Source organism: Motacilla alba, chromosome 2 (assembly GCF_015832195.1).
Source record: "Motacilla alba alba isolate MOTALB_02 chromosome 2, Motacilla_alba_V1.0_pri, whole genome shotgun sequence".
NCBI lineage: Eukaryota > Metazoa > Chordata > Aves > Passeriformes > Motacillidae > Motacilla > Motacilla alba.
The window spans coordinates 106,450,927-106,595,105 of NC_052017.1; the positions used below are offsets into that span (position 1 = coordinate 106,450,927).

The window sequence follows — 144,179 nt, forward strand, 5'->3', positions numbered from 1 at the left end:
TCCTTGTTGCTCTTACATCTCAACTCATACCAGTCAGGACTCATTGGTGTGAAATGTGGGGAAATCCCAGGCTGCATGGCTCTTCCTGAGCTCCTGTTGGCTAGGCAAATCACCTGTCACAGGGAGAGGATTCAGGAGTTAGAGGGAATTGCATGCAAATGGGAAGAGCAACCAAAGAGCCCCAATTCTCCCAGATCTGCTGAGGCTAAAGACTGCAGTTGGCAGTGCACCTGCTTTGGTGAGGGGTGGAGCTGTGGCTGTGCAATGGGTAAACTTCACAGCCTTTCTCCTTCAAAGCCAAGCATCATATTTTGCTCCAAAGCAATTGTACCACCCACCTGTGAAAGAGGAGTACTGGTGACTTCCAACTGGATGGACAGCAACCAGCAGGCAGCGAAACCACTCACATCTAACAGAAGCTGCAGCTCTTGTAATGGTAGCTGATGAGCAGAAGCTGGTCGGTTTCCAGGGCAGGAATGACTCACAGCCCATCTATGATTACCTGTGAGTCCTCCTGCCCAGCTCCCAGCTCCCCAGGGCCTGGTGCAGCGATGTCTGCTTCCTGAGTTCAGGGAAAGGGAAAAGGTGCCTTGCTCCCTGTTGATGAGTGTGGATTAAACCATGTTTGCCCTAGGTTGCAGGTAATACCAATAGCACCAAGCGCTCCCTCCTGCTGCATGTCAAGTTTGGGAGCATCCTGGCCTGAAAGACCAGATGTATTAGCCTGACCCGTAAGTGAAGCATCTGCATCAAAGAGGACGCAAGATTAACATGTACATGGACAGCTCGTGGCAGCGACCTTTTGTAACTATGCCTGCTTGCCTCATTACAGGCCCTTTATCTGGTAGATGGACTCATTTGCCAATATAAATACACACTTGCCAGCAGGGGTCGAACACAGTGCATAAAGTGCTGGAGAAACTGGAAGAGCAAAATGTGTCCAGCATACGCAGCAATGCCAGGAGAAGAGCACCGTTGGAGCCCAGGAGAACAGACCCAGCCATATCACAGCATAGTTCTTGCTTTGATTCCTCTTCCCCCAGTCTCTCTATAGCCACAGCTGCCTGAAGGGGAGAGAAAAAGAACAGAAGTCCCTCTCAATGCTCACTGCAATTACATAGAGTACATCAGCCCACCCCACTCTGTTGGCTGGAGCAAGGTGGTGGGACCTTTGGCTGCTCTCAGGCCAGCTCTCTGCATTGTGGTGTCTCCAGAGTGGCAAAGTTCACTCTCCCTTTCACTCCCAATGTACAGCTGGCCCCCACAACTGTCTCTTGTTCGCAACAACAGAGTACCTAAGTGGGCCATGCTTCCTAGGGCATCTGCCAACACAAGACTTGAGCCTCCTAGTCTCCCACAGCGCTGGCTCCAGGGATAAAGCATGTGGACATGGCAAAGATGTCTCTGCCTGTTCCCTCCCAGCAGGAGCTCTGCTACAGTTGGATCTCCGTCTGAATGCTGCTCTAGGTCTGCACAGTGAGCATCCTCCAGAGCTGTGGAGTTCCCACTCTTCCTTGGGAGCAGGAGTGCACAGTGCAGGGTGCTAGGCTTAGTGTACCAAGCTCTTATCCACATTGCAAGCCTGATGAGTGATCCCTACTTGCTAAGTTTCCTGATATGTTTTTCTATGTCCAGATGCTATCCCCAACCTATCTGGAGAGCCATTCCCCACAACCACCTTGTACACTTCTCCCAGTTGTCTCTCTCTTGGGAGTCGCATGCAGAATGGATATTTTGAGATTTGGAATGTCAGTCCACAAGCAGGAAGTGAGCACTTTTACATGTTCCAAGCTCCCCGTTACATTCTTCGGTGTATGCAGACTCTAAAGAGCTATCAGGTTGTTTTTGTGACAAAGTACCTGTCTGGTTGTACATGTGCCATCACTCTGCTGAATTCTCCTCTCCTTTGAATGGGGAGGGATTTCCCATCCTTGCTGTGAACTTTCACTCATGAAAGAGCACTTCACTGTGGACAAGATGGCCTCACAAGTGATGGCTCCATTCTGGAGTTCTGAATACTGCTGACTCTTCAAAAGACTGGATTTGCTGCTCAGCCTTTCCCTCAGAGTAGCAGCCCTTATCCAGCTAAATTCATCTGGGGGAATTCCACCTGTAAGATGTGCAAGTAAGGGCAAAGACATCCTTTGCTTTGTCCCTGTCAAGTTTCTGCTCCCCAAGGCCTTGCTTTCTCTGTTGGTAGTTCCTGCATGCAGCAGCAAGTCTGCTCCCCGCGTGTTTCGCTAAAGCCAAGATGCCCACACATTTTTTCCATTGTGAACCTGGCTTCATCCCTGCCAGCTCACGCAAGCAGCTATTGTTAAGTAATTGTTTGAGTCATCCACTGAGCCCACACCCAAGCAGGCTTTTCAGATTTAGAACATGGGAGATTCACTGCTGTTGGCGTGGCTTTGGGGTACCCTACCTCCTGCCTCTGCCCAGGAGGATGGTAGCAGTGAACACACTCCATATGGGCCATTTCACGCCCATCCTTGCTTTCCCAGCCCCCAGCCACCAGTAACAGAAACTTAATGCAATACAGAAGAGCCACCAGCTTGCACCCAAGATGGAGCAAGGGTTTTTTCTCCTGATGCTGCTGGATTTCAGAGGTATCCCTTTCTTCCCCTTTTATCCCTATACCCACTGTCATTACCTGAACAAATGTCAGAGCTGCTTCCCTCACCAGTGATGATGCTTCCCCCTCAACCCTACTTGATGAGTGGGGTTTATACTTGAATTTTAGTTTGGCACAGTTACTACTCCCCAACCCTGGCAATTAGAGGATTTGAGAAGTTCATTATGGAGCCCTAAGTTTTCATATGGTCATTCTGGCTGACACCACACTTTGTACCACCTTTCTACATACACAGCCAAAATACTCGGCACATTTTCAGAAGAGGGAAGATTAAAAACCCAACCAAAAAAAAAATATAAAAACCAACCAAAACAACCCCCCCCCCAAAAAAAAAAAAAACCACAAAAAAAAACAAAAACCAAAAAAAACTCCAGGAAAAAACCCAAAGTGAATTACTAAAGTTTATAAGGCTAATACTTTATAGAGCTAGTATGCACAGGCCTGGGGCCTTCAAGATAATATAATCTAATGCTTGGAGATCCCCTGATGAAAGGCACTATATATGCAAAGTGCTTTATAAACATTAATTAGTTAATGTTGAAAATTTTGCCTAGGGCAAAAAAAAAAAAATCCTACCAAAAATCCCCCTTCCCTCCCTCTCTTTAGTCCCTAACTATACAAAGTTAATGATTCTGTGTGTGCAAACTTGGAGTACATTTTAATTTCTGTTTACTTCTGGGGAGATGGAAGCACTGGAAGTACTTTCATATACGTTATGCTTCTGCAAGCATTAGTAACACGGTGGCTTCTCCTATTGAGTGCTTTAATCTCCATGAATGAGGACACCCCAACATCTTCAGCATAACTTTGGACCACAGTGTTTGCAGCAAAATTGCCCAGGCTCTACTCACTCATCGTTTTATAGTCTGTAATCACCAACCAACCAAGCAAGCAATGAGCCAACCCATGTGTGAAGGTCTTTGTGACAATAGTTTCCATTCCAGGCCATCTTTACAAACTTTGGGTAACCAACAGGTGGTTTCAGTGTCATCACCACATCATATGTCGCCACATAATGTATGCACAGGGAGCAATGGACAAAGTAATACACATGTTGCTTATCACAAAAGGAGGGAGTCTGAAGGACAGAGCAGACCTTGCAGGATAAGGATGTGTTTCAAAGTCAGTGGTGTAAAAGGCAAAAAGTTCTGCACTCAATGATATATCCAGCAATGATATTCCAGGTATATTTAATCTCTCCTTCATGATTTTTCCCAGGGAAACATTCAGCTTTTAGATAATAGTAGGGGTTGTTTTCCCTGGAAGCCCACATCTGCTCAGGCATAGTAGTCCACCACAGTCCACCCCACTCCTTTCAGAGCACTGTGCTCACTTCCAGGCTTTGCAAAGCTTAGGGAACCCTCATAGGCAACATTCTTCTCCTGAAGAAACCCTTTCCATCCCTGACAAAGCCTTTACAGAGTCCACTCAATTCAAGCAAGTCTGCACCATGCATGCTCCTAGTATACCAAATCAGCTGCCTGACTTGAACTTCTCCTTACCATGTCCACCAGCAAAGTACCAGCATGCCCCATGCCCTATGGCCAGGGTGGGTGACTGCTTCCCACCACTCTTCTCCCAGGTGCAAGGGCAGCAAAGACCCCAAGAGAAGAAGATGTGCAGGCAAATCCCTTCCCTGAAAAGCTGGTGGTCTCTTCTGGAGTCTTTTTTCCCCATCTGTCATGTTGGAACCCCAAACTCATGCCTGTCAGCCCAGACACTGGGATAAAAGTGCTTGACGGAGCAGGAGGAACTTTACTGACTGAGAGGCAGAATGCAGCCTGCTTGCAGAAGCAGGGTCTGGCCCAGCAGGGTTTTACAGAGCTGGGTCAACCAGGTCCCCATGGCAGTAGCTGGATGCAGAGAGACCTTTTATTCTGCATCTGCTGCCTTCCCTGTCAGCTGGGTTTTTGCAGGCATCTGATCTTTTCCCAGCACCCACAGCAGCTAGTGCTGCCTCCCTGACAATGGATCTTTGGTGGGGGATGCTTTTCCTTCCCCTCTCCTGGGTCCTGGGGGTCTCAAGGACTACTCTTAGGATTTTGGCTCCCCACAGTGCCAGCCTGTGAGATGTTGCTGTGCAATAGCAGCAGGACACTAAGCCGGACATTTTCTGTCTGTCTGGAATGTCTCTGGGAGAGGCAGCATTAAGGGATGAGACCATGGCAAGGACCCACAATTTCCCTTAGCCTCAGACTTGGTAACTGGCATGAGCAGTCTTAAAGTGAAATGGACTCAGCCTCAGTGACCACAGGCCATGCTGATGGTGTCTGTCTTGTGCCTCCAGCGCTTGGCAGCCAGGCAGCTACATGGCTTGGGAATGAATCTCCTCTCCAGCAGCTCGTGAAGAGGTGACTTGTTGAGCTTCACTGCCTGTGGGTGCAGCACTGTGCTTGGCAGGTGAAATGATGGGACCGAGGAATCGATGCATTCCCAAGGATCTCAGCTCTCATGACAGCCCCCCTTAGTATCAATGGCAGCTATTGATGGAGTCTTTGGAGATTGAAAGGCTGTAAAGGTTTGCTCTGGTCTGTTCCAATCAGTGCCACCTCTGGGCACAGTCAGGGTTCAGCTGAACATCCAACTCAGGAGAGTCATCTTGGGGGAGTTTTGCCTGTACACAAAATCAAGATCAAGCTAGCGGAGAACAGTCACACATGTGTCTAATGTGGATGTACCTGAATGAGCTAAGCTATACTTTCATCTTGTGCAGTTAGGAATGTTTAATTTTAATCCTGTGTCAATAGGGAAAAAAATTGTATGAAGTCCTAATAAATAAATTATGCTGCCGAGTGCTCCGATCAGCACATCCTAGCTAGAAGCAGTACAGAAAAAGTCACCTTACAGCACTGCAGGCTGCTTTGAAACATCCCTTCAAATAGATGTTGTTGCAAGCCACTGATACCAGTGCTGTTGTGTTGGCTTCAGATCATGAAGCATTTGCCATTCTGAGAGTGTGCAACTCTGAGGAGGAAGAAAAATGAGAAATATTTAGTAGTATTTGATGATCAACTTGAGAACTCTTGAAGAACCCTGATTTTTCAAAATCATTGCGCATTTGCTTTCAGACAGTCTGGCTGCTTTCAGGCGTATCATGCTGGGCACATGCCAAGGCAACCACTGAAATTGCAAGTCTGCTTGGAAAATCTAGATGGGAGATTGTGATGGAGGAAACTGTCTGTGCTGCTGTTGCTGAAGTTACTGATTTTTACCTCCTCTGTTTTTAAATTACTTTGTGGCATTATTTGCTCACAAAGAGACAGCTAGGAATGCAAGGAGAAACTGGAGACTGGAAGCATGTTTTATACTGCTATGGGCAAAAGACTTGATTTTCCTGGGATTTCTTGGATACTCAGATCCTGGTTAAGTTCCAGGGACAACAACTAGCACAGGGAGCTCTTGTGTGTAGGTCAGATACCACCAGTTTCACCAAAGGTGTTGGTCTGTGCCACAGCAGAATATTTGCAGTTGTATTAGGACAGAAGCTGTTTACCATCTACTGATGAACTTTTATGTGTAAAACGTCCCTTTCAATTTGGGCTGAAGCAGACACTTGCTTTGATAGTTATATGAAAAAACCCCTAACTTTGCTTTGGGATATTTATAACCAAAACACTCAGAGTTATTGCAGCATAAAATCTGCTTCACTGGGTCTTGGTGATATAAAAAAGGAAAAAAAAAAGAGGAAGAAAAAGAAGGTTAATATAATAAAGAAAAAAAGACAGATGAGTACACAGAACACACTTCAGATCTACAGCACTATATTGTCCCAGCAATGCCACCAATTCAATTTAAATCCTAAGGAAAAAGCTAATGCTATTGAAGCACTGCAAATTAACAACAGCCCGGGCCTTGTACATCACCCCTTCACAACAACCAGCCCATCAAACACCTTTGCTGCTCCACACGAAGACAGAGTGTAGGAAAAGTGAAATGGTTTCTCATCCTCTGCCCTGCCAGAGGCAAGTGCCAGCTCTCACTGTTGTAAAGTGTAAGGCAAGGCAATCTGCAGTGCTATGGAAAGAAAACAAATACCACAGTAGCAGGCAGGCAGGCAGAATGAGACAGAGATATTTTTAATTGATGCTAGAGGAACATAAATAGATGAAGCTGGCATTAAGCAGCACAGCCCTTTTTCTCTCTCTGCCAGGTACCCATTTACCCGGGCTCATAACCAAAGGCCAACATGACATCAGAAGCCCTGTGGTGTTTTGCCTTTGGGCAACAGCCGGTAAAACTGGTTTCATCTGGCAGATGAGCATGTGAGCTGAGGTAATTGGTGTGTTCTTTTCTGCCTCAGATTCCTTATCTCATCCTGAATATTCCCATAACCTCCCTTTTTCCAGCCCCTTTTGTTTCTCAACAAAAAAAATATTTACATTGAAATAAACAGTGGGAGCCTCTAGATCGAATCGGGAGACAGGGTGCTGGTGAACAAAGAGCAGTGCAGTGACAGCTGAAGAAAGGATAAGCTGGAAAGGGGGGCTTTTTCTACTGGGGCTGTTCCTGAACAGAAGGGGTTGGAACAGACACCCTTTGATAAAGGATCTCACTCAAAACCAGCTGCCCTTCCATTTTTCTTTCACTCCTGAGGTCAGTTTGGATTCTTCTTCTTAGGTGTTTTGCAACTGCAGAATAAAACCCACCTGAATGTGATCAGAGCACAATGTGGGAATCTTTCCATATGCCTAGGCTGAAAACAACCAGGGCTGCCCATTCCTAGGGCTGTATTAGCAATGCTTTGGCAGCACAGCCATCCCAGGCTATTCAGAGGTTGGGCAGGCTTCCTGCGGGCATCCCTCACATCTCTGACTGCTTTGCTCACTTGAGGAGAGCAGGATCAAGGAATAAATCCTGCCAGCAAAACTGAATTTTCTAGCATATCACTGAATGTACATTACTGGTGGTTTTGTTGGATTGTCTATGTGGATGAGTGACTTCACCCATTGCAGTTGTCATTTAGGGATGGCCACAGCATGTCTGCAGGATACATGCGCTCAGAACACTACTGTGGGGCAGCACCACAGCCAGGTAATGTGTGACTGGGTAATCTGGGGGATTGGACAGAGAATTCTGGCTTGTTTGGAACATATGAACCTCTACAAGCATCCCCTGGAAAGAAGTTGGAAGGCAAAAAAGGGTTTTCTCCTTCCTTCCTTCCCTTTAAATATACTACTGATACATATAAATGTGGCTGAATGACTAGGCACCATGCCCAACAGGGACATGCTGGGGATAAAGTTGCAGGTAGGATGCTGCCTCCATCTCTGTAACTTAAGGAAACGTGGCCTGCTTTTCAGAAATACTGTTCTTTCTACTTATAGGTCCCTTTGGAGCTAGGAGATGCTGGAAGCATGGAAAAGCTTGGGAAATCTAGCAATAGACAAACCCAGACAGAGGCTAAACAGGCTCTGGGTTTAGCCTCTCACATTTTGAATGTTCTCCCTCTTCTCCTATGGAAATCACTGGTGAAACTTCCCACCAAAGTGAAGCTGGATCCCAGTCTGTTAATGCTGACATATTAAGAAGGAGAAGAAAATGCAGAACATAAGATAGAAAAAAGAGCCTCCAACCTGCTAAACAAGGCTAAAACACAAATCCGGTGGTTATGTTAAACAGCCTAAATGAAAGTTATCCAAATGTACAGGATTATAGGAGAAGAAAGAAAACAGACAACTGGAAAGAGATGATGAAAAATAGGCTAAGGGAGGAGGAAGATATAAAAGGTGGGAAATTAATTTGAAAATCCACTTGGGGATGAGAGAGAGGCCAAAGAAGATGCAGAAGGAGGACACAAGGAAGGTTGGTGTGAAACACAGCTAGTTCTGGGTGTAGGCATCCACAAGGGGGCTTTGACATCTGGGTCTGAGCCTCACAGATGACAGGAAGAAACACCTGGAGGAGTGTAGACACCTCCAGAGAGGCTGGAAATTGTCTCAGCTCTTTGTGGTCTCTATGGAAAAACATATAGGGGAAAATGGAGGAGGGAAGGAATGAAGGGGGCGGGTCCCTTGTCTGGCCCACCTTACTGGACATGCCCCAGAGATCAAGCCTGGACAGGTGCTGCAGGACCTCCTGCTTTTTTTCTGAGGGGCTTAAGGGTTTCTGGAAGGACTGAGAAGCCCAGGTCAGGGATGTGGTCGAAGCGGTGAGCATGGCAAACCCAGGTGGCTCCTCCAGAACCTCCCCCTGCCCAGACACACACAGACCCACACCCCCCACATCCCTCTTTGCACCACCCTGCTGCTCCCAGCCCACGGTCCAGCGCTGCAGGCCTATCCAAGATCTTACCAGGAAGCCAAAGGGCTACAGCCTGTGCTGCTCTACACCCCTACATGGCACATAGAAATTTGGGAGCCAGAGACTGAGGAGACTTCTGATCTTGTCCAGGAGGGTGGCTCTTCCCTCAGATCCAGCCCCACAGTGACAGCATATGATGCTCCCTGTCTACCAGGTTTCAAACCAGATCCACACAGACAAAGCTGGGAACACTGTTTTGACCTCTCCTCCTATCCCTGTCCTCTCTCCTGTATTGAGAATTTTTGGCCAGGGTCTTAGCAGCAGAAGGACACATCCCCCGCTGCTTCTCCCTTTGGTGAAATACTAACCAGCACACCACTTCGGCAAGGAGACAAATGCCTCAGGTTCAGAAAACACATTTTGGACTTTTAAGAAGAGTGAAATGAGGCAGCTGCCCATTGTGGGCAATTAAGCTTAATGTGATATTGAATTCAGCTGTTTAATACACCCAGATGCTCCAGCAGTGAGTGTATAAAAAACCCCCAACTTCAATAAATAATGAAGATGTGAAGAATTTTTTTTTTCTGTTTGTTTCCTTTTTTAATGAAAATGGCAAACTATATGCTACTGTACATCTGCATCAGTTATTTAACATGACATCTTGCTGTAGTAATAATCCATCAACATCCAGTATTACATATGGATTCATAAAAAGGTTTATGCTTGTGTTGGTTCTTTTGCTGTCTGCCAAACTAATTATATACATTTTACAATAAATTATACATATTGAGCTGAGAACCTGCTGTGCTAATTGCTCACATTTTTGTAGGGGAAAAATGTGGTCATGGAGTGCTTTTTTCATTTTAAGCATATTGAGAACATGGCAGAAGAAGATGCTATGTCTTCAGTTTTTCAGAGCTGAAAAATCAATATTTAGCCCTAAAATAAGTAAAACAAACAAAAAAATCAGGAAGAGAGAACTTGGTGGAAGCTTTCTCTGGTGTGTTCTTGCCCCTCTGTGTCTTCACTTCGTGAGATATGGAAATACAAACACAATTTCAATGTTTGTATTTCTGCGGGTGTCCCATGAAATTAAGACTGAACTTCTACTGTACCAAAAGCTAAGAGCACCCTGAAATGCCTCCCCAAATCAGGACCCCCCCAAAGAAGATGTGAAGGAGCTCTGCATCTGCCTTTCTTGAAGTTCTTTGTTTGCTCTTCAGCAACAGTGACGCGTAATTATGAGATACAGCTTCACTGTTCACAGAATTTCTGTGAGTAATACCTTAAATATAGTTTATTACATTAAGCTCAGCACTTGCACCCAATGGCTTTCAAGTCCCATTAGGACAGAATCCCCATTCTGCTTTGTGCTGAAAAAAATGTAAAAGATCTCTCTTGATTGAAAAGAAAGAGAAGACAGAATTAAAACTCCAGAAAATCTGAACAATGGCACCAAGTAAAGAGGTAGAGCCACATTTCACACTCCCTGAGCAATCTTTCACATCTCAATCAGTCCAGTCTTCTTGGAAATGACAGAAAACATACAATGGTTGAGGTTGGAAGGGGTCTCTAGAGATCATCTTGTTCTCTCCCACCTGGCACAAGCAGGAGTTGTCCAGGACTGTGTCCAGATGCCTTTTGATCTCCTGGGGACCCAGAGGATTTGCCTGACGGTGGAACAAGGAACTGGGCACCCAGAACCCCTCGCTGCCAGCAGCACATCTCCCAGCCCCAGCAGTGAGTACAGGCACTGCCCTGGGCTGCATCCCCTCTTGCTGCTGCACAGTTACAGCTGTAGCACTTTTTGGGTGGTTTCTCATCACTGGTGCTGCTCTTGCAGCTCTCACTCATGCAGCAAGGCCCCATGAGCTGGGGAGGACACCATCACGAAAGCTCCATGGTCACCAGTGCTAAGCAGTCACCACATCTGCTGTGTGGAGCACCAGCTGAGGCTGGCCCAGAGCAGGCGGCTGAGTCAAAAATAAAGCCAAACACTGAGGACAAATAAATGCCCTAATTTTTTAAGACATGCATTGAAAGGGGTGGTTCATCTTGTATTGCAGCTGTTATCAGGCCAATAAGAAAAGCAAGGAATAAAAGTAAAAAACAAACATGTGTCTAAATCGCTCAAGTTGAAAAAAAAAAAAAAAGTACTTTTAAAATGAAGGCATATTAGCTAAAAAAAAAACCCCAAAGATAAAGAGTAACATTTACTACAAATGTGTAGGAGCATCCTGGTTCTCATCACACTACAGGCCCATATCATGTCTTTGATGGAAGAGATTAGAAAAAGACCCATAGCATAGACAACAGGGAATAGGAAAGCAGCATTTCCTAAACACTTTAAAAATGTGCACCTTTTTTACCCAAGGAAAACAAACTATATACTGTTCTGATTGATTTATTATCTCAGCATTGCCCTTCGGGCTCAGTGGATATATTAACATTAAGCAGGTAAAGACTTAGGAATAATTTAAAATAGAGTTTACAGCAGCTGCAGATCTGACTGAATTCTGCTGTAAGATGGTGAAAAAGACAGAAATGCTCTGTTAAATTTAGAGAAAAAGACAGTTATGTTTAAGTGTGTTAGTGAGAAGAGGCTGAGGCTCACTGTGGCCGTGAATTCTCTGCCAAACTGGCACATGAACATCATGGTACATTTGGTTTGGTCTCACAGAGGAGGTCCTTCCTCAGAGCCTGACATTCCTTCCTTCTCCAAAGAGCAATGGATGATTTTTCCTTTTTGCCAAGGAGCAGATCAATCAGGAATGAACTTAAATGCATGAAACATGTTAAACCCACCAAGTTACATGCACTGTATTTGGTTTTCCTTAAACATTGTTTCTTTGTACTTCCTTGCTAGCCTTCAAAGTATGTCAAGTACTCTGCTCATGCAATATCTGGTTTCAGGCAAACCAGCATGGCAGTTTGCCTGAGCTGAGAAAATGTGCTTGAAGTCGGCATTCACAGACGGCTTCAACATCCTAAGGAAAATGCTTTGTTTTTGTAGCCTGAAAGTATGTCACAAACATGAATAGAATTATACACTCGCTCTCCCTCACCCTCAATCCTCTTTACCTGAGGAAAAAATTATACACTTCCAATTACAGGGCCGGTTAAAATCAATACAAAGGTGGGAGAAAACAGATCATTTTTCTTATGGAAGTAACTGTTTTCATTAATTTTTCATTAGTCCTGCTTTTGTTGTGCTATCCATCACTGAAGAAGCTGGTATGCAGTAGATTACATTTAGGTTATCTTACATGCTTCCAGGATTTAGTAGATATTGCCCGATAAAGCTGCGAGCTTTATGGCTTTAACTTACATCTATCAATAATGCATCAGAAGAGAATTTTTCTGCAGAACAGCTGTCCCTGATCCAAGCAGCTTTCTTCTGGAATAGCTGCACTGGTTACAGTGGAGATGATAGCACAGCTTTTACTGATCTAAAGGCTACAACTGTGAGAAAGATTAGTAGATGCTTAAGGAGGAAGATAATCTGTGAGGGTTTGAGCCCAAGTTTCCCACTGTTGTAAGTTTTATTGTGGAGCATTTGAAGCTGGGAGCCAGCCGTGCCTTGCCCCATCTCAACAGCCACACCTGGAAAACATTCTTGCCATCCTGGCATGCAGCAGGATTTTGTTGTGACCACTGTATGAACAAACAAAGCTCTTTCACAAACTGCACTGGTTCCTTCTCCCATTTTAATGCCTGAGTTCTGTGTTAAGGAACATAAACATAAACAGAAAATGATAGTTCCTATTGAAGAGCTGAGGCAGAGAAAGGAAATGAAGTAGACCATCAGCTGACTTCACTTAAAACATATAAGGTAAAGGAAATTTTATTTAATTTGATTTATTTTTCTCTCACTTTGGAAGGAATTAGAAAAAGAAATCAGAAGGTGTGTCAAGCCTAACATGGTTGTAATGCTAACATTTTAAGCTTATTCAGACATCCCAGCAATGCCTTCTATGTGCTTGAATAGGTTCAAACTTTCAGTTTAAAAAAATAAATGTGTCACAGTTCCTCCTTGATTTCCAACTCTTTCTGTACTGCAAGAGGGCTAGAGGGCTTGTGGAAAAGTGGGACTCCGTCTGTGCAGTTTGAGGCCCAAGTGAGTGACAGTCGAGCTTCTTCAGCCTCTCCAGCTGCAAGGTGAGTTTATTGCTGCTTTCTTCCCTTAGAAGTAGAGAGATGCTTAATTGAAGGTCTGTACAATGCTTTGAAGAGACCCAGAACTGCATTAGGGCCAAAGTTATTACTCTTGAGCTGCCCAGGCACAGCACCCAGCAGAAGAAAAACAAGCCTCCTGAACTGGAGAAAGAGAGGGAAAGAAATACACAGCTGCTTTTGGTTTTAATGTAAGCCATGCAGAACTGAAATATTTATTCAGAAGCAGCAGGGATTAGTGAAATTATGGCTCCAGATCTTCAGAACAAGCATCCGTGCTCTGCTTGTTTTGCCTTTTGTTTTTGCAATTTCTTGGCAGTTAATCAAATGAAGTATCAAACATCCACTGGTGAGCCTCACTGAGCCCTCTGGTTTGACCTGAAGTCAGAATGAATGCAGTACATGAGTTTAGGGGACTTCACCACATGCAGTTTTTGGTTTAAGTCAACGTCATCCTGTCTTTTAGACTGCATCCTAATGATAAGGAGGCAAGGCCAGCCATCCCATGCTTCCCATTTTCCTCAGGAAAATTAATAACAACACTGACAAGCTACATAACAGAAGCCACAAGACCATTTAGGGTTGTAGATGAGATCATTTATCAGTCCAAACTTCAGAGCACAGAGACAAATGTCCCTCTCTCCATCTCTCCTCAGACCAGCAAGCCAGAGCTGTGCTCTGAGGACCACAGGACGGGGATCAATGGGCTGGGCCATAGCACCAGCACTCCGTGCTCCCCAAGAAGCACAAATCCAGCCTGCTCATACTAGCAACAGCCTCTCCAGAGAGAACTCATGTATATGGGGCTTTAATGAGGCTGAGAGAGAAGAGTCTCATCAACCCATACTTCCTCTGACCTGCAGTGGAAAATATTGTATATTTAGAAGCAACAGAGATGACATACTATTTTTGTGGATGCAATGACACCGACAGCCCATGGCCACACTGCACCCCTTGGGCTTCTGACTGGGGTATGAGGCAAGTTCACCATGAGTATGGAGGGCAGAAGATGGGATCTGGCCCATAATCTCTAACATCACCTGAAAACTATTACAACCCTATTATTTTAGGGGCACAGGACTCCTATTAGGTCCCTAGTCAAAAATGTGAAAAAACCCCAAACAAACAAACAAAAAACAACAAAGCAACCCCCCCCCAAAAAAAAACCAACAAACAAACAAAAAAGGAAACAAAAAACTCCCAAAACAGATTCAAGGAGAAGTGGGCTTTTCTTGATTTGCCAGACATTTCCATTTCTGGAGCCCTTACTTGTGCAAATAGAAGATGGTTTAGCACTAGGGTTTCCTCACAGCATCAATGTTAACATCCTGCTTACCAGCAAGCAGAGCTAGCTCAGCTTATAAGAGGATGAACTTGTGTGTGCCTGCATTTTCTTCTTTTTAAGAGGAGTTAGGGCTACAATTTTAGCAGTTTCAGCCTCAAATAGAGGACCCCTTTGCTAAGTCAGTTTTGGGGTCTTCAAAAAAAAACAGATCAATGGGGCAGCAGCCAAAGCCAACACTGGGACCTGGTGCAACATATTGATTTTTGGTGGTGGCCATCCCTCCAGACCCTCAAGAAATAATAAACCATTCAAACTGAAATCTGAGAGAAAGCAACTGGTCTATAGGCCCTAAGGATATCTTGGTTTCACTTCCACTGTAAATAAACCTCAGGCAGCTTGAATGCCGACATACAAATGCCAGTTGTCCATAGAAATAATTCATAATATAGAATTCTGCAGTGAAGAAATGACAGATGGAAATAAATGTTTTTATTTCTCTGAAAAACTGACCATTGGTCAATAAAAATGCTTTTCTCACCCCCCAAAATCCAACCCTTCCCTCCCCCCAACTCATGCAATGGGAACATTAAAGAAAAATTCACTTGACAAGTCATTTGGATGGCAGTAAAAACCCTGTAATTAGTATAGAAATCAATTTTTAAAGCTTGCTGCAAAGAATTATGCTTATGAACAAAATGTTTGACTTCAAATTGAATTCAGTGCCTGTTCAGCATAAAGAAAAATAATTGAATGGGTGGCTCAACTTTCATGTTTTTTGGAGTTTATGAAGTTTTCCCCATTGGTTTTCGTTATGCATTTTAGTGGGCATCATAAAACAATGCATCACCTTGACTTGCTTGTGCCAGTCAAGCACTGAGATGATCAGCTTTCTTCTATAGACATGTGGCAACAGAGAGGAAAATCCTTCATTGGGCCAGACTGCCTGGCTAGTACCTGAAGACAGAATAAATTAGCAGCACCTATTTACCAGTACTGCTTCTGGAAAGAGAGATTAACCCAGTGACAAAGCACGACTTCACTTTCTCCAGCACAGAGTAAATTAGCTCAGTCTCCAATGGGACACTCAGTTTTAAGGTTCACCCAAGCATGCCAGGATCCATACTTACATTACACAGCTGTTTGGTACATTCAGGGGAAGGACTAAACCCTGGGTCGATGGTTGTTGCAGGACTTCAGCATTCACATTACCCAAAGAAAAGGTGAGGACCAAATTCCTCTGCCTGTGTCTCACTGTGGGAAGGGGAGTTGGTGCCATCTGCAATTTCTGCACGTCTGCAGGAGTTCTGGCAGCTGCTTAACCAACTTGCTGAAGTACAATGTTTGCAGCTACCATTCACTGCAGTTCTGCCTCTTGTTATTAAATACACTGATGGCATAAAATGGAGTCAACACATTCTAATAAAAAATTAGTTAAATTTAGATATGAAAATTACTAACGTCCAGAGACAAGCTGACAGTAATCTGCTCCTTCTTGGTTCCCCCCACTCCCCCCACATTCCTGGAGAAATTGCTCATTTGTTTGTTGACCAGTTTTTCTAAAGAACATTTTTAAAACACATGGTTATAAACCTCAATTGCAAACAGGACTAATCTGATTTGCTCTCTAAAACTCTACAGCCAGTTTATTCCTGCATACATTCTTCATCAGCCATTACTTTGAATATTCGTGACCTCTTACTCCATGACCACGTTGTAACTGCAGAGACACTTACAGTCAGGGTCTCAGAGTGATTTTTGACTCCATCAACAACAAAAGCAGGCTTGGTGAGAGTGCGCCCAGCCAGTTGAGGATTTGGAAGGAGAACAGTGGTATCTTTAAGGTCATTGACTTGGACAGGTACACGCTAAGCAAGCAAAGCCACCAGCAGAGGACAACCTGCTGGCTTTGGAAGCCACATGCTGGAGAGCATCAGAGGCAAAGCACCTCGCCTTCCAGTCCCTGCCTGTGCAGACGCTGCAGGCAGTGTGAGCCCTGCCAGCACTGGGGGGACGCCTTTGGGGCTGCTGCTGCTCCTGGCCAGGCAGGCTTGTGGTGCCTGCTTGCCAAGGAGCAGGGAAAGGAGCTGTGCTTCCCCCAGCTCCAGCCTGCACAGCAGTCTCTGAAAAATCACATCACCTTGCACTGGCACCCATGGACTCTCAAACCCATGGGGACCAGCATCTTTTTGGACATCACAAATTTCATCACTTCCAACAGTTTGAAGATCTGTTCAAAATATTTATTTCCCTGGGTTTTAGCTTTCCAACTTCTATGCAGACTAACAACCAAATTGTGGGCAGTAAGAGCAAGCATTTGTTTATTTTGTAAGAGGACTTCTTGCTGCTAATTGAAAACAAGCATTTTCAATGAGGCAGCTGTTTCAGTACTGTGAATAGACAGATCAGCATCACATTGAAGATCTAATAACCCGCTAATGAACCTTAATTTTTAGAGGCCCCTCCCTCACCCATTTTCACACTTCAGTAATGCCAAAACATTGATATGTGCTGGAAGTTACTTAAAGATGTCCTCAGACACATTTTAAAAACCAGAAAAAATGTAACTCATTGGTTTTTTTTAGTTAGACTATATTGGAAACCTTGTTACATGTATCTAACAGTTTCTTTTTTTCTTTTTTTAAATAAATAGCAAAGTGTCACCAAAATGAATGCCAGCACCATTGCGTTGATAGAAATTTCCATACTAGGATGAACACACAGTCGTATTCTGTAACAGTGCATAAAAAGAGACTTTGGAGGAAAAGTGGTGGTTGCTGGTGCATCAGCCCATGAGCGGTCCATGCAGTGGCATCGGGATGTGGTGCCTCTGCAAAATCTCACAGGCCTGGAGCCCATGCCTGCAGAGGTGGCCTCAGTGAGACTCTGCAAGAGAGCAGCTCGCAGGACTTCTAACGCAGAACGTGGAATTACTGCCTGCTACCAAGGGACACACAGCCAACTGTAACACAAGGGGCTGGCCATGTCACTCTCTAGACAGAAGAACAACAGCTTGAAATGAGGGAAATGAGAAACCTGAAAACCAAACAGGCTGACTAACACTCAGCAAGGCAAGGGCTTGGAGAGTCAAAGCTGCCAACTCCTTAATAAAGAGGGAATGATGCAAGAATTCACTGTTACACTGAAGGTTACAGAACCAGGTGTCATTTTTTCATGGGTATCCCTGGGCTGAGCTGGTGTTATTTTCAGGTCTGACCAACAGTTTCTCTTCCAGCTGGGAGAGTGCTGAAGGAACAGCAGCCATGTGCACCACACCAGAAGATCCCTCAACAGCCTGTGATGCCTTAAACTCACTCTACCCTGTGCAGGCAGCTCTGACTGCCCACTGCCTTGCCACTCTACACGCTGGAGTGCAATGCAATCCCACTTCTCTGTTTCTGTTGGCTTAAACCAGACCCTTGTTATTTTAAACAGGAGTTTATTGTATTTAATACATTATAAAATTTGAAAAAATTGTAGGAAAGCAGCAGATTCAAACCAGAGCATCTCTACCAAATATTAATTATTCTGGCCCCCTTTGAAAAACACAAAACAAAACAACAAAAAAACTCATTCAAAAGAAAAGTTAACCTTTCACATCTGTGAGGGCTGACAAAAAGTGTGCGACTTCTGTACAAACTACATTTAAAATTTCAGCTTTCCAATGCAATGGATGGTCGTCTCCTGAACACCTGCCCATCCACTTCTAAAAAAGACAGACATAAACCTCCATATGCAAATAAAGTTGAGTCAAGGAGTGTACACATTAAAAAGTGGATGGCTGTTTGGCAATGAAAATGGATGAAGAACAGTCCATGAATCCCCCCCGGCAATGGCTTGTACACCGTTAAGTGGGCCCAGGAAGGGCCTGGGACACTTAATGGCCATCACAGCACCAACCTCATCTACCACATTTTGTCATTGCATTTCCTACCCTTTGACATATACATACATATATATATGTACAGACATACATATACATACATATTTTTTTATGTGTGTGTGTGTGTTTTCTTTTATACCTTGAGGTTATTATTATTATTATCATTACTCTTCCAAGTGTTCCCATATGAATTCAGGTGTGGTCTCTATATTTGATATAAATGTGTCTTTTATTCAACTTTAGTTCCAGGACTTGTTTGGAGTCCAAACTGCACATGAAATGTCCCCCTTTTTGTTTTTCCTCTTTGTTTTCCTCTTTTTTTTTTTTTTTTTCGCATAAAGAAACATGTCCATTTTAGTCCAGAGGCTCTTGCTTTATTCGAATGACAGAGGGTGCACGAGATGTCCTTCTGAGTTCTCGTCTCAGTACGTATTCACTGAATTGGGAAGAGTCCACCCCACCTCCACATGAGCCAACAATCTCAAACCCTCTTTGCTGTAACCTCTCAAGTACCTGCAAAAAAGAGGAAACAAACACCAATATGTAAGTAAATTAACAGATTATTTGCTGTCCAATGAAAATAACTGCTGTTTTCAAATGGATTCAGCCAGGGGGGGAAAAAAGTGGTTACATAGCTTAACTGTACTGGATTGATTTCTGCTGACTATGGCCACTGAGCAGTGAAAAAGAAAAAGTGAAGAAAAATTTATTTTATTCTTTTAGTACTGCCAACAAATCCAGTCTTCTTCTGGCCACAGAAACAGGACTAGAAAAACACATTCTCTGCTTCACAGAATTTACAACACAAAAGAGCAAATACATGATTGCACAGCAGATGCTGAGCAAACACCACAATGAAATGGTGACAGTGTAGATAACAACAGTCATAATTGCAGAAAACCTACCATGATATTTACTAGAGACTTAAAAACCAACTCTTTGTTACTTTTATCATCATCTTCACCTGTTCTGGGCTTCCTTTGCCTCACCTGTAAAGGAGACTTCCTGGGATTTACCAGGGTCAGCCTGACAGCTGCTGAACCCAAGGAAGCGGCTGACGCTCCTGGACCCCAGAGGATGTGGGACCCTCTCTCTGTTCAGCATGACCAGACCTCGCAAGGGTTGTGCTGGAATGAGGTGCCTACCATGGCTTCCCCAGCTGTTTCACCAGTTGCCAAATTGACTTGCATGAGTGCTGGGACAACACTGGCAAGCAGAACAGTAGATGATTGCAAAGGACTAGGGCAGGGGAAGAAGCAAGCTGAGGTTTAAAAATGCTTCAAAGAAGACATGCCACGTCTTTACGTAAAATGCTTTCAAGTTGGCAAATGTCTTTCCAAAGTACTTAAGCATGGCTAATTGCACAGCAGTCATACAGAAAAGGAAGGGATAGGAAAAGAGACTTGGAAACAGCGATCAAAACACATGTGATCTTTAGCTTTTAACAATATATGCTGAAATCCCCTGCCCAAATGTGTCAGTGCAAGCCACTGAAAAAAAGGAGAACTTGGGTCCTGAGAAAAAATATGGTAGAAGCAACTCTGGAAACTAGCTCAGCCCTGGACAATCCATTTGGTCTGTACCTTGCCCTTCAGGTCTATTGGTAGTCCTTGTTCTGGCTCCCATTTTTATTAGCAGAGGGAGATACTAATGGGAGCAGTCCTCCCATTATCAATGTGGGATCATTACACAAGCCTGTACATATTTTGCCATTCTGACTGTACATATTTTGAAGCCTGTACATATTTGCCACTCTGACTCAGGATTTTCACATCAGTAAATATGCTTTATAATTCTTATTTGTGCAACAAAAATGTAAGCATCAGAATAAGTGACAAAGTGCTGAAGGATACAACTGCCTTGATAACTATCCTACGAGATAGCTTAGCAGCCATCCTTGAAACTTCTTTTCAGTTGTAATCTGACATATAAGGCTGTCCTAAATTTGCATTAATCTCTATGACAAAAGAATTTTGATGTTTCAACATGACAGTCAAGGCCAGTAAGAGACAACTGTCCAAGCATAACATGGGTCAGATAGGTCTATCTAGGTGTATCTAGACCCTTGCGTTAAGTGATAGCACAAGCGCAGTGCCTGGCCTTCAGTGTGCCCCAGAGCTCAGCTTGTTTCATCTGGAGAAAAAGAGGCTCCTAAAACCACCTGAAAAGAGGCTGTAGCAAGGTGAGTGTCAGGCTCTTCTACCAGGAAACCAGCAACAGGTCAAGAGGAAATGGCCTCAAGATGCACAGGGGACATTCAGGTTGGGTTGGACATCAGAAAGAATTTGTTCACTATGAGGGTGGTTCAGCATTGGAATGGATTACCCAGGACAGCGGTGGAGTCACCATTCCTGGAAATATTCAAGAAATCACTGGATGTGGCACTTAGTGCTGTGGTTTAGTTGATGTGGCGGTGTTTGATCAAAGGCTGAACTTGTTGATCTTGGACATCTTTTCCAACCTTAATGACTGTGATTCTCTACCTGGACAGTGGGACCTAGTGGATGAAAAGATGCCAAGCTCAGCTTGCAAGCCTGTTCTGTAAAAGAATTCACCCATGAGCCTGCAGCATTTAGGAGGTGTGTTTAAACCAAACAGAATCGATTGTGCCATTGATGATTTCACATGGGAAATGCTGGCTACGCAGGATGTGCTGACTAGGGGCAGGCAGGTGTCTGAGATTGGTTGCTTTTAACCAACAAAGGATAAAAACATAACACTAACACTGAAGTTGATTATAATTATTCCAGGAATTACCTGCATTTGTCTCCCAGATTTTTTTTATCCATTTCATAACATCTACTGATTTTAGACATTGCTACATTGCATCATAGAATACTTTGGGTTGAAAGGAACCTTTAAAGATCATCTAGTTCAACCCCTCTGCAATGAGCAGTGACATCTTTAACTAAATCAGGCTGCTCAGAGCCCTGTCCAGCCTGACCTTTGAATATTTCTACAGATGTGGCATCCACCACCTCTCTGGGCAACCTGTTCCAGTGTTTCACCACCCCCACTGAAAAATTTTCCTCCTTTTATCTAGTAAAAATCTACCCTATTTTAGTTTAAATTATTGTCCCTTGTTCTATCAATTGAACAGGCCTCTACTATGCTACAAAAATCAGAAAAAGACACTGGAAGTGAAAGTGAAGGGTTTTCCCTATGACCACAACAATTTTAACACTACTGTAGTTTGTTTGCAAAGAGATTTGGTGATACATTAATTAAATGGAGGAAGACAACTAGACACACAGAAGTAAATAACTTGTTTAAAGCTGATTCTGCTCACCAAAACACTCCAGTGACGTGGAACAGGGTCAGCCCACTGGTACCTGGCCAGCAGCTCCCTTTCAAAAACTGCACAGGTGTGACTTCCTACCTGAACTGAGTTGAGGTGACAGTATCCGTTCAGCGGGAATCGGATGACGTGTGTGGAGTCGTGGTTCCAGCCGGCGTTGACAGAATTACACATCACATCCCCGATCTCCGGGAACACCTCCTCTATCAATGACTTATCTCCACTCAGTGTAATCCTCTCGCCGAGATCTGGGGCGACTCGCACCACCAGGCACTCGCAGGACTTTGAGAAGCGGCCACTCTCCCGGTCCTGTTTCCACCGTTCCATCTCTCCTAGCATGGGCTGAAGCTGGAAATACTTTGCTTCTTCATATAACAAGCTGTAGTCCTGAAAGACACACACATTACTGTGCACAATTAAGGGAGGCATTGCTAATGTGGTGCTTAAGGTAGATGGATATTCAGGCCGACGCTGCTCTAGGTGTGGAACCCTTTGGACAGAGCTCCTAATTACTGTGTGGGAAGGTGTAATAAAGTAACAGTGCAAGCAAAAAATAACCACCAACCGCTTGGAACACAATGAGTATAGCAGCACTTGCAAGATAGGGAAAGGCTATGCTTGCTCAACTCGCTTCTGAAAAAAAAATCCCACTTTTCCCCATATTTCATCCCCACAGTGATGTCATATAATAATGATCTCATTGAACAGATGGAACAGAATTCAATCAGGATTCAGAAAATTCATCACTAGGATCCATTGTGTCTTACAGCAATACTAGCAGGCATTGTAACAGGTATAAGAATGTAAATGAGGAAGCCTGCGATGTTTGTTAGTGTAAAATGATTCAGATATTTGCATAATGTTTGCACATATTAGTGCATTTTAAAAATTAAGTATTTTTTAATACTTCCCTATTTTGCCACTAGTATTGTTTACTACATCATCTCAAATGCCAGAGCCGAGGGAATGAATTTCTAGGCATAGCCACTGCAGAAGTAATTTAGAACTGATGATGTGGAGTCTGCCTACTGACATTTTTTAAATTTAAAAAACACTTTAAAAAATCTTGCTTTTCTAGGTGTAAGAGCATAAAACCATTTGGAAAATATTTATACAGAGTAAAGAGGTATATGGGAATTAGGGGTGAGAGAAAAACAGAATGACAAGAGAAGCCTGCTAACAGTCAATATGGTCCTGAATTTGAACTAGAAACCAAATACTTGATGAGGACACCTAAATCATGGTAAAAAGACTGCTTACATTTATTGTGTAACAAAAAAGTAATGTAAACTATGTATTTCTAAGAAACAAGAAACGCTGTTCATTTTAATCACTGTTTTTTTTGTACAGCTTAAAGCATAACTGGGGAGGACACCCCTTTGAACATCACAGTTAGGTGAACTTGCCCGGAATTACATTTTTAATTTCAACACAGCTACAGTATATTTATGTGTTTAAAAAGCTCTACATATGTAATTTCCTAATATTGCATGAAAGGTGGTTTTTCCTTTTTCTGCATTTCTGATTACCTGCAGGAGAAGTGCCGAGAGCAGCACAAAGCCAAGCTAAGGCTTCAAAAGAAGGAAATGATGCTTATCTGTTTGCTCCAAACTCCCACATTATTCAGGGAGATCTGCCCATGTCACTATGGGAGCAGCAAGGATGTGTCTACAGCAGATGATTCAAAGGTTGCTGAAACAGAGCTCTTGAACTCAGCCTCACAGCTATTATGCCCAAGGTCTCAGCTACGAGGGGAAAAGGACTGCATACCAGTGTGAACTGCTCCGTCCCTGCCTCATCACCCATCACCTCTCTGGTTCAATCCCAATTGCTGCATTTCCTGCAGTGACCCAGGTGCACTGATGTGTGGTCATTAAGTGAAGGTAAGGATCTGTTCTGATAGAAGACACCACACATACACCCTCATACCTACTAGCAGATAAACATCACATGGATTCTGAAGCTCTGCCTCTGTAGCCTTTGTCTGACATTGAAATACCACTAATTCAATTTGTTACTAAAAACTAAAAAAAAAAACCCAAAGCAGGTTCTTTATTAAAGTTTAAATAATAAACATAGAACTATTTATTCCTGACTTCTCTGAAACTCCAAAATGAAACTTGCAGTATGCATTCAAGAGTCTGAAGGAGAAAAGATTCTATGACTTAATGCCCAAATATTACAATGTGTGCAGTTTATTTTGTCAATATTGTGATTCACACACCATTTTCTGAATTACAGTGTGTGAGTGGAAACTGGAGCTGCTGCAATCACTGGGGAAGCATAAAAAAGGATGAGAAGACAAATAATCAGCAAATCTCATGAGCAGTCAGTTGAAGATTGTAACATCACTTCTGTTTCCATGAGTATGGTACAACATTTAATTTCCCTGGGCCAAAACTTGCAAGGTTGCTTTATTACCACTAGAGCCAGGAGGGGAAAGTTTAGTGTTGATGCCACTCTAGGAAAGGAAGACACCACTTTAGCAGCCCCATTCTTTTGCCATGTGCCTGAAATCAAACACCATACCCTGCAAGTCCACCTTCCCTATCCAGGGCTCTCTTTTGACTACACACCAGATACTTGCTTTACCAAGGTACATGCAAAACACCCAAGTCCCTTGAAATCTCACCTTGAAATCATCAGGAATGAGGAGTTTTGATGTCCTTAAGAAATTCAAGATATATCTGAACATCTGCCCATCTCTGTCGATGAAATAATGCTGCTTGAGACTGTCGAGGACAATGGGCTCCGTGCCATCGAAAAGCCGGCCAATTCTGGAGAGGAAACAAGAGACAAGGAGCACAGTCAGACCAGGCTCAGCTCAAGAGATGCTCAAATAGCCCAGCACTACAAAACCCTCCCATGCAAACTTCACTGAAGCAGCTCTGTGGCTTTGTTTCATTAGAAAAGGGCTGGTTTCAAACCACTGTGTAAGCCACGTATTTTCCAGCGTGGCCTCATTAAGTTCTAAGCAGCACAGGTAGGGAGGTGGAAGGGAAGAGGGCAGGCCAGCAGCCTCTCCCACCCACCTCACTGCCCCAGTCTGTATCATATAAGATGACAATTCCTCAATTATTTTGGACGCTTCTTTTGATAGTCCCCTTCAGCACAGCCCATCCCCTCTAGATGTTCCAACGTCCTGGACTGACTCATTCTGCTTTACAGAGCACTGCATAGGGACCTTGATTTAGTTTGGAAACTGTGCCTGGGGAATAGTTTGGTTTGGTTCTTTTGTTTGGTTTTCACTTGTTTTTAAACTCAGGTCACTTTTTGGATACCATTTACTGCAACCAACATTAGGGCAGGCACAGCTAAGGTGAGTGGCAGCACATTGTGGTAATATAAAGACGTGGGTACAGAGTTGATAACATTTCAATGTGAGGTAATGCTTTAATGTAAAAGTGAAGTGCTTGTGGCAGGTATCAAGCAGAACACTCAAATAATACAGAAAAATGTCTCAGCTTTTAGACACCACCCACAGACCACCAGAACCACGCAGCCACCTAGAGAGCCTCTGCTTGGCAACAGGTCTTGCAACATCATCCACTGGGTACACAAACATTTCTGAATGTGGGTCTTCCAAAGCAGCTTTAGTTAGAGCAATTGGAAGGGCTGAAAAAGCCAAACAAAACCCTCAGACTAACACCAAATAAATGTTTTGTTACTGCACTGGGGCATTTGCAAAACACTCCTGAGTCACTGGTGGTTTCCCAATGAAATGAGCAGGAGTGACTGGCAGGTCTGATTTTGTGTGCCTGTTCATATGTCTGTACGTGCAATGTGGAAGTACTTTTTGACAACAAACAGTCATGGCACACTGTTTTTGTTTTGTTTTAAAAGCAGTGACTAAACCACGAACCCTCACTACCAGGAATATAAAAAAAGCCACCAAATACTCAGAGGTGATCAACCCTCCTTGCTGCACCCCCAGGCTGAGAGATGCCCCATCCATTGGCCAGCAGAAGGGGATGTCCAGAAGGCATTCAAGAGGAAAAAGACAGAAGTGGCTCTCAAAGAGGAGGAGGCAGCAGGGCTTGCAGCAGGGCCTCAGGGAACTGCAGAGGGGCAGGGCTCCAGGCAGCCATACCCTGTGTTGCATCAACAGCCAAATATCCTCCCTTTGAAAATGGCACAGGCAACCCAAATTGAGTTTGGAACGATGTCTGTGCCTGGAGCAGGTATATATATAAGTTGTGAACAGAATACAAATCTCATCTATAGTTTCTCACCAGCTGGGAGGAGACCAGAAAAGAAATAAAACTCCATTAACCCCAGCTGGCCATTTACAATTCTGTAATAAATGCATGAATCAATTCAAGTTGCACAAAATCTGTAACATATAAGGAATTAAATATATTTTGCATCATGAGCAGGTACAGAACACTTTTTTTTTTCAAAGCCATCCCTTGAACTATTTGAGCTTTCTTCCTCAAAGACTTGTTACTGCCTGCCCTGCTGCTCAAAATTTAAGCTGCGACAGCCCATATAACCCAGGCTTCTGTTCACGGGGTGTATGAGCCACATTTTATGTCTAATATGGAAGTACTCAGCATTTAGAATTAATTTTCCCTTATACTCAAGCATGTCATCTTCAAATTTATCACGGAATTCACACACAAAACATGTATTTGGCCAAGTCAGTCATTACTGAAATGTATAATTGTAATTGGTTTCTGCAACATTTTCCTAGTTCTAAATTACTTATATAATTACATATTTTAAACCTCTAGGCTTTTTGTCTCCATTTTATTAATTGTTTAGAGAAGAGCAAGATAGTATCAGAGGATGGAGCCTTCAGACAAAACCATAATGCTGAGGAGAGTGCTCAGCCACTGGGAGTGCTACCTGGAACCTGAATGGCTTTGGGAGTGGACTGGAAATGTTAACAGAAAGTGCTGCCTTAGTGCTCTGCTGCTCTGCAGCAGCAACAGCAGCAGCAGCAAAATCCCAGGAACTGCAAAGTCCCAATTCCCTCCTGACTCCCCTCCCAGGATCACTCTGCAATACACTTTCACATATTAAAACAGCATTGGAAGGGTAGACCCCCAGCAGAGAGACTTCTGTAAAGAAAATTAATTTTTTTTTTCCTTTTTAGATGGAAAAATGGTGATTCCAGCATCCTTCATGTGGCCTTCACAAAAAAACCTGAGGTACTATGGGATCCAGATCTGGTGACATGGTCCTGCTCCTATCTGCATTTGCTACACCCATCAGGAGAGGAGACTGGGTTATGTCAGGATCTGGGGAACAACCAGCATCCTCACCTTCCAGCATCCTCAGCATGAACTCTTGTGTTCCCAGGGGCATAGTGGGAAGCACTTTCTCATGCCTCACTTGTCACCTCCTCTGTACAATACAATTTGATAACCATCCTCCCTGCCACCCGTAGCTTTGCTGGCACTCCTGCTTGGTCTCACACTGGGATTATACATGCTTAAGAGACACCAGTTTGCTAGCACAAGAAGGGACTGGTAAGTCATTATAATTTCACTTCCCAAGAAAACCTGAAAGATGTTTTTCCCCATCTCCTTCTTGACAATGTTGGCTGATGATTGGCAAAGACACCTTTCTGTTTTAAATGACAAATATGTAACAGCTGAATGGAGTTTCGAGACAGGAGAGCACTTTGAAGGAGGCTTGCAAAATAAGATGATAATTATATGCAGAATTAGCCAAATATCAAGGGTAAAGGATAAGAAACTGTAGTCCATTTACAAGAAAATGTGCTTCTGAAATATTTAATTAAAACTAACAGGCTGGATTTTTCCATATATCAGGAAAATTAATGTCCCATGGGTTGAATGTGCGACCTCCAATGGGTAATAATTAATGTCTGCGGCTTTAAGTATCATATTCCACTGTCAGAAATCGAATGCTTCAAGGGTTGAAAATATAACCAGTAGAAAACCCTGCTTCCATGTGAGAATTTGGTTATACGTAAAGGACACAAACTAGGTAGAGCTACAAGCCCTTGTTTACTGGAGAAAAAACAACAGGGAATGGAAAATATAATTGTTTTAATTCCATACAATACTACAGGGATGGATCTTTCTTCCCACAGATCAGCACTCCCATAACAGCATTTCTATACCAAAAAGCTAGCGCAGGAAGATGACATTGCTTGCAGGATTTCTCAGATTCTTCAGAAAAAAGTCCTGCTTGTCAAGTATAAAAATATACTGTCTGCAGCAAAACTGTATACAGTGTGTTTATAGCCTTGATCTCTCATTGTATAAATATTTAAATATATTATTATTATACACATAAAGAGAAAAGACTTCACTTTAGTATACTCTGCCTCAGCTGGAAATGTGGGAAAGCAGCAATAATTAGGAACAAGATGGCCAGTAGTAATTAAACAAGTCAACTATTGCAAAACTCTCTTAATGCCAAGAAAAAAAAGACAGAGCTCTACAGATTGTTTTAATGGCTTCACTGGACAGAGCTAAAATTCTTCATTTCTGTAATCAAAAGGATACAGGGAACATGGAAAAGCTGCAAGCCTTGATGTTTGCAAACATGCAGAATATTACATCATTTCAAACTAAGGTAGAAATAAACACTTCTCTGAGAAAATACAGGTTTCTTATAATTGAATATATTCAGTATATAATTTCGTATATTAACATCTTTATCAGAGGACACCACAAACTCCAAACTAACTGAAAATCTTTTGCAATAAACTACTTTCAACAGTTCTGAGCTGCCAGAGTTCTGTGCTCCCCACATCTTTCACAGAACAACAAAAAGGGAGGAAAACTGGTGAGAAGTCCTTTTCTTAACCCATCAGAGGGGGCTGTGCAGCAGAAGGAGCAGCAGTGATGCCCGGGAACCTGCAATCCCACGCTAATGGCAAGGCAAGTAACTGCCTGGATTTCACTGAGGGCGGATATTCAGCAGCAAGCAAAGAGCAAAATACTCATGAAAACACATCTCTCTCCTTCCAACAATGAATCACATGACAAAGTAAATGTATTTTATTTGAAATCTTACTCATCTGATTGGAGCCACTACAGCAAAGTGATTAGGAGTTTGGTCCTTAAAAGTTAAGTGCAAGTTTTATTATCACATCATTATATTTATGTGGCTAATGGGAATGCTTATTTAACACTCTGGAATGTGTGGAGAGTGAGCTGTAACAAGCTTTTACGTTTTTTTCCTCTGCAACTTTTTAGTTTGAGCTGTCCTTATTAATTTCTTTTCATTTTCTTTTACTGAGTGCTCAAAGGCAATTTGCATGAGTCCATTATAAATTAGATCTGTTTAATGGTATGCTCATCTCATGGCTATTTAATTTTACTTCCTCGTATGTCTAAATTATATAATTTTGCACTGTCCCCTAGCAGCTAGTACAGTTGAAGTGGTGTCCATGCCAGTGAGAAATGTTATCCTACCCAAGTGGAGAATGATGAAGTTTCTATTATTTTTTTTTTCAGAAAACCACTTTGACAGTATCAACCTGCTTTTCTTTTTTTGAATAACTCACATAATTTGGATCCACATAGACTGAATACATAGCAACCTTTATAATTCTGCATAACAAAAGTTGGCTCATAAACAGAACAGAATACATTTGCAATTTTCAGGAACATATATTACGAAAACCGCATTTTAACCAAATACCCTGTTGTAATCTCTTGTTCTCAGTGCTATTATAATTAGTTCTTATCTTTTTCTTCTTACATTTAATTTAAGGTTTCATGTCCATGAGTCTCAGGAATTTCTTGGCACATACAGTTCCTACATTATGAGAAGATGCAGTAATACAAATAACTATAAAGCAAAGGTAACAGGGGAAAAATGCATTAAAACCTAAAAGCTCATTAAACCTTCTATAGAAGAAGTATTTATATAGGAGCCAAATTTACAGAGAAGAATGTACAGGAAGAGGTATTTAACCACCAGTTCTTACAAGATGTAAAAAAACAAAAGTTACACGGCATTTTAAAGACCAGATAAATGCCAAATACTGAGTAAAAGGATGTCAAACCTTTGTAGAAATATTTGCTAAAGATTAAGGAACTGAATCATTTACATGGAGAAGATTTCAAACATCTAAAGATTGTTACTTCAGCATGACAGTAAAAGAAAAGGTAGGGGCAATCTCAGAGGGCTCATAAGGCATTTAGAAGGAAGTGAGATAGACAAAAATTGGTGAATAGTCTCAAAGGCAGAGCAAAGCATGCGAGGAGCAGATGAGAAGGATCTGAAAGGATGAGTGACATGGTATCATCAGGGAACACACTAGAGACAAAAAAAAAAAAACCCAAACAACTAAGGAAAAAAGAGAGAAACATGGGATTTGCTACAACCTGCCTGATCAGAGGCAGCATCAGGAGCAGAGATGAAAGCCAATCAGACATATTACAAAATGAACTAATAGTCGTTGGATCTAATCCAGATGGACAAACTGACACATTAACTGGAAAAGGATGAATTGTGCAACATGGTGCAGTCATGTTGCAGGAATGCTACTGACACGAGAGCAAACTACGTCTTTCTACGCCACAGATGAGCGTGGAGAATGAGAGACACATATCGAAATGACAGCGGAACAGGCGTGGACACACGGGTCACAGCAAACACAGGGGTGAATTAAAAAATGGACAGCCAAGGCTCCAAGTCAGTAGAAGCACCCTAACCTTTGTTTGCCCAAAAATGAAGTTTTTCCAAAATAAAATAAAAGCTGTATTTTCCCTGCTAAAGAGGTGGACAGCTACCTAGGAGTTTCACACCGAACTAGTGATTACACCATGAAATAGAGCTAATACAGCACCTCCCCTGAGCTGAGTACCCCTGGTGTACAGAACATTCTGCTTGACAGTCAGTCACACTGGTGGGTGTAGGGTGCCCGAATAGTTCAACAGAAGCCAGTCCAAAAATGTAGTCTCTGTCCCAGCCTTCTCTCAGGATGTTCAAACCCTCATTCCCAAACTCAGGACCATCATCTACCCAGACACAACTGGCACTGGTAGAAATGCTGACATTTTAGAATAGAAAGGAATAAATAATTGGGATGGGATGTTGAGAGCTGTTGACTCATGACCAGAGAACAGTATTTGCAGGTATATGGAAACCATCTCCCACATTGCAAGATGGCAACAAGGGTGAGGCCAGGAAAGCACTACCCCAGACCATGGATGGGCCAGGGAGTTTCTGTTTACCATATTCCTTCTCTCTCTGCTCTGGTGTACCAGGGAGATGCAGACTGATAAGAGGAACAGGCTGAAACCCTAATCTGCATTTTTTCACACAAGGCTGGGCAGGTAAGTGTTTTAAAAGCAATTTCAATACCGTGTCAGCCAAACCACCAGGATCTTTAGATTGCATTACAGGCTTCAAATGTGGCTGAGAGGGGTCTATCCACTGCTCAACAGTTGTTCTCCCACCCCAAACCAGGATCTTTACCCCACAAACCCCATCACTTTTCAGAAAGTGAGGTTCCTCCATCTGACAGACACTGAAGTCGCTGACACTTCGCAAGACATGTATGGGACATGCACTTAAGAGCTGGAGTCTATGATCCTTGTGGATCCCTTCCAACTGAGAATATCCTGTGACTGAACACATCCTTGATCCTCACAGTTTTGCTTGTCTTCAGATACCAAACACACCTTCAAGTCTTTTTGCTACCATACAGATACATCTCCAGGAAACTTAAGCCTTGCAATCCCTAAATTGGGGGATTGCTTGGCTGTTTCTTCAGCCAAGCCAAAGACTGCTGCCACAGCCCCTCTCTTCCTCTAGGACTTTGAGACACCTCTGGGAGCAGCCAGCACTCTGAGTGACCCACCTGCCAAATCTTGGAGACTCAGAGCAGGGCAGGAGGCTGCAGATACCTGCCATCATCCCTCTCATCATAGGGGGCAATTCGCTCAAGGTGTTTGTGAGGACATCAGGCAGTAAGGAGCTACACACACGGCATTCCCTGTGCACCCAGGGACCATAGCCACAGCTTGAGCACCAGGATTTTAGCCTTTTAAAATGCCATCTCTACTATTCTTTCTTTTCAGGCTTGTGCATGTACTGGATATACTGAAGAACAGTCTACAAGCCTTTAAGCCCCACATCTCCTACAATGTTTGGTATCTTGCAAATAAGTCCTTAAAAACTTTCTAGTTTTCCAGAGCATATCAAAACCACTTTTCCTAAAATCACTTAAACCAATGAAATGTTAAATCAATTATTCATGCAAATACTTTTGCCATCTCTGTTTTTTGTAACCAAGTTTTCTTGGCAATGATAACATTTCACAGAAAAATTAACAAATACTCTCTTTGCTTGCCAAGATGATTTTACTAAGCTTGAATCCGATTTCATTGAGGTATGTTATTTGTTTTATCTTGAGGGAAGCTGCCTATTAAGTTAGTAGCAACCGTGTCCTTTTGCTTATGATATGGTTATTACTGAGCTATCAGGAGTACCTTTAAGTTATGAGGGTGCAATGGCAAATTAAGTACTTTGCGTCATAATTAGCTAATAACTTTTGAATTATATTTTAATCATGTTTAAGATGGTCAGGTTGGCTGTGAGTACAGATAATGGAGGATAGGAGCAGAACAGGAGTGTTTATCATTCAATACCAAAAGCCAGAAAGTAGGTAAACCAGTAGATGCACAATATCCCAAAGGCCATGATAATCTATATATTCAGAACACTGAATTCCTTCACAGGAAGCAATGTAAAAAAGTGGAGCTTGTGTCTTAGCATCACATTTAAGTAAAAAAGCAAAAATATATCAGCTTCAACTCAGCCTCCTTTGAGCCTGTCAACTTTTTTTTTTTTTTAATAAAAAGATTGTTAACAATACCCATCCTCAAATCCCTGTTGATAAACTTGTTCATGCAGATTCCACAAAGAGAGGACACCGTTAGAGCAGCTTGGAAAAAACTACCAGAGCCATTTCCCTTTCAAAACTCATGATCAAGAAAAACCAAACAACCAACAAAAAAACCTTCTCAGAATAGGGGAAATCCTTTGATGTACTCCTTTGTACATCAAGTTTGCCCCTCAGCTTTCATGAATTTCATTCAAACCACTATTAGCTCTCAGTATTTCCTCTGTATCCTTGAGAAGACTCAGCATCAAAATTCCACATACAAAACACTGGAAATCAGGAAACACTCTGAGTTTCTCTATGAAATGCCTCAGAAAAGTAGTGGCAAAATAAGTTTTGGATCCAAACCCACTACAGCATGTATGTGCTTTGTAGAATCTGTAAGGTGTTGCTAATTCTGCCCCTTTCCAGGATGTTACTTTGAGAACCTGGCATCACTCTCTCATGCCTGGAACCTCTTTTCATATAAATTATAAACATGGCAATGAAACCATAATGAATTAAGCTTTCCAAGATCTTCACAACTTTGACTTCTTAGCCAGAAATCACATCTATGTTGTTTTGTTCACTGCTGCCTTCTCTAAGAGAAAGGACAACACGTTTCCATAGACAAAACAAGAACACACTTGCCTTTCCCTTTGCAAGAGTTGCACAAGCTCCTTCTTCATTGTAGCCCATAAAAGCAGGAGACTGCACAATTAACCTCTGTGTGCTCTGTGGGGGATTCTACAGGAACTGGTTCCCGAGAGAGAGAAAGAGGCCACTACTGCATTAAAGCCTAAGTAAAAGCTTCCCATTAATGAATAAAATTCTGAGAGACAAAGCGCTTCTAAAACTTTTAGATGTCTGTGTCCCCAGGAAACACCACCCTCCAGAGCCCAGAATGAAGGAATGAAGTGTTCCCAAACATCCTCACTCTTCTGCTTTCAATAAATACCCACGAAAGTCACACATAAACTTTGTAACATCCTTCTGAAGCGCGGTTCATGCAGAGGACAGTAATTTGCTACCGTTAGCTTGTGCAGCAGAAGCCTGTGAAACAGATTACCGGGTCCCAGCCCTGCTGCTGAACTAGGGCTTGGACTGTCAGAAGAAAAATTTGCCAGGGAAGGTGGAAAAGATGTTCAGTCTGCTTTTTAAAATCCCTACACAAACAGACAAAGGAGAAAAAAATGCATGTACAAAGAACACTATTAAGGTAGTCAAAACAAGCTTCACAAGTTAAGGTATGTCAGATATTAGAGATGCTCCTGCAAGTCACATTTGCAAACCTCCCTTTGTGTGAAGGATTTTAGACTTTAGATTTTAATGATCCACTCTTTTCTCACAGCACCCTAAACTTGGCACCCAAGCCAGGTATAATAAGCCAAGGTTGTACAGCCTAGCAGGCTGTTGCCCACAGGACCCCTGTTTCATCTGCTGGAGCTCTAATGGAAGAGGAAGGGACTGCAGGAAGGGAAGATGGGTAAGGTAGATGGGGGCTGACCTAGAAAAATGGACTCTGTCCAAGCATGTGTCAGTTTTCCCCTGATGCTACCAGTAGGCACATCTGCCATAATTTGTTAAGCTCCTTTGAGTGAAGCAAGAAGGTACCAGACTAAGGAACATTGTGAAGAAAGCACGCAAGAATGACTCTTCAGAACAGGACTCAAATAATATACAGAAAATACAGCCCAAGGGACACATGCTGAACAGAGGAGGAACAGGAGATGCTGATGACACGTTTAGTAAATAAGCAACACATCTCTCTGCACAGAGGCAGGCAAATGTATTGGAGATAATATTATTACACATATACTATGAAAAATACAAAGGTCACCCCGGCTGCCCAAATAATGTTCTTTTCCTATAAAGCTTACTTTAATTGCAATGAGAGAAGCTGCAAGGCCATCTACCCAATAGCACATTTATTATACTTCAAATATTAGTGTTTTCCCTTACTCACTTAGCACACCTCCTCAGAGATTCCTCTACCTAGACTGAAAGCAGTACTTTCAGACTAACACCCTAGATTACAAATTCTTCTAGAACGTCAATCCATATAGCATAAAAGCATACACAACAGAGGCAAGGAAAAGGGGGGTGTTATGAGCACAGAATTTAATATGGGAAACACAGAACCATACACTGCTCTTTTCTTGATTAATTCACATCCACTACAATTACATTGCTGTGATTCCTAGGGTGGACACACACAAGTGTCTACATAGAGAAACGTGTTTATACCCATATAACTCATTCCCATACATTTCCATGTTTAATCACTTCCACACTAGAGGTTGAAGTAATTTATGCACTTCAGTAACTAGAAAAATCACACCATTAACCAAATCAGTTCATACAGAACCTGCGTGCTAATCAGTTAAGAGGACAGGAAAGTCCACCTAAAACATCTTAGACAGTGGCTCTGAGCAATAAATAATGCTTATTGCACAGGTTAGAAATGCCAAAGCCACACCTGAACATTTTGCTGGTGGTGGGGTGATAAAAAAACACACAGATAACATTATTTCCATTGACAAACTTTACATATACAAACCAGTGGCTTTATTGTTTAATAAATTAGATGCTGCCATGGTGTAATTATCCCTGCAGCCATACCAAACCCAGCAGTAGGTCAGATGCAATCCTGTGGAGGAGGTAGAGAGAGGAGAAAGGAAGAGAAGTGAGACACAGCACAGAAGCAATACAGCCCCATAAATGAGTGGTGCAAGGAATAATTAATCCACGGATGTGAAAACAGATGCCGTAACTGTAGAAAGCAAAATCTGCAAAAATACCACATGACAAAAGCAAATGTTACAACATGGTTCCTTTAATAAACAACATCCAGGATGTGATTCAGCTGCCTGCTGCCACCTGAGATACTCTAGGGCATCCCAAAGTGCTGGGTGATGGCACAGGGACACTACTGCAGGCTTGTGCCCTGCTGGAGCAGCCACAGAGTCCAAGCAGAAACTGTGCACAGCATTAGCTTCCCATGTCAAGGTGAGAGTATCCCACTCACAAACTGTACCAAATTCTATACTGGTAGAATATAGAATTCTAACTAATTGTACCAAATTAATATATTTAACAAAATCTAACATTCTTCCTAGACACACATTTCAATTTTTAAAAAGTCGGGCTCCATTAAATAAAGAATTACAAATGTATATGATATTAAATTCAGAGCAAAAGTTTGTAGTGCTCCTAAATTTTATAGGAATTTGTAACATTTTTTATTTAAGAGTTCTTTTACCCGGCAGGTCAGGTTACTCTCACACAGAGGAGCTGACTGGTCCTAGCTTCCTCCTGAGCTACAGCTTCACTACAGGAATACAGAAGAGTGACATCCAAAGCCATATTACACTGCAAAGTGCGTTAGGAGCCCCGCTTCCTAAATGCAGGCAGTCAGCCTCAAGTATTTTAGCAGGGTGTTGAGGTGAGCTGCCTCTAGAATCAAGTTACAGCCCACAGACAGGCACAGACTCCCGTGGAGGGCAGCCCACCCACACGGGGCCAGGTCTCACTCCACGCACACCTCGTGCGCCACCGCAGCCATGATCACGTGCCCCAAAGACTGCTACAGCTCTGTCATGTAGCAGCTAATAAATGCTGAATGCAGGTGGGAAGCGATCTGTGGAGAAACACTCAAACAAGCTTAACTCCATCAGTCTGGAGGATTCACAGCAGTGAGGATATATGTCCTACATCCGTTGCGATCTTCCCGGTGGAAACCAGCACAACCCAACAGTGAAAATCTTCCTGGGGTGGTTCCAGGCTGCTTATAAACAAGAAGATGCCTATTAAGCTGAGCACTGCTTTTAAACTAGTAGAAGTATGCTGCTGATGAAGCAGACTACTACTTGAGTTTGTAGGTTTTCATTATTTCATTCACTTAACTGTGAAGCTTTTCTCTAAAAAGAGGAAAATATAACTACACTTGGAACAATAGAAGTGAAGAAAGCACCATTTCCTAAGGGTCTCTCCATACTGCATCTGCCCTTTTCCCCAGATGCTAGTAACACCACACAACCCCCATATCAATAAATAAAATTGCAGCTTGCATTAATACTGAAAAAAATAAAAAAGATCAAGAACCAACAGGGGTACGTATACCAAAAGACAAGGATTTCCTTAACAACAAGAAGAAAAAACAGCTAAGAATTTACTGAGAAAAATACTGAATTTCAAACCTACAGTTTTTCAGAACAATGCAAGTTCTAATACAGACATTTTTTGAGACAGAAAACTGTTCCAGAAAGTTTTCCTCCCCTCTGCTGAAAATCAAACACATTACAACCACCTTGCATTATTCCCTCCACTTGTGTACTTAGTTAATACCAATGTTTTTTGCTCTATATGTGAATGTAATAAAATTTTAATTTCGCAGAAATCCAGGTGTCTTGATAGATTTCTGCTGGTTTTTTTTTTTTCCTTTCCTTACCCCAAGGCATAGATATAAATTGTTTTCTACTATCTTTACAGGAGATCTACGGAACCACGTTATCGAAAGTTGCAGAAGACTGAAAATAGTTTAGGGTAATCAAGAGCTGCACTGTTTCATCAAAGCCCCATCTCTCCAAAAGCCACTGGTGTTGCAACAAACAGTTTGGGGCTATAGTTTGATTTTGATTATTTTCCATTACCTTCCAAAAAACCTCCTCCTTCCGTGGCTGGCAGAAGCCAATTAGCATAATGAAAGGAAGAAGTCTGGAGAAAAATAATGTGTTAAAATGACCAACTTTGACTAGGAAATCAGACCATCAAATTAAATATTGCTAACCACCCTATGCACAAGAGTCTGTATTTATTTGTTTTAACCTCACAGTCCTCTGATGGAAGCTGATAGTGCAGCTCTTGGCCCCTCACTTTTGCACAGCTTTTCTTCCCTCAGTGTATACCACAAGACGACTACCCACAAGTAATGGCAGGAGGCAAAATGGATCTGGGCTGTCCAATTGTCCAGCAGAAGGCAGAACCTGCTGCTGAGCCCCATGATGGGTTTTAACAGGAGGGAGAAGGCACCTGAGGGCAGACCAGGCTCTGTTATATCACCACTGATACTGCAGCAGTGCAGTCAACAAGAGCAGCAAGACCACAGGTCTCATTTGCTTGCAGCTACCCCTCGAATCAGATGCTTTCCCCAAGCCCTACTGCTCAGCAGCTGTGCCCACTCCATCCCTGAATCTTGCAGCCCACCCAGAGCTCCAGCCACAGTGGGTGCAGGCACATAATCCATCTTTGCTGCCTCTAATTGCCACCAACCACTATCCGTGTGCTTTGATGACAGAAGAGCTCCGGCAGAGATCTGCCCCAGGGATTTACACTGCAGTAAAGAACGAGTCTGCCATATTCACACGGGTAACACAAAAGCAGCAACAGCTTTGCAGGGATCCCTGAGAAGTGTTTACCAAGAACTGAGCCTCACAACAGATGACAAAAGGAAGGGGTATTTCTCCACTGTGCTTCAAGGGTTGGTTGATCTTCGAGGAAAATCCTCTGCTAAACAAATACTGAGGGGCACAGAAACAGCCAGCACATGACTGTGGACAGCAGCTCAGGCTGTTTTGCAGGATTGAAGTCAGGCAAAGCATGTTTGCTCCTCATGGTCTGTGAACAAAGGCAAAATTAAATTCCACATCTAATTTTGGGAGCACATCACTGGCTCAGTTTATTTATTAGAAATAGAGACTCAGACATGACAAAGAAGGAGCTTCACCTCAAATCTGAAGCAGAGAAAGCTGACAGCAACACATTCTTGCTGGCTGAAGCATGTGGAGTCACTTCAGAGCAGGGGCATCAACTCCCTCCACACTACCTGCCCTACCATTGCCAATATTTTGTTACTACGGCAGAATAATATTAGGACATCAGTGAGGAAAATAAACTCTCTGTTATGATGGATGTGCATTTAGTCAGCAACGTGCTACAACAAACTTGACCTTTATCAGGACTAGATTTCACTGACTGCTTTTTTTTGGGACCTCACCCCATTTATTTTGTTCTGCCTACAGCCTCTGCAATTTCCAACTGATAAAACTTTCATCGCCTTTCCCAGTGGAAGCACTGCAAAGAAAAGTATTCTGACATGCAAGGTCAAGGGACAGAGCCCTTTCTGTGGTCCTTCACAGCAACAGAAAGGGGCATTGGAAGAAATACTCCCAGAAGAGCTGCAGGTGAGTTGTACCAATATGAAACAGCCTGGCACAGCCCAGCAGAATTTCTGCAGGTTCAGGTTCAGGTTTGCAGAACAACATGACTCATTTTTCTTCTCTGAATAGGAACTTTACTGCCAGCTTTACGTTTTTACACAGTACCAAACCTGTTATATGTTCTTCATCACTCCCAGGGCCATTCATGTTTATCATGTTTCCAGGATTTCATTAATAAACAAAAGGAAGAAGGGCTTATGCCTCTGATTGAACTACTTTGCATTTTAATAGGAAATAATAAACTGACCCACATGGAAGCTAAACACAATTGAAAGCTGCACCCATACCGGCTGTTTCTATTTTCAAACCAGTGCTTTATGCCTTGTAATCATAGCAGACAGCGGCAACTTCCAATAGCATCTTTTTCATCCTTCATTTTGTTGAGCCTACCCAAGAGAGAAGCACGAAACATACCTGATTAGGGCTTTTATTTCTACTTCCCAAGAGGGGAATTAAATGCTCACCTAGAATCAGACCTCTGTGGTCTGGAGAGCAGCATCCATTCAGCTACACCATTAATCCAAAGTGGAAGTGGGAAAGTGCAATTGTAGCTCTGCTGATGAGTTTATCGAGGTTAGCTACTAAGCAAGGGAAGGCCACTATGAGAGGCATGGCCCAAGGCCCAGCTTTATGAGACTGCAATATTAGAAACTGGGAAAATGAGAATGTCTGATGAAAAGTGGAGCCTCCAAATACGCTTTAGCTACAGAAAAGCAGCAGTTTTTCTCCTTTCCCATAAGCTCTTCCAAAGGGGAAATAAGCAGGCAGGTATCCTACCTGCCACTGTTTTGCCAGCTTGTATCTCCCTAGAACAACATTTGCCACCACTTCCCTACTCGTGCATCTCCTTTGCATCTCCAATGACGGACAGTGGGCTTTTCTCTGTGGTAGCACAATGGAGCCAGAGCGGTTCCCTATGGCATTACTGCAGCAGAGCTGAAGCTGCCATGAGCAGAGCACCACCCTCATCAGGTTTTGAAAGGCCAGAGGGAAGATTATCACTCAGGGGAGCTCATACACAGGAGAAGCCAGTAATGCAAAATTAAACCTTAATATTCTGCAGAGGATAAGGACATTGTTTTTGAAAATGTTAGCAAGGCACGAGAAAAACATATTTAAAAGTCAACCACTGGCACATCAGGAGTCAATCGTGATGAGCAGCAAAATATTCAGAAAAAATATAAGATGAGTATAAATATAGCTTACATGTTTGAAAGTAAACATTAACTGCTTTTCACATGCTTTACGGCAACTTCAGTCCTGTGCAGCTGTAGCCACAGCACTTGGAGAAAAAGCAAAACATCTCATTGTTTCAAACAAACATGAGCAGTTTCATGTGACAAGCTCCAAGTATAAAATGAAAAAAATATTCCTAAAACTCCCACATTATACTGCTAGTAAACTAGAATTTCATAGCAAAAGTGAATAAACAATAGCTTTTGAGGCTGGAGAAATTGCCATCATGGTGATATCTAATCTCTCCCCAGAAGTCAAGAATTATGACTAAACCCTTCCAAGATAGATATAGCCTGAAATTCTATGTCAGAAGTATGTCCAATTGCATTTGGCAATCCTTAGCCAAGAGAGAGGCTGACTATAATTGGATGAATATTTGAAGTGCTCCATTATTCATGTAGGAAGGCTAGGTAAAAAGTGTTTTGTAGTCCCAAGACACTGGAGGGTGTGTGTTATTGGGTAATAACCAATTAGGAATGTTGACAGCGCTCTGCCTTTGGGATCACCCTGGCCAACAAGGCACCTGGGTGTATGTTGTTGTGCAAAGGCACACACCCACTGCCTACTGCTCAGTTTATTTAAACTAGGCTTTCACCAAAGGAAATGGAGGACACTCCAAAGGATGTGTGTTTGTCAGCTCAGTTACATTCAGAAATAGTGTTTCTTTGTTGTTCTGTCTTCCAAAAAAACCACCTGTTTTCAGTGGTATTTCTGAATTACTGATGCTACTGGTTATTGAAAACAAATTCCGTTCTTCTGTTTTACTGCTTATAAGCCAGCAAAAGGGCAATATTTTTACTATTTCCAGTAAGGAAACACTGACGGCAAAAGATCATCTCCTACCCCTGCAATCTGGTAAAAAACTCCAGTGTGCTGCTATAAATACTTCAAACTCAGAACAGAAATCAATGATTTTCCTTTCATGCTAGTCTAAGAAAAACATATGAATCATTAGTACAGGCATGCAAAAGATTTTTAAAACTTCAGCCTTTAAAAACTAACAATTCTGACACTTGCTCACGAGAACCACAAATTCAACACCAATTCAGGTAATGATAGAGCAGATCAACCCTATCACTACTTCCCACAACAAGGGTAGAAGGTACTGATGGTACAAACACTGGTTTTTGTTTGCTCCTTTATTTTCTTTATCATTGTAATAAAAAAAAAAACAACTGCAAATTTATGTTCCCATTGAAAGCAAAGACATTACTGTACAAAGACATTACTGTACAACAATGGACTTTCTTACCACAAAAGAAACACTCAAGACTTTTCCTGAAAGATTTGCTTGTTTCAAACATGCAAAATTCAATATGTTATAAGGAGGAACATATTCGTTTTTCTGCAGCTCTCCTTTTCTGGCTTGTATCATATTTAGCCTGTCCTGTGGCACTGAGAGTACTGCAGCATTTTCTCTGAAATCCCCCGAATGCCCCCTCACCCTCTTCCCCATGCATCACCAAGACGATGATGTTTTGATGAAGCATCAAGCACGGGCCCTCGAGATAATGGATTCAATGGGATACACTTAAAAGATCATTTTTCTCTTTTGTATTGACTGCTTGCACTGCTCTAAGACAGGAAGGGCTTTCATTTTTTATGTAAGCTGCAAGACCCCGAGGGTCCTCTAAACTGTTTAAGAGGGATCAATTTTCAGATGGGTAGAAGGGGCCCAGCAGACCGTCACGTTTGGAGCGCCTTCCTCTCCTCGTATCACCGACAAGTTCGGGCGAACCTAAAACCAGCTCCCAGCTGAGCCACTCTGGCATGGCAGAGCTTCCCACTGTTTGGGATTTGTGGTTAGCACTCGAACAGAACTATAATTTATAGTGTGCATGGAACAAAATAGGAAAAAAAGTCTCCCAGCAAAATAATAATAAAGCAAAATAATCACAGGGGCTGATGGAGATAAACAGCAATAGAGGTGCTAAGCAAAGCAGTGCTTGGCACTGGCGTAGGGGCAGGAAACCATTACCCCATGACACGGGTTTAATGCAGTGACATTGTTGCAATTACACCCAGGCAACCTAACAAAACAAATTTATTGTATGGTACAAAATATTTCCAATTCAACATTGCAACATTTATTTTTTAATTACAGAACAAAGAACAACTTTTGGGGTGTGGAAGGACATAATCCATCATTTGCTCTGAAGTGACACACTTATGGCAAATGCTGTATATTATAACTTTCTATGCCACAATAAGCAACTACAAGCAATTTCTTAGGCAAGGAATGCAAAGGGTGTGGGTGTGGTTCTGTGAGATACTGCTTATCCCTCCATCTCCCTCTGTGTCAGCAGGGAGCCAAAGGCAAGCCACATGTTGCTGCACTGGGACTTCAATCACTCCTATTTTACATGTGTCACACAGCTTGTGACAGCCTTTCACCTGTAATACGCCTCATGTGGAAAGAGTTTTTACCGTTCAAATATGGCCTGAATGAGAACTTAAATACAATTTTTAATTAAAAGGAATCGGATGTTAATAGGTCACTTGAAGAACAATTATGTCTGCCATTTGATTGACAGGCTTCTCACATTTCGGCAAGAAAACCCCATTGCGGTCTAGGAGGTAGAATTTATCTTTCTAAATTGCTGAACTGCAGAAGCATACCACATTGCATTTAAGACTGCTTTGTGCAACTATCTCATCTTCTGAAAAAAACCTTTTCATCTTTCTGTTACTCTCCCCCTTTACCTATTTTAATCCTTTGCAAACAGAAAGTTTTTGACTCACAGAAACCAAAGTGCCAGTGTTGCTCTCCATCACTGCAAAATGCAGCAGTGTGAAGAAATTGCAAAGATAGGTCTTCAGTAATTAGCTTGGGTACCAGACGTGGCACAGCTGAGTTTGCTGGAAGCAGGAAAAACGAGTCCAGGTGGAGCGTCGCGCTATATTGCTTTGAGCACCTGAGCTACCCAAGTGTCTACACACACGGTGCTGCACGGTGGAAGGACTGGATAGCAAAATGACTGTGAGCCCACTGCTTTCCTAAAGGCACGTCCTTACAAAGCAATACACAAGTAGCAGCTACAAACTCAGCTTAAATGGTTTCAAATGGTTACAGAAGCCCGTTGGTTCTCAGAAGCAGGTAGAAAGTGCCTTGAAAGTGCCTAGAAAAGTGCCCACATTTGCTGCAGAGGGCTGCAACCGTGCTGGAAGAGTCCATTTCCAAGCTAATGTACACATCAGGGCTAGAAACAATTTATTTGATTACTGACTTAAAGACTCAATGAAAGAAATTAATGTGAATGAGTCTCAGAGACATCCCTGATCTGATGTCACTAAGAGCAAAAGCAGTATCTGAGATATCCTTAAAATATGCTGGCTGCTTACCTACTCTAAGACATCTCACTATTAACAAGAGCCAGAAAACCATACATGTGTGCAGGGAAAAGGACAAGTAAGCAGCAATGTGTTTTGATCTGGTCAGGTAAAGATCACTTGTGACCTCTGTGAGCTCTGACTCCTTCCAACAGAGATAGAAAAGTGTGTACGAAAAAGAAATGAAGACAAAGCAATGAGGGACTTTAGTTGACAAATGTAGGGTCAATGCTCAGAGCAGAACAGGGACAGAAAAAAAGATACTGAAAGGCAGGAGTCAAAGAGACATCAGCATCTTGCATGGTGTAGACAAAGGCAAAAAAAGGGTTGAGAACAAAAGACAAAAGGAGAATAAAGCTTGCCAGATGACACTTGTCTGGTTATGATATTTGAATAAACTGCAGACTGGTTAAGTTAGAGGAAAAGTTCACATAACAGGAACTGGTGACATTCCCTTGGCCAACACAGCATTTGTGCCTTATTTGCATTAAAATGACTGCAGATAACCATTGAGTCCTGAGCAGCTTTCACCATTTCCTATGCAAGCTCTGCAAATACATCCCCAAATGGCAAGCATACTTGTATACATGAAACCCAGCCAGAAGGTTGATCATCACCAGAAAGAAGTAAGCCAGAAGTTGGAATCTATATCCTAAAGCTTCAAACACACCCAAGAGGTGGCCGGGTGTTGACGGCAAAACTGGAAGCCAAATATGTTTGCTTCTGCAATTATGTATGTACTAGATGCCAATTTGCTTAGCAACTACATTGCAATTTATGAAAGACCAATGAAGTACAAACAGTTTATGTGGGAGCAGAATGAGAACCTTGTGCTAACACACTCCTTGCCATCAGGAACCTCTGTAAGTACAGCAAAAGGCAAAACAAACCACTGAATCTCACGACTACGGTTCAAACCTGGGCCCTGTCAGAAGTGACCAATAAGAAGAATACTTCAGTGCCACCTCAGCTTCTAATGGGATTTTTTCTTATTAGGTCAGCGAGACCCAGAGACTCAGAACGTTGTTTTATCTTCCCAGGTATTGGTCAGGTATATTGAGAAATACTGCTTGGGTGCCTTCAGTCTAGCTTATGTAACCATGCTATTGGGCAGAAAAATACAGAAGTTGTAAGGTTCCCATCCACAATTTCCATCCACCAAGGATTCCAAGCAGCCTTTGCAATCAAGTGATTTCTCAAAGCACAGAGCCTTAAACTAGTTATTGACAACCTCCCCTCTGCTGGACTTACAGGCTGATCCAGCCCCTACAAACCCACATAAGCCAACTGGCAAAAGAATCCCTACACTGATTATATAACTATGGATTTTCTTCTTCCCCCTCAAGAAAAAATGATTGTTACTTCTAGGATTACTAGCCTCAGAAATAAGGAGCTGAAGTATTTAGCTTTCTAACACTCCTGGATGCAGACACATATTCCTCTGAATATATTTCCTTATACACTGTCATGGCCAGGCAGCCAGAACAGCATGTCATAAACCCCTGTAGCATCAAGTCTGCACATCTACTTTCCCTTGCTCTACATATGTGCAAAGAGCTCTCCAACAATCCACTGTCTTGATTTTACTGTCATTTTACAGATCTGAGTGCAGAAGCATTGAACAAGTCCAGGACATTGCTTTTTACCCTCCAAGTAAATACACATAAGCTCACTTTTACTGACATTTAGAACAGGAAGACAGACATCAATTTTGTGGCCCCTTTCAATGATGACTCACCACACCAGTTACTGACCACATGATGTGAGAACCTGCTAATCTGTTGGTGCTATTTCTTTCACCAGTCACCAGCCACAAGCAACAGCAGCAACTTGCTGACCTTGCAAGTTAAACATATTACAGGACTACAATTTGAAAAATATTTACTTCTACTGAGGCAACAGTGATGACTGACCTGTGGTGATCATTAATTGAGGCAAAACGAGGTCAATATATACCCTAAGTTCAATATACATACCTAGAGCTACAATTAATCTTGGTTCAGCCAGGACCAGAAAATACCCCTCCAAGCTCTTTATTGATAGATGTGTGTTGCAAGAGAGATCTCTTTAAAATATCAGTTGTGCAAATTCTCTGAATTTCTTTAAATGGGCATAAAGTATAGTATCATTCACAGTTCTATTTCCATTTTCTTTCCAAGTCTGTATATGTGGTTACACTAACCAACACAACTGTACTCCTGACTGTGTTGAGTCTGGTCCTCATGGATCAACAGTTATTTTTTTATTAATACATGTTACTGATGATACCAACATCATCAACCTCCATCTCAGTTACTAGATCTATAAATATTTATGCTTAAAGATAGTAATCTTTTACACTTTCAATCATCATCCCAAAGCACTCTACAAATTGCTTTTTCGTTAACCTTGGTAGGAAGCAAGTGAAGCTCAAAGTTATATCAGTTATCTTGGGTCACAGAACAGGTCAGTGAGAGTCAATGTATTTCCCTGTCCCAGGCCCTCACTTTTCCTTGCCACAAGACCATGCAGCAATCAAATGATGAAATATAAAAGGTGAACAATGAGATGAGTAAGACAGAATAGATAATAAAGACTGAACTGACTCTATGCCAACTTCTTCTGCCTATTTCCCTCCCACCAGGAATGTTACAAAACATTAAAAAGTGGTGACCTGGACCATTCATGCTAATACAGCAGACAAAGCTGGCTACAGCAATACTGAAAACTTTCACAGAGGGTTGCTCTTTCACAGAAGCTTGCCCTTGATGTTGCTATTCTAGAAAGATGCAGATAGAGCTGTACCTCTCAGGAATACAAGATCCAAATAAGGATAGTGGAAATAAAGATGCAGTAACACTCACTCTCCCAATATTTCCTTAAAAAACCCAAATCACCAAATGCTCATTAGTTAGAAAATTTTGTATTTCTTCAAGTTTAGCATAATTTAGAGCAGTTTGGGAGGTACTTTCCAAGGTGAGTAGGAAAGTTGTGACAGGGCTGCTTTCATGGAGGTGTTACAGAGGGAGGTCTATGCAAAGCGCAGACCACCCTCACCCCAGCAGGTCTCCTACCAAGACAGAAGTCTCCAGCATGGTGCTGCAATTTGCAGGAGTTTGAGCTAAGGGCCATGTCAGTTTGTTTTGGACCTGGGGACTGATAGCAGAAACTGCCAGAGCTCTGATACAGGCAAGCAGTGCTGCCTGATTCACAGCACGTCCCTGGAAGTCTACCTACACAACTTGTGAAGGATAAGTCTTTCTGTCAAAAAAGGCCAAGGACAGTCTGGGCATTCTCCTAAGTAATTCTGTGCTCCTGATGCAAAAGAAACCCTTACCAATAAAAAAAAATAAAAAATGCCAGTGTCCTAACTGGATCCAAGTGTGTGAAATTTAATTTCCCTAAGGGTTGAGAGTGAAGATTGGGTAAGAAAACTGGGACACGAATGGATTGGTTCATATGAAAACCTGAAATAGCCCTGGGCAGAAATATGGAAGGGTTGTGAAATACTGTATAAGAAGAATCCATCTTCATATGCAGGGAGTAACTCAAGATGGGAGATGTAGCAACACAAACAGATACTCCAAAAGGTTCTACAAAGTTATATACAAGGTTTTAAGTGATTTTTTCCCATTCTGTGGTGGTAATGTGTGATGTGGCAATCCAATGGTATGGTGTTATGCAAATATTTGTACCAGATGATTTGGACAGACCTAATTAAAAGTTCAGATGCTTTGAACATACAAGATAGACAACACTGCTGATATTGCTGATATCAGAGATATCAGACAGCTGATGCTTGTATGATCAAAGTCCAACATCTTCCCATTCAGCTCCGATAGTCAGTTGAGGTTGTCTTAGCCTGGTACACAATAACTTTTGGTAGATGCTGTGCAGACAGCATTAAGTCTGAGAGGCGTAGGAATGACGACTCCAAGCAAAGGGTTTGTCCTGCTGCAAGATGATCATGCACTGGAAGGAGAGTATGCTGCTTGGGTTAAAGTATCAGAGCTAACCAGCCAGTGCTTCCTCTCTCCACAATCACAAACCCTAACACCTCAACCCGTTCTCAAACTTTTTAGTGACCATGGGGAATAATGGCACTCCATGCATGTGCCTGAACTCTTGGGGGAGAAAGGCTCCTTTAGCAGACCCTCATCTTGGGTCCTTTCCTGGATTTTTTTTCCTGGTCTGTGGGGAAAAAAACCCTATTTTAAAAAAATCTTTATTTTCAAAAACCAAGCAATTAAAAAAAAAAAAAATTGTACACCCAAATCTTTATCAGATAGCTCACTGTTGCCAGATACCAACCTGAAGATCTGGTAACTTCAAGTAACCCAAAGGTTGTACAATCTGTGCAGGGCTGAATGCACCAAGTTCTACAGTCTCAGTGGAGACAGCTACATAGAAGGACACCTGCTCTCTCCTCAGGCTTTAAAAGAAAATTGCTATTTATTTCAGCAGAGACCTTACATTAGGTCTTCTTGGTAGACAGGCTGATTCAAACTTAGGCTTCTTCCCAAAGCCTAAGTCTTGCAAATTGTATTATTGAGCTTCATGAGACCATGTTTGAGGCATGGTCTCACTGGTTTCTCGGGAGAACCTGAAGCCTGTTGATGAGCTGAAGCATTCATAGGGGATTTTCCTTGTGAAAACAACAGGTTCTCCCTAGTCTGGATTATAACTGACCTCTTTGAAATTATACACTACTACATTTTAAAATTAACTTTGAGGGCTTTTTAAAACATTATTTTAGCTTCAGAATTTATAATTCTAGGATTACTCAATTCAAACCATCTATTAGATAAGCTGCTTGTCTGTCGATTGCTTCACCGAGCCAGCTTTTGCCTAAAACACAGATCGGTTCTGATTCTTTGGCTTCTTCAAGCACAAGAGCATTTGAGAGAAATCCACAATTGTCTTTCCAAAGCAAAGGGCACAGATCCAGCAACAGTAGCAAGACACTTTTACAGTCACATCAAGGTTTCTTTGGAGGGATGAATAGGTATCTGTCAGTAGGCATTTTACATGTCAAGGCACAAACCAGGCTGGGGAACCTAACAGAAGAATTATGGAAAACGATCCCTTCAAGCTACAAGTCTTTACCTGATATCATTTAAGGAACTCTTTTTTTAAAGTACTCTTTCCAATTCGTACTCTACTGTCCAGGAGGAAGAAAATGGCGAGGTACAAGATGAGGGGCTATTGACTCCAAAAGAAGAAGCAAGAGTACAGTTGCTCCAAAGCAGAGACTGCTCTGTCAGAATAGGTCTCCCTCACACCAGCAAGTCAGAGTGACTCCAGAGCTGCTGGTTTGAATATCACCCTTTCAATCTCACAAAGAAAGATGACTCTGGTACCTGGCCCACAGATGAAAGGTTCATTTTAGGCTTCTGGCCCTTAGACTGCATGTAATACGAGTCAGAAACCTAATGACTTTCGTGTCTCAACCTGTTACATGCTGGAGCCTGTAACTGATGCCTTGACTCATCCCTGCAGCAGTGCTCTTTCAGGCAAGATAATCAAGACCTTATTTTTCATAGAAAATACTTCATATAACAGTAAGTCTCAGGAGGTTTCAACTGGCCCAAAAATATCTATGAGACCTTCCTTAGTCTTGATATCATTCATACATGTGATATTGGCAGAAAAGGAAACATACAAGCAGTGTTGACAAAAACCTTGTGCTAAAGTTGAGTAAAGAAGTTAGAGTCTAGCTAGATATGAAACTGACCAGGCCAGGTTTCAAGAAACAATTTGTATTTATGTCCAAATATTACTGGATAATTTTTACCTAGAACTCACTTTCTATAAATATGTACAGATATATACACACATATATACATCCCAACCCTCCACTGGAAAAAAACCTCATGGCAAAATCTCAGACAAAACCCAAACAACTATATCATGATTACTTGCATATTGCTTCATGCCATTGTCTTGACATTCAAACGAGTATAATAATTGCTCTTTTGAAGCTGCTAATGTAAAAAAAAAAATCTCTCAAGTTCTGGAAGTGGCTGGGAATTCCAGGTTCTAACAGCTATGCTGGAAATATTCACTCATCAAGAGGTTCAAAAGACACCATCAGAACTGAAACACAAACACATGTCAGAACGACTTGAAACAGAATGACTATAACTCAGAGTTTGGGTTTTCTTTAAATTATATTTGAAGAGCTTTTAAAATGTTTAATTTATTAAACTGGCTTTGATACTACAGGCATAGCTTTCACTTTCAAGTGCTACAATGGCTCAATTGAGCACAGAATACATTAAGCTTAAATTCCACTGCCATCAGACACATTTTTGAATGACATTTTAGTGTTTCTTCACTTGAAGTAATACACTCTCTCTGTGAATTTGACATGAAAACAGAAGCAGCAGCCTCTCATTCTGCATACACAACAGTGTCAGACACCATCACTGCTCCAACTACCAAAAAACCCATGAAGCAATCACAACTACTAGAAGCTGAACAAAAGAAGCTTCTAAAAAAAAAACCCCAAAAGAACAGATTTGGTTTTCGAAGAACAGTTCAAGTTTTCCCAGACATTACTTCAATCTCTCCTGGCAGACCCAGGCTCTGGCATGGCTTCTTTTGCTCCCCTCTGCCGGGCCTTCCTTGAGGAGGCTGTCACAAGAAAGGCCACGTGCCTCGCTGTGTGTAAGGCTCTCTTCCTCCAGCCCTGTCAGGAGCCACCTAACACTTCAGCCCACCTAACACTATGAGCTGATGATGCAGAGGCAGCAGCATCAAGTGAAACCCAGGCTTTGAACGAAGTCACATCCCGTGAAGTGGGCTTTGTGCCCTTTGAAAAGGCAGGTCAGAGCTGTGGGATCAAGAAACTGAAAATCTCCTCCCTCAGACTGGAGAGAACACAATGGGAACACTACCGGCCCTCTAGAGCAGGATTAGGCAGCGAAGGGCAAGGTAGAGATTTATACTGTGGACACAATGACTTCCTGCTGTCTCATAACCAACTCTTAGAGTTACAGTACCACTACACTGCTTGTCTGCCAGCACCACCAGGTAATGCCCACACACACTGCTACACGCACTCTAGATTTCTTAGAGATGCACTCTTGTTTTAGCTACTCTACAGGCACCATTTGCTTACACATGCAGCTGCTCTCTGACTGCTTAATACCAGTGAGCTACCAGTCACAAATACCTCACTCAAAAGGTACATGAGAGTTAAGAGCCTAATTATGCGAAAAGTCCTAAGATTCTATAAAAAGTATTCAGTTAATACTGTCCTGGAGTTTATTTCATTCAACCTCGCCTTTGCCTCAAGTGACACATCTGAGATGGCGTGCTGACAGCACAGGAGAGCGGTTACTGTTCCAAAGGAAACAAAACAAATACTCCAACACCCCCACCTTTGGGATTAAATGCAGTATCACTACAGTTTTTGAATGTAACAAACCACAGCATGGGTGCCCTGGCATAAACCCAGAATCCTAGGTGGTAGAAAGTAAGTGCTCTTTTCTCTCAGCTTTGTTTCAGTACGCACGCATCAGGATTTGCAGAAGTGCCATTTGTCAGAAACACAGTGGAGCAGGGAAACAAAAGTAAGTCTCTAACTGCCTACTGACAAAGAAAGCTAATTTAATTTTGAAACAAAAGGAGCTAAATTCATCATTCTGAGACAGCCCCAGGACGTCCAAGCACGAAAAGGAAGAAAAGGAGTTTGCCAAAGACATGCAGAAGAAGCTTTTTAAAGTTACCTGGAATCGGGATATTTTGTAAGCGTGGCCAAGCTGCTGGTATACATGTGCCCACCCACATCAATGTGAACTGGTGCGTTGGATTTTGTGAGCTGTGCTGGAGTGGGGATGCCTTGATTGTTCAATGGAGATGCAGGGGATCTAGTGATCAGAGGTCTTGACATATTGGGCCGACTGTCCTGTGAAAAGATAGACCTGGGTTAATGATCTCCTCAAAAACCTTACAGAAACCCCCAGTCTTGAGTCAATAGGACTGTCTCAAAGCCTCAGATTACGACTTTTATCTTAGTAAAGCACAGACATTCAGCAGTTTTTAAAATTAATTCAGCTCCGAGAGTTTGACATGGCTACATTTTAAATAAATGGGGCAGAACGCACTGATAGAACCCACAAAGAAGTAATCACGTTCAAAAACAAGTTTTTCCTGAACACTACTCGCGATCGTCAATCCACACCAACAAAAAGGGTCATTCTCATTTTTAAGAGCTGAGGAAAGCACGAACAGAAGGAGATACAGACAAAAAGACTGAGAATGATATTTTCCTTAATTGAGACAACCCCAGGTAGACTTTCTGTTCCTTCCCAAGCCCTCCGTCACTGCCGTACCACCAGAACAGGAATACAAACCCTCAACTCCTCCATCCTGCACACTCTTCTCTTGAATTCCCAATTCACATAGCACAGGAACAGAAGCAGAAACACCTGGACTAGTCAACTGCTCATGGACTGCAGACCACTGGACATCGACAGCCTTTGAGAAAGACATTTTCCATTTAAAAGTTTATACGTATGGCGACAGCTGCCCCCGCGTGCGGCGCATAGGCTGCAGGTCTGAGCGGCTCCCCGGGGCCGGCGGGCTGAGCGCGGAGCGGCGGCCGATGCTCCGCTGGCGGAACCCACTTTGAGTCACGGCGGGAGCGCGGCAGCCGCGCCGAGCGAGCGGCGGCCGCCTGCGCGCTGCGGGTGGGGCAGGGCAGGGCGGTGAGCTGGAGCCAGGAAGGCAGGCGGCAGGCAAAGTTGGGGATTAAAATAGAAATGCGTTTTCGAGAGCGGTTTTGAGACAACCCCGCTTTCGACTGAAGGACAGCTCCACACGGGGCGGAATCTTATAGGGATGCCCTGAGAACTCAAAGCCCTTGCAAATGACCGAGTTTTACATTTAAAAGGTAAGCAAAGCAGCGAGAAGTCAGATACGCTTCATCACAAAACTCCCTTTGTTCTTTCAACACCGTCTTTCGGCCGCACAAAGTAATGGATTCCTTGTAAACATCTCCTCGGAGCCAGGCAGCAAACCTCAGCAAAGCGGAGCGCGGCCATCAGAGAGAGAGAGTCACGGGGCGCTCGGGCCGGCAAAGTCCGCCGCCGCCAAAACCAGCGTTCCTCCAGTTTTCATGGCTATTCAAGGGCTCAGATCACAAAGGCAACGTGAGCCAGGTAATCGTCTGGCTGAAATGATTTACAGGCCAACGTTGCACAATAGATCCGAGCAGTGTGTAACAAAAGGCATCTATAAACCACAAGGTACTTAACTAATTTTCTCTCATACACAAAAGCAAGCTTTGGTCTAATACTGATAAAAACTACGGGAATGAAGAAAAACATCAAGTTTAGAGGTTGGGGGGGGGGGGGGGAGGGAAGGGTTGGGTTTCTTCTCTTTCTTTATAAGCAGAAGTTAATATAAATCTGCAGAAATACCAGGCTTAATCACTACAATTGCTGGAGGAGGTGCCTGCAGCGCAAAGAAGACAAGTCCAGACAAAATAAGGTACACACGCTATGCAAAACTAATGTCTGCTACAAATGCTATGTGGTACAACCACCACCCAAGATGCTACTGATCTGCAGAGCGGTATTTAGTAAAATAATGAAGAAAAAATTAAAAACAACAACTACAAAGCTGAAAGTAAGAAGTCAAGGACTGATACAAACTAGGGGTGGGGGGAGCATGCGTTGGACGATTAGCAGGAGGAAAGCAGCAGGTCTGAGGAACACATGTCAGAGCCTAAAAGCAGACAGTTTAGCAAAAATAAAGATAAAATTATCAATGAAAGTTGAGACTAAAACGAAAAATAAATTCTGTAACTTGTACGAGACGGACACCAGCATGTCCCTTCACAGGATCCTCTCTGGCAGAAAAAAACATAGCTCTCTTGCAATTTAGCACAGTGCAGCACCACCGAGTCTGTCACAGTTTTTCAATTGGACACATTCTCCTGTATACCCTGCCTGGGGCTGCTCGAGAGAAAATGAACAGATTTGCAGGGTTAATATTGTAGTTAGGCTGGAACCTCATTCAGCGTAGCTGTGATAGCACTGGCTGCACAAAACAGTAGAAGAATGTGTAGTATAAACATCACTGCCAGGATGGGAGGTAGGCTGGAGGACCGTGGGCATTTTAAAAGGCAAAAGAACCCACAAAGCAGAAGAAAAGGGAACCAGTTTCCAAACCCAAGTCAAAACCAAGCTGCCGTTTACACAGTTTACCTACTAAAACTCCCAAGAAATAAAAATGCTTTACAGTAAAACCTTTTGCTCTTTTACTTCATCCTCCTCCTTTTCAACATTTCCTCTTCAAGTTACCTGTGTTTATTGTGTCTCATGAAACAAAGTCCTTCTTCTCAGTGGCTGATATTAAGCACAACAATGCTAACCTTGCTTCAGTCTCAGCCCACAAAGCACATTTCCCTGCATAAAAACAGTCCAGTACCATTTTGGAGATACTTTGAAATTAAACAATTGTATTTCTAATACAGTTGCCACAGAGAAACTAAAGCAAAAATGGGATTCAGTGAAGCAAGTCCATAAAAAAATCCCATTTTTTAAATGTGGCACAACTCAATAGCACTGTCAGAGCACAGAAGATCACCATCCAATGGGTACAGCATTTAACAGGTCAGAGTTATATAACTGCATTAGTTAAATCACTGTATTGTTCAGCTATGGAAAGGATAACGGGGCAAACAGTCTCTGAAGAAGTACATGGTTTGTGTTGGTTTATTACAAATGTGGAAGTGAACAAGCTTTCGTAAAAAGTAATTAAAACAAGGCACTGCTGGTAAGCTAAACTTCCACCACCTAATGTGATTACAAATACAATTCCTTAGCAAGAATTACAGGTGGAGAGAAGGGAGTCAGAGAAACTAAACTCAACGGGCTCCAGCAAGCTATCTGGAACAGCTGACAACAAAAAGAATCAAAAAGCTCTTCAGAAGCATTTCTTGGTGTCAGGCAGGTGAGACATGAACCCAGGAATGGGTTCAGAGCTCAGCCACGTTTGTTCCCACACAGGAGATCACAGAGGTTGTTGTCTGCCTTGGGAACTGCATCAGCTTTGTTCATGAGTGGGGCACAAACCATGGCCACCACCTGCACTGGCTGGATGGCCAGCGACCCTCCTGACCTGTCAACAGTCTGACCCCTCATAGCTTTCCTTCTCAAACATTTTATTATTTATCCTACAGAAAAAAAAAAAAAAGGTAAGAACAGAAATACAGTTTTATAACAGTTCCATGAACCAAAATACTTCAAATAACCTGTAAAGGATTTATCATTATTAATATCCAGATGATTCCCGCCCACCTCCAACAACTTTTCATAAAAATTAGTTCCCACTTTCACTCAGAGTGAGTAAAACTATGTAATCAAAAGTGCCAAACTCTGTGTCCTAGGCAGGCAAAAGGCAATTAGGTTGTCTAAAACTTTTCAGTTTTTGTTTTTTGTTTAGCACACAAAAGCACTGCTCTTGGAGCAGTTTGGGGCTCTTCCGCTTCCTTGTTGATATTTGAAGGAGTCTCTCCACAACAAGCAGCTCATAGGCACAGGTCTTTAGAGTATATCTGAACCTGCTTCACATTTTCTGCTCTAGGCAAGCCCTCCTGTAGGCTCAGCAAAAGCAAAAACAGCCCTGCCTTAACAGCTCCTTCTGGGATTTACAAAAAACTGTATATTTAGAAGCCTTCCTACCAAAGGGGGCCAAGGATCATGGAGAAGAATTTAGAAATCCCTTTTCCTCTCCCTGCCTTTTCTTGTATACCCCAGCTCCACTCAAAAACATTGCTAAAGAGTAAGCCTTTCCACCTGGGTTGAAGCAAACCACAGTAGCTGCAGGGCTGAGATGTGTACTCGTGCAACTGGTCTGCCAAATGACAATAACATAGGAACCATGTCAACGTTCTGGTAGCAAGTAGAAGGAATAGGAGATATCTGAAGAACATGAGTCACTACAATGTGCTAAGTGTACAAAAATCAAAGAGACGGGAGGCTTACTCCTCCCCTCAAAATATTAGCACTGGTGTCCTAAGTGTTATTTACACTCTGTGGTCTTGAGTAAAGTCATCCTGGTTCCCTTCTTAAGACAGAAACCATGACAGAAACCATGCCACTACAAGACAACCCAAGCTCAGGCACAGAAGGACCGACATTCAAGTACAAACTGTCTGCTTGACTCACTGGACTGTGAGGATCATTTTAGTTTGCAGGTCAAGACACTGCTGGCTGGAATTATTTTAGCCAATGTCTTCCCTGTAAGCCAGCCCAGCTCAATCAGAAGTCTATATGCTACTCAGTAGCATATATATTCCCTGTCAAAGCCCCAGCAATTATTACTGCAGAGAAACTCAAATGTACACATTTCTAACTCCCTTAGATTTTTTTGGGGGAGGTGAGGGCAAGCTTGTCTTATTTGTCTAGACATTAGAAGGAATAATCACGCAGTAGTTTATTCTAACGCATCAAGTCAGTCTGTGTTCATTACCCTTTTTTCACAACAGAGAGACATGAGACAGATGCTTCTCCTCACAAAAGCCTGGTGCCCAGAAACAACTGCAAACAGCAGTTAACACATCCACATCAGCCACCTCCAGCAGAAGAATCTGAACACATATATCCCACTGTATGGAGAATGAATCCAAAAGCAAACAAACTTCAGAAGCTGGCATTAAATCCCTTTTCCTCCAGTACAGAGCAGAAACTCAAGTGTCAGGGACATCTGTGTGCCTGCACTCTGAAATAAACAGCAGGCTGATACTCTGGGGTGCTTGTGGGATGGGGGAAAGTGCAGCTCAAGAACCTCATCCAAACCAGGAACATTAGGACTGCTCTTGGATTTGGCTCCTGCACAAGTGTCCCCATTTTGAAGATGCACTTTTTCAAAACAAACATTTCATTAAAGACTAAAAAAAAAATCATGATCAGGTCTCACCACAAAGCTTAGACAAGTACCCCCCCACTTTTTTGAATTCAGCAAAAAGAGTTGCCACAACAAAGAGGCTGGAGAAAGCATTTATTCAACATAAACAATATCAGTATAGTACAAACAGCACTTCTGGAAAGTGTAGCAAGCAGGCAGAGATACAAAGCTACGTGTCCAAGAAACCCAGGAGCTTATCCTGCTTGAAGGGGAAAATCACACCCTGGGTACCTCTATGGGCTGGTGATGTGCTCACACCAAATTCTCTAGCTGTGGCTCTGGTACTCAGCATCTACAGATGACACCAAACTGTGCTGGCCCTCAGACAGAGCCCTGTAAGGTGGTCAAAGATGACTATGAGCACCACACAGAGCATGCAAACCGCATTTTGATCTCAAGGTGTGCATGCCATCATGGTGCGTTCTCTTCACCTTCATTCTGATGAGCCCAGAAGCACAAAGAAATTGCTCAGAACTTTTGTCAAAAAGTCTTTAGATGTAAGCACATCCATCCTTTTCTTCTGCTTCTTCACCCTGACACCAATGGTTGGTAGCTCCCTGAGGACATGGTTGGGCTTTACTGCTGCCACTGGGTCTGCAAAACAAAGAAACAGCCCATTGTTTTCCCCAGCAAAAATATGCCGATTGCACTGTCATGTTTTGTCTTTCATCAATATAATACAACTGCCCTTTCTCTCACAGCTGCAAGGTTTAGGATTGCTGACTCTGAACATTAGGAATTATGTTTATAAGGCAAAACTCCAGAACAATTGTGTTTGAGCGTCACACGAGAAATAGGCCCAAAACACAATCAGCTGCAATTCAATGCCACAGAAAGCTAAGACACCAGGTCCACTGAGACTCAACAGTAGTACTAGATTTATTATTCTAAACCTCTGAAGCTTCATTTTAAACCCTGAATGTCTGTCAATATACAACAGAAGGTCAAATTATCCTATGCAAGACCGTCAAATACAATGGAAAGCTTGAAAAGCAGGAAGGTTTTCTGGAGATGCTGAGCCACCAAACTGCAGATGATGTACTATGCCAAGCAGCTGCTCACTCCTCACACCACAAGTGCCATGCTTGGGGCACTCAATATTATTTGCAGAAATACATGCAGCAATGCATTTTAGAAAGGTGGGTGTCACAAGGCCATCTGGGAGAAGGGACAGAGATACACAGAAGGGTGCCTCTTAGCCAGAGTGTAGCATATAGTTCATCATGAAACAAAAACCTTGGCTGAAACTCTTTCCTGAAGGCGTCAGGAACAGTATTGGGCTGTCCTCTGTGTATCCTGAAATAGTCCAAATGCAGATCAAGCCTACAAAGGAGGTAAACACACCTCTGGTCACACCAGAGTGGCTACAGCAGTGGTGACTGGAGCACTTACCTGATGGGACAATTTTAACATTCTCCTTGTCCCAGAGTCACCGGCCCTGGAGTGGAGCGCTGATCTGGCCCCTCAAGATGGGGGTCCCTTGCAGCACATCCCAAATTCTGGCTGCTTTCAGCCTTCTCCTCCTTGAGATGCTGGCACTGCAGAGCGCATACACATGCTAAGTGCTGCAAGTGCTGGAGAGATGTGGTGGCGTTTCCTTGGTAAAATGAGCCTTGCTGGGATTTCAGAGCTGACCAGGACCTAGAATAAATGACACAGGTGCAGAGAACCAAATGCAAGGCAAGGGGCTGAAGGAAGCAAGGTATTTGTTTGTGCTGGATGGAGAAAACTGCCTACCTGGAGACGCAGGACAGTTAAAAACCACCCTTGGACAAGAGCTTGGAGGCACCTTGATAATTCCAGAGCCCAGGAGCCAAGTCTATAGCACACAACTAGCTTGAGCAGAACAGCTCAAATCACACTTTCGTCATGGCAGAAGTCAAATGAGGACCTGTGCCTACACCGGTACAGCAGTAAAGGCAAGTCCAAAAACTTGGCAAAGTTTACAGAGACAGGATGTATCTTCTCAGGTGCTTATGAAGTTCTCTGAAAACCTCCCTAAGCCTCGAAACTGCAGACAAAAGTTTAATACCTCCCTCAAAATATTTTATAAGTTTGCACTCTTTATGGAAGACTAACTCAGCCCCTTGCTTGTTTGAGTGAGTAGTGCTGAGGTCAGCCTAAATGTTGTCATTTATTACAATCCCTGTTCTTCCGCACTGCCTACCCATTTCTTCCTTGGGTCAAGCACAACCCTTCGGTAGGAGGTGGCTGATGTGCACACTTGCTGTGCTTGGGTCAAGCAAGTGGCAAACATGGCCAGCACAGAATCTGACTGAAGCCCCTAACACAAGCAGGATCTTTGGAATACATCCAACTCACTGTAATATAAAAAAAACAAACGAAACTTGAAGGTCCAGCCCAGATTCACTACCCCCAAACACAAACACTTTGGCTTTCACCATGGAAGGAGAACTTCTACAGCCTTTAGAGGTGCTGATTCAATTCTCACTCAGCAAAAGCATCCATTTAATTTACAAGCAAAACCGGATTTGAAAGCTGCTCCCAGTTAGTGCACAGCACACCACTGCCCACCTGACACTCTAATCACAGGGTGCTCACCCCAGGATGCAGCAGGCAAAAAACATCCCCTAACCATGCTGGAGGACACAGTGTTTAGATGCAGGAGGACATGGGACCAAAGGTAACAGACTTGCCATGACACTGCTAAGGGTGTCCTATGATACAGGCAGGCTGGACAGCTGGCATTTCAGGCCACTTGCTCCACCAAGGGCTTGTCTGTTCTGCACCAGTATCTACTCAAATTAGCAACGAAACTGAGTTAGGAGTGACCAAACAAAAGTGTAACTCCTGAGCTGTACTGCCTGAGCTGGACATGACCAGTTCAAAATATTTCACAAGGTACACAATGCAGTGCTTCAGTCACCTTCACTCAAACTTCTTTATTCTCACTTGCAAGAGGGGACAATATCCCATCAGATACTGCAGAAACAAGCCAGTAAGCACGACGTGCTCCCTTGTCTGAGCACAGAACAACTGAAGCCATTGTGGACAATTAAAAAAAAAAAAAAAAAGAAAGAAAAGGAAGAAACACTATTAAAAGATGAGCAGTCCCTGGGAAAGGCTTCCAGGTCTGAAGAGCCTTTAGCAGCCTGGCAGCCCTGCCCACAACACTACAGCTTGATACTAAAATCTTTGCTTCTGCTGCCCTGAGGACAGTTTCATTTACTTTCCTTTAAACCTGGAAAATAGGTCGCTTTTCTTCTCGCACCTCTATCAAACCTCAGGTAGCAGAGAAAACGTGAATTTACTTGTACTTCATAGGAAAGCAAGCACACACAAAGGGAGTTTCACCTTTTTCAAAGGGCAGAGATGACAGACTACTTCCCCACCATACAAGGCTTCACTCACTCCAGTGAGAAGCATAGATCCAAATATCTTGGACCATTTAATCCCTGCTGCAAGAGCTTTGGCATGCCAGCTACTTTGCAGACAGCATACCTAAATGCTCTGGGGCTCCATTCAGAGTCTACAGCTCCTCCCTGAAAGAGGCAGCCACTCAGTCAGCTCTCCCCAGTCCCAGGGAATAGCCCAGCACAGAGCAGTCAACAGCTCCCACTGCCTCTGTGAGGGATGCAGCATCTGCCAGCTCATCTCCTGCACCAGTGAAGGCAGGAATGTGACAGCCACCTTCACCACATGTACATGGAGTTTGGGCCAGGAACAGCACTGGGAACGAACAGGGGAACTCTGAACACTGGAATCCATTTTTCAACTGTTCCCAAGTAGACTACTTGTAGGTTGAGATTTATTAATAATGTAATTTTTAGTCAGACTTTTCACTCAAGCGCTGTTGCTTTTTATCCACTTCTAGCAGGCACTCTACACGTGTTTTGCAAGAGTCTTCACATAAGGATAAGGGAAAAACAACAACAAACACTCCCTCCTGGGTTTAGAAGGAAAGGACTTCTCTTTGCCAGAACCATGCTGGTATATTTGAATGCAAAGTCAAACAAATCCTTACAAATGGTGTCAAAATTTGAGTGGGAAAGAAACCAAGTGGTTACATCTTCTTAAACCAAATTTGCAATCTGTCCAATAATCTTCTGGTGAGAAGTAACACTAAAAAACAAGCATTGTTAAAATCTGTTACGTTTGCAAGGTAAGATTCTATCAGCAGTACATGAATAAAGATTAATGTCTTGAATTGCAGTTGTTTCTGAAGATTTCAAAGACCCATAAAAATGTAGACTTCAGTGGGATAACTGGAAGATTGTCATAAATTGTCAGAATTTGAGAAATGGGTTTTTCTTCTTTAGATTTGACTCACAAACTGAACAAAAAGAAGCCTGTACTGCCTTATTTGAAGTCAGTTTACACTCCAGTTTGAATAGCACCTGCCCTTGGGTATGTTCCAGAAGAACATCTACCTTTCCACAAAGGGAGGCTAACACCCATTGTAAAACTTCCAGAGGCACATTAGATGTCTGTTCTCCCCCCAGCAATTTCACCCTTAGAAGTAGAAGGAACGCTGCCAGTTACAGCCTGTGCTGAGGAAACATGAGTTATAATTTTACCCTGGGAAAATTGCTGAACTGGGAGCTTCTGGTGTGGCATAGGTCTTGCCTTCGCAATCCAATGGTTCTTTTGATTCAGAGAGGCTTTGAAAGGGTGGTGATGAAAAACATAGCCTCTCCCTTTGAATCAGCCAGCCACCTGCTTTCCTTTGCACTTTTAAATTTGGTTTATTAATTTACCTAGGAGCAGAAAGAAATAGCACTGACCCATCCAGAGAAGATATCTACTTCAGACCGAACATGAAAACACAAAAACACCCCCACTTGTGGACTATCTGAAGAATTTTGTATCTAGAATCACCTCCACCATGCTTAAAAAAAATACAAGAAAGTCTTTATTAGGTCTCCTGGCCATATTAAGAGGAAAAAGGTAAGGAACAAAACAGAAGAATCTGATAAAACCACATCTTTGAAACGTTGTAAGACATAAGAGCTTTAAGCACTCTCCAGATGTTTCTTGAAGCAACCAGTAATAAAATATTCCCAGCTGGAATTGCAATTTTGAAGACATTGAATCCATTTGGTAATTATGGCAGTAGCCAGTAAAACAGACAGCTTCATCTATAACCTGACTGCAGGAAAAAGGCATGAAAGTGTTTTGAAGCCACACATTTGTAATTATCTAATTTATTATAAAGATGTAAACAGAACCACAATTTTGAAAGTCACAGCTCCGTCTCGTAGAGAATTAGAAATAAGGTGTGAAATTGTAATATTAAATTATACATTCCTCACTCCGGGATCAATGAAACACCATGAGCAAAAAACCCTGACCTTTAGGACCCCTGTGTCACTCAGTTTTCTTTCTTTCTTTCTCATCTATTCCCCTTCCAATAAGTCTCTGAAGCTGAACTTAGCAAAGCAATGTCCCAGTCTCACGAAAATGATAATTTATCAAAACCCCACTAGAGGGACAGAGACTGCCAGGAGGGAGAACAGTGCAAGGAAAGGGTAAGAGTTGAACTTACTGAGATGACAGACTTTTTGGAGGTTCTTGTCAAGATGGTCTGCAATAGAGAGCATTTACCCGCCTCTCCCATGCATTTTCAGGGCTAGCTGGGAATTTTTCCTCTCCTCTTGTAACTCCCATTAAAATTATCAGCCTACAGATTTCATAACAAGCAGGAGAATGAAAAAACCCAAACATTATCGTGAGAGAAATCGTATTATGATTAACTATTTCAAAATGCCTGTGGGTTACTTAATACCTTGGGACATGCAGCATAACACCACAAGGGTGTCACTGTATGGGGGCAGGAAACAGCCCCCGGCTAAAAATATGCACGAGGCAGCACACAGCAATGGGGGCTTCTTCCCAGAGCTCTGGGAATGGGCTAGGCATGTGGCACATGAAACCTGCACTCAAATCCATTGGTGACCCAGACACTTCTCTACCCCTGCCCTACTCCAAAATCTGTCCACCTTTGGATTTCAATTTCCTTACAGAAGCAGGTATGGTTTTGGATGGCTGGTAGGAAGATGCTGAAGTCCCAAACTAAGCTAAATACAGCTGTGAGTAAATTCAAAAGGCTCCTTCAATGCAGTATCACATGAAGGTTTTTTATTTCACTTTGCCTCTTTTTCTGGAGTTTCCTTAAACGCTGGAAATGTATTCAGGGAAGAACGGAGAAAGTCATATGCCCACCATTCCCTATGAGGGTCAAGCAGCAATTCTGTTTTGTTAGTGTGAAGGGCAGGATTCAAGGAAAAGAGAACACAGGAGTCTGCTCTGGCAGGCAAAAAGAGTGCTTGGCAAGACAAGGACCATATGGCACATGAACAAAGCATATTTTAGATCTGGTTCATTTGATTCCATTATATGTAAAAGATACTATAAGATCCATGGCTAAGAAATACAATTTTGGTTATTGTTTTCAGACCCGTAGGGATTTCCCCAAGTAGTCCTTGTAGCTTATATGATAAAAACATCCATTTGGCAGCTAATTTTAGCATTTTTTACCCACAGGGGTGATTAACCCTAAATCTATATAACCCTGTGCTATATGCTAACAACAGCCATCACTGCCTCTGCCAACCTCATGAAGCAGCAATCCACTATTTAGCTGTGGACAAACAGTCTCTGCTAAATAGCTCAGCAAACCCTAAATTTTATATTAAAAGGCTTTTTTTACTTGATCCAACACCAAATCAGACCATGCATACAACCTCAGAAGAGTGGATGAAATATACATTATATACAATATGCACTCCTTTGGATGGCATAGCCTGCTTCTAAGTCTGTGGTAATATTTCTCTGGTCATTACTAAAACACAAAACACTTTTGTTGTTGAGCAACAAAAGGACCCGAAAATGTTTAAAGAAGCAGCAAAACCCATGCCTGTCAATCAAAGATAAATGCCTATCTCACTTTCTGTAGCTATTAGCTTTTATTGCCTCTAATGTACTAGACATGTCAATAAAACTGAAAATAAAAACACATTGGCATACACCAATAGTCACCCTATCTTTGTCATTGCACAGAGAAGAATCACATCCTTAGATGATTCCAAGGGACAGCTCAAACTTAAACCAGCAAACAGCAGCTTCATCAAGAAAATAAAAGATAAACATAATAAAGGCACATTATTTTCAAAACACACAGAAGTGAAGTGAGACAACCCTGGACAGAGGCTGTCACTTGCCACAGCGACCAGCCACCAAGGGGCAACAGGCATTTGGCTATGAAACAAATGTCCCTTCTGTCAGGCTGCCCTGTAACAGGGCTCTCAGAGAAGCTGGCAGTGGCCAGGAGGCTCAGCTCAGCTCAGCTCATTTAAACTGCTGTTGAGGCAGTAAGCTTTAGATGAACTTACCCTCATTCAGAATAATACTTGAAGAAATCTTTTGTTGGGTTTGTAGGGAAGCAGGGGAAGACTTCATTTAACCAAAGAGGAGGAAAGAAGCTCACTGAATGTCTTGAGTGGTAATAGACAGAAAGACCATGCTGTTCAGGGGCCTCTCTAGGCCCAAACAGAGTTTTGAACCTATCTTCTGCAATACAGAAAAAACAACTTTAAAAAAGGATAAAGACTACAAGACTGGGGACAAAAAATATTTAAAAAAAAAATCATTAAAAGAACAATTTAGAGTATCAAAAGTATGAAAGGAGTCAGGTGCAGAAAACCATCAACTATGGTGAAATAATTTTTAAAAACTATTTTCAAGAAACCCATCACATTCTAATAGGGACCTGAATAATGGCAGAAATATTCACAAGAGGAAAAGTTGACAGGTAAAGGGGCAATTGTACATGGAATCACACCCAGAGTCCTTAAAAAAACAATCTCAGATAAAGTATGGGAGATAACTGTGAAGGATTTTGTCTGGAACCAGGTAAATTTGAGGGAAACATCAGGGTGGCCTAACAGCTTGCATCTCACTTCATGCTTGCCTCCCACTCAGGAGCAGTGGAGGAGACCATCAGCTCTCTCCCTGGTGTGGAAAAGGAGGAAAGCAGAGGCTGAAGCTGTAGCTTTCCTGAAAAGGGCAAGGACAGAGTGCAACAGAGACAGGAGTGCATGTTGGGAGTGGGAAACCAAAGAATCCCCTTTTGAAACAACAGACCCCTTCAAGGAAAAGGAAAGAGCAGATAGAAGAAGGAGAAGGCATTAAATTGCTAGGAGTGGGGGATAAAACCAAAACTAAAGCAAACTCCTCCCACATGCCAAGCATTTCAGTTCATAGATCTCTCCTCCAGAAAATATATTTGAGGAGCCTGGCTTCAAGAACAGAAGATTTGTAATGTCAGAAATAAAGGAGCATTTGAAACAAACAGGCAGGGTTTCAGGAGTCTTGCAGAGATCACCCAGTAGAGCGTAAGAGAACTTCAGTAACAATCCTAAAGTTGTAGATTGCCTCAGCTATCTTCCATCCCATTACAAATACACTGAACTAGACACTTGATTTCTGATGAACACCATCTTGGAGTTGAAGAACTAAAAGGGAATAGCTTGGAAAGAGGTTTATCTGTGGGGAAAGGGGCTAGAGTGGAAAGATGAATAGCTAGATTTCATTTTTCAGCAGAAAAAACATGATTTCCATGATTTCATGATTTCCACCCACACTGCCTTGCACAACGAACAGAACTTCAATCCAGAAATCAACAATGGGTGAGGGTATGTGTGTGCCTTATTGAACATATTTGAAAAGCAGCATGGAATGAGGTGTGGCAAGTGGAATTCCTAACTCCAGCCCTGGCCAGGAAAGATGGCTGGATGCCAATCACGCCACGAAGCTCTTGTCATCTAAAATCCAAATACGTCCTGAGGTGCCCAGCACTTTCTCACACTGAGGTGTGCCACAGACACAGAAAAAATTTCAATCAGACTCACAGGGTTTGATAGCCACAGGAGTCTTGCCTGCCACATGTTTGCTTCAACAAAACCTCTTAACCCATCTCACAGTGATGAGTCTTACAAAGTGCTCAGCATCAAGTAGCTTCACCAGAATAACACACTCCTGCCAACAGCAGCCTCACTTGACCAGAAGCAAGTCTGGAAGTTTCTATGATGCTGACACTGTGGAATCCAGTAATAAGGATGGAGGTTCACCTCTTGAGGGCACAGTGAAGCAAGCCAGGAGGTTCTTCTAGGACTAAGAAACCCAGGAGAAATGTGAATGTATGGCTGAGCTTAAGCAGTAACAGTTACATTATAAATGGTTTTAAACACAACAAAGGAATGGAAGATAAGCAGACAAACAGTAATACTCATATGCAAATTAGAATCAATGATGATGATTGATTTTTAGAAAGGTTCTAATGATACAATGCCAAATAATTCTTCCCACTTGCAGCCTGGCACCATTTAGTGTATATTTAATTTTAAAAACCTGACTATGTTTTTTTCTTCTCCCCCTTTTTCCATGCTGACGCTTGTTTGCATTACATCTATTTTGAGCTAAATTAAATAGGAGAAGCAGAGTTTTGATTCAGTAGTAGCAATAAATGGGGTTAGCCTGGCATTGATCTGTGTAAAGGGGCCAAAGCTAAGACTGCCAGAAGCAAAACATGGTCAGTGAACTCTACAGCACAAAGAGTGACCCTGCAGCTGAATTCCTAGCCCTGATTACAACAGAAAGAGACTTGCTCTCCTGAACAAAGAGTATTTCAGGCAGCAGATTAGCAAGAGAAAGTCTACTTGCAATGGCAATCAGAAGAAACTGACCAAAATTAAGAACCACAGCAGACTGGAGGATTTTAAAAAGCCTCTGAACAGTCCAAAACAAATGCCTGCCTTACTCTGCGTTTCTTGTATACCATCATCAAGTCCAAATGCTGAAGAAACAATATTTTTCTTTTGCATCTCAGTTAAATAGCTTTAAGTTAGTTAAGTGTACAGCAGGGAGATGAGCCAAAACCATGTTAAGGATAGCATGCCAAAAAAGTTCCCTTGAAGACTAAGAACATTTATCTTGCAGCCCTACAAAAGGGCAATCACATTTACTCTAAGAGGAAAGGCCCTTTTTATAAATCACGCTTTAAATTCAGCCAGCAAATTTGTACAGAAGGAGAATTTCACAATCCTTAGGAAACACGGATCAAATTTGCTCGCTCTCTGGGCGTTTGTGCTGTTGTGCAATGCAGAACAGGGAGAGCACAGCAGTAAATCTGGCCTCATGACTACCAAGTTTAATCACAGTGTATCTATGATGGAGAACAAAGTGCCTCTTATTCCCACTGCACTGCGATCCCACCAGATCTCGAGCCAAGCAGGGTCGCTTCAGGCCAGCTTTTGGCTAGAGCCTGGCAGAGCACTGGAATCAGCCATTCCAAATTTCAAGCAAGCTCACGTCTCACTTCCAGCGAGGCCAGTTCACACAGGAGAAGCACACAAGGTGTTGGGTACGCAGTCATCTCTAGCAGCACCTTCAGCCACTGCTCCTAATGCTTTGGCAGGTCTGCTGGCTATTCACAGGTCCTGCACACAGTGAGAAGCTGGCAAGAAGCACAGCCCTGCCAAGTGATCTAAGGCTGCTGAGCAGCAATGCTTCTTTTATCCTCATTTTTTAACCCAGGACATTTGGGTGACATGGTGCAACATGCCCAGAACTCACTTGTGCTGGAACTCCTGAAGCAGGGCTGATGCCCAGCAGTGCAGCCCAACTCCTCATGCTGGCTTCACCAGGAGCAGTGGGGATCTCAGCCCCCAGGGCAGTGAGAGAAACAGAGGAGCACTCATTATCACTGCTTAGTCTTTCAACCTATTTCTTTTCCACATTTTACATGAGCATTTCCTTAAAAACAAGGATCACAAAACACTGAGCCATGTCAAATCCTTATGTATAAGCTATTAAAGGTCTTCAGCCCATTTTCCCTGAACGAAGTCCCATTATGCCATTTTTACTTGCTTCTTTATCAAGCAGAAAGAGGCAATGTGGAGACCCACAGAGGAAAGGGGGGAAGGTTTAAAGAGTCTATCAGCATACTGATAGTCTGCAAAAAATTAAGCCAGAAATCTGCAAGACAGCACCTTGGTTTTTTCAAGGCTGCTTGTTTGGTTCACCACTTTTATTAGGGGTTGATTACATCCCTCTCTTGAGTTTTGTGGTGGCTGCAATGTCAGAGTGTGGGACGTGGTTGTCATGACTGGGAACTTGCTGACTGATTTACAAGAACATACAAACCCACATAACCAGAAGATTTTTATTATTCACTCATGTTCCGAATGTTCTTTTCACCTTTCATTGAATAAATCTTGAGAAAGTGAAGATTTCTTTCTAGTTTTAAATTCAGCTTCCCTTTTGGAGAAGGGTGCCCAAGCATAATATACCTTTGCTATGGAAAAATCACCCCACAATATCCCTCTGAACAGTTCGAGGTCAATATACCTACATTGGTAACAGCATCTTAAAATCAGGTTGTCATTTTAACTATTTAGTGGGCATCAAGCCATCTCAAATAGATCAGTTCATTATTAAAAGGGGCAATTATTGTAAATTATGCTCTTCATAAGAGCAGTTACCTAAGGTTTAAATATGTTATGATACCTTCCTGACCATTCCCTTTAAATGAGGATAGCTGAGGGCTCAGACATCATCGTGCAGCAAATAGCTGTGCAATTTCGGACAACTCTTTTTTAACCACTCCTCTCCCCAGGGCTACCACCCCCGTAGGACAGCTGGCAAAACAGACTACATGCCCATGCCTCCTCTGCTCCAGTTCACAGAATAAACCTGGCAACTCAATTTACCAGTGACAATGACAGCACCCAAAAGATACTAATCCCTTGACCGAGGTTTGTTGTAGCTGCTGAAGTGCAGGCACACGGTTCCTTTTGCTGACTCTACAAGCGAGCAAAAGCCTTCCACAAAGGAGGAGGGCAGCCGAGGGCAGTAACATCAAGCTAAGATTTGCCAGGGCTTGTCTGTCAGAGGACAAAGTTTTGCATTTTAACCACTTTTGGCACATTCCACATTCGGTATTTTCAGGAGCTTTCGAGGATGTTTATGAAACAACTGCAGGGTAGGCAAGTAAATTGATGGCGGCACAAAGAATGCCTTCCCACATTCTTCTCCCATGCTCTTACTGTTGAAGTAAATGAAGATGTAGTTTATGTTTCTGTAATTACAGTTTGTTAAAAGGAGAACAGGTTGTTAAGTTATGGTAAGGAGCCCATGAGCCTGTCCTCTGCTTTGAATACCACAGCAATGTAGATTTTACTGAATAAAAAGACCAGACAAAACATTACTCAGAGAGGGTCTACACTCCGATGCCATCCAGCATAATCTGCAATAGTCACATTAATCAAACCAATCAATTGGAAATTGTTCTTATGAGAGCTATTTTAACATAAGTCAACACTGTCAAGCTTCAGTCATCTAATATTTACTGAAAGGATAATACTACACATTTGCTCTATGACATTTCTGTACCATACATCATCAGCTGTTTGCTTTTAATCCTGAATTTCCCCCATTAAATACTTACAGCATTTATACAGCCTCGTAAAACTCCAGTACAAAAGAATAAGCCACCAGAACTTTCCCCCATACATTACTTATCAACTTAACTATGTAACACAATGTGAAAGGTTTATGCACACCAGCTGGATCTCATTACAGCTAAGTTTCTGTCTTTTTAAAGCGTACTTTATCTGGAATGCTGAAGTCCCTTAGAATTTTACTTAAAAATACCGAGCTGACATACACACAACTCTCTATTTACTGAGTTAGGATGCTAACTCAGGATGCTAACTCAGTAAATAGGTTCACAAATTAAACCTGTGGACACTTATTTCTGGATGCACCAGATTCAATTCAAATATCTGAAATATCTGAAGCCAAATGAACACCTCAGCCTAATTCAGCCTTCCCCTCCTAACTATAACTACAACTAGAGATGCTACTCTTTGCACAGTAAGAAAACCAGCAAGGAAAGTAAGAAAGGAAGTTTCCAGATAGCATTGGTATCACTTCCCTACCAATGGGTGCAAAGGCTCAGAGCTACACCAGCTTTATATAGCAAGTTACATCTAAAAAACAGGAATCTGAGCTGTGATGAATTCAGTAGGAAGATGATCAAAGAGTTTGCTAAATACCCAGATGAACCAAAGAAGGCTTGTCAAACACTTTGGTATTACCAGTTGAGAGATTCCTGTTCAATCGTGAGGCAAGAATTGCGGTTTAATAAAAGCACAGAACAAAACCAAGCATAAAAAATCATGTGCAGTGATTTTATTTTTGTTGTATATTTGACTGTAATTACTGTCTTAAGTACTTTAATTGCCTGGCATCTCCTGAAGTGCCTTGCCTGTGGGGAGGGGAGGCAGGGCAGTTTATAGTTTGTTATTAATGAATGAAGTACAAACAAGTTTACCTTGTCTGTAATCAACATTCCCATCAAAACAGTTTGAGAGGAAAATGTAAAGGGGTCCATACATCCCACAGGCCCAATGCAACTCTGTTAATGTCTGCTTCTTAATGGTTAATGTGCTTCTGACATCACACCTCAGAGTGAGAAGTGGCAAACATCTTTATAACGCCCACATGAAAAGCATCGCCTATCTGTCTGTTTGTGTTCTCTTCTACAGACATCTGCTCTTGGCCACTGATGTGGGGATGGGGTATGGGGACAGGCCCCATAGGACCTTCCTAGCATGCATTCTAGGTGAGAAAATGGGGTATGCAAGCAAATCTGTAGGGTCATTTACAATAGTGCTGGAATGACACACATCCAGCCCTTCTTCACTAGAAATAATTTTTGCCTGGAGTGGAAATGGAGTGGAGGGAAACAAGAATAAATGATGAGAAGCAGCTCACACAGGATAAAATAAAATATAATTGTCTGCTTCATTAAGAAATTATTAGAGACAAGAAGCCATAAGTAAAAGTCAGTGAGTTATATGAAAAAGATGGTAAAGCCAGGAGGATGGAGAATCAAACTGCTATTTTTCACGATTAGTGAAAGACACAGAGTGTAGAAATTTGCCCATTAGTCTTGTTTTTCCACTGAAATTGGTACAGGAGTCTGCTGCTTTGAGGTAACATCACATCAACAGCCTAGCAGACCACCCAGGCAAAAAGTGCACCACTGGCAGAGCAAGCTTCCTCTTGTGGCTGTCGCCCTGTCCTGCTAGTCAGGAGCTCACCTGTGGGGCAAGAGCAACTCTTCACCACCTAGGCTGCCAACAGCAGGGACAACCAGCACGAGTTCAGTAGCTTCCACTGCAAGCATACTTGCCCACTAAGACCCAGACTGAGACTGCTAATTTTCTCACAAGTCACCAAAAAATGTGCTTTAGGAACAGGTAACACACTTTCCATTTTTTACAGATGGGGACCTTTTTCCCCACTTTTTTTTACAATTTTCCCTAGTGCAGCCAGAATAATATCTCTGCCATCTATCCTGTATCCTGCTTACAGCCTTCCATTAGCTGGTCCAGCATCTCCAACACTGTCATCTCCTGTGTCTTAAAACACGACTTACTTTGGTGGCACTGTCCCACTGGCATGCAGGCAGCACGCTTGTTGCCCCAGGGAAGCATGATGCTGTGGTGGCCACTTTTCTCCACAGTTAAACACAATTTTCAAGTCACAAAATGGCCAGCATATTTGACAGTTTCTCCAAAGCCCATTCCTTATACAACTGTGCTCAAAGCATCCTCCTATTATTGTTAAAAAAGCAGATATTGCTGATCAGATGAACACTTCCCCTTGAATAAGTTTCTTATAAAATGCACAGTCATGTATCTTAATATAGCTGCATATATAAAGCATGAAAGCAGGCCCTGTAAATATTGATTTGAGCCTCCTACTCATGTAGACGCATAGCCAGAAACTTGACAGAAGAGATCATAAAAGTTTAAAATATATTTATGAAAAAAGTGGAGTACAGTATGATAGCAGCTTAACTTCTTCTCAAGAATGGGATGCTGAAAGCTAGCACCCAGCCATCTACCTACCAACAAGAAATTCCTGACTTCTCAGAGCAGTGACACTGTGTGTTTCCTTAGGGGAAAAAAAAAACTAAAGTGTTTTGATCAAGCACACCACCGAGGCATTTAAGGTTGTCATGTAACATGAACTGACTACACAAGAGAAATTCAGGCATTAACATACAGAGAATAGACTAGCATGCACAAGTCATTTTGGATGCAGACAGCTATTCATGCAAATAATTCAACAATCCTAGTATTCCACTAGGAAACTGTGAGTCAGATAAACATGGGTAAAACATGACACTCCAACTGTCTCCCCTCGACCCCATACACTTCCCGAGTGCCCTCCCACCACACAGTGGAGCTGCTCTCCCTGTTTGGCATCCAGGTGGGATGAAGCTGTCTTTGAAAGCAGGAACCCACCGGGGTTCTCCTCAGGAATTTTATGAAGTAGCTCAAGGATTAAGAGAGTTTAGGACTAGCTTCTACAGTGCTCTGATCAAAAACATGCTTTCCCAACTTCTTCAGTGAGCTTTAATAAGATGCGAATGAGAAATTGATCTGGACACTTTAGTTAACAAGGAGTATTTCAAGTAGCTTGAGGAAACTACTTTATTGTCCATTAGGCATAAAACCAAACACAATGCTTACAGGCCATTTTACCACCGTGCTGACAGCAGATTTCTTTCAGAATACATACCCGAGAACCAAGGCTTACTACAATACAAAACTCTACAGGAAACCACTGTTTTAAATTTCACATTTTTGAAGGTTAAGGAAAAAAACACTTTAGATTTTAGTTCCCCTAAGAGGCAATAATACAACGCACTTAAATGAAGTCCCACTCACTTTTTTTTAAACTCTAAAGTTGAAGAAAACTCAGACTTCCCTCCCTGCCCCTTAACTGTTATTTTATATTTTCCTCTAGCTTTTCTACTTTAAAGAAAAACATGCATAGTTCTTCCTTGCCATCCCTCTGGGTCCATCATTTCCTTGATCCGATTTTGTTTCAGTGCACCTACTAAATTTGTTATTTAGCATTAGGAAAGAAGGATGTTTTTTCCCCTAATTTCTTCCTCCAATTTTAGCCCCTCTCCTCTCCAAACAGAGACATAATTTTTTACTCCCTGAATCCATTAAACTAATCCAGCAGAAGCACACTGGCATACAGAAGTTAATCTAGTTCCCGAACTGATATGCTGCAACAAGATAGTTGGTAAGGTATTCTCACCCTGCTTTTCCTCTCCTTCTTATTTTCCACTTCAACTTATTAATTCCATCTCTTTCTTCTCACAAAGTAATCATGCTCTGCCTTCAAAATCCTGCTATCTCAGTTATTTAACCTTTCTGGCCTCCTGATAGTTTGGAAAGCTCACATCTGCTCCTTTCTCCTCCTAAAATCTAGTCCCTTCAGACAAAGTAAATAACAGCTATTTCAGACAACTATCATTAACGTTAAAGACAATTAAAGCTTTTCAGGGTGGGGCTTTTTTGGAGCTTTTTGATTTTTCTTAAGACTGGGGTGAGGGGGAAGACATTTTAATTTTTCCTTCTAGCATTAGTTCCCTTTTTGGGAGGAGAGCCTGAGAAGACCCACAGAACCCCTGAGCCACAGGCGGGGCTGCATGGCCACTGCTCCAGCAGCAGTGCTCCTGTGGCTGGAGCCTGAACCAGCTCCCTGCAGGAGGGATGGGGCCACGGAGGGCACTGCCAGCCCCTGTGCCAGGCCAGGGGCAGCTGCTGACAGGGTTAGGGTAGCTGGGTAGCTCTGGCAGCTCTGCCGCTGGTAATCTATGCAGAACAATGCCACAACACCACTGCATTTCACAGCAACTAAGCTGGCAAGATCATAACCCTGTAGCAAAAGAAGTGTCCAGTCAAATCAGTCCAGCACTTTACAGAAATAAAAATGCCTTAATAAGTTAGAACAGTCAGCTGAGTTACCAAGCAGGAGGAGGAAGAGGAGTGTGTTTTGCTGTTTTAGCAAAAATTTGGACATAGGCCTTCTATATTAAAAAAAATAATTCTAATCTATTTTATTTTTTTCCTGAAAAGATACAGATTTGACCTGATGCTTTTGTATCTCTCAACAATTAAAACAACATACACAAGCTCCTGAATATTTTACACGGCAATCACAGTTACTACCATATCATTATCCTGTACTGCAAATCTAGCCTACTATTAGTCACAATCCCAATTATATCCACTGGCAGTCTGGAAGCAAATACACTGAGACTGAGAAAAACTGAGTGGTTAAAATTCTACTTTAGCACAAGAAGGAGAGATCTTTTCTTAATGAATTACCACAATAAACTCTGAAGTCTTGAATTATCTTCCTCTGTACCATGGGGATAATTTTGCCAGTTACACAGTAGTGTAGTGCTACTTCCATACATCAATACAATGCATTAGCAACTCAACTAATACTATATTTAGTATTGATCACTGTACATTCTACATGTCTTGCTCATTTTGACACATTTGTACTTCCTAGCTAGAATAAACCTCATTTTCCTTAGCTTTTTTTTTAGTTTCTTACTTTTGATACTTTCCAATGCCTAAACCTGAAGAGAACAGCTTGTATCTAGAGTACTGCCAGTGGAAACAAACAAACAAAAAAATTGTATTCAAGTGCATTTCAAAAGTAACACACTAAAAGTCTCCCAAAAAAGGTAACTTACAAAGACTTCTAAGAGATAAAACCAGTAATAAGGTTACTTTGAAAGTGTGTCAAATACCCCAAAAGGAAAGCAAAACTAAAAGTTCTGAAAGGACATAAAAGTTATTTTTGCTTTTCAAAAATCAAACTGTAACTGTTTTACACATACTGCTCTGGATTGGCAGCAGCTTCAGAAAGCCGATTTTGCAGCAGTTTGAGGCTGACACCAAAACCACGTTAGTCCCATTCTGCCTATTTTATTTTCAAACAGTACTTGGGGGGGGAGGGTGGGGGGAAGCAGATTCAAAGGCTGAGGAATTTTGCATTGCCATCCCTGCTAAGGAATATAACTTCTTCAAATGCTCATGCTGGAGAAAAAAGAATCATACTCTTACCAGATTCAGTCAGTTCTAGAGAACTTAAGTTTTGCTCACACGGTTTCATGGACCACAAAGCTTTGCCTTATCTGTTCTTCTTCAAAGAACAATTACTTTTCTATTCCCAAGTCAGTCAGTCACTGATCAGTGTGTGTTTTTCAGAGAAAGTGTTTTGGTTTTGTTTTTTTTTTTTCCCCAAGAAACTCTATTTTCAAAGAGATAATCAGCAAGATACATACTTCAGCATTACTAAATTAAGAGACAAGAGAAAATAAACCGAAAAGCTCAAGAGGTGGTTCTGAACTGCTGATTAGTCAAACTGTGCAAGCTTACAGCATCTTATTATTTCCCCCATCCCTTAAAAAGCATTTTAAAAACTTGAGCAAAAACCTGGTCTTGCAACAGTCTAGGGAGAGCTTGCAGAAACTACTGTATCATGACATTTTCTAAACCCAAGATGGAAACTAGTACTGATCAACTTGATAAAAGCCTACAAAAAGCATCACCACAAACAGCCAGTTATCACTGTCATATCTGAGATAAGGAGGAATAGCATGCAAGTTTTTTTTGTGACTAGCCAGTGCTGCTAGTTATAAAATCATTAGAAACACAGGGAAACCCTCAAAAAGGCAATCAGTTGAAGCAGGCTCCCTCTTTATCTGAATTTCAAACAGTTTGTACTACAGCCATAGGATTCTGTTAGGACATCTGTGCTCCCGTTTACACTTTCCAACTTGTCAACCCAACTCTCAGCTAGGTCCTCCCAGTTTGGCATCAGAAGTAGATGGGTTAATTACAGCACTTCAGATGACTCGAATTCTTCTGAATGGGGCGATTTCAATACAAGGGAAGGAATTTATCAGGCATGTCACAGGTGAAACTGCCAGCCCTTGTTAAGAAGGAAGGAAGGAAGCTATTTAAGTCGACTTCATCTTCCTTGCTTCTACTCTTCCCCACATTTCAGACAAAAGGTCAAAAAGAGTCTCAAGCCATCCCAAACAGAAATGAAGTGAGGAGTGCAACACGAGCGGATTTCCCCTTCTCTTTCACGCTAAACCCACACACCCATGCTCCCACCCCCACACTGCCCAGACACACCACACGCTTCTGCTGCTACTTCTCCAGGGCAGCTTTCAACCAGAGGATGCTCAGAAATTAACCACTGGTGCTACTGAGCCCAAGAGTTTCAGTGCTGTCCCTTGGTGTGCACTGCAGACACCTCACCCATGAAACAACAGCTCTCACCAGCAAGCTGAGGACAAGCTCCCCATCCGGTCACCCTGCATCAGAGTAAGAGCTCAGTACAACTACACTGGACTTGAATGACTCAAAGCCAAGGCATCAGACACAGGATGCTGCCCTTACTGCAGACCGACCTCCCTCTGCCACTTTTGAAGCCTCCTAGAACCATTCACAGAAAAACCAACAGCAGCAGAAGAAGCAGCTAAAAATATTGCTGTGGTGAGTAAAAGCTCAGGATTCAGCTGAAGGGTGTTGAGAAATCACTCTTGAAATTTTTCCAGCAATCTCTAATTTTGAATACCCATAAGCAGACACACGCACACAAAAAAGGCTTAAAAGAAGGTGTTTTAGGGAAGTCGTACATTGATGCATTACATTTCTGACAGGCTGACACAGAAGTACCAACAGAGTACACACAGGTGCCAATTTGCAGGGGAGCCCGAGAGCTGTGGCTCCTTCATTAGAGCTACGAAGCAGAAGAGTCTCAACTACACATGTTCCTCTTCTTCTCACTCCTGATATCAAAAACCAAACTAAAACAAACAACAGCATCATCAGACCTGGTCCCTGGGCACTTTGAGGAGGAGAGTGAGAAGGGAAGCACTGTAGTAGAGTTAAGCTCAACTCAGAAATCACCCCAGCACATCCACAGGACTTTTTGGATAAGGAAACAGGAAAAGGAATACCAAAATTCCTTTGGAAAGGAAAGCCAAAATTCAGCTTCACACCTTGCCTCCTGTAAGGAGTTTTCTGCTCTCTTCCCTTTACACAAACAAATGCTCCAGCTTGTGTTACCTGAACAGCACCTACCAAACAACCTCCCTTCCACCACAAGCTACTCTCACTACCAAAACAGCTCTACTCTGTCCTCATCTCCTACACCCACCTTGGGGAAGGATTGGTTTCCTACAGCTGGTGACACTGTTTGAAAAGAAGTGATTACCTCTTTCCAGAAGTCACACAATAACGCATTATATCCATATTACGTGACCTCTTTTAAGTGCCAAGAACACTGCAAACCACATCAGAACACTCAGGCTAGGATTTGAAGAAAGTCAGAAGGCCCAAGGAGGTGCTAGCTCAGAACTGTGCTATATGGAGCAGATGTGTCCTAAACATACAGTGAAAAAAAAAAAAAAATTGGTAAAGTGGATGGGGCTTTAAAATATCATTCAATTTCCATTTCATTAAAATGATCTGTCCAAGCTACAGAAGTGTACTCGTGCACACAAAAGGTGAGCTTATCAATGAACTAAGAATTTATTGGAAATGTTTATAATACATTTGTGCACTACAGTTTTGATTATTTTTGAAACTAGAAGTTGTATTAAGAACACATCAAAGACACATGTTCTCATCGGGGATTAAGTCCTTAGCAAGTTTGAAGGTTTTCAGATCAACTAAAACTGGCTGAATGCAAAGCATGTAAATTTCTAAAAGCCCAGAAAAGCCATTTTTCCTTGTTGATAATCCCCAAAAAACAACCAGAACAGAATTCAATTGTACATCTTCCAATGTTACTTTCAGATCAAGGTATTACGAGAAGTTCCAATCCCTTCCTTATTCCCCATTCTAATGCCTAGAAGATTCTGAAAGCATTCCCTGGAAACATGATTATATATTTTTACTGTCTCAACACTAATAAATCTCTTCCACATCAGATAAAATGCAGTTACCAACACTTGTCCCTTGAATCCAAAATATGATAAAAAAATTATCTTGCACATACATATTTGGCTACATGCCCTTAACAATTTCCTTCTGAAAAGAAGGGTGCATTTGTTGCTTCAGAAACAGAAAAGCAAAATGATAAGAAAGGACACAGGGAAAAGGATGAACAGAAGGGTTTCGAAAGTGGCTGAAAATCTACAACATCTCTAATTAGGTTCCAGCTTCGAACACAATAGTGGGGGTACCATGGCCTGTTATCAAGTTTATAGCCAAGGGCACAAGACAATACAACCCCACATTCAATTTAATTACAGCCTATGGCTTTTGCAGTAGTGGTATGTTTCAAAGGGTTTAAGCACTCATTTATTTCTACACCATACATGAAATAAGGCAGCTCCCTGTCACACAGACTCACCAATTAGACTGAGCAGTTTCTGATCTCTTGCTCTCTAGAAACAGAGCAGTGGGCAATGGGAAATCTTTTACAGGATAATCACAGAATACTTTTTATGTTAAAAAAAAAATCAGCTCTCTGCTGCCTTTAAGCTTGTGCATTTTATCTTTGATGTGCATAGAGTACCAACATAGTAATTTCAGATTCTATAGGATGTAAAAGACTGTCAAAATACAGCAGCACCTTCAGTGATGTTGGTTTTTTTTCCTCCTTATTGTATCACAAAAGTCATATTCATTTGAGCTACAAGGAACTGGTCACCTCTTGCATTCCTGCCATTGCTGAAGGCTGGACAAAACAAGTTCTTCGACCAGCTCATTTGATGCAACTAAATAAAATTAGTCTAACATCTAAAAAGGAAAAATATTTTGAAAAATTAAGTGATAGTAGAAATCACCAGCTGAAATAGTTGCGCAATTTAATGCCTCCAACATATCATGCCAATGCAACCAAGAGGATCTACAAAGAGAGTATTGGACCTTTAGCTCCACAGCCACCATTCTAAATGCATGTATCAAAACACCATTCTTGGATCTGCTCTGAAATACTCTCCCAAGTCACCTTAAATCAACTTCCTAACAGCTAATTCAACATGGAACAACCTCAGCCAAGGAAAGAAAAACCAGTTCCCTTCATTCTTTCCAGTGCATGTACTGCCCCCAAAGCTGTATATAAGATCACTATGCCTAATCTCTATTCTGCTTGTCTTGTACTCATCTTGGAAAACACTCACATGCCTACCAAGCTTCATGTTCATTATAAGGAATGTGTCCCAGGATATCCTATTTTCTTAAAAAGAAAAACCCTATCTCTCTTCAACAATCTTTAGAAGCAGTCACTTACAAACAACACTGACTTCCACCCGTAAGAGCCATAGCCAGGATTCCTGCATTTCACTATGGAGATTGGTAAGAAAGCTCTGGGGACCATACTTGACACCACTACTACTTTATCCCCCTGCCCTCCAAGGATTTCAGAGCAATTTTCATGAGTATTAGGTATAATAGTCCCTTCTACAGATCTACTTTCCACATCTGTAACTTAACAGAAGATCAAAAAACCTTCCTCACTAAAAAATCTGTAACAAAGTAACAAACAGTAGCCTCAACGGTAGATACAATTTCTTAAACCAGAGATTAAAGTTTCTTTAACATTTTCCTTCTACAATTTTAACCTCAGTGCTTCTTTTAAAAAAGACACCTAGCAAATTCCGGATTTTCTTGCAACCTGGGATAATCCAGTGATCGAAGAGAAGAGCGCTAACTATGCAATAGGGCAGCCAGCACAGCACTAACCTCTGAAACCTGATCAATAGCAGTACTGTCACAAGAACTAACAAGGTCTTTAGCAGTCATCAGTCTTAATAGCCACTGTACTTCAAGCCCTTAAGATAGGGATATTGCTGCATCTATTACCCTGGTAGAACTAAAGCCTAGCATCTTTACACCACTGTCCTAAGCATCCTTCCCTGAAGCTACCTGATGAGCTCTCCTGCCCTGCATGCTGGGGAAGCACCTACCAACGATGCTGGTCAGAGTACTAGAGACACTTGTACAAAACACAAATCTATTTTGTGGCCATTTAAGGAATGTGCAGGATGTTCCCAGGTCAGATTCTTATTTGCTTCCTCCAAAATCCAAGACTAAAAAGGGTTAGACTTGTTAGCTACTTTTGATTTGCTCCCGGTTGTGCCTACTGTCCACTCATATTCCTCACGTGCTATTGTCCTGCCTTCTTTTGCAAAACCTGCAGCCAGAACTAGATTTCTGGTTCAGGTCAAAGTAAGCCCTTCAAATAGAATGTGAGGAAATGAAAAGGCATATGCCAGATCAAAAGACAGCAAAAAGGGCAACTCTAAATTTAAAGCAGAAGGAAAAAAAAAAAAAAAAAAAAAAAAAAAAAAAAAAAAAAAAAAAAAAAGAAAAAGGTATTTCAAGATTCCCCAAAACAGCTACAACAAATGCACATGGCTCAGGTTTTAATGACCAAGCTTTCAGTAGATATCTTAATAGCTAATGAATTCTTCACAAACAGGCCAGAGAAACACAACTGAGCTACAGAACAAATGTAACCAAAGCATTTGCAAGTGACAGGCAACTCTCCTCCCCCCAGCAGAGGCCAAACTATTTTCCTACACCTATTTTTGGGTATTACTACTGTAGTAAGTTCAGCATGTACCAGATCTATAAAACCCAAAAGCTACCACCACATTGTAGCATCAAAAGTTCAAGCTTTAGCTATTGTTCATCTTTCAGCAACATGGGAGATGAACAACAGCCAAATTACATCTCTCTGTCATCAACTTGAACTGAAGTACTGCTGTCAGTGGCAGGAAAATTGCTACACTTCAGAGCAAATAAGGACTGAAAAGAAAGTTGTGCCATGATGGCAGTGCTGTATGCTTAAAATACACTATAAATGCTGCTCTTAAGGCTAAAACCTAAAGCAATAGTTGGATCAAGATGAACATTTAATGTACCTTTCCTGAGCTCTGGAGGAGGTTCCTACAAACTCGGTGTTGAAAAGACAATTCAGGGCTAAAGGAAAATTGGGAGCTACAACACAAAAGCATAGAATTAACATTCTTGCTCAGACAGTCAATGCAAACTGAAGACACCCCATTTAGTACTTTAATTTTCCACACTTTACTAAATGCTATTAAAAAAAAAAAAAAAGAAAACCAAAACTCACAGTATAAAGTATATATGCTAAGAAACCCACACATTATGCCACTACTTTTTCAACAGAGTATTGGACAAATCCATGAGTTCTGCACAATCTGTCCCCTGGAAGACTAATTACAAAGACAACCAATAAACCACAAACTTATGACCTTCATGTTTTCAAGGAATCAGTAATATTTGTCAACAGTGGAATTTAGTGTCATGGTACTTGATGAGATATATTCAGTAAAAAGGCCTAGAAACTCTTTGTTTATAATTAAGCAATAACGATTGAGGGCCAGGGCATTTCCTGGGGATTAATGACCGGGCTGGGAGAGCCAATGGCTTGAGGCAATGCCTTGGGCCATTAACCTCAGCCAGTCATTAATTTCCCCAGGAAATGCCCTGGACCTCGATTAGTGTAAGTATCATAAAAGGTAGCTAGAGAGAAAAAGTTTAGCATTAACAGTCTCCCAAGGAAATCCATTCCACAGCCAGTATTTTTTCATTTTGTCACATTCCAGAAGTGCATAAGTTAAAACTGACACAAGAAAAATTGGTGATGAAAATGGGAAAAAAAAAAGAGAGACATATTTTTTTCTGTTAAACATTTAAATTAATGAGGTTTGCAGCAAAGGCAAGATTCAGCCACAAAAGTGAGTGGGCACCTTGTTTAACTCATGAAATTATGAATGGAGGTGAATATTTCCATGTAATTACTGATAAAACTCACATTGTCTGGTTCTATTACCCTTGCTGATTGCTCATTTTCTTTCTTGATACACTTAGGAAGACAGCAGATGCTTGTGTACTCTAGTTTAGCTATTCCTCCCTTTCTCCCCACAGCCCCCAGCTAATGAGAATTACAGCTCCGAACGCTTCCCGTAGGAAGAAGCTCAGCTTTGCAACAAACACTACAGCAGCTGGATTTCTCCTCACCTAAGCTTCATGAAAGTGCGAAGGGATTTGTGAGCCAGGGTAGAGACGGAGTTCTCTAGTCTGACAACTGAAAGTACCAAGACACCTCATTCAACAGGTTAAAGATACACACACCCCGTGACCACTGACTGCTCTGCCCAGTTCCCTCTCCCCCTTCCCAGACGCACGGGCAGTGCTCTTCCTAAAAAGCTGAACTGTGCCCGAAGTTTCAAAATTACTTTCAAGATCGTTAAAAGCAAGGGGAATAGGAATCTAGGGTTAAATACAGCGAGGAGCATTAGCTTTTACCTGAAATAATAAGCTAGAACAAAAACATTATCTGCACATAATCAAGCCTCTAAGCCATTCAGAGACACCAGATACACACAGCGGGGGATCAAGCTACAGTACTCCACTGAAGTGGTCCCAAAAAAGCCTCCCTGAAAGAAAGGAGAGGTCACAGGTATCTTAAAGAACATAGATGCTTATGCAGGCATTCACTGGGAGCCCTGCCCTCCCCCTCCCCACCCCAATTAGCCTTCAGGCTGGTTGATTAGTTGGCAAACTCTTTGAAAGGGTCAGTCTGTCCAGAACTGGTATTTCCACTCGGGAAGCAGCTCAGGCATGTCATATACCTGTGCTTGCCCAGCGCCGCACTCCCTGGCTGACTGACGGCTGCGATCCCTGTTATTACTTGACACAAGAATGTCAGAGGGGTTTTGTAATCATGTAGGGCAGCCAGCAGTGAAGTTCTTGCCCGAAACGCGGTATTTTATGGGGCACAACGTAACTGCATGCGCTTTACAGATTTACTTAGAATGGCTTCCAAACTTCAAGCCAATTGCAGAGGGTGCAGTGAGGCTTTAATTGAAGTAATTTAGCTCCGGCGCTCAAACACCCGAGAGGAAAGTACTTTTGGAGGGGATGGGGAGCAGGCAGCAGCACGTGCTGGCACACAGCAGAGGGGGCTCTGCAAGGCACACATTAAGGCACAGCTCAACAGCGTTTTCGACAACACCGTTTTACCTTAACGAAACACATCTAATGAATTTGGGCTCATTCCACAGCTAAGCTGCACCTAAACCCGTTTAATTGTGCTCTTACAGTATATTTCGCCACTATGGTAACTAATGCAACTAAAGCCAATTTGCCTTAAAAAAAAAAAAAGGATCACTGCCAGGAAACAGAGCTATTTTAAATAAACAAATACAAGATGAATGCAATTGCTATATTAACCCTCTTGTTAACTTCTGAAGTTTAAAATTACACCCTCATTACTAGTGTGTAATTGAGTATTCTCCCGGCTGTTTCTTGCATTTGAGGTTATTCAAATAGTTCATTAGCACATCAAGAACACCACACGCACTAATGATACCTGATGCCCCTATCTACTCTTCTGGCCAGGCTTTCATAAGTCACATCTCCCGCAAAAAGAGAAATAAAAGAGGGGGGAAAAGAAATAAAAAGGAGGAAAAGGGGAGCCCATAGGGCTAAGCTGTCAGTGCTACCACTGAGCGGGAGCATGGCAGCACCCAGGCACCAGCCAAGTCCAACACCCAGGCACACAGTGAGTGGCCACTGGACCCGTGGTGGGGCATGAAGAGACTGGGGGGGCAAGTAAGTTGGGTAACTTGCGTCCGGGCTCTTTGGGTGCCTGAAGAGTGAGGGTGACCCAAGAGCCACCCCAATGCTGGCAGTGTGCCTCAGTGCCCAGTCTTGGGGCAAGAAAGGAGGGGGGCAGTGCAGACTATGTGGGACAGGGTGAGGGGTTGCCACTTTTTTTTTTTTTTCTTTTTCCTTTTTCTTTTTCCGGTTACCTGTGTGGGGGTAACAATAGCAGGTGAAACTACTGTGGGTGAGGTGGTGCTTCTGTGCCCATTTGCTTCAGGGAGGAGGTGAGGCAAGGGGTCATGTTTCACTGAGACCACCACCACGGCAGGTGCAGCGGCATCCAGGGGCTCAGCGGGGCGGCGGCAGAGTCTTTTTGGGGAGGCAGAGGGCCCGCACGCATCGCCGCCGGCCGCAGCCCCTGCCGGGAACACTGCCTCGTAGAGCGCCCGCTTGGCCGGGGCCACTGCGGCCGCTTCTGCTTTCACCGGCGCAGCGTCACCGTCTTTGGGCAGCACGTAGGGGTTGGCAGCGGGTGGCCGCGGCCGAGGTCCACCATTGAGGGCGGCAGGGGTGTAGCAGCCCCCGCCAGCGGGGTGGTGGAGGAGGTGGTGGTGGTGGGGAGGGGGGTGGTGGTGGTGGGGTGGCTGCAGTCCTCCCAGCTTGGTGCCAATGCCAGCGATACTGTTGAGGGTGGCAATGGAGACGGCACCAATGCAGTGGTTGGTGTAGGTCTTGGAGAGCTTGGCCGCCTTGGAGAGCATCTGCATGCGGGTACCCAGGAGGTTCTTCCCGATGGCCTTGTTCTCGTACCAGGTGATGTCACCCTCGCTGCAGTGGTCCCGCGGGCGCTGGAAGAAGGCCTTGCAGAGGGGGTTGCGCTTGGAGAGGTACTTGACAAAGCTGGCGTAGGGGCAGAACTCTGTGCCAGTCTCATACATACGAGGCAGGTTCTCCTCGTCGCTGCTCTCCGCCCGCTTCTTGCTCCAGGAGGACGAGCGCGACTTGTGGTAGGGCCCCAGCGCCTTGAAGTAGACGAACTTGCGTCCATCCTCATCCACGGCCAGCCCGAATGAGTCCTCCTCCAGCTCCCGCTGGTTCTCCCGGCCTCGGGTGCAGAAGTACATGCAGGTCTCAAACCAGACCTTGTTGAGGAGCCCGAAGGGGCTCTGGGTGCTGAACACGCTGCACGTGTAGAGCTTGCGGAGGTCGGCGCGGGTGATGGCCTGCTTCTGCACCACCGGCCCGGCGCCCTGCTCCTCCAGCTTGCGGATGACAGCGGCCAGGGTGAGGTTGGCGGCGCGGAGCTCGGGGTCCTTGGTGAGGTCGAGGGTGCGGCAGTAGGGCGGCTCGTTGAGGTAGCGGTTGAGGGAGCTGCGGATGCTGATGAGGGAGGACTTGGAGTAGAGCTGCCCGCTCTTGGAGCGCGCCTCGGCGTAGAAGGAGCGCAGGACCCGGCAGAGCGCCCCCTTGTCCATGGTCTCGAAGTCGGGGCTCTGCGCCTTCTCGCTCAGGTACTCGCGGAAGATGCGCACGGCGTAGCGGGTGGCCAGCCGCGTGTTCTCGCTCAGCCGCGCCCGCTCCGGCCGCTGCAGCAGCAGGGCCGCCTCCAGCTCCGCGTCCTCCGCCGCCCCCCCGGGGCCGCCGCCGCCGCCGCCCCCCGGGGCAGCCGCCGCGGCGCCCCCCGGGGCAGCCCCGACGCCGCTGCTGCCGCCGCCCGGCGTACGGCCCGGGGCGGGCGGCAGCGGCTCCGTCTCCTCCTCGCCGTCCCACTCCAGACCCATCTCCTCTTCCTCCTCCTCCTCGTCCAGCAGCAGCCCCCCATCGGCTCCGTCCTCCTCCTCCTCGTCCCCCGTTATCTGCACCTCCTGGATCTCATCCTCCTCCTCGCCCTCCTCCTCCTCGCCGGCGCTGCAGTAGCGGTGCGGGCGGGGGGCGACGCCGCGGCCGGACGGCCGGTCCCCCGCATTGTTCCCGCCGCCTCCGCCGCGCCCGCCGCCCCCTCCGCCGCCGCCGCTCCACTCTCCGCCGCCGCCGCCGCTGCCAGGCATTCTCGCCATATTGCCGTCTCCCTGCCAGTCCTCGGGCAGGGCGCATGCGCTATATTGGACCGCAGCGCTGGAGCGCTTTTGTGTTTTAATGACCTTCAGCTACCGGGAGGCAAAGCCGGGCTCTTAAAGGGGCCGCGCTCCCACTGGCGGCGGCGGGGAAGGGGCGGGAGAGGTTGGGATGGATGGGGAGGAGGCTGAGTCGCGCTGAGGGGGTTCCGCGGGGAAGGGAGCGGTACTTACCGCGCCCGCCGCTCACCTCGGGTCCGTCCCGTCGAGCAGCGCTGATGGGCGCCGGGCGCGGGGGGGAGCCGCCGGGCAGGTGCGCCCCGGCCCGGAGGTTGCCCCGCCATCCCCGGCGCCCGTCCCACCTCCCCATCCCCGAAAAAGAAAGCACTCCGCGTGTGGAGCAGCTCCTTCGGTAGGGACGGACCGCCACCGAGCTGCTACGACGCCTCGCATCTCCTCATTCCACAGTAACTTAAACACAGACCAAAAAGAAAAAAAAAAAAAAAACAAAAACAAAAAAACAAAAAACGCAAAGCGGAGAAAAGAAAAACCAAACAAAAACCCAAACGAAACACAACCCCCCCCCACACGAAAGACTCGGGCTGTGCCTGTCCGCAGCACGGCTCAGACCTCGATAGGATGCTGCCGGGGAGCGGGCGGAGGACCCGGCCCCGTTCCCCGCCTGCCGTGCTGCCGCGACATCGCCTGCCGCCGACCTCGCACCTTTAATCGGGCGCCCGGATTTCGGTCGAGGGGCTCGGGAGGAGACGGACGCTCGGGGCATTGCATCCGTGCGGCTTGCAGTCCGCCCGGGAACCAGCCAGCTGGTAGCCGCGGCGCTCGCTTGGCTTGCGGGAGCCCCGGCGAGGTTGGCTGCGGAGAGGGAGCAATAAGGACTCGGGGGCTGACGGGCGCTCCGGGCCGCCCTCTTGCTCGCTGGGGCTGCAGACCTTAGGGCAGCCGGAGGGGCCTCGGCCCCCCCGTGCCGCCGCTGCCTCCCATCGCGCCCGCGTTCTTCCTCTGCTCCCCTCTTCCGCGACGGAGCACAACCCGAGGGGACTCCCGCAACCGCGCCGGGCTGCGGAGCCGCCGGACCTAAAAACATCCAACACTTTGCGGGTGTTTTCGCAGAGGGGAGCCCCGGAGCAGCGCAGCGCGGGCGGGGGGCGCGGAGCCCCGGCTCAGCCCTGCCCCTGCCGCCCGCGCCCCCCGCCCCGTGCGCGCCCGCGGGGCGCTCCGTCCCCCGCCCGGCTCTGCCCCGGGAAGGCGGCTGGCTGCACGCTGCCTTCCTTACCCTTCCTTCCCGGGAAGGGTCCTTGGCCGGGCTGGGCTCGGGCAGGAACGAGGGCATAAGCCTACGGCCGCGCACCGCGGGGAGAGGGAGCCTGTCCCACGCGGGACGGGAGGGGACGAGGTGGGTCCCCGCCGGTAGCGCCCCAACTCTCCAAACCAAACGACCCCACAGAACCATACCCCGTGCTATTTAGCCGGGCCATTTCTTTTATTCGGTACGATGAAATAAATATTCATAACGACACCTGAAATTATAGCCCTAATTGCAGAGCTGTTGGCCTGAGTTACCGCATTTGCTGCCTACTCATCCGTAAGAATTGCTCAGCGCCGGGCCCCAGCCGCGGTGGTTCCCTCTGGGGGGGCTCGGTGCCCGCCGGTGCTGGGCGGTGCCGAGCCCCGTGGCCGCCTCCCCGGGGCAGAGACCGACGGCCACGGACGGGGCAGCCCGGACAGCCCCAGCTCCCGCCGTCCGGGGAAACGTGGGATGCCAAAGAAGGGATGTGCAAATTGTCGAGCAAATTAGGCCAATTCGAAATAAATAAGCACTGCGGGAAGAGAGCCTGCCACTCCCGGGAAATAATTGAAGAGAAACCCGGCACTGTTATATTGATGTAAGCCTGGAGTAATTACACGGAGGTCAAAGTTGCACGCACTACAGAAGTTGTGCTCACTCTGTAGTTTGAGAGCGGATTATGTTCCCTCTTAGGTCGATGGCACAGATATAAAATTCCGCTTTTTTTTTTTTTTTTCCTATGAACGTAAGAGGATATAAATAAGGACTTTTTTTTCCCCTTTCCTTGTCATACTCTATCTGCAACCTAATCCTGAAACAAAGTCTCAAAGACCGTCCCACGAGATGGGCCAAATGCTGAAACAGATAGCTAAAACAAACAATACCTTGTTGTGGTTAAAAGCTGAATAGCTCCTTTTAGGAGCTATTACAACCCACCCTAGAAGACAGAGAACTGCAGGGCTTGCAGCATAAACTTCTTTTACAGACATTATTCTTCTTTATTGTTCCTGTAAATGCTAAAAACTACATGATTGGCATTGACCTTTGATTCTGTCTTAAGATCGTGGAAGCCATTTTTTTTTTTTTTAAGACCTTTTCAGAGCCATATGAGAGCAAAAAGGTAATTTAATATTTTTTTTAACTTTAAAAAATACGAACACCAGGTTGACAGCTTCTGTACTTGGATGTTCATTTAATCACCATTTTCTGATTACGGGAGGTGAACTATGTTGACAGACTTGCAGACGAATATGCAGCCCAGTATACGAATAGTAAGTATAAAGGACATAAAGAACTTGCAGTGAGGTTGGAGGGGAAAAATGTATACGGAGCTTCCGTATTACACACATCAACTGGAAGCACCTCAGCAGCCAGGGGGAATTTAGAGAGTAGCAAGTGAGGTGTTCAGAGTACTGCAGGTGCCCATAACTGGGAAGACACATGCATAAGTTATATACTTGTATAATCTATATGCAAATAGGTAAGTTAATCATATACATATATGTTAACTTACCTATCTATGTTCCTAAAAATAGCATTTAGCCTAGTCAGTTGTATTCCAGAAGTTTAAATCCTATTGTTCAAGCTCTCCAGTTAGATAAGGTAATCGAACTGCATTCCAAAACTGACAGAGTTGCACAAGGTTGTCTAATGTGAGCTGGCATATAACATTAAACTTACATCCACTCCACCCTCCACGTCACTAATCAGAGGTTTATCCTGCTGAGAGCTCTGTGCAGGCAGAGACAGCATTCTACATTCTCCCCAAGGACTCAAGCTTTGAGGCTGATTATCAAATAGGTCCTGTCCGCACTTGGAGAATACATTTTATTACTGCTGTGAGTAAAGAAGATGTGATACCCACAGAACACTAATAATGGACTGGCCTCACTAAGGATTATCCTTACGAGTACTTGGAGATCAGTTCATATACCACAGAATGAGCATGCCAGTTTAAAAACCAAAACAACCTCCTCCGTGAGTCAGTCAGTTTATAATAAAGGTAGTGCTTGTTACCGCATTAGCAAATAGTTTCAGGTCTTTCTTCACTTCTTTTTTAAGCTACTCTTGCCTCTGGCCTCGCCCCTGGCGAGCAGAGCTTGCTAGAGCTGTGTTCTTTGACAATCGGCTATTGTGCTAAAGCTTTCCACAGCCCAATTCTCCTTCAGACTAACAAAATCTACTTCTCCCATAGCCTCTGTAAGTGGTTATTTCATTACAGCCACCTAAACCTTCAGGCTTTGGTGAGTCTTGGTAGGTGTTTCATCATGAGGCTTCACGAGGAACTAAAATGGAAAACCCCAAAAGCCAACAAGCAAAGAAAAACCATTGGGTCCCTTTGCTTCTTAGGGTCCTGTCTAGGCATCTAGAAATGTTTATTTAAAAAACACTGTTTAAAACAAGCTTGTGGGTTAACCCTAATGCTGGCCAACAGGTATTTTTTGAAGAAATTAACTTTTTCTCCTCGTACAGTTTTACTGTTAGTTTAAATACAATAAACATTTTTAAATGTCGTAACACGTTTTCTAAACACAAGATGCTTTCACTGTAGGGGCAGGCTATGTGGAAATTGGAATGAGAAATCCATATTGACACTACAGAACTAGAAGGCAAATAACACTTGGGACTCTTGGAAAATTCACTTAGGGAAAAAGCATGTCCTAGAAATCCTTCTCCCACCCAGAAACATGCAGTTTTGAGATAAGCTTTTTTAGCATTTCAGAACTGTCACTTCAAATGCTAATTCCATTTTTATTTTACTCTTTTATTCTTGTACATGACATTTCTAGTTGTTTCATTACTTCTTCATACTAGGGACAGCTAATGCTAACATGTAGTGTGCTATAACAGATTTTAAATCTCCTTTATTTTATTTTTTTTCCTTTTTTTTTAGCATCTCCCATCTGTGTGGCAATGAAACAGCTTCATATAACTCTACAAAGGAGACATTGATTTACTAAAGTGAGGATGTATCCATCAGCACTAAGTTGCAGCTGTTCTTAATGGATTTTGAAATACAAACGCTATTTCACCTCTTAGATTGTCACATTATGAAATGTTAGTAGTAGTTGTGCATATCAAAGCACCAGCTACCAGCCAAACCTTCTGAAACGTGAAGGTAGCATCAAGCCAGCCCCCTTGTGAAGCTCCCGATGCCAACTGAAAGCCTATTTCCCCAGTATGCTCCTATTTTATTTTTTTACCCCCTGCAGGTATTTGCCGTTACTCACTCACGGCTTTTTTTTTTTCCTTTCTTTTTTTTTTTTTATCCTTTTACAAAAGCAGTATTTCTGTTACTGAGGCCACAATTTGTTTCCCAATTGCTTTGTTTTCAAAATAAACCAGAGAAAACCCAAGCCATCATCTTTGTAAGAAAGCATACATTTAGTGCTTGGCAAACTAAAAGGCAAGACTTTGCAAATCACCTTTATTTTCAGTGTCAAGCAGCTGGAGCACTTTTGCTTCCAAAAATATGGAAGAGCTATGTTATCAGACAGCTTGGAAAGAGGAAGGTAATAAATTGCATTGTGCTGCATAAAGGTTTTAAGGGTCTTTTAAAATGTGCTGGAGGTAAGTTGCCAGGAGATATATTAATGCTTTTATTTAGCTGTATTTCAGTTTGTGTTTGTCTTTGCTTCTCTGGTGTTGAGTGCACTTGAAACAAATTGGCTGGTCTGTGTGGCACAGTGGTAGCTGGTTAAAGTTGCTGTAGTGGTTGTCTGATCATTTCTATGAACTACTTACACCAAGCAACCTGGTGTGTTGGTGGCACAAAGTTTGCTCTCCATGGAGGCAGAAAGAGCTCTTTCTATCCAGGCTGATAATTGGTTAGTTTTTATTCCTTCTCAACCAAGTCCATACATTCTACATGAAGGTGAGAGAAATTTAGAAGGACATGGCCAGTAACTGAAGAAAGCTCCAAAGAGAGGGATCCCTGTGAAACCAGAAAGCTTACAGGAGCTGTAGGTCTAAGTACAAGTTTTTACTTCATACAGTGTTTTAAGCACTATGTAATAGAGCATAACTTTATGCTGTATTGGATATGGAGTTCTTGAAATCCTATTTTCTGGTAATAATCCTCCAGTAAAAGTTTACTTTGGACTATGAGTTCCGGCTGGAAGTCACACTGGGCTGGAAGAGGTCTACAAATGCAGGGAGGGACAACTGGTTATATGATAACAAGGTCTGGCTAAGAAAGAAAACTCCTTAAACATTCCTTTAAGAAAAAAGGAAAAAAAAAAAGTTGACTCCAAACAATAATGTAATGAGACTCTGAAGAAGTGCACTTGCCCACTTGTTTCCATACTGTATGGATTTTATCTTGGTTCCTTTTACCATTCCCATTGCATGATCCAAAGTTTCTGTGTTGCCTCGAGCTGTGCTGAGCACTGATTCCTGCACAGGACCAGAGGTAGAGCTTTATACCCCATGCAACTTATCCGTACCAGGCTTTTCTCAGAGCATGGGGTCCTCAAGGGACAGGACAACAGCTGGCCTACAGCCCAGCATGGAAAAGGGAATCTTCTTTTGACCTTTGACTAGTGGCTTTAAAGCCTCTTTATACGATGAATTCACTGTCAATATACTTTTGTTTTGATTTAGTGACGGAAATAAACTGATTATTCCCCTTTTCCACCAGTATTATGTCTGTGTCATCATGAATTTGGAAATTCCCTTTCAGGTATTTATGTAGCAAAAACCCCAGTACCAATGGTCTGTCTTCTTGGATTTTCTCTTCTCAATTGAGTTATCTCAGCTGGGTTGACACAAACCCAATTTAAGCAACTTTAGAATTGTGTGAGTTCAAAGGAAGCCCACAGAGGGTGTAAACACACTGTTAAACAGTGTCAGAGCCCTGCTCAGGCTGTCACCTGGACCCACCTTTCTGTTGCTGTTGAATTTTAAGTTACACTAACTTGTAAAGCAGCATTCGAGTAGAAGGGAATAAATTCATAGGTCATATGAAAGAAGAGTACTGGGATAAAAAAATATTGCAATGTTTACTGCCAGACTCCATCACCTCCTTTATCAGCATGGTTTAATTCATACCAAGAAAAAAAAAAAGTAGAAAATGTGGCAGAATAGTTAAAAATAAAGGAAGTCCTTTATGCAAAACCACTTGCATGTACTAAAGGTTGCCACTGTATCTGTCTTCAAACAAAACTGGGGGAAAAGCCTCAAGATACTGTCAGGACTTTCATTTGAGGTTTAAAGCCAGAGGCCATAGAGGACCTTTCAGGTCTCTTTGCAGTCTGCACCTGCATTTTGCTGCATTTTAAGTTATAGAGAGTAAAGATTGGAAAAGAAGAAAACCTGAAATGATTCAGAGAAAACAAAAAGAAAATTGATAAAATTTAGTGAAAAAGACTGGATATATTGGATGTACCTCTCTTTTTCCAGCATTAGGTAATAAAACAGATGAAAAATACCTTCTAGCATGTGGTAAGCATCAGTATTTTGTAAGGGTTTAGCACTAAAAACACCCCAACAAACCACTTCTGCAACTGTTGAGAATGCTTACCCGCAAAGCTTTTTTTTTTGTCCAGCCCTGAATTGTACTATGCTTTAAATAGCCTTGCTTTTTCTATCTATGAAAGGTTAAGCTGGGCTTGAATCAAAGTTTTCTTATTTGAAGATCAAGGCTAAAACTCAATTTCTTTTTACAGAACAAAATGTATCATCAAATAAATTAAAATATTAAAAAAAAATCCTAGACTCAGGACTTTGTACATTCATGAATTATACAACTCCAAGCAGGTAGTTATTTGCTAGTAAAGACCTTGATTTAGTAGAAATGAGCATTGTTAAAATAAGCAAGAGAAAAATTACAAGCTCTTCCTTTGCCTTGCACAAAACAAGGTCACATTTGCAATTTGCAAGGCTTGATCTCTCCCTTAGCAATCTTGGCAAATGTTTATCGAGTTATTCTGAGTAATTTCCTTCAAGTTATGAGTGTGTCACTTGGTCTGTTATGGACCTGTTCCTTCCGTTTACTCTGCTGTTTACCTGTGAATTGTCACACTTGTTCTTGCAGATCAGTGTCAAAAGAAAAAAAAAATATAGCGGTGTTTAAAATCAAAGCTTCAGTGTGGAAGGATATAAAGTGTGAAATCCAGACCCATTGCTTTCATTCTGGCTTTAGTGATCATAGAAACCTGCTGTAGGGCAGGACTAATCTGCCAGAAAATTATTATTGAGCCCTGGTAACTCAGATATATGTGCAGACTTGAAAACGTTGTTCTTTGTGCCAACTCCAGGTCCTACCAGAACCTCACATGGTATCCTCCACCTGGCTCAGAAATACACCGAGTTCCACCCTAAAGAGGAGGAAGTTTGTTAATTCCCAAGCAGCTGTGAACAATTTAATCTCTTTGCAAACACCCCAGCATCCTATTCCAATTGAGAGTTTCTTGGGGGATGGAGAGTTTGAAGAGCTGGTGAGAGATAACAGGGTCTTTCTTTCAAGGCCATTTCTATGGATTTGGCCTCAACAGTAGCATCTTGATGACGGGGTTGCCAAATCTCAGAGCCTCACGATACTTGTTTGGAGTTTCCTCCTCCATATGCTGGAACTGAGAGGTTTAAAATTAGTCTTTGGCAGACAACTTTGAAAGCTTGAATTACTTCTCTGTAAATACTTGGAAATCAGGAGGCAAGCTACAGTTTTGCAATTTTAGGAAGAAGAAATCCCTGTATTTTAAGATACGATTAAGATTTTATTCTGAACACTGGTGGCTGGAACTCCTGGGATTTCCCACATAAAATTGCCTCTGAGAATTGAGCTGATAACTTGAATTGGTTTTCTGGACAAGTCTCTAAATTACTGACTTCTTTGCCTCACATAATTTCTTAATCAAGAAATCACCATCCAAATCCTACACACAAGCCATTTTTGCTACCTCTTTGGCAATATGTGTAGAAGAGTCAGAGAATCACAAAGAACTACTTCAAGAAATTCATACCCAGATTTCTTTAAGTTCTCAGAACCAAGAACTTTTTTTTGTTCTGATTATCAGAAGGTCTCTGCACTCAGAAATGGTTGTATAGGTATTTAAGCCAGCTGTACTTTTAAACAGGCTCGCACCTGATACGGTTTCCATGGGAGCTGCTTGGTCCTTAGCCATTTGCAAACATGGCTGCTTATGTAGATAATTAAATTAGAGTTGGTGAACACAGTGTTCTTCTGAACAGCTGACCTTCGGTCTTTCTGGCACACAGTAGTAGAGTGAAGGGAAATACATTCTTTCTATAATTTACATTTTCTGTACCACATTTTCCTTTTCCTTAAGACTAGCTAGATATGACTTTCTGGATACTTTACCAATATCTCCTACTACTTCAGCAGTTACCCTTGGATCGTTCTGTACAACTCCAGACAGAGCATTTAATCATCTTAGTTCCTCTATTGTCACTGGAGTTTCCAAATTTTCAAGCTTTTCTTTTGTCCAGCAAGATATATTGGGCTTGGCTTACATGAAAATGTTTCATAATATTCTCTAAAAACCAGTTTTATTCAATCAGAAAGTAGTGGAGTTTAAGTACTTAGGAATGTCAGTCATATCTATAGTGTAGAGGCAGAATTATAGGAGCTTTGTTTGTAAAGCTAAATGGATCAAAGTATCTGGAACAATTTTAAACGTTTTTTGGGGTAGGCACTGTATTTCAAAGGAAGTTGTAGAAGCATTTTTTGCTTCAAATGAGTTTGTCAGATCTCAAATAGGATTTTGGCTACTGAATTCCAGTTTGGCCACTAGTTTCACCACCTAGGCTAATTAGGGATGGGTAGAGAGAACCCTACATGCAGCTGAATAAACTGGAAAAATCCTGATGTCCTACTGAGGTCAGCAGCACTGAGTAGCATCCACAGACAGAAAATCTGCTGGAACCTGCCTGCTTTGCTTCCTGGCTTAGATCACATCCAAACTCATACAGGAAAACGATCCTGAAGCTATATCATGCCAGAGGCACATGGTGGGATGCTCATGGGCCAGCCTGTCTACCCAAGACTTGTATAATCATTCTCACTTAACTGGGGTTGCTGAAATTTTGTTGTATGGAAGATACAAACCCAGAGGCCTTTTGGCTGCTCAACAGAATGAGTTTGACCCTTGCAGGGGTACCTGTCTGCCTGGCTCTTAAGCTCCATGAAGTCCCAGAAGCCTGGTACTATTCTAGGAAGTCATGTTGAGAATCCCAGCTCCCTGCAGTAGTACCAGACACACACAGAAGCTACAAACCACCTCCACGTTGGGGAATTTTGCCAGATCTTCATTTCTTTATACTTTCTGTCCATGAACTCTGAGCTTTCATGAAGCTTCTCTCTAGTACCATGGACAAATGCCACTACGTCCCTTCTCTGTGCTACTCAAAAGCCCACCTGAGGCATAGGCTGCTGAATTCTGGCTTTATTCATGCTCTCTGAAGGACTGCTCCATCTCTTAAGCTTTCTCTAGAGCTGGGTGACTGTCGATAAAACAACAAATATACATAAGTCAAATACTTTTTCAATATTTTTGGTTAAATTAGTGGAGTAATATCTGAAAGCCCTTAGTGTTTTATCTGCTGGTCAACAGAACAATTTTGGTATTAAGAAATTAGAAAGGTTTTCATCATTTAAAAGCTTCAGAAATGTAAAGCAACATTTTCCAGCTTAATTTGAACATAAGAATTGTGGTATTTTTATTAGACAAGACTCATCCACACAATACATCAGTAATAATATATTTTTTAATGAAAGGTGGCAAATACTGGCCCTAGTTTCTCAAAGTTCTATGCATAAATGATTATTTTAATAGGCAATAGGCATGCTATCACTTGCCTGTATGAAAATTTATCCTTCATTTAAATGTCAGAGAGAGAATCGTTCCTCTCAATTTCTTCTGCTTTGCAGAATGGACATGAAACAAACAGAAAATGTTGTGAATGTTCTACAACTTCAACTGGAGTAAAAAAAATAAGCCAAAGCAAAAAACCACTTCAGCTGAAAACCGACTAATATAAATAAGGAAGCAATCAAAAACAGTTAATAAAACTTCTGGCTTTGATGACACAATTGTTTTACACAGTGCTAAAAGAGTGTATCTCTCAAGTGTGTGTAAAATGTTGCCAAATCACAGAATAGTATGCAGAAATGGGCAGGGATTTTATTGTATTGGTATAACCAGTTTGAAGACACTTGGCTGGATAATGAAGACCAAACTTTTATCATGTGGAAATTACCTAATGCTTATAAAGAACCTATTACCTAATCCTGCAAAGTACTTCAAGAAACACTCCAAAAGCAAGAAAAGAGAATCTAAGACCACTGGTTGCACCTGTCTCTTTGCATCCAGCCATGAAGAACATCCTTCTGTTCTGGGCTGACACTGCCTGGGTTGACTCTGTTGAATCTGCCAACAGAATAAGGCTTAGCAAATAGACTGGGGAAAGGAGAATTCTGTCTCAGCTGTTTGCAGTCATCTGAGAGCTTCTGGTGATCCATGCCACTCTGTTTGTGCTCGCTGCAAAATGCATACACCTTGGGGGAAAATATTAGTAATCTGGGCACAAGAGCTAAAAACTTTCCGGTAGAATAATCTGAATCACATATTTGGCTTGGTTTCCTCATGGAGGAAATAGAAAGTCCCCTTGCTCTGTGAAATCAACCATCATTCAACTAACTATTATATTTTTAAAGGACATTCTCAGTAAACTGCAAGGATGCCAAGACTGCTGCTGTGCCCTAATGATATATGTGAGACCTTAATGTTGATACAGAGCTCAGGGTCATGAAGATTTTCTAGGGGAGAGAAAGAACTCTAGAAAATCTACCACCACATTAGTAAAATTGGCAGTGTTGAGGGGAACTTTTCTTGGACTCATGACAACCATTCTGACCCATTATAACTTCAAAGTCATAACAGAGAGAAGTAAAATTTCACCACGGACATTCCTCTTGAGTAAAGGCCTCCCCCTGCCAAAAAAACCACCCCAACCAAACCCCACAGAAATCCAGACCAAACAGAGGGCTCTTTCCTCCATTAGCATCCTGTCTTGTTCCTTTTGAACCACTGCCACTGCTGTATCACAGAAGATTTGATACTGGGATATCAGGGCTGGGCTGGGTTAACCAAGATGGAACAACAGTGAATAACAGGAAAAGGTGAGGGGCTGGAGTTGTACTACCAAAGGACATTAAATAGTTCTGAAATTACTCCCACTCAGGTTGTACTTTTCTCTAACAATTCCTGTGTGCCCTCCAAGTTTGTTGGCAGTTAGCCAAATCTTTAGAGCCCTAAAGCCACCCTATTGTCAAACTGTCTCCTGAAAAACTGAAATTTTGCTGAGAGGAGCATTTAACAGAGGAAGATGTGGTCTGGTTGCCTGCAGTTCTTCCCATCAGCAGACCCAGTGGATAGAAAGAGTCACTGTAGGAGCACTCCTGCAGCCCTGTAGATGATCCATTTATGTTCCTTTGGCACATGCAGGCATATTCATGAGCTCGATATCCAAGAGAGGTCAATTATTCTCAGCAGCAAAACTAAATTTGACCTCTTGTCCTACTAAAGGGCAGGAGTGGACGAGGTTCAGGGCAAGAGCATATTTGACACAAAAAAGGGAGGGGACAGATGTAACAGAGGCATAAAAGGATGCTGCAGAACCAGATTTCCTTCATCCCACAGCTGACAAGAGGTGGGATTTGCCTCTTTTCCCACCCAGCAGTGACTCTGTCTTGGTGAAGGCAACAGCAGGAGCAAGTCTCATCTTCTAGGGCTCTGGCATAGATGACTTTAGACTTGGGACCAGAGCTGATTTGTTCCTCAAGGCAACCTGCTACCTTCAGCAGCTTCTGTGTTGCTGGAGCCTCAGGTCACCTCTGTTCAAAACCTTCAGCGACCTTCTCTCAAGACAAACTCCTGCAGTCACAGGTGAAGCCTAAGTAAATTTGCTGTGCCTGTAGAGGCAAGAGAGGATTTCTCCTAGGACACCTGGTAAGGACTCCTAACAGTGGTGCCAAGCAGCACATATTTTGCAGTTACCTGCAAGACAGGACCACTTCACCCCAAAGGTGGCTGAAAGTGAACAAAAAGTTGCGTTTTAAGGCACACCAAGGGTTCTCTCATTTGCCATTTTCACAACTCTCAAAGGGGTACAAAATGTAATCGTTTCTCTTTGTTCACTCCAGCTGAAAGAAACTAGAAATTTCATTTTGATGCCACTGTCAACAGTCTAGTCCTGAGTTGGTAAATCTGGCTGATAATTATCCTTGACCTGAGAATATTCTTTCTTAGTCTTCTAAGATTAACTCCTCAGTTTTCCCCCTCTTCCTTGTGCATCACACCCAGGTAACTGAAATGCTACACATCAGTCCCAGCTTGGACAGTGCTTCCCCTCCTCATTCATCCTCTGCTCTCTCCAAATCACGCCATGCTTTCTCCCATGCCCTCTCATTCACCACCTGTTCTTCCTTTGGGAATGAGCAAATTGGGGACTGTGGGACTTTATATACCCATCTGCCTTAACTGTTTCCTACATTTCTGCTAGGAGAGATTGGAAAGATGAAAGGCAGGGGAAAATGGTGCAGAAAATACACTGAGCTGATATGTGTAGCTACACTGAACATGCCTTCTACAGTCTCCTCCTTCTGCTTTATCTCTTCTCCTTTGCAATCCTGTGGAAAACAGGAGGAAATAAAACACTGCATGGCTGTCAGCTTCAAAGCAGGAGAAAAGAAAAACCCCTTCCTCTCTGAGCTGTGATTATGTCTCATGATAGATGACTTCCCACACTTCTCTGGAAGAATCCCTGGCTGCTCTCTTGTTCCTATGGGGCCACACAAACAGCTGAACAATCAGCAGTAATATCTGTGGGAAAGACAGGATGATTCTACCCCTCTTTTTTCAAGTTTCTTCATTTTTCTATAACCTTGCCTGCCTCCTCAGGAGGTTCCAGCTCCTCACCTTGGCACATGGTGCCCAACAATTGTATTGTGCTACTCAAGATGGCACCAAGCACTGCAGTCCTGCCAGGACTGTTGTCCCTAGCTGTCCCTAGCCATGTGTGGGAGAATCTCTCTGCTTTCAGCCACGTGTCCTTGCTGGTGTTTGGGTAAAACACTGCCCAGCTCTTGCTAATCTCTACTATTCATGATGACGTGATGTTCCAAAACAAAGCATGAAGAAAGAGATGAAACCTGGATTATTTTTTACACAGTGTGTTTGGGAGTAGTCACTTAACTTCTGGGTTTGAGTTTTCAGACTGCAATAATTTTCAAGTCCTGTTCTACCTTTCCCTTCTCTTACTGCCTTATCTGTTTATCCTCCACCTCAAACATAAAGGCTAAGTATCCTTCATCCCAAACATAAGGGATGATTGTTTTTCCCCTTTTAAATCCGGGAATCTCTTTAATCCTAGATGTGAGACAATGGGAAACATACTAGGAGGTGAGAGGAAAGGCTTGGCAACACAAGAGAGAATGCACTAAACCAGTCATTTATTTTCCAATCATTAAACTCCACACCCTAGAGTTACTGGTCTTTATGGCAACCTGGTCAAATAGAAAAAGACACAGAAGGGCAGAGGAGAAAGGTCCTATGTTTCCAAACTGATGCATGGACAAGGTGCCAAATGATTGCATTTCATTCATTTGCCACAAACTGGGTTAGCTTTGAGCTTGAAGGAGAGAGAATAGCAGGTTTTTAAGTACTGCTTCTGGGTCTGGCATCAACATTTCTGTTGCCATAATGAGTCAGACATCAGAGGCAATACACATGAAAGGATGCAGGCCAATGCCTAGGCAAAAAGAAGTGGGAAAGCAGAACTGAAAAATAAATGCACGCGTCAGGAAGAAGGACTCCATCCTCACGAAACTTCTGAAATTATATCCTCAATTTCCTTTATTTCATCAAATAAATTCACTTTAAAATAAACCCACTACCACCACCATCACCAACACAAAAACCCCTCCAGAATTCTGGGCAAAGTTAATTTGCCAGAGGCAGAGTTTGTTCTGTTAATGGCCATTTGCCATGTACCAATGCCACAGTCCCCAAATGCTCTTGCACATTTCCCATCAGGCAAACACACATACGATTAAGAACATTTGAGCAGTCATCCTTAGAACTGTGAAAAACATTAATCCTTAAATGAAGGGAAATCAGTCTTCTGAGCCACAGAAACCACGGCCTCAGATGCTCCTTCCCTTTGCCTTTAGTGAGGGCTCTTGAAGGGCTGTTGGATTATTAGGGGTAGATAACTGGCTCTGGGAACAGACTATAGGGTGGAAAGTGCATTGATAGAAAACATTTCAAGCTCTGATTTGCACCCTTACTTGGGGGCTTCACTGGGAACTCAGAGCGGTCTAGAGACACATATTTGGCACTTTTCAGCTGTCAAGTAGCTTCCTCAATTGCTCTCTTATGCCTCACATTTCCATTGTCTTTTCTTCCTCCTTTCTTTTTTCAGACCATCCCTTCTTCTCTGACTCCTCCTTCAACTTGTATCATCATTATCTGGAGAGTTGATATGCGTTGCTTGGTGCTCTTCTTTACTATTCCTTGCTCTCTCTAACACTTTTTCAAACATAATCATCATAAAGACAATATTTATTCCAAGAAGTTTCAGTGATCTGCTAATTAACTAGTACAAAACAATCAACTAGAAAACTCTAGAAGATCTCCCATGTCCCTTCCTGTCCTCTGTTACTAGGCTTCCTTTACTATATCAGGATTTGTCTGTTGACAGTTCTACTAACGTGACTGATTAATGGGGAAGTTTTCATTTTATTTTGACCAACAATTGTACTGATAGAGTCTCATCACTTTTAGCACAGTTGCACTGATGTGAAAAAACAAGCAGGCATCACCTCCTTGATCTTGGTTAGATGACAGAAGCTGCTTTCCATCTTGGGAATCAGAGCTGCAAAATTTTGTCTTGCAAAATTATGCAACATGAAAAGCCTCTACTAAAGCACACAGAATTCAATAACCACGTATATAACCTTCTGATACCTCCATTGCTACAGGGTTAGATGGTGTTGATGCAACACAAGCCAAAATGGTGAGGTCACTGCTCCAATAGGAACACAGTAATGAGGTCCAATATCCACAAAGAACTTGCACTCACATGTCATTGTTCTGGAGTCGGTTAATGATTAACATGGATTAGCTCCTTGTGCCTTATGGACATAATATCAGGGTTTCTCAAATTGTAGGGTTACACAGAGACACTGTAGGGATTTTGGAACAGATTCTATTCTTTAGTGTTGGAAAACAAAGATCTTACAGAATATTAAAAACATGTTGAATTCCAGACTCTGCCGCCAAGAATCACCCACCATTTTACATGTAGTGCCTTGGTATTTCAGGCCATGCCTGCCTTGTGTGATCCCACGCATGTGCTGAAAATAAAGAGGACGTGATAAGGCAGCAGAAACATGATTAAGCTTTGATCTGAAAAGGGAACCTGACTCTCTTATGCTGCTGAGAGTTTGTGGGCACCAAAGAGAATATGGTAAGTCTGCTCAGCAAACTAGATGTGTGACATTAATACAAGTTACCCAACGCTAGAGCCTTCCATACAGCCACGGCTAAAATAAATCTGTTTCCCCACTAATTAGCTTAAAGCCAGCATAGCTATGTTGCTTTTCCTACTGCCACATTTTCTTTTGCACTTAATGATCTAATCACATCCTCCTTTTTCTACAGGGCCTTTGCCTCATTCAGTGCCCAGGATGGATGCGACTCATTGAATAGGCATCTGTAGTCCGACAGTTTGTCTCAGATTTGCCTGGAGCTGAAGATACATCCTTTGATTACATCCCTGGCTCTGCTGCAAAGTTTCTGTGTTAGGGTACTGGACTAGTAACTTAAACCAAACAAAGTGGGCACAAAAACCCTCTACTTTTTTTGCTGTGGGTGTCTGACTGTAATGACTTGAGATCTTATTTGTGAAAGAGCTAAGTGCTCATTACATGTAACTGGGGCAGAATGCTGCAAAATGCTAAATACTCTGAAAAAGAGAGACAATCAGAGGTTCAAAATTAAAATTAGTAAAACAGTGTCATCCATGATCTCCCTGGACTCCCCTTCCTGTATCCAAAATACTTCTTCCAGCATAGGGACAGTGTGATAGAAACAAGTACATATCTGGGAAATGGTAGTTTTGAGGTCTCAAATCCCCATTAGGACAAAAGGAAAACCATTCTCAGGTCTGAAGGGCGAATGTCTGTCTCATACAGGTTCCAGGTGTTTAGGCTCTCCTATGTAGATGCTCAAATCAGCAGACTTTTGGTACTTCTAGATCATTTGTCCATTCAGTTTAACCAAGAAGGCTTTGCCCTTTGTGATTTAATCAAAACTGAAAAATTCCTGCAAAAAAACTTCAGTTTTGACAGACCTTTTCTTGTCAGACAACTGTTTTGTACATATTTCCTGTCTGAACTGCTGAGACTATGGCAGGGCTCTGGGACGAGTGTGCCAGTCCCACTGTACAAGTTTTTGTTTGCAAGAGTTGTTGCTCTGGGAGAAGTCAAACTAGGCTTGCAAAGGCATGTCTGGAGTTCATCTGAACTCAGCTGTATCAACTACAGATGCTCTACAGTTCCAGGGGAGCTCTTCTGGCTCAGGTATCATCCCAAGCTACAGACACAGAGAGTGACCAATTGGTAAGCCCAGTAACTGTGGGCCATCCATCCAAACTCAAGGCCCTCAGGTTTGCCCAGAAGGTTTCATTGCTTCAGGCTTAAAGTGGTCAATGGATACGACATTACATAAACCCTTTGAATGAAGCTGGCACCTGTGTAAATGTCAAAGCTTCATACCTTCTTCACATACATACATCCCCGTCCACACCACATCTGAATCTCTTCATCTTTAAGGAGAAGACTTTAAGTGTCTCAGAAGAGAGATCACCTGTCCTTCAAGGCTGATGTCCAAGGGCAGCAAGGAGCCTCCTAAGCAGCCCTATTACTAGGCACTACAAAGCAGATGTAACCAAAGCTGTTCCAAGGAGAGGAGACACTCATCTCATCCCTCCTGGACTCCAGACAGGTATTTCTATCTCCTTTTCCAGAAAACCTTCCCACTTTCAGAAGACAACAAAATTTAGGCAAGACTACTAAAAGAGATGGAAAGATTTCCGGGGACTGTGGCAGCAGCTACAGCCTTTGCTGTCTGGGTTCTGTGCACATCACCTCTAACAGGGATCAGTGCAACCCGGCATTTCAATAATATTACTGTGGGAGCAGTTCTTTTCTGCAGCATGCTACAGTTTCTTGTGCAGCATCAAATTTGGGATCATTTTGACATCTGGTCTGTGGCACTCATCCATCTGTTGTAACTGAGTAGGTGTTGGGTGGGGTTGACAGGAGAGACTTGTTTAAGTGCTTGTTTTCATTCTGTAGAGGAATGGCAGAGCCAGCTCAGTAATTAATTAAATACTCATCTTAAAAAAAAAAAAAAAAAAAAAAAAAAGTGTGTGCTAATATTTTAAAGAAATGGTGAATAAGGCAGCTGCCATCTCTCACTGCTGAAATTTGGGGACATTGTTCCATTGTTCACATTTCTGCTTGGTTCCATTTGTTTTAGGACACCTTCCTCATTGGGCTGGCACTCTGATTTCTATTCCTGACTCAGCCAATTGCCTCCTGGCTGAATTTGGATAGGTCACTCCATCTTTTGTGCAGCAGTTTCCCTCTCTGGAAAATGCATTCAAAGTAAAACACCTCTTTTTTATAAACTTTGAAGTCTGCTGATAAAAAATGCAACAGGATAGGGGCCAATATCATTACTACCATTATATTAATTTGTGGTTTTTCTATTCAAATAATCATAATTTTTACTATGACTTTGCTGTCATCTGCTCATAGCAAAAGAAAGGTTCTTAGCACAGTGAAAACAAATCCACAACTTCTATGGCTGACTCTCTGTGTCTTTTGGGAACTTGTTTCTCTCATTTCACTCAGAACAGAGCACAAAAATACATCTCCTCATTTAACTGTCTGCTCATAATCTTCCCACCATTCACAAATGCATGGTGCACTGAGCAACCATGTCCTTCCCTGTGAGTGACTAGGGAAGGTTCCACCTGCTCTGTTTTAACTTCTGGACAGACCTTGGTATTCATTTCTTTGCCTTAGGACAGTGACTCCTGCTGTTCTTTTTGCCAGTCTACTGGGATGTAGTTGCGCTTTCTATTTAGCAACCAGTTTTACTCTGCTCTGTGATCAGCTTATGGATTGAAGAAGTTATTGATAACACTTGAAAATGCCTTCAGTAGAAGATCTAGTTGCAAATGTACTAGATAACCGAGGGAACAGGGGAACTCCCAATGCATAGCTAAATATAGCAATTTTTGTCCAGCATGTCTAATCCTGGGAGGTTCTGACCACCTCCACGAAATCCTGGCACAGGCAGGGATGCTCAGAGCAGCTTGCAAATTGCTGTTTTGTGACTGCAGATATGAATGCCACATTCTTTAATCCCAGAATATATAAAGATGTGCACCAAGCTGTGGAGATTACATACTCTGTGCTTGTGAACAGAAAACTGTGAGATGTGGCTTTTCGCTTTCCTCCTTCCCCTTCTCCTGTACACACAGCAAGAGGTGTTAGCCCAGGAGTCTCTGTAAGCGAGCGTGTGGGAAGGCATTGGATATTGAATGTTTTGTGTTTTCTGGTGGCCTCTAAAGCCTGGAATCTCGGTGCTCTCAGAGCTTAGCAACTTTGCACCCAAGACTATCAGTCCTCTTATAAAAAACAAAAGTCAAATCCTGGGCTTCCAAATGTAGTTTATTCTAAAATACTCTGCAAGAGAAGATCAGAAGCATCCACTGGGGACACTGATTAAGAAGAACAAAACACAATATCTTTTTTTTATTTTTTGTTTTGTTTTGTTTTAGATAATAAAAAAAAATCAGTGTTGGTAATATCACCCTGAAGGTATCTACCATTTTACCTGTAATGTTACTCTCTGCCAGGGAAAGGAGGAGGAATTAAATGGATTTTATTTGTATATCAGGTTAGGCAGAGAGGTTTCATATGATTATTTCTTAGCTTGCAGACTAAAGCATGTACTGTGTGTTGGAACTAAATTCCGTTTCTCTACTGTGATTTGTGTCATAAGTTTCTTCTCTAAATTATTTTCCTCTCTGTAATTTCCTCTGGTGACTTCTGGACCCTAAAGTGCCACTAGCTGCAAAATTACAGACAGGAGTATTTTGAACTTCAGTCATTCACAAGAAATTCACAATCCTGACATCCCACAAATACTGTATTTGGTGTGAGATGAAAGGAACTTATTCACTGCTTTAATCATGGCCTATTCATTTCTATAAACTAGGATTTCTCTTTATTCAAGCATCTCTCCATTTCTTTCTTGCCCACTCCAGGACTGACAAAATTTCAAATGACTCATAACAAACTGAACACTTTTTGCAGCAGAACATGATCACTGCAGGAGTAAGGGAAGGAATATGCACAAGAGCAGTGAAAAGAACCTTTGGATTACAAAATTTAGTAATTTTAATAGGAAAAAAAAGTGAAGGCTCCACTACAGTTCTCCTATAAATTGGATCACAGCTTTGTTGTAAGGCACTAAGTCCCATTTTTGTACAGTCTTCTCTTCTGTCCCTCTCCTAAGGACCAACCGCGGGTGAACCTCACTGTGCCAGTCCATGCTGAGCTGAATGATATTTGCTGTCAGTTATAGAATCTTCAAATCACAGAATAGTTTGAGTTGGAAGGGACCATTAAAGGTCATCTAGTCCATCCTTCACTATGGAGTTTCCATTTAGTATCAAAATATAATTCCTCTTATCAGCTTTAGGCTTTCTGGCTTTATGTTTCCTTTTGCATTTCTGATCTTTGTGAGATCATTGCCCTGGCTGGTTCAGTATGCAAAGGCAGGGAAATAAATACAAATAGGCAGGAGTGATGCTGCAGCCAGTTCTAGCCAAGAATTTAGAAAAGAGTCTTCCAGGAATAACACTGGTTACTTTTTTACAAAGTAACACTGCTACACAAAAAATTTCCTAATATTGTGGCAGAGCAAAATGAAAGACTGAATTTATTTTCCCAGCTGTACTGATTATATAATTTACTTTCATGTTATGTTCCATCTCCTCTCTTAACAAACCAGCTCTTTTGGTGCATTTTGGGTCCATTCTGTGTTTAACTCAAGTTCAGCAGGGTGACCAGACCAGCTCACTTGGGTGAGGAGCCTGGCTGTGTTAAGGGTGTCCCTCTCACTGCCCTCCAGGTTCTGGTGCTGCCTGGAGCCTCTCCAGCTTTGCCTTCATGGCACTGAGCACCAGTCTGCCCCTTCCACTGCTGCTCTGCTCTTACATGACAAAGAAAATAGGAGGGTTTAAGAATTTTTTCATAACCTGAAAGTGTTTTCAGAGAACACAAAATATTTCCTCTCGGATTTGGCACTTACAGTGTTGGCAAATAAAAATTTTTAAAAAAGCAATAAAATTAATGTCACTTTCCTCTTCAACTCAGTTCATTTGGGTGACGAAGTTTTTCAGAGTCATCTCTCCCTGGATGACCAAGGGGCCAGATAATTTTCCTGATGTTGTTATGTTTATATGTCCCACCTTATTGTTCTGATAATTCATCAAAGTATTCTACTGGCTTCTTTGCCAACCCTTCATTTTTCATTCCTGCAACACTTCCTTTGCTTTGTAAAACAGATCTAGGGCAGAATTTCACATCTCACTTCATGATTTAGATTTTCTTAACAACATCTTCTGAGATAAATTATCAAAGACTTTCTGAAATTTCCTTAAAACTTTATATTAAATGGTTCTGCATAATCACTGAGATCTTCAAGATTTTTTTAGGAAATTATAAAAGACACGTTTCACTGTTACTGCATCAGCCATGCTTAGCATTAAGCAGATTTTTTAGTTGGCTAACATATATTTCAACATTTCTTTCTTTTTCATTTGGTTGAGATGATCCTGATTTTAAAGTAAAATACATGCAATGTTCCACTGCTTTGGTATAGCAGAATAGCCTATTTGTAAGGGGAACTTGCATGGTTTTGTTAACAGCTATCAGTCTTGATTGATGCCATCTGCTCTGGGAGGTTTGTTACTTTAGCATGTCAATCCTGCAGTTTCTCTTCTGATACCTCAGTGTTTGACAGGCACCCATCTACAGTAATTAAATAGACTATTGAGAGACTGACTGCATTTTCAATTGGTAAAGACTGATGGGAGGCTATAATGCAGTCTCTACAATTGTATCTTGTCATTTTTAACTGCCCCTTTGATCCAGCAAATTCAGTAATTCTGTTTTATATATTTTAATTTCTCGTTTGTTTGTAGAAACATGCCTCTTTGCATTTGAAATATCCTCTCAGTCCTCCTGTTTCCCTTGCTTCATTTTCCCTTGCCAGTTTACGTTCCTGTCTTTTGGGTTAGCCAGGGCTAGATTTCCTTTTCCTGAAGGTTACCTGTTTGGTTCATCATGCTGTGTTTGTTTTTTCTAGCCTTCCTGCTTCCTTTTTGGTTTCAGGGTATGCATACCTTCTGTGATGCAATTATGGTAAGCTTAAGTAGTTCCATGTTGAGGGTAAAGATTGTAATGCCTCCACTTGACTCGTTCCCTGCACTTCTGTCCAACTCTCTCCTCCCTCCAAACGCAAGAAATTTAAAGGATTACATTTTAATTGCAGTGCAGTTTTAGTGTTATATATTGTTATTAAGCTTCTATCTGCACTCCAGGAGGCTTTATATGTTTTGTATTTCCGGTGTTTCACCAGGCTGGGGGGGGGGGGGGGTAATTGTGTTTTAGCTTCTTTATTTAGGACTGACCCGGACCCAAGTCTCACCGCTTCTGGAAACTGCATGAAGTGCAGTTGTGACACAAACAAGCAACAAATAGGATTTCAAATAAAGGTCCTGCCAAGGCGCTTTGAAGGGAAATGATAAACTCAGATTGGTCAGACCATTCGATGCTGGAGCAGGCTTCAGTGAGTTCAAGGGCACAGCAGGTTTTGGAGAAAAGCTGGGTGTGTTATCAGGCTGGTGGTCTCTAGAAAGGTAAGAGTTGCTTTGTTGTTTTTTTTACACCACAATCCTGTTTAACCATGTTTGCTAAACAAGCAACTGGCAAAAAAGAGTAAGAAAAATCCTGGTTTAAGACCAAGAGACACACATGCTTTGTTTTAGCATCTCTCTGCCATGGTACGACAAACTGCTTTAATCAGTTTCAAAAACCATGCACAGCTCTGGAACCCAGAGGAAAAATAGAGGCATTCAAAGGAAAATGCCCAGAGCACTGAGAAGGGGAGGAAAGGGAGGAAAGAAGTGACATCTTGCCTTCTGCTCACACACTGACTGGAGGAATATGAGCTGTACAGGAAGTAAAAATTAGGGAAGGGTCAGGTAAAGCTCTGACTATGAACAAATGGTTTGCATGTAGAGCCTGGCTATGAATGACACCAGATCACTGGACTGCAAAGATGCAACCAAATCCACACAGGTCCAGCTTAGACTGGAGAACCTGGGAGTGCTGCAAGTCTGATGAGTTGGATCCAGTTCCACCCCAGCTCCCTTCCCTGTGGGTGAGTATGGCAGCCAGGGGGGGAGCTGTGCACCCTTCAAGCCACAGCCTTCAAGTCTCCTTCCTGATGTAAGTGTAGGACTGGCACCTTTACAGAGAATAAGCAGCAATCTCTAGCTTTATATTAAGTCCTCTGTGGCCATGGCAGTAAGACAACATTACTTTCACTGCAATTCAGCTTTGAAAGGAGTTGCATAAAAGAAAACAATAGCACCACCATACTTTTAAGGAGAAAACTAAAGAAGAATTTTTTTTTTTGAAACTGACCCTTGGCAGCCTGTTTAAAAGAGCTTGAAACTATCTGAACTACACAAGAAGGAAAAAAAAAAAAAAAAAAAGAAGAAAGAAAAACATGCCCACAAGGGCTGAAAAATCACTTCAGTAATAGATGGCTTTTAACTTTACATCAGAAAATGTTTGGCAGGCATAATTTTAAAGTGTTAAGAAAATGTGTGTGATGACTGTTTGGGTGAAAGAGCAAATGTAGTCCACAGTGAGATTTATCAAATGTTCACATAAGCAATCAGAATCTGGCAGGGCCAGCCGCCCGTAGAGAGGGGCAAAGAGGATCACAGCTCTAAACTTTGAAAATTTAATGAAGCCCACTGACTTCTCACAGGAAGCTTTTTTGAGAATGTTCTTGTGTCATGGGAATGCTAGCGAGCAGAAGGCTATGACAAAATGCCAACTATAAGGCATGAGGGAAACAAAGCACTCCAAGCCCTACCAAAATCCAAACCACCCTTTTACTTTTTTAAAGCTGCAAATATTCTTGATGTCTCAACACCCCTGGGCATCCTTATGTGTTATCCTTAATCACACAAACAATCCTATTGACCTGAATGGGGTTATCAGGAGTCTTCCAGGATTGGCCTCTTTTCACAGAGACCACAAGAGCACCAAATTTCCTGGGGCTTGCACAGGAATATGTACAGAGGCTTGAGCTCCAGTGGAAGGAGCAGACAGTGCCGTCTCCAGGATTCATGAAAGCAGGAGGTGACTATCTGTTTACAGAGAGAAAGATCCCTCTTTCCCTCATCAAGGCGAAAAAAAAAAAAAAGGAGCTATGGTAGGGGGAAAACAAGCAGACAAAAAAAAAATGCAGTGTAAAGAACAATGCAGTTTTCCTTAGTTTTATGCTACAAATGTCAAAGCAGCTTGCTTTTGTCATTCTGCTGGAATAACATCCTATCAAAGTGTATTTTTCCAGCATCTTTTGTGGCACAAGAAGATTTTAAAAGAAAGGTTTTATAGTTCAGACACCTCATAGATCTCACCTCCCACTGCTCGACACATGACCTTTTTGCAGCAAGCGATGACACTCAGGAAGGTGTGTGCTTGGGGGATTCCTTGGAGTGTGGGGCTGTGACAGCAGTGTACACCCATTCAGAGTGCTCCTGGCTCCTGTGTGCCAGAAATGAGGCACCAAATGACACACCCAGGCAGTAAGGTGTCCAGACCTGATGTGGGCTTTTGGAGAGTGACAGAGGTGCTAAAAATATGTAACAGCCAGGCCCTGCTGTAAACGTCAGAGGAGGGAACCAGATGGATGAGTCTTATGCTCCTTTTAAGAGCCTTGACAGGTTGTGGATAATTAGTTTGTGTAGACTGGAGGCAAGCCAGCAATACCTTGGTCTAGATCCCACACGTGGGAAGTATGAGTGGGAGTTAGGTGTACCTTGTGTCTCCCAGGAACAGGCTGTGTCCTACATGTAAAAAGTCAGAATTTCATCCTGGTTTTCACTTTCATCAGGACTGTGCTGACTTTCCAAATCCCCAAGGATACATGAAAGTCATATGTCTGTTCAGCCCAAATTGTTAGCAACTCATACTTTCCATACGAAGCTCACCACAAAATAACAAAAAAGAAATTACTTAATTGAATATGTTTGGAACCTAATATCAGAGGAGTGTAACAAATAGGAAACAGTCAAGCACCATACAATCAAAGAGTTAGGGAGAAGTTACAAATTTCAACACACATGAAGCTGCCTTGTGGAAAAACAATCAAAACCACTACATTTAACACGGCTATGCATCTAGAATAATTTCCATCTAGACATGGAGAAACACTTAACATATTTTGCTTGAGATCTCCCCGTTGTATTGTCTGGAACTAAAAGGAAAACTGTGAAACTCTGCAGCCAAGTGATTAGTCTAAGGTCACAGGGCAGGAGATCTGAAAGAAGAAATTTGGAGTCTTGGTAATATACTTTAACCACAATACCATCCTTCAGTCTCTTTCACACTGATGACTTTGGAACTAGCTTTAAAAGATCCAGTGAGAAGCAAGATGGGAGTGATAGATAGCTGCACTAGATAGCCAAAGGCAACAAAAAAGATTAGAGACATGTGGGGGTATTTCTAAACAAAAAGATTAAAACCAGAACTATTTCATTTAGAAAGGAAAACAGTAAAAGATGATGGAATTGAGGTGTATAAAATAATGAATGGTGTGAAGGATAAATCAGATGCCCTTCGTAAAACAAGAGGGCACCACCTGATGGAATTAAAAAAGGCATTAGCTTATAAATGAATAAGGGTATCACTCTACAGCTTATCTCTCAGCAACCTGTGGAACTCTCAGTTGCAGGACATTGATGCAAGTACTTGAGGAAGACTAAGGAAAAAAGGAAAGACTGGATGCAGCAAGTAATAAACACAGACAGTTTTGAGTTAAAGAAAATGCTTCTTCAAAGCCACAGTTTTCCCTGAAAGAACAATCTCACTCCCTGAGAAAGAGCTAACAGATTTATTCCTGACCAGAGTTCTTCCCAAACAGGAATGCTCCTGCCTGCTGGTTTCTCAGGACATCTCTTCCTTGAAAAAGCATTACCAGCCTTAGAAATTCAGTTTTCTGCTAATAGCAAAAATCACGTCCTCATTTTGCCTCCAGGAATCCCAAGCTATTTTTGCACCACAGAGGCCACTGTAAGGAAAAGCTCGAGGATATGGAAGGTTGCACTTTCTTATTTTGTCTCTCAGCTCACATCTTCAGCTATCTCGAACTCCACAGCTTCCTTCCCCCTTCTCCAGAGCCAAGCTGCAGAGCCCTGTAAGATTTCACCTCGGTCTCGTCAGTGAACATCTCCTGAATGCCTAGAATAAACCCATTGGCCTTTTGTTTGTCCATGCAGGCTGGAGTCCTACCTGCCCCAGCTCTCCCTTTTGACTCTGTTTAAATTCCTCCCTTGGACTTTCACCAGTCTTCAAGGCTCTCCCTAACTTCCTTGCATCTGTGAGCCCCCTTTGATAACCAATTGCCCTCTGCCCGTTTAGTCAGCCCTTTTCTCATTTTCTCCTGTAATGGTCTCCTTGCCTTCACCTACAGCCACCAGCTGGGACAGCTGCCCTGACATCACTATGTCTCTCCCATACAGATGTTAACAAGCCGGCCCTCCCAGATGTCCCAACTCTAGCTGTCCCTTGACAGCCACGCGAGGGGGCAAAACATAACTATAAATCTGTAAAACTTTTCTTAACCTATATACATGATATTTGTCTATTAATTGTGAGAGTCAGTCATCGCATTACTCATCTATCACACTTCACCTACTGGGACAGCTGCCCTGACATCCCTCTGGGCCCTCTCCCATTCCGATGTTAAGCCCGTCAAACCCCTTTCCTGCCGTCCCACTTAGAGCAGAACAGGCTGCTGTGGGTAAATGGTGTCAAACCTGCCCGTTAGTGGCAAGCCAGGAATGCCTGTTTGCCTTGTGTGAGTGGTCCTTAGCGCGTGGATTATCGCTCTTTAGTGTTTAGAATGGTTTCGGTGTAATGGGTACATAATGGGCTACAGAAATGATAACGATCTGTGAATTAGTCAGCACCGGTCCCCTGTGCTGAACGGATGGCCCATCAACCTCTCTCAGGGCAACTTAACTAAACCTCTAGGTCAGTCTCGCCTTGTTTAGAAAGCAGTACATCTTGGGGATACCCGCACCGGTATTTTAGCTAGAGACCCCCATTTCATTCCAGTCCATTCCCGAGGTCCTGGTGAACGGTGCGCTCCTCCCTCCTTCCCTTGGCTGCTCTGGGATCACGCGGATGGACCTGTATTCCCCGTGAGCTGCGCTACGCATCTCTGCCACCCAATGCCGCCGCCGAGTTCAGTTCACAGAGGGAAATAAAGCTGTTTTAAGGCAAAGTACTCTTAGGAAGCAAACTTCCAGCTGCTTCGGCAACCCCTGGAGTCTTTGGTTATTCGGAGTTATAGTCAAGGCCTGCCGCTGCTCCCCTCTCTTCTCCCTGCTCTCCTGGCAATATCTCCTGATGGCAGGAGATATTCTTCATTGTTGAATACCCGCAGCGCTCTGCTGCAGGAGGGGAGGTGGTCCTGCCCCACCAGGATTTACAGACTGAAAGCAAATTAGCATGCTGAAAGTTGACTGGGTGACTGGATGATCGAGAGGATGTTTTTAAGTTACGTTTGAAATAAAGTGAGGAAAAAGAAAAAAGGGGGTTTTGCTCATGTTCCTTTGCTGAATCTCCCCTCTTCTTCTTACAGAATGTGTTGAAAAGAAAGTGAATGACACTAAATAAATAATAGGAAAGCTGTAAGCATTAAAGGTCTAGTTTGGAAAAAAATAAGAACTATAGAAAGAGAAATAGTTTTTATAGCTGGAATGAAAATAAACTAAGGACCCTATGTGAATAGCAAATCAGAAATTCCTCCAATTGACAAAACTAATGCAAAATTTTCACTGATTATAAAAATAGGTATTGATTTTTTTTTTTCTGTGAAAAATTCTGTGTTTTAAAAAATGTTTCTGTCAGTTGGCATTTTTCAAATTTCTATCTAAGGAATATTCAAAATAAAGAGTGATTTTCAGGTATGGAAATTGATTGTTGACACATATATCTACATACACACACACACACACACACACACAAATGTGTATATTTTTTCAAAAAGCTAACTATTTTGTCCACTGACAGAAACGTTGATTAAAAAACTTAAGTCAATTATAGCCTATTGGTCACAACTAAGGTCGCAGAGGTACCTTTTTGGAAGTATTCTCCAAGTAGCCCAGGTTTTAAAGGCATGCACAAGACAGAGTATTACCAATTTTAAGGTCTCACTTTAAACGCTGCATCTTCCAATACTGCATCCAAAAGCGTTCTGGGAAGCTATTGCCTAAACAGGCCCAGTTTATATCCACGTTTATTGTCATTTGGCTTGAATAGCTACTTCTCTCTGTGATTCACTACCTGTGTGACTTGACAGGGAATTTTCATATCACTTTGCAGACTACACATGGCTAGAAAGGACGTTCAAGCCTCTTCTAATCTCCTGTCAAAAGACAGACTGCCCATTCCCCAGTCAGCCTTCTAACTGTGGTTCCAGCTCACTCTCCTCAAAGATGAATGCTTGGAGACGCACACTGTGGTATAGATTAGGTTTCACCTACGACTTATGCAGAAATACTAACATTTCCTCCTGTCTGCTGGAGATATTTTGCCTGAGACAACCTCCCATCATTTCTGCCTGATCCAATCTTGATGTGGCTCCAGAGATCACCTGTGAGAACTAAAAGCTGACAGATGAGGTCTGACAAAGCCTAGTACAGCAGTTTTGTTCCCACACCAGCAGCCTGTTAGATAGAGGCAACCACAATCACAGAGTCAGAAGTGGGATGCACATGCCTGTGGCTCTGTCCTGCAAATCATCCTGAACTACGCCAGGGAAAATAAGGGAAATCCTATAGATGCCTATCCTGAACCTGAGGTTTGAGGCAGAACTGAGTCATAAACGCTGGCTGAGGGGGAACAACCACAGACATAGAGGTCTTGTTTGAGAATGAGAAGCAGAAGGAGCCATTAACCTGTGTGAGACAGAACTCCTTTTCCTATCATCTTCGAGCAACCCTGCTGCTGAGAGGTGGGGTTTTTTTCAGTTTTGAGTTTTTTTAAAGGCTTTTCCTTATCCATAAGTGCACTGCGCAAGGAAGACTAGTTGAGTAAAAGCCACTAAATAACTTGCGAGGGTGAGTTGTCCTTTGCCCCATCACGCACTCCTAAACTTTGTATTCTTCACCCGCAGACTTCGGCTGCCTACAAACCACCTGCAAAGCCGCGTCTGCACAAACCTGCCAACCACATCAAACCGTGGCTTCCACCGCCGGTGGGGGCAGGCAGCCAGATGAGGAGCTGTCAGGAAGAGGTTATCAGGTGAGCCATTCACTTCATAAACACGGGATTACAACTCGACTTTCTACAGCATCAGCTTTGGCTCATTTGGATATGGGATGTTGTTAATTTGATTTCTGGATTAAGAGCATGATTAAAATGCACATTAGAGAAACCAAGATTATTAAAGCTAGAGCATACATCATCAAAGTGGAATGTGCTAATGGCTTTCACTTCTAGATTTTTTTTTGAAGGTGTTATCAGCTATGAAGATAGTAGCTACTCCCTTCTCCTGCCTAGACATTCTCTAAACATACATACTCAGCCTAATCTACCAAAGTAGTAGAGAAAGAAGAGATCTCTGCCTGAACGAGTAGTAAAGGTGGGCAAAATAAAAATGAAGATTATATATTATATATTTGTCTCCTTCTAAAACCAAACTTCTTTCTTAAAAAAAAAAAGTATTCTATGGAAAGCGGGACAACAGTAATCTGCATTTTAACACAGAAAAACAATTTAATGCTTTGTGAAACAACACAGAAGTCAATGGCACTATACCAGAGATGAATTTTACCCAGGCTGCAAAAAGAAAACATAAATGCAACACAGACCAACAGAAAAGATTCCATTTAGAGTAAGAATTATGTTTCTGTCAGAAAAAAAACAACAACTAACTAAATTTATTTCCTGGAAGGAGATCCAACTTGGCTCCGCTGCAACAGCATAAAAGGATCCAAAATAAGTAACAGCAGGCATCTCCGCTAAAATTTGCTTCTGATCAACATTATTTTTCCTCTGGTACAAGAGAAGAGTTGAGCATGTACTGCAAGTGAGGCACAGTAGTTTACTGCACAGAACATGAGAAAGGAGGCTAAAGCTCTGGTAGTTAAAACTCTGCTCAGCCAGGGAGCCAGTACAAGGTCTTAAACAAACCATATGCACTCTGTGGAGCTAATTCCCAACTAAATGCTTTCTATTTCAGACATATAAGCTCAAATTGGAGCGGGGGGAGGGGGTGGAATAGTCTTAATTAGACCCAAATTCTATGCCTGCTTCCCCACACATGAGGATGTCAGGTCAGCCCCTCACTGCAGCGATGTCAACAGCACTTGAGGGAATGTCAGCTCCCTGAAGTACCAGCATCTTCCTAAATTCATCTGATGACATGAAAGCTGGAACTTTATATTGTGCTTCAGTGGAGGCAGTTTGTATATACCAGCACACGTTAATAAATGAAGAGTGAAGTACTACAACCACAATCTGTACATCTGTGTCTGCTTTATGGTATCCTGAAAATATTTCAAAGTAGTTGGAATACAGAAAGCAGAAATTATCATTCCTTCCCAGCTAGGCTCATGCGAAATGCTATCTGTGACTGGCAGATTTGGTATTTTGTTAATTGTGGGAGACCCCACTCTGAATAATGTACAAACATTTGTTATGATCAGTGAATATTCCCCTTCACATTGCATTTTCTCCATACATAAACTTACCATAATCCAATAAAGAGCCTATGTGAGCAAGTCTTCTACATGCAGCCTTTCCACTCTGCAGGGGAAAGCCTGGCTGTTTTTTGCAAACAACGTTCATGCAATTTTTCATTTCTGCCTGAGTGAGATCTGCAATGAATGGAAGTTTTCCTCATGCAAAATCTTAGGGTGTTCTTAGGGTGTTCAACACAAAACTGAAGGTTTCATTCAGAGACATCAAGTAAGAAATGCTTCTCAGAATCCTGAGTAAAAAAACCTGCACTAGACATGAGGAGATCATACTTTAAAAAAACCCCACAATATCAAAACCCAACTAGGGAACTACACTGAGGTGACAAATGAAACTCTAATGAGGGAAAAAAAAAAAAAAAGAAGAAGAATCAAAAGCCAATTGAGTCCTAAAGTTTCACAGCAATTTGTCTTTCAAAAGTGGATGTACACCAAATACTCCCCCTAAAATCTTGCATCTAATTCACTCATGGTCAAAATGGAATTTACATTAAGTCAGTGTTTCTAAGGGACAGAGGAACACATGAGGTCCAAACTGGACTTAAATCCGGAAGAATTCCACTGAAATCAATGGTTACAGCAGTGCAAATCAGCAAGAGATCTAAATCTGTCCTAGCTGATTCCAGATCTATCTTTTATTTGCTATATGGCTTCAGGCAAGTCAGTGACCTTCTTTTTATTTCTCAGTTTCTCCATCCGTAAAATGGTGATAATATTGTTGTAAAACATGAAGATTTGGGGGACTAATTAGTTCTCTAACACGGTCTGGATATGCAAATTTTTTGGGATCAATGATTTTTAGTCACCTCCATCATCTTTATTGACTCTTTATAATCTTAATACTTGGCTTTTTGCTTGCTTGCATGTTCCTCTTTTAAGAACCACAAGCCATTGCCTGGCATCCTTTTTCAAGTTTTACGCTGTTTACTTCCATGGCAAGATTCACATGAGAAAACCGAGTACAAAATTTGGAATCGGCCCCAACAACAAACGGTGAGGCTATTTCAAACAAAACTCATAAATCATTGGATGAAAATAATACCGTTTACGTTCTGTTTTTTCAAGAGCACAGTTTATTAACTGATGCCCAAACAACCAGGGCACGAACAAGAAAGTCGCAAATCTTTCTTCACCCTTATTTAAACAAAGCACGCTGTGCTGGCATTTGAACGGACAGCCGGTTTTGTTCTAACAGTTAAAGCGGGCAAAAATAAATAATGAAGAACAACCCAACCTGAAAACACCCTAACGTCTGACAGCTCTGAGAGGGACCTCTAGCGTGTGCTAGAACATTTTGTGTTGTGCTTCGGGCGCAATTAATACACCAAAATCACCGCAGTCATTTTGAATAGGCAAAGGGAAGTTTCGCCAAGTGCCTCCGACCCGCGGGGCCTGCATCCTTCCGCGGGCCGAGCATCCTTCCGCGGGCGCAGCCGAACCCCACCCGCAAGTATTAAACTGACACTTTTTTTTCCTTTTTTTTTTTTTTTAACCCGCCTCACTCGGCCTGCGCAAGGAACCAACTTCCCCCGGTCACCCCGGAGTTTCCCCACTCCCCACGCCCGCAGCGCCCAGCCCCCTTCCACAGCCCCCGGCTCCCGGCCTCCCCCGGGAGCTTGGGGGCAGCCGAAGCTGGAAAGTTGCGTTCCAGGCCCAGCCATTCCTCCGGGCTCGTGACCGGGAACAACAATTACGGGAGCCACCAGCCGCACCGCGCCCCCCCGCGCACCGGGCGCTGCCTGCGGGCGGTGCGGCCCGGCCCCTTCCCTTCCCTGCCCGGCCGGGGAGCAGCCGCGCTCCTCGGCAGCCCCCGCCGCCCGGGAGAGGGAAGCGTTTCGCCCATCTTTAATTCCCCCGAACAGTCCGAGCACGCTCGGTGCCCGCGGGGCACGCTCACATAAACTTGTACCGCGCTGATTGGAAACAGGCGGCGGGCGGCTTGCTTTCTTCTTCCTTTTTCTTTTTTTTAATTTTTTTTTTTTTTTTTTTTTTTTTTTTTTTTTTTTTTTGAAGCCGGCATACCCGGCTCCCTCATCCGGGCCGGCGTCGGACACAGGGGACGGGGCAGTGCTGCCGGTCCCGGGGCGCACCCGCGGCCCCGGCGCGGAGGGAGCGCGGCCGCCGCTGCCCCGCGGGGGTAGAACCGCGGGCCGCGCTTCCCTCCGCCGCCCCGGCAACAAAGGGCGCCGCGGGGGGCTCCGGAGGGGGCGCGGGCATGGGGGAAGGTGCCTCCCGCTCTCGCACAGACACACACACACACACACAATGGCGGCCCCATCCTGCAGCCCGGCGAGAACAATGCCAGGCGCGCAGCCCCAGCGCGGAAACACTCACGTTTAAATTAAACACGTCCCCCCCTCCCCCCCGCCCCGCACACACCGCCGCCCGAGTCCCCCCATCGCAGCGGCGGGGAAAGGAGGCGCCCGCCGCGCGGCCCCCTCCCTCCTTTCCCTCCTTCCCTCCTTCCCCCGCTCCTCGCCGCCGCTCGCCGCCCGCCTCCCCGCGGCGCTGCGCGGGGGCGCGGGTTGCGCGGGGGAGCGCGGCGGGCGAGGCGGCCGCGCCGCGTCCCCGCGCGGGGTGCGAGCGCCCGGCACATGCGTGGAAGCGAGAGGCGCCCGAGTCCCTCCGCACCCTCCGCTGCAAACAACAACAATCCCGAGCAGCCCTTACCTGGAACATCGGAGCCGCCAAAGTGTCCCCTCTTTTTTTTTTTTTTTTTTTCCTCCCCCCCTTCCTTTTTTTTTTTTTTTTTTTTTTTTTTTTTTTTTCCTTCCCCCTTCTTTCTCCCCTTTCCCCCCCAACTCACACTTCCGATATTTCTCTCTCCCGGCAGCGGTCTGCTCTCCTCGCTACACCAGAGAGAAATGCAATAGCTTGGCTAAGGTAGACAGAGCAAAATACAGAGAATAGTTGCTCCAGGGCTTTGAAACCCCTCAAGGCAAGGATCAGGATACAATTAGCTCGTGTCTCTACCTCCAGTCTGAATCAATCTCCGAAATAAAAGTTAAATTAAATTAACTGATCACACGGGCATAAAATTGATCTCCTTCGAAACGTGCATATAGAAAGATATATATATATATCGCGTGTATATTTTTTCGGATTTTTTTGGTGGAAAAAACAGTCTCATTCCAGCCTACAACTTGCTTTTTACTCTCCTCTTGCACAGAAAAGCTGATTTTAATCGTTGTGATTAGTTTTGATGTAACGTTTCCGCGGGCGATTTCTGCAAATGGATGGAGTGTTTCTTTGCCAGAAGAGGGAAAAGCAGCAGATGATGATAATTATAAGGATTGTTGGTTGTTTCTTTCTTCCTTTCTGTCTCTCTCTTTCTTTTTATTTGTATTTAGCTCTGTCTCTTCACTTTCCCGAGTTAACCTGACATTGCCATTGCACTAAGGTCGCACAACTTGTTGATTAGGATCACCTCCCGTTTTGATCGAGGGATATGGGATAATTTGGCAGTGGAGCAACACATTTTCTGTTCCCTTGGCTATATAACTTCCCAAATGACGTGTATAAAAATAAGCACATGGAGTCTGCTTTGCCCCAGTCAAGTCTGAATCAATGCCTGGGGGTGATACACAAACTCATTTCAAATGTTCAACCATGCAGAATTGCAAAAAGATTGAAGGAGTTGCACTGCATTTTTAAAATTTTTCTATATGTGTCTATCTATATATATATATATTTTTAAGCAGTAAAATTAAAATAAAACAAATCAGTGTAAGCAAATCCTGGAATTTACCACTTAGGTTCATGTGACATATTTCTAAATGCTACTAACTTTTCTTCTCCAATTACCCAATTACAATGGAGCCTTGCCTTTTAAATTTTCTATACCCTGCAGTTTGCAGCTGCCTCCTCCTGAAGACAACGAAACCGTAAATAGACAAATAATTTACAAATCTTATTCTTGGTCACTTTTCCCTTATTCTACCTTTCTTCGCCTCCCACGCCACTGTGTATTGCTTTGTTCAAAGCTTGTGCGCATAGAAGCTGTATTAATTTGTTGTTGTTCCTGTTGGAGTGGACTATTTTGTCATAAACCCACGGGTCACCTCCCATTAGTGTCACATCCTCGCTGTATACTTTTGTGAAACGGTATGTTTCTAAGCACTTCACAGTCCATTAATTCAGGGACTTTACTGACATTTCTTAGGAGAAAGACCAGGCTACGAGGCCAAAACTGCCCAGTAAAGCCCCTAAATAGAACCAGGCTTGTCCAGAGAATATCTGCAATTAGCTTTTTATGATATGTTTTTAGTATTTTAGAGAAGGTAATGCAAAATACAACAATCGTCTTTTTTCCTACGGCAGCTGCTGCAGCCTAAGGAATGACTAATTCTCTTGCTTAAAAACACATCCAACCCAATGCATTCTTTTTGGTTTTCCTCTCTTCTTTAAGTGATAAGCCTAATAACATGGTAGGACTTCCCATGTAGGAATCTCGCACCATTTGCGAATGCTTTGTCGTTCTGCTGTAACGAGAACAAATAGGTTAATTAACCAGGAATGGCTGACAGAAATTAAAAGGAAAAGCTGGAGTAATCGCACGCTTACGTGCCCCAAGAAACACGGCTTCACCTTCAAATTCTATTTTTAATATTCTTCCAAAAACTAGTAGCGCACAAGAGGGAAAACTCCCCTCAGCCATATGCGCCTTCCCCAACTGGGTTTGTATGAAACAGGATCATTGCAACCCTTACTAATGTTATGCAGCTTGAGCACAGTGATTTTAAAGTACTTAAAGCTGGTTCAACAATTTAAAGGTTCTCATGGTTTAGCAGTTCATCATAAAGAAAAATTTCAATTTTCCATCCAGATGAAATAAAACCTTACATAAAGTCCAGTACACCTGTGTCATGACCCAATTTTATTTCTGTATTACAATGTGTCAACACAAAAAAAAAAAAAATTACGGCCTGTGTATGTGACTTTTAAATGCTTCACTGCTCTTCTCTTTCTAATAAATAAATAAAGCCATGCCAGCAGCCTGGCACTCATTAGCGACCTGCATAATACAAAGAAAAATAATCAGTAAAGGAACAAACTTTAATTTCAAGCCAGCAAATGGCTATTATGGTGAAAGGGGAAGAAAAATAGTGATATAGCATCCTTTAAAATATGAAAAATATCCTTGTACAGTTATTTTACCTGCAGCAAGGAGTTTATCAAATGATGTCAGCACTAGATAAGAAAAGGTATATTTTTTCATGAAGTAAAAAATCATATTATTTTTTACCTTAAGGAGGCTCATTTGGTAAAATTCTCTTCTCCAAGACAGAAAATCATGGGCTGAAGTGGAATAGGATAAATGCCCACAGGGGCAGCTGCAAGCCCTTTTGGGTAGATATTGCTGCCTCAGTTTGTCCACTATCATATCAAGATGGGACTGTAGCGTGGTTCTTCCCTCTACACGGGGATACAAAACATAAAGGCACATGAATAAAATGGAGATTTACTCAAAGAAGTCGATATTAACTGTTCCACTGAAGAACTATCTGCATCTCTTTTCACATGCAAATTAAACGTTTCCATAGTAAGTCCCCAGAAGAGGAGAGAGACCCTGGCTCTGGTTATTCTTTCTTCTCACAGTTTGCAGTATCCTCAGCCTTCACTGTCTAAACTCAGGCCTGAGTTTACTACAGATGAGGCCAAACTCTGATCTAGGGATGTATTTTGACACTGGTAATGTTCACAAGATGTAAATATAACCCATACAGGCTGCCACGTATATCTAAATAAGATAGCAGTGTTTACCTTTATTAACTCCTGGGAGGTAATTTACATACAAAGGAGAACACATTAAACCAAATTCTGTTCCATTTTACTTGGAGTTATCTTTTTTTAAACAGGTTTATAAAAACTACAACATGTTTGTGCATTATGAATATTTTACTGATGCTGAATAACAACCTTAATGAGCTCAAACTGAGCTCAGTGTTTGACTTCTGAATTTTTCCTCAAATCATCACCTGTTCACAATTAGCCTCTGGAAAACTACAGTAGTTTTTCCATATCATTGTCAATGTTAACAGTTTGGAAAATTGCAGCTTTTGAACAGGCAGGTTTTCCAATGGCTGCAGATCATATGTGTCCACTTGCTAAAGGGCATTATCTCTGATTTAGCTATAATCCTGTCTGGAAACAAGTACTTTGGCTCTTCTCAGGAAGGCCCTCTTGTCAGCTTGACCTTCTCTTAAAAGCTCCCTCCTGCAGTTCAAGGACTTAATGTGTGCTGCAGTCTTGTTTCAAAAATACTGAGAAGAGCAGCTTAGTGTGGAAATATAAAGCTAGCAACAGTTGCCTGCACTAGATATTTTGTCAGTGGCTTTTTTTTTTCCTTTGAGAAAAATAGAAAGGATTTTACATTGCATTTAAACGGGGGATATTTATAAGCACAGTTTTTCCAGATTGGTTTTCCCCAAGGAGTGTTAAAAATAATGTATCTTTTTCTTTATTACCAGCAATATTTTGATGCAGTATTTGAATAAATATATTTTGTTATTTAGCTGTGAAATGGATTGAACAGTGTAAACCCTACCAAACAGTGAAGTAGCCTAAGCAACAACATCCGTTCTGCATTTGTGAGAATTACAGGGTGTTGGATCTTTATCGGAAGGGAACTGAACTTGAGCTGCAGCAAGTGCTTCTATCATATTTCTACAATAGTCCTTGTGTACTGCTTGCACTTATGTCCTTTTGCTGCTGGTTAAACAATACCAAGTTGGACAAAACTACTTCTACATCCCACTACACTTCCTCTTTATGTGGTTGTCCCTGTGTGAGGCAATGCAAATCCTTACAGAAACAGCAGGAGTAGTGGATTTCCTTGTGGATCACTTAGCTCTGGCCACATGTCATGACCAGATATGACAGTTCTGCCTGCCAGTCACTGTAAGAGAGGGGTGATGTCTCTCTCTGCATCCCAGCACCAAAATCTCTTGTACTGCAAGCTCCTTCAGTTGTCTGCTTCAGAGAGTAACTTCAGACTTGTTGAGTGGCTGTTTTAAGGTGAAATAGCACCACTAGAATGGGACATGAGGCTCATTTTTTGTAATTTTATCATTGGTATGAAAACTCCCAGAGTGAACTCCCTTCTGCAGAAACTTTTACAGAAGGAGTGCTCCCTTATGAAGCTATGGATAATCTTACAGCCTGGGTGGGTAATCGAGGGGTCACAGAGTAGTTTCACAGAAAGCCTCTCTTCAGGTTTTGGGGGCTGTTCTGTGTCTTTTGGAAGCCTTTAGCACTTCTAAGTCCCTCTGCCAGCAATGGAGGCAAGAGGTGCTAAAACCTCTAGCAAATCACGACACTTGTGGATAGGTTAAAAAGGTTAGAGTATTGCCTTTGAGCATGTAGGTTAGAAAATGTGAACCCTGGTGTCATTGCCTCCTATGTGCATATGCATTTATAATTAACTTTGGGAAATTCTCTGCATTTCCCTCATGTTTTCTGCGTTTCTCTTCCCTCCCCAGTTATTCTTTCCCCTGAGAAGCAGGTCCTCTGCTTGCTTGGTGATTGCAGAGGCTTTCTGGGGGCACAAGAGGATAGCACCACACTTTGTTTCCTGCCTTCAGACATTTCTGTACAGAAAACTTGTCTCTGCTGCAAAATAGGTGAGAAAGGACCCAATTCTAAACAACTTGTGAGGACAGAGGCAAGTCAGAGTTCACCTCTGCTCCTGCTGTCTTTTACTCTGACTGGATTTCTCCAATGCATATTAGAAACATCTACCCCTCACTGCAGGCCAGATGGTTTTTTTTCAGATAAGTCAACACCCTTTGCAAAAGGATTAATGCACTCTTATAGTTACTGTAAGCTTTTCTGGGTTGGATCATGGGAAATACAGCAGGGCTGAATATGGAAGGAGCTTCAGATGGTCTCACTGTTCACAGAGACCGTGCAGAATTCAGGGCATAACTGATAATGTATCTCATGAGATTGTACAAATTGCTCTAAGATCGTTCCAATTTAACTGCTCAACTCATTCTAATTAAAGACTACACTGAGGAAAAGTGGGCAAAATGTGCTTTTGTGGGTATGTGTGTGTATGTTGGGGGAGAAGGGAAATCAGTAAGGAGAAAAATAAGCATTTGATTAACTTGTTTTGCTTTTTCATATTTTAATAGCCTAAAACAAAAAACGTGGTTTCTGCAGGTATATAATCTGCCTCATTCTCAGTTCATCTAGTCCAGAAGCACTCAGTTTTACTTCGTGGTTCTGTTGCCCGGGCCAAAACTGCTCCTGAGAAGCCCTATAATACAATGGAAGTACCTTCAGGGCACCATAGAAATTTATGTTAGTGTATCTCTTTGTGCATCCTTTGGGTGTCAGAATCTCTCTGCATTCCTACCTATAAAGATGATTCCCTGAGCACACCTATATACACAGACACAATGAGCAGCGGTATTTGGTGTTGTTAAATAATAAAACACACCAACAGCCTTCCCTCATGGATTTTTAACATTAAAACTACCATTCTCAGAAGTGTTACTCAAGTGTACCTCGAGATTTCAGAAAGAAAATTGACACTGATGTTAACAGCATTCTCTTTCAACAGAGATATATTTCTAAACACTCTCCTCCAGAAAATGTGTGATTCAGCATGATATGGAAATACACTGAGATCATTTGAAGTATGAATTTCTACCCAAAATACCATCCTACTGAATTGAAGAAATATTTCAGAGTGATACACAATACAGCTGCAAGAGAAACTCAGGCTGTGAAATCTGGATTTGTGTCTATGTTTTGAACAGCCCAAAGTCCTGGAGTGGGTACTATGATCTGGGGTTTTCAAGGATCTGGATAAAGAAAGGGGTAGATCACAGAATGTGAACAGGGCTGATGTTTCATCCACCCTTCAGGAACAGTGTATTCCAAGTCTTTAGACAAATACTTTAGACAAATACTGCTTGTAAGGAGTGACCTGCAGATTTTGGAACCAGATTAGTTTTCTAGAATCATTGTAAAGTGTATCTTGTCAAAAGGATATTTGAAGGAGATACTCACTACCCTTCTGCTAAAGAAGCAGCAAGTGTCTGAAACAATCCCTTTCCAAAGCAAAACCACATTATTATTTGTATTGTGTTTATGTGTGGCAGAAATTATATTATGCCTTCAACATTATACACGAGCTTTGAAAAACTGATGTTGCTAGCATCTCCTGTTCTTTCTTTGTAGAAACAGTAATCTGTGGAAAGCAGTGGAGCTTTTCTGTTTTGAATAATTTGGAGAAGTCCACTTTTAAATCAATAATGTTTTTCTGCCAGCCACTTCCTGAAAAGCAACAGTTTTTCACATACTGATTTTATATCACTGTAATTTTCTGTGTTTGCCGGGAATTACAGGGCTACTCTGGCCATATTTCATGGATGAGTTTGTGTAAAGGAGGGAAGTTGCTTAGATGTTAAGTATGTGTGTCTCCTTGGTTCCATATATAGTGTATATATCTCAGCTGCAGTTATAAAGGTAATTTTCATGTTTTATTAATGTCTCAGTAGCTATTTTTATATAAGAAAAATGTAAATGTATATAGTAGGTGGTGATAGACAACAGTATTTTTTGGGGTAATGATAGCAGTCAGGGATATGAGCCTCGTGGCCTTATCACAATCTATATTTGTTAATTTCTTGGTCAAAACCAGTGGCTTTACCAGAAGCTCATCGATATTTTAATCTATGCCCTGCTGGTCCTATCATAGCTGCTAGAGGGGCATGAAGAGACCTACAAGTTAAAGAGGATTTTAGTTGACTGCCTGTGAAAATAAACAGTCACATTTCCTAAGGCAGAAGCTGAAAATGTCTGCCAGGGAAAAAATGTCCATCTGGCAAAACTCTCCCTCTCATGCCACAGTCAATGAAAATTGCTGTGCTAGTTCATGCAAAGGCAATACTGCCATACATACCTCCGGGCAACCTTTCTCCATCCAGACCAGCAGAAGACAGATGTTGAGAGAAGTCCCTCCTGCTAGACTGCTCTGTTTTTTGTTTTTTTTTGGTGGTATTTCTTCTAGTCTTCAGTTCTGGTGAGCAACAGAACCATGGCGAGCACACAGGAAAGGGGAGCTCCTAGAAGAGAAAGGACATGATGATCACTAAATATAAATCCAGAGACAATTAAAGGAAGGTGGCACAAAAGAGGCATCTCAAAAGTAAGAGCACATCAGCAGGAAAGCATTGCTGCCAAGGTGACATCTATGCTAGGAACACTTCCCTGACTGATATAAAAGCAAACAGTGCTGGCAAGGAGTCAGTGGCTTGATGTAGTTGGCATAGTTGCTGATGCAAGGAAAGGAGAAGGGCTTGGCCAAGGCAGCTGATTGTCTTCTCCTCTCCCTGCAATTACACTACCTGTGTGCACTGAGAGCTACTCCAAAGTGAAAAACAACTTACTGCAGACGCACCCACAGTGCCAAAGGTTGCTTATCTCTCTGTGTTCTGAACTTCTCTTCCACAGGAGAAAATGCTGCTAATATAGCAGCCACCTTCACTCTTATGACACCAGCCAACAGAGAAAAGCAGTTCCCAAAATGATCAGGAAGGATTACAAATGCTGAGAAAATATTCCTTTGGCTTTGCCTGATGATTTGCTGTCACTTATCAATGGCTTGGCTGTGGTATTTTTTTGATTTCTCTCTTAGCTTTTGTTTTCAATTTGCCTTTTAAACTCAGTGGTCAGTGAAACCCACACTGAAGAGGAGTGATCCTCAGTTATTTCTCTATTCTATCATACAGACAGACATGAAAATGTACTGGTTGTGACTGTGCAGCAAATTCAAGCCAAACTTAAATCAAAGTAAAAGCTATGAGGTCACAGAGAAAACCCTGCCAATGTTTATTCCCTTATAGTCATCCAAGATAAATTTCATTTGATCATCAGTCATCCCCAAATTCAGGATACACCAAAGCTTTTCAGTTCCTCCCAGGCTTCTCACAGTCCTCTTCAATGGCATGAGACAATGAGTATCAGCAAGTGTCACTCACTCACTGTTTATTTTCCTCTGCCAGCTCACTAGTGCACTCATTGAGGGAGGTTTTGGTGTCCCCTTTGGGAGCAATTAATTGTCCTTCTTTCTCAACAGCAGCCACACCCAAAACCTGAAGGACCTGGACAGGTCCTGCGGTCCTTTAATAGCTGTCGAAAGAGAGTTGGTGTATGCAGCCTTTTCCAGGAACAAGTTGAACTAAACTAGGTGGAGTCTGCGTTCGTTTTTCTGGGTTCGTTTTTCTTCTGGGTTCGTTTTTCTTCTGGTTTTCATTTTCTGTAGCATGCCTTAGAGTTTATTGGTCATGACTTCCCAAGAAGCTAAGTGTCCCTGCTTCCCTGGGAGAATACAGTGAATACACTTTCAGCTGCTTTGCAAACATTGACTAACTAATCCATGCAATACCCCTCGAGATAGGAAAACGAGGCAGAGAGATTATATGACTTGCCCAAAGCCACAGAAGGAATAAGTGTCAGGGGTATTATGAACAGGACATATAGATCAAAGGAAATACAATGAGCACTCAGGAGTTCCTGTCTCCCAGTTTGCTTTTTACAACAGAGAACAACACCACTTTTCTACTGTGTAGCTTTTACAGGATTTTTTTAGTAAAGGATCTTGTCAAAAGCTTGAAGGAAATCCAAATAAATCACCTTAACTATACTATATTGGGGTGGATGACTTCTGTTTGTGAAAGGCATTTACGTGCTTGCCGGATTTCAGTGAGAAATGATGTTGTAAGATCACAAAGGCACAATCTATTTCTTAAGTAAAGTTAATACAACAACTTTCCTCTATGGTCTTAGCTATACAGCTGCTGGATTTGTTTTTATGTATGTTTTTTCAGTCTTCCTAACTAACTTGCAGAACTTTACTAAGTGAAAGATTTAAGTTGCGAACTTCCTTGTAATGAATGCTTGGCTTTCAATCACAGCACTTCAGGGAATGGGGAACCTACAAATGGATGTGTACCACCTATCACCCTTCTGGATTTTTTTGACAGTTACTTGGTACTTCAGGGGCTCAAGAAAAAATAATTTTCATGGCAACTGTACTCCTTGTCACACTGAAGTCAATAGCAAAGTTTCTATTGATTTAAATACCCCGGGTTTGCATTCTCATTTCTATCTTCATCTCAAATTAATTTTACTGTGGGGATCATATCACAGATCCAAAGTGTAAGCTTGCGGAAACAAGCATACTGCAATTTCATATTACCTTTAGTACTGGCAACAAATATGTTGTGTTACCTTTTTTTCAGGTTTTAAAAATTTCTTGGCTTATGAGAACTGCTTTAGAGGGGTAGTAATACTGAATACTCTTCTACGTATATCTGTATGTGTGTATAAACACATACGTATCTGTCTGTGAGCACCAGAGTCAAAGCTATGCACAAACCCACTTTGCCTCCTAATTGTAAAATTATGAGCTATACAATCAATGCTTTATTCAGAATGGCTTTCTCCAACTGAGTTTCGAAAAAATGTTTTTAAACAAAGATGGAACAATCAGAAAGACTGCTCAGCAGACTGTGGAGAGAATTACAGGAAGATGTGTAAACACCATAGTTTTAAATGGCTGAGTTGGATCACAGTCTGTCTGGAAGCTCTCTTGAGGTCCAGGAGCTCATTTCCCAGCTCAGCCACTGAGTGCTCCTGGATGACTGCAGATGGCAGCCCCCCCTGCACACAGTGGGATCGCCAGTGATGAGAGGTGACATGTTTCCTCATAACTATTTGGAGACGATCTCATCTTTTCAAAGGGTGTTTTCTAAATTTGACTGGCTGGATTTTGCAGAGTAGTGACATTTGATTGCTTTTTACTGATTCTTTTCAGCATGGAAATGCCAATAGGATCCTCCTTAGAGAGACTCCTCACAATACCTGAATGTTGTGCTCAGTGTTGGGCTCCTCACTACAAGACATTGAAGTGCTGGAGTGTGTCCAGAGAAGGACAGTGGAACTGGTGGAGAGTTTAGAGCACCACTCTGATGAGGAGCAGCTGAGGGAACAGGGGTGTCTGGAGAAAAGGAGATTCAAAAAGGGAGACCTTATCTCAAGTTGCACCGGGGAGGATTAGATTGGATATTAGGAGAAATTTCTTCACCAAAAGGGTTGCCAAACACTGGAACAGGTTGCCCAGGGAAGCAGTTGAGTCACCATCCATGGAGGTATTTAAGAGATGTGTAGATGTGGCACTTGGAGTTTAGGGGTGGACTTGGATAATTTGGTGGACTCAATGATCTTAAAGTTCTTTTCCAACCAAACTGATTCTAGTCCATGATTCCACAATAGCAACAAGTTCATTCACTGGTTTTAAGAGTTTTATTTTGCCCTTCAGCCCTGCTTATTCTTTTGTACTCTTTGCACAAGTGCAATGATACTTAGCACATGTTTAAATGCTTTGGTGAGCTGGGGCCTAAACTCTCCATACTGCACTGATTATTACACTGATTAAGGTGACAATTAAAATTTGCTGTTTGGAAAAAATGAGTTATTTTTTATGTTATTGTTAGGATGGACATTAATTTGAGCATATTTACTACCGTATGACTTGACAGAAATGCATGTTTTGTTCCTCCAGCACAAAGTGAAAATAAACAGCAGCAAAAGGGAAACCCCTTGCTTGTGGGGATGCTGGTGCTTCCAGAATGTCTGGGTCATGATATCTCAGAAAAATGCTGCTCCCAGCCAGTCATACAAAATAAGCTGGCAGAGGTAAAATAGTTGCTGTCCTTGCCATACTGAATTCTGCAGGTAATTCTATAGCAGTCTGCCTTTGCCTGTATGGAAAGCACTCCTTCTAATGTCACTTGCTACATCATTTGAGCATAATGTTTGTAACACACCTGGATTCATATATCTCTTAGCTATGATGTTTAAATAAACACAGCCCCTACATGTGCGGGGGGAGGTGGGGGGGGGTGGGTGGGGGCTTTGTTGTTGTTGTTGGTTTGGTTGGTTTTTGGGGGTTTGTTTGTTTGGGTTTTTTTTCAGTTTCTTAATGTCTGGTTATACCCTATGCATTCACAGGGTAAATGCCTAAACCCTACAGTTGTATTTAGTTTTGGTTTGCTGAGCTTCATTTCAGATTTGAGAGGACTCTGAAAGGTTGGTGATGTTGTGCCACCCCAGGCACATTTTGGCAGGCGCTGGCACAATTTCCAGGACTCCTGGGGACTGCAGTTCCCCTGCAGGCATGGGCGGGCCTTTCCATTGTTTCTGCCTCACTGGGTTGAGAGCTTAGCAGGCTCACCTTGCTTCCTAATCATGCATTTCTTTGCTTTTCTGCTGTGCTTCCTAGCTGGAGAGTGCTGTTTTTTCACTATTTAACTGAGTATCCTGAGTGGCAGTCATTGCCTCGTTAGGTTTACCTTCTTAACTGCTGCTTAGAAATGACAGGAACTCAAAATATCTGAAAGGTGGACAAGATCTGAACTGTGTGGATACAGAGTAAGACAGGTAGGTGCAAGATGGAAAATTTTGCTCTTCTTGCATGAATTTGGTCAATTTACTATTTCATTTGTTACCAAATAATAAAAAAGCCTTTAAGGGAGAAAAGAGGTCTCATCTGATTACACCCAGCTGACTCCAGCAGTGATTTGTTTACTAAGCTGAAACACCTTTAAATTTGGATAACACCACCCTTGTGAATGAGATTAATACGCCCAGTGTGATTGTGTAAGGGTTGCTTCATCCCTCACTGTCACAACTGCATTGATGACATCTTCCAGGAATCAACAAAATCATCTTGGACTTACCATGAAGATTCACATGGCAGGGAGCTAATGCAGGAAAGGGACAGCAGCCCTGGTTGAACTCCAGGCCGGTGTGTGTCCACAGACACTTTCCATTTGCTTTCATGGAAATGTATAAATAGTGGTTAGATGATTTAATATTTTAGGATGAAAAAAAAAACAACAAACTAAGCTCCAGCTACCTAGTAAGTGCTTCAGGGTAATGGCAAATGCAGGACAGAGCCCTGCAGGGTGGAAAAGCCTCTTGCCAGGCTCGTGTCAATGACAGCACAAGGTTATCAGCAACATCAGCTCTATCACTAAGCACCATCAAGCCAATAAAAGGAGGGGTTCTTCTCCTGGTCTAGGAAAACAGCTCAGTGTATCTCTGCCAGATGCCTGACACATTTGATTGCCTGTTTGTCCCATTTTTGCTGATATTAAGATACAAATATTAGTTCTTAATTGAGAGTGATTGCGTGAAAAGACAATGAGAAAATGACTGTCTCATCGTTGTCTCACTGACCTGGGACTACAGCACCAGAAATGCATATTTGTGGCTTGCTTCAGAACAGAGGGGCAAGTAAAAATAGAAAGTAAAATCTTGTAAACACAATAGAGAATGCAGTTAATATAAGCACTGGTTTTAGCTGAGCTGAGATCTTTGTTCCAAAGCGAAGTAGTTCACAAGAAATTAAATCAAAAGGGTTATGAAACGATGGAGTTTCCTTAAGCTGCTCCTGTTCTTCTGGGCCAAAACCTCAAAAGGCATCAGCACCCTCTGTAAATGAATCATTCATCATGGAGCCTGCTTTTACTTTTACTTTTGGCATCCCAATAATTAAAATCAATTTAATGTTATTTACACAGACGCACAGTAAATGAAATAGTCTGATTTATTTCATCTGAAGATCTGGACCATTATTATTTACGTTAAAAAACTCTGTATAGAAAGAATCCTCACAATTCTTGTCATTTCCCCAAATGAACCTAAATAATGAAGTGTGTGTTCTGAAAAGAAGTACTGAAGAAAGGAAGGAGGAGTATCTTAATAATTAGTCTTGTCCCCTTCTCTCCAGCCAGACTGTCTTTAACATCCTTTTTTTAGAAGATGCAATATTAAAATCTTCCAAAGCAGCCTGCTCTAATTATCCAGTGGAATTTACTGTACAGAAACTGTGTAGTTTTATAGTGGAATCTACAGTGTGATCATAAACCATCCTTGCCGTGTCCTAAATTTTACGACATAAAGATTGCTTGAAGGAATAACCCTTTTTGTTTGGCACATTGGAGCCCAGATTGCCATGACTATGGCTCATGTTTTGTTCATGTGTATACATATGTATATATTTTCACTTTCCGCTTCTTTTCATTTCTCTTGGAGCGCTGAGTCTTGTGTATTCACTAGTTTAAAATTTCTGCAGTAGGGAAGCCACGGAGTTTGCTTTTTATTTTTTCCCCCCATTTGTTCCCTGAACTCTTCTTGCAGTTTAACAAGTCAAATACAAAACACAGGGGGAATAAACATCCACATGATGGTACCATGCGTGATATGGCATCATTGATTGGATATACTGCATTGGAACATCACACAAAAGAGCCTGTAACGAAAAAAAATCAGTTGCCTGAAGCTTTGAGCTTTCAAATTAGGCTAAAGAGGTTCCCCTGATAACCAGCAGTGTTGAAGCTTTCAGTTATTATTTAGCTGCCCTGGTATCAGTAACAGTTTTCAGTTAGAAGAACCCGGAGACCTAACGCACTGGTAAGGTAACCCACCTGCCCTCTCAATACTTTGGGATCAAAAAGCCTATCTAAAAATCTCCAGTTTATCAAGCATGACTGGGAGCAAATGCAACTCTCCCTTCTTCAACACTATCTCCTTCTGTGCAGCCTATTTTGCATCAAAAGATCCATTTGAAAGTAGAGATCCCTTAGAGCTAAATATTCTAAACTGACAGAAGAATTTCTAGTGGCACACCAGCCTAGAGCCATATTTTTATGAGGACATCACTTTCTATTTCTAAGCTTCAGTATGCACTCATGCTTCCTCATTGCCAGAAGCCATGCCACATCAAGTTGCCTCCTCCCAGCTTTTATGTTTTTTTTTTCTTTTTTTTTTTAATGGAGTCTGGTTTTCTGCCGAATTTATGGCTATCTCCTTGACAAATTGTCAGACACCTGTGTCACTGGGATAGAGGTGTCTTCGTGCAGCACAAGCCAGAAAGGACATTGTAGGTGTCATGAAAAAATTTATATGGGACAGCCATTTGTAAGTCTGATTAGTCTTGAAGGTTGGGAGAGATTTACAAACACCCCAAAACCCAGACACGGTATGCAGTATTCAGTCCTTAAGTATAAGACAGGAACTCGCAATAGACAGGAACTTTAAGTTCGTGGGGCTGACCCTGAATTGCTTGGCACCTCACAGTGTTGCAGAGAAGGGGAGCTGTGCTGGACCCTTGGCACCAGCAATGCTTTGCAGAGCTGCCCTTGGGTTGCAGTCACCTTAGGGCAATGCTCTGCACTCCTTGGATGTCTTATTCAGCACTGAGCAGGCTGCTTGCACTTAAACTGCCATAGCTGCAGTGTCTGGCTAGAGCCTGGCGAGTCACACTGCTGGGTTTTAAGAAACAATAATGGGCCTTCCTCAGTTTCGTGTCATGGGAAAACACTGCTTTTACAGTAATGAAGCTAATTTTTTTCCCCAATGAAAAGGCATCAGGGTTTAGCTGCTCCCACGCAGTGTCAGGGAGTTTAACATTTGCTAAAATATTCTCAAGGACTAGCACAGGATTTCAGTCTTAAAAATTCCACATCCATCAAAGAAGGTAGGAATTTTTATGTTAAAAGAAGAAAGATGTGCTGTTATAAGTCAGCAACTTAAAATGCCTTTATCTATACAGCCTGCAAGACATCTGCAGAACATTCAGCAATTAAATATGCCCCCAGCTGAACAATAATGTTGCTGCTTGGTCTGCATATAAATTAAGAATGAGTTAAGGGTGTGTGTTCAAGATGGGCTTTGTTGTTGTCAATATCCTCTGCCATAAGCTGCCCTTGAAATCACTCTGGAGTCTGCTAAGGGCACTTGTAAAGGTCCCAGCCACACATCTCTTCCCCTCTCACCCCAATAAAGGAGAGTGCAGATCCTTGAAAGAGGGATAAGTAGTAATCATTCATCATCTTAGATAGCTTTTCTCTCAGCCTCCCAGAATGTGCCTGTTTGGGAGGGACAGAGGAAGAAGAAGAAAAAAAGGCATAATTTATCCAAAATTTGTCCAGGTCCCTGTTTCATGTGAGCACCAAGCAAGGCTGGGATTTGTCTGGTGAAACTCCCCTCCCACTACAGTACCAGGGTTTCCCAGAGGTGCCACCATACCTGGAGGTTGGTTTTTAGGCTGGTGAACTCTCTGCAGCTTTCCTTGCTTGGCAGCTTTGACTGGAGGGCCAACAGTCTGTGTTTACTCCCTGTAACAAATGTCCTGTCCAGCTGTGGTTTGGAGCTCCCAGGTGTGTGTATATCTGTGTGTGTGTGTGCTGGAGGGGCTGGAAAAAAACAGCTGGAGAGGCCCTGCTTTTCTTCCACGGCATCATTTCTGAGGGTGACTAGAGGGTGTTGGCACACCTGGCTACCCATCAAGACTTCACTGTGAATGTATCTTTTCTCTTGTGTCTTCTGTGTAAGGTTCCCAAAGTATTTTCAAGATGTTAAGGTGCTTCTTGAAGCTGCTGTATTGTTCTAGTGAGGCAGACACCCTGGGAAGGAGCTATGGGTGCCCACTCACACGTGGAGCAGCAACAGCTGCACTTGCTCAAGGGACAGCAGCCCTTGCTCAGGTCACTGGCCCATCTCCTCTGCCAGAAGTCACCCCTAGCAGAAGCAGAGGGAATGAGACAGACGACTGTCCATGTGTCTGTGGCTCCTGTGGGTGCTGGAGCAATGGTGGACATCCATTCTGGACCCCCAGGAAAGCACAGGGAGATGGATCAGGGAGGGCACTGGCACATGATGTGACCCTGTGACCCTGCTCAGGGGAGGGACAGGAACAGGGACATCTGCAGCAGCAGGGATGGGGTTTGCTGGAGCTCATTTTCAGGACCCCAAGGCATTAATTTCTGCTGTGACCTATACCTTCCTTATGACTGTAGCACCTTCTGTTTACATTGAATTGCCTTGAAATTACAAAAAAAAAGATAAAATAAAAAAATATAATTCAGCTTTTGCCCATTGGGCCTTATTGTCCTACAAGGCAACAGAAGCCACATCTGTATCTGAGAAAGAGAAGCACTGTCTTGCTCATTGCTCCTGGTAGCAGCTTTGTGTGGATAGTCTGGAGAGCACAAGAAAACATACAGCTACATGGCACAGCACATGGGCCCAGGCACATGTGGGTTTACAGTAAAAAATCCAGTTGGAGATCTTTTTTCTGGGCAGAGCTTTCCATATCACCTCTCAGCAGGGGAGAGCTGCTTATTCTGTACCTGGATTCTAATTTTAACAATAGATTTCTATATAAGCACTACAGAATATCTGTTTTCTTTCAGCAATCTTGTAACAGCAAACAGGTTATACCTCTCTTTCTTTGTCAGATTTTTTTCTTTTCCTTCTTTTTCATTCATTTTTTGGGCTATTTGAAAAGAAACCCTGAATTTTGCCTGCTACAAACATCACTTGACTTGTTAGAGGTGATATAATGGGGTAAAGAGACTTAAAGTGTGCAGGGAAACCAGCATGTCTTGGTAACCATATAATCTTCTGGGAGAAAGGTACAGAAATATCCAGAAGCAGTAAATATGGTAAGATATGCATAGGGCAACTCCAGACCATTAGCTAGGGACCCATAATGGAGCATTGCCATCTTTAAAGGCATTTTTGTTTCTACAATTTTTATGACAGTTTTATGGCAATTCTGTAACTACTGTACTTCAGTGCTTCACAGTGATTCCTTTTTATCTCTTGAGATTTCTCCAAGACGTTAAGATGTAATATATGGAGAGAAGAGCAATCGTCGCATAGCAAGCTACACATAAAAGAGTCATAATCAATTGTTCTGATGTCATAAAAGTCACAGTCCACTGATCTGATGTCACTGTGATGGATTGGGAGTTTTAATGCTTCATTTATGGTGTTTAAAAGAAATGTGGGAAGGGGTGGCTATGTCAAAACACATGCCTTTCTTAATGTGGCATTAACAGAGCTAAATGGGATGCAGTGATATTTATTTATTTGACCGTAGAAGTGTGAGCCAAGATCAGTGTTAACAGCATAAATGTGACTACTCTGTGGGCTTTCAGAAACCAGTGGGCGAGAGCCAGGAGCAATGAATATTTACTCCAGCTGAGGATCTCCTCCAATGTTTTAATTAATAATAAGGGAAGTAAGGGCTCAAACTTGACTTTGCCCCAGGTCAGGGGCACATGGCTGTCGTATCCAAAGAGCAGCCTGGGAGGCTGTGGCTGGGGGTGTTGTCGTCTGCTGCTGCTTCCCACATGCTTTGGCAAAGGAAATACCCCCAGCTTGCCCTCCCTTTGCTTACAGGAACCAGCATGTGGGGAGAGGAAGAGGAGTGGGGGCTGGAACAAAGGTCTGTGAGTATTACCATGGACAGAACTGAAGGGACACAGCAGTCACACAGAGGTGACTCTGCTCCCTTCACTGTGGCCCACAGCGAGGGAAAGTTGCTTGAAGGGGAATGTGGAATGGCCCTTACTTTTTAGGTGAGACAGTAGAAGATGGATCGTGTGGGGCCATAAGATTCAAGACATTCATAGGTCACATACTCCTAGGATTTAGGATTGGAAAACTGTCCTGTTTCAGTGTTGGCACTCCTGAGGCAATAGGTCGCTCAGTGGGGCATGGACTGGTACCGTTTTTGTGGTCACTGTGCGGTGAAGAAAGGGAGAACATTACTTTTACAGTGGAGGAGCTTGAGGCTGGCATTTCCCATCCTGGCAGTCAGCCACAGCCCTCTACTAAAACACATCAGGTGGCTGTTTCTGCTCTAACTTTTATTGGGCTGGTCTTGAATGTGCCACTGACAGGTTTCAGAGTCTGTGTGTGCTGGGGACATGGACAGGTCATGAGCCCCAGAAACCGCCCTGGACTCACAGGACTTGGTTTAATTTTGACTCCTGTTAAGAAGCTTTTATTTGCAACTGAGAGGACTGCAAAAATGAAAGTCACTCCTTATCAAAAACCACAGCTGTGAAATCAAAATATACATGGGTGTTATGCATGAGAACACTACTACCTCAGTTTGTGATGGACACGTGAACTTTTGCACCTGGGCAGGTCTATGTCTGGAAAAAAAAAAAGTCAATCCTGTGCAATTCTTGCTCATCCTGGCTGCAGTTAAAAGATGATTTTGTGCCATTGCCAGGCAGAGAAGTTATCACTCTTCTGCTAGTGCTGTTCTTAGCTCCTGTCTCCCTCCCCTCATCTCCCCTTTCTCCAGTCTCTCCTCTTTCACTCCTTTGCCCATAAAGTCCTGTCAGCCTAGGAGTGTCCTTCCCAGCTCAGCACAGCTGGAAACAGTGACTTTAGAAGCATTTCAAGCAGGCTCTCCAGGGCATATCAGCCCAGCACTGCAGAAGACTTGTGGGCGTGCTGGCAGATAACACTGGGCTTCCCTCTGCAGTGGGACAGCACCCACTTAGTGGCCTGTGATGGCCAGAAAGGGAACACAAGAGCTGACTTGCAGAGGGGGATCCTCTGACTTCACTTGGAAACCCATTGAGGGTTCGCTGGACAAAATGGAAACAATATCTTTGTGTTCTTGTGCTTCTCAGGCTTGGGAGCAGGACTTTCACTGCCACCAAGAACCCCTAAGAGAACCACTGCCCTGTGCTGGTCTGCATCTTCTCCCTTATCCAGCTTATTTTCTGCTCCTCAAACACAAAGTTGGAAAAGAAGCCAAGGGATCCATTGCAGGGATCTGTACTAGTGTGTATTTTTTTCACCATCATTTTTGAAGTATCATACAATCCCCTTCCTTCATGTTGAAAGCAGAGTAAGAGAACTCCAATTTCATGCCCTCAGGCCTGAATGAAAGAATGAAAACAACACAACATTTGCATCTGTTTAGCAAGCTCTGTTCTAGAAGTCTCCATGCAGGAAAAAAAATGGGGGGAAAAGCCCCATCATTTCAGGTGACATGGAGCTGTCAGAGAGTACTGAGGAAAGGAAAGGCACAGAAGAAAATTATTGTCATAAATGACCTAAGAATTCATGGCCTTATGATTGCAAACACAAAGTCTAAAAAGGTTACATTCTCTTGCTTCTCTGCCTACCCCCGATATCAATGAACATCAGCTAAAGGTGGCTGAAGAACCAATTTCATGCATCTACTGTAGAAGGAAATGAACTGAGCCAAGGGCAAAAATAAAATTATACAAATGTTATTATAGACTAGCCTGCTTCTGTCCTAGTTTAATTCAAATTTCAGTGCTGCAGGCTTTGCTGCTGGCAGTAGCCTTCCTGAATAAATCAACATTTGCTTACATCTAAATTATTAGAGAAACATGTGACTTTGTTTATTGTATAAATTATACGCAAGGTTAAAGCATTAACTGTTCAACGGGCTTTGTGCAGCCACACAATCACTCCCTTCCCCCCCAAACCTTTCTCCCCCAACACTGTTTTGAGGACAAGGCATCCAGGCTGGGCTGGGTGGGGGCTGCCTGGCAGGAGTGCAGCTAAAGGCATCATTTTAGGGCCTTTCCTTTCATTGTGCTGCCCCGGGGGAAATCACTCACTGCCATGCAGAGCACGCAGAGGATGTAAAGCACCCTTGTGCTGACTGGGTAGCTCTTCAGACCTACTTTGCAGCGGTGTTTATGGGTGTAGGAGGTAATGGGGAGAGAGATGTTCAGTACCTAGGCACGTGTACAGGCAGGAGGAAGGAGTCTGCTGCTACCAGCCCTTGTGATGGGTGGTGGGGTCCCATCTGCCACAGCCTGGCTCCACAGCAGGTTCCTGGCTGGAACCACAGCAGCCCAGGGTCTGGAACCACAGCAGCCCAGGGTCTGGGACCACATCAGCTCTGGGGCTCCAGCGAGCTTGTGTGCCACAATCCCCAGGCTCCCTGTCGGTTTTCCAGGTTTTGTGGTGACAGCTGCTGAAGTTCATCTCGGAAGGTGCTCATTAAGAAAACCAGGCAGCTCTGCTGCCTTCACCACGCATGTCCCAGCCCTGAAGGAGTCAGGGGCTGCTGGGGCAGTCATAGCCCCATCCCCTGGCTGCCAGCTCCGTGTCTGTGTAGTGACAACTGGTGTGCCCCCTCCCAGCTGGACTCCCTTTCCATAGCAGCTCTGCTTACTGCTCTTCACATAACAGAAGCACTTTGCTTCCCTATTCCCTGTAGGGAATACAGTCCTGTTGCACAGGAAGGCTCTCTGCACCAGTCCTAAGCACTGCAGCAGTGTAACTTCCAACTGCAGTATCTATGATTATTGCTGCAAAGTATCGAAGGATCCTCTTTTTAAAACAAAGCAAGGAAAAAACCCAAAGGAGTTCTTCTCCCCCAAAGGCAGTAATGTCTCACAGGCCAGTTGGTGTGGTGCTTTTTGTCACAAGTATATCGCCACACAGCAGCTGCATAAATCTTTTCCACAAAGGTATCAGATGCCACTAGCTCGGGGTCTAGGATATGGAATCCAAATATATGTCTCCTGGGTTCCTGCCCTGAAATACTATCAGGACGTCTCTGTGGCCATACTGAACTGAATATTTTGTTTACATTTCATTTACACTTAAAAATTAATATATACTTTCAATGCTGTTAAAGGGCCATTGAACAGAGCTGTAGTTTTATATTCAGCAACAGGATGTAATTTTCCTATCAATAAAATTGTTGTTTGTTTTTCTCTGCACTTGATTATTATGGAAATTTCACAGTTTCTCAGCTACAGTAGTGTCTAGTGAAATGAGCAGGCCATTTATGTGGAACTTTTTTCAAGTGTCCTTACTCTTTTCTATTTATGCTAATGTTATTTCATGCTAATAGCAGACTATATTTTGCTTTGATACTATTAAAACCTGGCTGGCTTGAGTAAAAGGAACATTTTTTATAGTGTTTTCTGGAAATGATCTAACACACTAAAATCATCTCCATTACAAGTGTGGTTTTAGAGGAGACTGTTTTCCTACCCTTCAATCCAAAAAGTGAAAAATCCTTTAGACGTAAATTAATTTCACTGGCTCCTTTTCCTATTTTTGTTCTTTGTAAATGATAACTTACTGTGTAATTTAGCTATGCTGCAAGGAGTTCTTCTTCCAAGAGGGATTCGGGAAGCATATATTGTTTATCTCAGCCTGTGAACATGAGGTTTACAAATCCCATTACCAAATAATGGGATTGGTATTCCTACTTCAATTTTTATGCATCCTTTTGCAAAAATGTGACCTCCTTCTCCATCCTGAATTGCTGAGATCTTCCTTCTCCATTAGACAGGGCTCTGCACCTGGCTTCCTTCCTGGGTATTGCCACAAAAATAGGTGGGATCTTTAAACATAAGAAATTCACTTTCACCCTGGAATGGAAGCTAAAGAGAACTCCAGCTCCTTTGCCTGAAATTTATATGAGATCTGTGAAAGGAGGCTCACTGAATGAGAAGATTCAAGGCAGAAAATGCAATCAATATTTAGGCATTTCTAATGACAGAGTTACTCTGTCTTCTGTAGTGGTTCTGTTCGCACCTGCCTTCAGGGCCTCCTACCCCAGTGGCACTGAAAAAGTGCTGAGGAAAACAAGTTCAGGTTCCCCACAGGCACCCAACAGGGGAAGGTTCCCATGAGTCCCATGGCAGTTTTGGGGGAGATGTCAAAATGGAAGCTAACTCTTCCTTGGCCTTATCCTGCCTCCGAGCTCGAGCTCTTACACCCGGGATAAAAATCTGGCGCAGCAGCATCTTCCCTCGGTTGGAAAATTTGCCTCATCTGACTGACAAGCCCAGGCGCTGAGGTCAGCTGGGAGGCCTGGCTGAACAGAAGGCTGTAATGAAGACATTTTCTCTCTCCTGGCTGACCTCCTACAGCCGACAGATTTGAATAGCCTCTTCTCCAGCTGACAGAATGAAATGCAGGCTAGCAGAGATCAAAAGCACTTACCATTTATCTACCTAGTTATTCATGAAGTCCCCCATCACCATGGTATCTGAAAGCCTCCAGTGAACTGGGGAGAGTTCCCTGGGGCTAAGAGCCTCCAGTGCTTCCTCACAGCAATCAAAATTACTTCCTGAGGGTTGGTTTGTTTTTTTTCCCTTCTTTCTCCTGCTCATAATTTTTATCCATTACTGCAGATCATCATGGGGATTAAAAGGAAGATTGAATCAACTGGGCAAAGGCTTTGACTGAATTTGCACACACTCTCATCCAGCTCCAGTACTCTAGCTCCTGATCAAAAGATTTATTGTTACGGTAAAAAAGGGGCTGAAGAGAGGAATTAAAAGTTCCCAGCCGCAAAATCCTGTCTGAGAGGAAATATTTAAGACCAAGACTAAGTGTATTTTACATACTGAAAAGACAAGTAAATGCATGGCTGAAATATTTTTAGAAAAAGGTACAGAATTTTCTGGTGGGAGTTTTCTCCTTGCAATTTGCACAATGCTTTGACAGTTGGTCATGCAAAGCAAATAGCTCAATGCTGTTAAAGAGAAAAAAAGGACAAATATGAAAAAAAAGAGCATTTATTTGAAAACATTTCTATAATTTTTACACTAATTTCATGATTTCTCAAAATCTAATTCATGATTACTGAAATTTACCTCTGACCGTTACTAAAATTCCATGGCACAGATTTTTCCAAGCAAAGACTCCAGCTTTACACAAAAGCAAATATATATTTGGTATCTGAAATCAAAAGCCAAACTACAAGCAATTTTGCCTATTGACTTTCATCTGTAGCCTGTTTTTATTTCTATAGTCTTCCAATCTAAACTAAAACCTAATCCCAGGACCGCAAAATGCTTGCCACATAGGACAAACTGATAAACAGCCTGCTCTGCCTTGACATTGGTGTTACCCATTTCTTTTAGGACTGAAAGCAAGTTTTTAAATTGATCTTTGCTCTGCTTCCTACTTGCCAGCCTCTTTTTACATCACTCTTGCACTTTCCTATTGCTGCTGTGAGACCAAATCGTTCATTTTTTGAGAGGTGCTGGGATGCTTCAGTGACAAATATCCTGGAGTTTCTATTCACAAACGATGAAAAAATTTAGTCATGGGATGCCAGTGTTTTCTTCTTCTGATTCATATTAAACAATCAGTGATTTATTAAGAGCTTGTTAATTAGTAATGTGGCAAACTTGATGATTAAAAAGAAACCCAAAGCAACAGAGAGGAGAACCTCTACTGGATTATCTTATGAAAAATGCAATCAGGCTGTAAAAGCAAGCTAAAAATAAAACTAATGCCTTCTTCATTGACCTCAGGCAGTTGCAATTGGATAAAACACTCTTCAGTTTGTTCCCAGCAGTTCTGTGCAGTGTTGCTCTATGATAGGACTGGCAAGTGTATTCTGCTTGGAGGAAGATTCATCTTGGCTGAGTGTGTGGGAATTTTGAGTTCAAGTGAAGCCTTAGAAGAATCATATTTCAGGTGCCTACAAGTTTATAAACACAGGTTCATAGAGAAATGGTTGCTGCCAGAGAAGTTCCTACTTACCCCTTTATTTAAACCTCTGAATGGCATGAGCTATGGTACAGGTCATTAATGTGACATGGCAAAACAACCTGGTTTAAAATAAATCTGTTCTTTATTGCCCAGGTGACAGGCACCCCTTTATTTTGTAATCTGGCTCTGTTGGAAACTGCAGTAGCAGAGCTCCATTTTGATGAACCTGCTTGGGTTTTTTTTACAGGATTTGCTTTGTGATTATAAATATAATAAACTATTTAAAGTTTACACCAGACTTTACCAGAACAAGTGCTGTAAATACATAGTAGTATAAAACTGTACTACAGTATATACTATGTTATAGTAATCTACCATATTACCACACTGTAGTATAAAGCTGCATTACATCTGTCAAGGAAATAAATCTAATGTCTGAGGAAATATCGTTTGCTGGTTTATATGATTGTCTTTAGTCACATCGCTATTAGTTTACAAAATTAAGTATTCCATAGTGAGGCTTCCGCTAGCTATTGCTAATTAAACAAATTCTGCCATATGTGTAAAAGTTATTGGAATGTATTCTGAGCAATAAGCTCTTCTGCCCACAAGGGATGTATAAATCGGGCACAGGGCAATGCAAATGGTATTAAACTCCAGTGTCCTATGTGTATAAACAGTCTTGATTTTTTGGTTAGGAGCATATCAATGTTCTATCACATGAGAAACCTGGGCTGTGGTGTTAACCTCACCTAGCTCAGAGTTTAGGAACATCGCAGAGGTGATACTTTCAGCCTTGGAGGGATAATGTATCATACCTGAGCACCTTGTTCACAGCAGTGCTGCAGTCCTGAAATAGGCTCTCATCACTTCTCGGAGCTGATGGCTTTCTGCTGCAAGGTAGCAGTGTCACCTAATACTGTGAGGCAAGGGGATGAAGGTGTAGAAGGACAGAATTTAATGAGGAACAATACTTTGCAGCAGTGCTTTAAATGCCTCAGGCTTGGTGGTCTAGCAAGCTCTGGATAAGTGAGGAAAGGCACAAATAGCTTGGACTTCCACATTAAAAAAAAAAAAAAAGTTTATTTGTCTTGCAATTATGCAGGAATCATTCAGGGAGCTTTACTTTTTCAGGGAATATCTGCAGTGATGGTTTCAATGCTATGCAATTACACACAGCCAGATCTAAAGCAGGTTTTTGCTTCAGCTGGCACACGAACCTAAACCCTGCCCAGGACAGATGAGACCAAGTGACGGTGCCATGAGACATGTGCCATGAAGTTTCCAGTTCTCTGCTCCCCTCTCTCCAAGGGAATTCAACCTCCTCTCTCATTCCCGGCTGGAGGGAGCCCAAAGGATAAGGTTTTCGGGTTGTCCCTCCCCACTTGCTGAGTCCTTCATACAAGGTCAGTTCCAGCTGTTGAAAGGACCGGCTCCTTTTCTGACAACTGCTAGAAAAGGAGTCCCATGACCCACTTGGAACAGGATTCTAGGCAGTGAACCCTAAACCTATGTTAATTGCATCTTACAAGAGATTAAATACCTCAGCAACTGAAACAGGCAAAACTGAAGATACACTCATTTTCCCACAGTTTCATGTCATGTTGCATCTGTATTTTGGCCTCTGTTGTGTGAAGCTCTATCTTTTGTCAAGCACTCTGTAGTGTCTTTTGACAGAATCTTTTGTAGTGACCGGGCACTCAAAAGTTAGCCAATAGCAAATGGCATCACCCTGCCCAAAGAAATTCTAGCTGTTTTTTGTGCCTTTAAGATGTGAACTTTGAAGCAGCCCATAAGTCCATGTTAAGAAATGGGTTCAGCGTTGACAGAGAAGTGTGGTACCTGATGTGCCAGTACTGCAAGCTCAGGCATGATGCTGCAGTAACACAAACATGGCTTTCAGCAACTGACTTCCAGTAAGGAAGCATGTCTGGTCCACTGATGACTCTGTCATTTCAGTGAGAGATTCAAGTGATCAGTCTTAGCTGGCAAAAATGGCAAAATCTGAATCCCATACATTATGAGAGCTAAAGGTTGCACGGCTTTTAAGACTGTCTGCATTAAGGGTTTGGCATCCTTTTTCCAGAGACATTAAACTAAAACCAAAAGAAGCAAATGCCGAATCTAGACATCTCCATTCTTGCTGTAGCAACAGAGTTTCTGAGATGGAAGGACAGAATACATGTGCAAGAATAGTCTTTTACCTGCTGCTGGTGCTGCAGAGTGAAGCTCTAGGGGTGTGTTCTTCATGCACTCAACAGCCCTGGATGAAGGTGCTCCTGTCCTGGTTGCTGGAAGCTATTACTCCTGCCAGAAGACATGATTCAGTGAGAGTTCCTGAGCAAGGCAGCTGAGTGAGGTTATATAGATGAGGAAGGCAATTTTTCTAACTGTCTGTCTTGAAGCAGATAAGGAAAGGCTTGTGGGCCCCTTTCTTGGCAGAGCTGAGGTGACAATGCTTTCTGGTAGGGGCATGGTAACCCCCAGTTAGGAATGATAGTCTTTGACAGGCACAGCTGCTTGTAGAATTCATGGCCTAGTATCAAGACTTCAAGTGTCACTTGAAAATTAGCTAGACAATGGCAAACAATATTTGCAGATGGGGAAAATCTGGCACTAGAGGCATTAGAGGGCTTGGCAAACGGTACTCTGGCAGCCACAGGGTTGCAGGACTCCTGGCTCACATCTTCCTCCTCCAGTCTCTCCCCACTTCTGCCTTCCAGTGTCCCCCAGTGGCAGGGTCAGATGGAGGGGTGATCCAAGGGATGCCCTCCCTG

The 144,179-nt window shown here is 42.8% G+C and overlaps 1 protein-coding gene across 9 annotated transcripts; it reads right to left on the reverse strand.

Annotated features, from left to right (window-relative positions):
- Positions 1-17,749: 17,749 nt before the first annotated feature.
- KCTD1 (potassium channel tetramerization domain containing 1) lies at positions 17,750-117,960 on the reverse strand. 9 transcript variants are annotated; one of them, XM_038127408.1, is made up of 7 exons: positions 85,873-86,046; positions 85,529-85,673; positions 85,209-85,451; positions 50,824-51,002; positions 24,141-24,285; positions 21,590-21,895; positions 17,750-18,723 (listed from the first exon to the last, which is right to left on the reverse strand). In XM_038127408.1, the coding sequence occupies exons 3-7, from the start codon at positions 85,365-85,367 to the stop codon at positions 18,565-18,567; spliced, it is 948 nt and encodes a 315-aa protein (XP_037983336.1). In that variant the 5' UTR covers positions 85,368-85,451; positions 85,529-85,673; positions 85,873-86,046; the 3' UTR covers positions 17,750-18,564. The 9 variants fall into 9 exon arrangements, with proteins under 9 accessions (XP_037983336.1, XP_037983327.1, XP_037983328.1 ...); XM_038127399.1 differs by lacking the exons at positions 85,209-85,451; positions 85,529-85,673; positions 85,873-86,046 and adding exons at positions 82,731-84,671; positions 84,829-85,112; XM_038127400.1 differs by lacking the exons at positions 85,209-85,451; positions 85,529-85,673; positions 85,873-86,046 and adding exons at positions 82,731-84,671; positions 84,813-84,923.
- Between the last annotated feature and the right edge of the window lie 26,219 nt (positions 117,961-144,179).

Bases quoted from the DNA above. Each gene is read 5' to 3' on its own strand.
- KCTD1 (XM_038127399.1), bottom strand. From the start codon at position 84,948: ATGGGGAGGTGGGACGGGCGCCGGGGATGGCGGGGCAACCTCCGGGCC. The intron at 51,003-82,730 runs GTAACCGGAAAA...ATCTTTTCACAG, and splicing joins CTATTGTTACCCCCACACAG to GACAGTCGGCCCAATATGTC. The intron at 21,896-24,140 runs GTGAGATTTCAA...TGTGTCTTTCAG, and splicing joins TCATTCCTGATGATTTCAAG to GACTACAGCTTGTTATATGA.